The 115,795-nt window shown below is 51.4% G+C and overlaps 5 protein-coding genes and 1 long non-coding RNA gene across 12 annotated transcripts; 2 read left to right on the forward strand and 4 right to left on the reverse strand.

Moving 5' to 3' along the window:
- Positions 1–3,868: 3,868 nt before the first annotated feature.
- LOC307068186 (protein AF-17) lies at positions 3,869–29,842 on the forward strand (the record flags this gene model as incomplete). 5 transcript variants are annotated; one of them, XM_079725917.1, is made up of 22 exons in its annotated part: positions 3,869–3,977; positions 5,195–5,274; positions 5,760–5,814; positions 6,065–6,174; positions 7,164–7,267; positions 7,517–7,610; positions 9,820–9,975; positions 10,621–10,719; positions 13,224–13,443; positions 13,982–14,596; positions 15,054–15,235; positions 15,469–15,577; positions 16,788–16,854; positions 17,060–17,199; positions 17,690–17,887; positions 17,992–18,080; positions 19,212–19,561; positions 19,993–20,083; positions 21,108–21,464; positions 27,263–27,298; positions 27,865–27,984; positions 29,487–29,842. In XM_079725917.1, the coding sequence occupies 22 exons, from the start codon at positions 3,869–3,871 to the stop codon at positions 29,664–29,666; spliced, it is 3,561 nt and encodes a 1,186-aa protein (XP_079582043.1). The 5 variants fall into 5 exon arrangements, with proteins under 5 accessions (XP_079582043.1, XP_079582044.1, XP_079582045.1 ...); XM_079725918.1 differs by having other exon boundaries at positions 13,239–13,443; XM_079725919.1 differs by lacking the exons at positions 27,263–27,298; positions 27,865–27,984; positions 29,487–29,842 and adding an exon at positions 22,067–22,108.
- A 1,386-nt stretch (positions 29,843–31,228) lies between these two features.
- PCGF2 (polycomb group ring finger 2) lies at positions 31,229–35,560 on the reverse strand. The gene is made up of 9 exons (XM_079724926.1): positions 35,426–35,560; positions 34,612–34,708; positions 34,260–34,315; positions 34,122–34,172; positions 33,812–33,920; positions 33,585–33,639; positions 33,401–33,496; positions 32,282–32,362; positions 31,229–31,750 (listed from the first exon to the last, which is right to left on the reverse strand). The coding sequence occupies exons 1-9, from the start codon at positions 35,535–35,537 to the stop codon at positions 31,373–31,375; spliced, it is 1,035 nt and encodes a 344-aa protein (XP_079581052.1). The 5' UTR covers positions 35,538–35,560; the 3' UTR covers positions 31,229–31,372.
- A 10,620-nt stretch (positions 35,561–46,180) lies between these two features.
- PSMB3 (proteasome 20S subunit beta 3) lies at positions 46,181–56,142 on the forward strand. The gene is made up of 6 exons (XM_079725298.1): positions 46,181–46,249; positions 46,572–46,756; positions 48,879–48,986; positions 52,636–52,813; positions 55,010–55,104; positions 56,025–56,142. Exons 1-6 carry the CDS (start codon positions 46,247–46,249, stop codon positions 56,071–56,073), a joined length of 618 nt encoding a protein of 205 aa, XP_079581424.1. The 5' UTR covers positions 46,181–46,246; the 3' UTR covers positions 56,074–56,142.
- A 1,456-nt stretch (positions 56,143–57,598) lies between these two features.
- On the reverse strand, positions 57,599–60,191 carry LOC307067807. Its single transcript, XR_013811425.1, has 2 exons — positions 59,536–60,191; positions 57,599–57,734 (listed from the first exon to the last, which is right to left on the reverse strand). It is a non-coding gene; the product is annotated as an uncharacterized lncRNA (long non-coding RNA).
- Positions 60,192–61,675: 1,484 nt separating this feature from the next.
- Positions 61,676–84,428, reverse strand: PIP4K2B (phosphatidylinositol-5-phosphate 4-kinase type 2 beta; the record flags this gene model as incomplete). The annotated part of the gene is made up of 10 exons (XM_079725604.1): positions 61,676–61,756; positions 62,363–62,466; positions 62,934–63,192; positions 66,275–66,388; positions 66,927–66,965; positions 68,022–68,168; positions 69,066–69,218; positions 71,341–71,437; positions 74,501–74,598; positions 84,270–84,428. The coding sequence occupies 10 exons, from the start codon at positions 84,426–84,428 to the stop codon at positions 61,676–61,678; spliced, it is 1,251 nt and encodes a 416-aa protein (XP_079581730.1).
- A 2,596-nt stretch (positions 84,429–87,024) lies between these two features.
- On the reverse strand, positions 87,025–113,697 carry CWC25 (CWC25 spliceosome associated protein homolog). 3 transcript variants are annotated; one of them, XM_079724626.1, is made up of 10 exons: positions 113,535–113,697; positions 111,110–111,282; positions 103,376–103,612; positions 100,316–100,385; positions 99,493–99,620; positions 98,773–98,836; positions 97,939–98,150; positions 97,461–97,559; positions 87,887–88,048; positions 87,025–87,162 (listed from the first exon to the last, which is right to left on the reverse strand). In XM_079724626.1, exons 1-10 carry the CDS (start codon positions 113,550–113,552, stop codon positions 87,048–87,050), a joined length of 1,278 nt encoding a protein of 425 aa, XP_079580752.1. In that variant the 5' UTR covers positions 113,553–113,697; the 3' UTR covers positions 87,025–87,047. The 3 variants fall into 3 exon arrangements, with proteins under 3 accessions (XP_079580752.1, XP_079580753.1, XP_079580754.1); XM_079724627.1 differs by lacking the exon at positions 97,461–97,559; XM_079724628.1 differs by lacking the exons at positions 87,025–87,162; positions 87,887–88,048 and adding an exon at positions 88,852–88,930.
- Between the last annotated feature and the right edge of the window lie 2,098 nt (positions 113,698–115,795).

Raw genomic sequence — 115,795 nt, forward strand, 5'->3', positions numbered from 1 at the left:
GAGGGTCCCTGATAAGGCATTACTAACCCATGGTCAAAGCCAGTAAATGAGTAGGCTGGGTATCAAACCTAGGTCTTTCTGACTCTAGTGCCCGCGCTTTCCATTTGGCCATGCCAGACTCTCCCAGCCGGCAGGTAAACCACCTGAAGCCTCTTACTGGCTGGGCTACCTCGGGAAAGTAACTTAACCTCTCTGAACTCCCCCAAGGTCAGAATCTTTGCTTTCGCGGGAGAAAGTGATATGCAAACGAGACGCAAATAAAATGCAAACCCGCGGGCGCCGGCGCAGTCCTTTACCGGAGCCCGGGGCTTTCTAATGCGGAGGGCGCGCCCCCGGGGCCGGCGAAGCGCCCGGCCAGCTAGCAGAAGCGAAACCTCAACACTCTTCAGCCTCCCCCGCTCAGTTCCGGGAACCAGCGAGCAAGGTTTCGTGGAAGTGCGATCGGCGGCAGCCGCCTCGGATCCCGGGACCACCCAGACCACAGCCCACAGTCCCGGGCCGGGAGGTGCGGGGGCCGGCGCGGTCGGGCCCGAGCAGCAGCGCGATGCGCGCTTCCGCCCCGCTCCGCTCCGGCGGCGGCCGCGGCGGCCCCACAATCCCCTTCTGGCTCCGGGGACGGGCGGGGCGGGGCGGGGCGGGGCGGGCCGAGCGGGCGGAAATAATTTTCTGTTTGGTCCTCTCTGCCCCAGTCCCTTAGCCGCGGGACGCGCAAGGCGGGCGAGCGTGCTGGAGGCGGGAAGCGGGAGCGGGAAGGCGCTGCCCTGGCACGCTTAGAGGGGCGGAGAGGGGACGAGCAGGGGTTGTGCGCCTACTGTGTGCCCTAGCGCTTTACAAAAGGGTTTTCGTTAGATCTTCACTGCAGCCCTTGCTGGAGGGGGTTAACGCCCCATTTAAGAGAGACAGGCTGAGCCTCTGAGAGGTGAAGTCACCCGCCGAAAACTGCACAGCCAGGATCAGCCTGACACCCCAGATCAGTGCTCCGTTACGCCAAGGAGAGCGCGATGAACTTGAACCACTTGTTGGCCGAGTCCTGCTCTTGCTCGTTTTTCGTGGATCGGCACATAGTAGGTGCTCAGGAAGATGTTGGAAGATGGAGAAAGAGCTTGACAGCTCAGCCCTGGGAGTACCCCTGCGAATCCAGCCCAGCCCGCGGGGCACCGGGTTTCCTCAGACCTCGGAAGGGAACACTTGAGATGGGCGGACATCCCAGTTCGACGCAGGCATTCGGCGAACACGTGGTGGCGGAGCCCCAGCCCTAGCGGAGGACAGACTGGGTTCAAATCCCCGCTCTGCCGCTTTCAGACAGTGTGGCTTTGGGCAAGTCACTTCACTTGCCTGGACCTGAGTTGCTCCATCAATAAAATGGGGGATATTAACATACACCCTAAAGGGTTGTGGGTGGCTTAAACGAAACAATGTTCCTAGTACACTTAACTAAACGCACAGGTAGAGCTACCCGTCCATCCCAGAAGCTTCGGGCGGTACACCTGTACGCGGTGAGGACCCGAACAAAAGTTCCTCTGCCCCAGTCCGCAAGTCGCCCACCCCTGGACGGAGGGACCGACGGGTCTTCGAGTGACCCTCGTCTAGCGAAACCCGAAACTACGGTCGGTCACCTCGGCCAAGGTCGGTCGCGAAAGCAAATATTCCAAAACTGGCGCATGGCTAGGGCTGACATGTTTGCGTTTAATTTCCTTGATGTTTTACTCTTGTCAGTAAAGGTAATTCGTTAGAAACTCCTAAGTGAGACTTCTCGTCTGTGTCTTGTTTAACTTTTCGTATGAGCGAAGTTCACAAAGCAGACCAAGATGCCGGCGCGTGGCAGTCCTTACGGGGATCCCGGCCCTCGGACCGGCCCCCAACAATACCCTGCTTCTCGGCCCCCTCCCCCAGGCACGGAAGCGGCAGAGACAGGCCTCCCCCACCCCCGGCCCAGCCAGTTTATACAGAGCCTCTACGACCTGGCGGCCCTCCGGATTCTTGTGTCCCTACAGGAGCAAGGGGAGTTGCGGACTGCAACCTAGAACTTAGCTTCCCCGACCTCCCCAAACTCCAGTCTCGTCGGGATTAAGGGAGTAAATCCTTGATGCCACAGACCAGGTCAAGGACAAGTTCTCCCCCGCCCTACTCCCCCCTCCTGGGTGGGAATTCGCCCCCCTTCCCGGATGAAAAGTACTAAATAGACGCGAAGGGAGGGGTGGTGGCGGGCCCCAGCCCCTTGATGTTCCGGTTGAACAGGTGCTGGTGAAAAGGAGGCGGACCCGGCGGAAGAGTCGGCCAGGGGGGCCTGCGCCGAAGTGGGGGTAGCCTCTTCCACGCCTCAGTCCTCCGGCCGGTTTTCCCCCCTCCTCTCGGTCAGCCCCTCCCCCGCAGGAAGCGTTCCCGGCCCCGACGCCTTTGAAGTGTCGCTGAAGCCCCCAGGGCTGCTTCTCCCCTCCGCCACCCCATCTTACGCTGCGGGAGTGTGACCTTTGGTCCCTGCGGGTGTCCACCCCCCTTTAGGAAGTAGGGGGGTCAGGTTTCGTCCCCCTTACCCACACCGGCCTCGGGGATGAAGCCTTCGGGTTGATGACGCCCCCTCACTTCTTCCCCAGACCCAATTTCAGGGACTTTAATACTTTGGGGTGCTGTGTGTGAGTCTATGTTTTGTGTTTGTGTACATGTATCGAGCTCAAGTGTAAATGTGTTGTTCGTGAGCACTTCCGCAGTAGGGGCTCTCTAACTCGCGTGGGTCTCTAAGCGCGCCTGAATGGCTGGACCTGGGGTGTGCCCCTCTGGGAGGGTAGGGTTAGTGTGGCTGGATGAAGCTAAGAGTGAGTCTGTGTGTCTGTGGGTGCCTCGGCGTGCTTCTGAGGGGTCTGAGTCCCTGTGCGTGCCTGTGTGCCTGTGAGCTGGACCGGAAGCTCCCCGAGGGCAGGAACACCCGTTTGTTCACTGCTCTATCTCAACGACTGCACATAGTAAGCATTCAATAAATATTTGTTGAATGAACAAATGTCTGCGTGTAACACTGTCTACCCTCCAGACAGGCCTCCGAGGGAAGAGCCCGCGAGCGGCCACCCAAAAAGACCCCCGCACACCGAGGGGTGAGCAGCCCACGTCGCTCCCGTTGCTTCTAGCTCCCCTTCCCCTGATCTCCACCTCCAAGTTTCCTTGGGGTTGAAGAACAGTCGCAGAGACGAAGACCTGGGCGGAAGGGGCTGGCGAATCGGAGACCCGGGGCCGAGACCGAAGGGCAGGCAGATGGAGGGCTCAGGAGTGCCAACCGAGAGCCATAGAAAGAAAAAGGAAGAGGGAGAATGAGCGCGGAGCGAGCGAGAGAAAAGCTCCCTACCAAGCCAGGCTTTGTTCCCTGAACCTAAGACTTTACCCGGCGGCGGGCGGCGGGCGGGCCGGGAGCGAGCGAGCGGAGGCGCGCGGCCATGGCTGCCGCGGCCGGGCAGGGGGGCCGGGGAGGCGGCGCGTGAGCGGGCGGCGCGGGGCGGGCGGGCGCCCGCGATGTGCCACTCGGCACCTCCCCCGCCGGGCCCGGGCTCCGCGGCGGCCGGGCGGCCCTGGTAGCTGGGCGTGCGGCGCGGAGGGGGCGAGCCCGGCGCGCGGGTCTCATTGTTGGGGCGGGGGGGGGGCCCGTCGGGGCATGAGGGCGAGAGCACGGCGGGGGGGGCGGCCAGACAGAGCGAGCGAGGAGGAGGAGGAGGAGGACGCCGAGGAGGAGGAAGGAGGAGGCAAAGAAAAGAAGCGGCGGCGGCGGAGGAGGAGGAGGAGGGAGCGAGGAGGCGCGCGGCCCCCCGCTCCCTCCCTCCCCCCCTGACCCCCGACCCCCGCCGGCCGGCCCCCCGCCCCAGCCCCGGAGGGAGCTCATGGGAGTATGAAGGAGATGGTAGGAGGCTGCTGCGTATGTTCGGACGAGAGGGGCTGGGCCGAGAATCCGCTGGTCTACTGTGATGGGCACGCGTGCAGCGTGGCTGTCCACCAAGGTATGGGGGTGGCCCGCGAGGGGGCGGAGGGACCCAGGGGGCGGCGTGGGCAGGGAGCCCCCGGCCGCGCCCTCTGGAGACCTCCCGGGGCTCGGGCGCCCCTCCCCCACCCCACCTGAAGAGAAGGGAGGAGTCGGGGGGCTGCCCCCGCCCGGTCCTGGAGGACCGGGTCAGGCATTGTTTTCTTGCCTATTGTTCCAGTCCCGCGCCCCCCACCCCAAGTTGAGGGAGTTTGGGGACAGTCTAGGGGCCAATGAGTGCACTCTCCGCGCCCCACACCGCCAGTGTCGGGGCTGCTTGGAGCATGTTTACCTGCGAGGTGTCCCCTCCCGCCCGGTTATTTTGGTCCCGGCTCTCGGAGGGAGAGGTCAAGGGGGGGCGGTCATCCTCCCCTCCTGCTTCCGGGTACTGGGAGGAGCGGAATTGGGAAGGGAGGAGAAGGGTCCCAGGGGAGAGGGGACTCCTAAAATCCTCCGGGGAAGAGTTGCGGATAGGAGAGAGGTTGCGCAGGGGGCCGGGAATCGGAGAAGAGGGAGGTTTGGAGTTTCCCCCAGCAGCACATGGTTCGGGAGTTAACTCCTTGAGGAATCTTGCCGAGGGCGCAGACTGGCATCTCCCGCCTGTCTGGCACAGCCAGCTGCCCCCCCCCCCCCTTCCTGGGACAGCCCTTAATCCTGTCGCTGTCGGGTCTTCCCGCCACTCTCCTATTGGCTACCTGCACTGCACCTGCTCTCGGCCTTGACTTTTGAGCTGTACCTATTATAGTTAGTGGCAGAAGATGAGCTCCCTAGACCCCCGACTTCCCCGCCTCTTCCATTACTGGCCCTTTAAGAAATGCCCCCCCCAATAACAACAAAACGCGTTTGTCTATCGTAAATGTTGTTCCGCTGATTTTCTCTTCCTGATGATGAGGACTGGTCCTGGCAGGAGCTGGGAAACAGAAAGCTGGGTACAGAAAGGGCATGAGGGGAGGATCTTCTAGAAGTTTAAGGTCAAGGACTCAGACTTCCCACCTCTGCTGGGAGGACTTGGTTGTGTGGTTGAAAGCTGGCTGCGTGCTGTTGGGCATTCCTTGTGGTCCTGCTGTCTAGTGAGTGCCCCCCAGGCTGGGAACAGCCCCCTGGCCTAGTTCCTTAGAGTCACCCCCTTCCCCCAGTTATTCTGGGAACAGCCACTGGTGACAGATTTGCTTGGTGATTCTCCTCCCTCATCCCCAGCTTGCTATGGCATCGTCCAGGTGCCAACAGGACCCTGGTTCTGCAGGAAATGTGAATCTCAGGAGCGAGCAGCCAGGGTGGTGAGTTTGAGACTCCGCTCTCCCCTCCTGTACACCTGAGCATCCCCCCCCGCCACCGAGCTAGGGGACTCTGAGGCTGAAGCTGGGGTGGGACTGTCACACAGGATTTCCTGTTTCCTGCACACCTATCACCAACCCCATCTCTCCCTCAGCTTATCCCTCCCTCTGCGTCACCTCAGGCACGGGGCCTTTTATTTTTGTTTGCTTGTTTGTTTGAGCTTTTTATTATGGAAAGTTTCCAACCTGTACAGAAGTAGAGGGAATGCTATAATGAACCTCATGTTGATGTAGATCACCCGTCTTCAACAATGATCACTCGTGGTCAATCCTGTTTTCTCTGTACCCCCACCAGTTTCTCCTGAGACATCTTATCATGACATCCTGGGGCCCTCTGAATGTGTTCAGGGAGGGTCCAGCTCAGCAGATCCCCCACCCCCTTTGGGAAAGCCCATCCCCCAAACCCCTGTGCCCCCTTTTATTGGCAGAGGTGTGAGCTGTGCCCACACAAAGATGGGGCATTGAAGAGGACTGACAATGGAGGTGAGGGGGGTGCTGCGCCCCGGGGCTCATCTGCTGAGGCCAGCAAGGCCCCCTGAGGGGCCTCTGGGAAGGCAGGAGTGGTCTGTGGGTGGGGGTGGGATGCAGAGGCTGGTTTCCCTTCCCTTCCCTGCCTGGCAGTGGAGTCTGATGGGAAGGCCATGGAGGAGGGGACCATCTGCAGTATGGGGTTGTGAGAGGTGGGGGTCTTGGGCTCGCCATCGCAGCTGAGGCCAGCCCCACACTGCCCCAGGCTGGGCCCACGTGGTGTGTGCCCTCTACATCCCTGAGGTGCAGTTTGCCAACGTGCTCACCATGGAGCCCATCGTGCTGCAGTACGTGCCTCATGATCGCTTCAACAAGGTCAGCGGCCCCTACCGTGCCCCGTACCAGTCCCTTCCCTAGCCAACCATTCTTGGGTCCGTCCCTCCAGCCCTTTCTTCATCCAGTGTAATTTGATTCTGTCCAGCCTACACTTTCGGGGAACTCAGGAGGTGGGTAGGCACCCTCCACTGATAGATTCACGCTCGTGCTCTGGAACTCAAGTGAAATAGTAGGCTCCCTTGCAGAAGTACTGCCTGAAGGTAGAACTTAGCGAGCAGTTCACTTATTCATTCACTGAGCACATTTTACTGAGTGCCTACTATGTGCCAAAACTGGGGCAAGATGCTAGACACACAGTGTTTAGATTGATCAAGACAGGTGTGCTCCCTGCCCCACAGAACTCACACTTCTGTGTGGGAAGACTATAGATATCAACAAACAGGCAAATAAAGTAAATGCAACTTGTGTTAAGTGCTGTAAAGAAAACAAACAAGGTACTGAAATAAAGGATACCCTGCGGGGGGCGGGGGGGCTTACTTTAGATAAAGTAGTCAAGGAAAGAGACATTTTGGTTGAGACCTGGGAGATGAGAAGGAGCCATCCTTGATGAGGGGGGAGAGTTCCAGGTACCAGGCAGAAGGAATAGCATGTGCAAAGGCCCAGAGGTGGGGATGAGCTCACCGGTGAGGAAGGCAGACACAGTCCCTGGCCTTATAGGGCTCACCGTCCAAGGACTGCACTGTCCAGTACAGTAGCCACTGGCCACATGTGGTTATGTCAATTAATTAAAGTTAAATAGAATTAAAAATTCAGTTCCTCAGTCACACTAGCCATATTTCCAGCGCTCAGTAGCCTATGCGGTTCGTGACTGCTGTATCGGATAGTGCAGTATGGAACAGTTCCATCATCCCCAAAAGTGCTATTGGAGAGCCCTGACTTCGGATCCTGGGGAGAGGATGGAATTGAGGGGGGACCAAAGGATCCCTCGGGTGGAAGGGAGGAGGGCACGACTGTACTGTGTCCTGCAGACGTGTTACATCTGTGAGGAACAGGGCCGGGAGAGCAAGGCAGCCTCAGGAGCTTGCATGACCTGTAACCGCCACGGATGTCGACAAGCTTTCCATGTCACCTGGTGAGAGCCCCAGCCTGCGCCGCACCCACCCCGAAGGGTTCTCTAGCCAGCTGTACCAACCCCCTCCGAGGTTTGCCACGGGTGGCTCTGCCAAATAGGTTCATCCTAGCTGCTGTGTCTTTGGAGATGATGGCAGTGCTTTCCTTGGGTGGTCTTGGCTTCACCCCAGCAGGGACCTAGGAGGGTGCAAGGGAGGTGGCGGGTCTGGTTTGTGGCCACACCCTTCTCAGGCTGACCTCTCTTGGTTAGTGCCCAAATGGCAGGCCTGCTGTGTGAGGAGGAAGTGCTGGAGGTCGACAATGTCAAGTACTGTGGCTATTGCAAATACCACTTCAGCAAAATGGTGAGTTTCATCTGGGCATGAGTGGGTCAGTCAGCCGTGGTTTAGAGGGTATGGGCTCCAGGGCAGGCCAGTGCCTGGTGCTGGGAGGACAGACGTGGAAGGAACTATGTCCCTGCCCTTGAGGAGCTCACCACTGGATGAGGAATAATTGAAGCACAGTTGAGGGGTGTGAATCAGAGCCGAACCAGCCTCCATCCAGAGGACGGAGCTCAGGCCCTGCCTGTCAGAGTCTGGGAGGCTTCAAGGAAGAGGCAGCATTTAAGCTGAGCCAACATCTGTGGGGCTTGCTGTGTCCCAGCCTCTGTACTAATCTCTTTATGTGTGTTTTTTTGTGTGATCTTCCCCAAAACCCTAAGAACTAGGTGTACTGCATTTCCCCGTTTTTATGGATGAGTAAGCTAAGACCCACTAAGATTATGTTATTTATCTCACAGCTGGTGTGTGGGATTCAGAACAGACAGTCTGAAGCTCCTCAGGAGCCTGCTAAGCAAAGACAGAGAGAAAGGAATCCCAGGCAGAGGGACTGGCGTGGATAAAGTCCCGAGATGAGAAAGAGCATTCATAAGCAGCAGAACAGGGTGTGTGGTAGGGACAGGGCAGGAGATGAGGCGAAAACGCTCAAGCAGGGCCAGAGCTGGACTTGCTTCTGCCCCGGGTTCAGGGGCCCAAGGAGAGGTGGGAGAAGGGGTGCTAATCCATGTTTGTGGAGAGGCGTGCATTTCCAGAAGCTGTGGGGTGTCCTGGAGAGGTATGCTGTGGCCTGACTGGGAAGGCAGCTTGGACCTCACCCCCAGGCCACAGGCTTGTAACGCTGCTTGAAAGCAAGAGGGTAACATGATCAGATTTGTGTTTTAGGAAGATTACCCTGGCAGCCACTGTGAAGCCAGATTTGAAAGGCCAGGGCGGCTGCTGGGAGACAGCTGCGAGAAGGGGGGGACGGAGGGATGGAGCTGGGTTCTAGAACCATTTCTAGATAGACTCGCCTACATGTCGGGGTAGCTGAGAAGGAGGAGTTGAGGGTGGCACATAGGATCCAGGCTCTCAGCGCTGGGTGGATGGGTCTTGAGCACCTGAGGGTGCTGTGAACAGGTGGGTGCAGTATGCTTCTGTAGGGCTAGCATATGTCCTGGTCTGCCCCGGAGAGTCCCAGTTTGTGCCTCTTGCCCTGGTGTAATTATTAATAGCTCCCCCTTTCATTTTCAGAAGTGTCCTCCTTTGGGTCATAAGTCATAGGGTCATCTAGGTGCAGGGTTTAATATCCACTTAAGACAAGGTAGGGCGCTCGGTTTGGTTCATAGGAGGCGCCAAGTGGGGATGTTCAGATTTGGTGGCTGTGAGGCCCCCGCGCAGGGTGGTGGTAGCAGCCCCAGGTGTATAAGCCTGGGGCTGGAATCCCCGGGTGCCCATCAGGTAGGGGGTTCAGGTGTGAAGAGAACCATGAGGTGGGGAGTTTAGAGCTCAACAGAGCAGAAGCAGTGCCCACCGCTGGGGAGGGATGGGGTCAGACAAGACCTGAAATTGGTCCTTGCATTTGACAGTTGGGAGGTAGTGGGTGGCCTTAGAGGGAACAGCTGTAAGTCTAGGACAGGTGAAGCCATCAGCCCAGGCAGTGGGGAGTCCAGGGCCCTGGCTGGGGGGAATGGCAGCACAAGGGTTGTTTGGGGTTTTCTTATGGATGTTTACTCCACCCCGCTTCTTAAGGGCAGCAGGTCCTTTGGGACAAAAGGAACCACTGTGTTTGGTGGAGGGCCGGGAACAAAGGAGAAGGGGTGATGGCTGGAGCAAAGTGTCTGGAGGAGGGGATGGGGCATGGAGTACAGGGGCTCCCACGAGGGCTGTCCTGTGTGTCCTCCACCCCAGGGAAGGAGGTGGTGGTGGGCCGTGGCCCAGGGCCTGAGAGGGGCCAGGAGGGCACCATGAAAAGAGGTGGGCGGAGAGTGAGAGGCCTACCTCCATCCGTGCCTTGCTGGGCCGAGATGCCCCACCCCTTCTGGGCCTCCGTTGCTGCTGAATCTTGGGCACTGGACAAGCAGGCGGGGGAACTCGGATTCCAGTCTAGGGAACGCGCTTCCATTGAGCAGGGTATCATTAAGGACACAGGGTCCTCTTAGTGACAGGCAGGGTGGGGGTGGGGGTCCCTGATCTTCAGGAACCTTTCCCTGGGCTAGTGAGAGGAGGGTCTGGCAGTTCCTCTCGGTTCTCTCCCCAGAAGACATCCCGGCACACGAGCGGGGGAGGCAGCGGAGGCGGGGGAGGCACAGGGGGAGGCGGGAGCGGCTTCATCGCGGGCCGGAGGAGCAGGTCGGCCTCACCATCCACGCAGCAGGAGAAGCACCCTTCCCACCACGAGCGGGGCCAGAAGAAGGTAGAAGTCTCCTCCCTGTACCCCTCCTGCCCACTCACAAACACCTGTTTCTTTCACGAAGCCACCACAGGTATCCGGAGGCCCTAGGGCCTAACCCCTTCCTTCCTCTGAGGCCACTGAGGGCAGAGAGGGGACTGAGGAAGTGACATGTGAGGGTCACGGAGGGTGAGGTGAAGGCTTGGCTTCCCTGGGGCTCTTTGTATCTGTGTGGTTCCTCCGGGTCCTCCCCATGACACGACAGTGTCCCCAACATTTGCACACACGCCACAGTCTAGCCACGTGTCGGTCCAGTTTGTAAGTGCACATGCCTGCGTCCCAGCCACACGTCACAGTGTGCCTGGCTCCCGTCCCTCCGCTCAGCTCCGTGTCCCGGGTGTGTGCTCACAGGAGTGGTGCTCTGTGTCACTGGCATGATAATGGGACAGGCTATTTTTAGCAGGCAGTGAGGAGGAGGGGGAAGGGCTCTCAGAGGAACCTGCCTGGGCCACTCCTGTCCCGCCAAAGTCCCCCAGTCCCTCCGTAGGGGGAGATGGTGCCCACGAAGTCTCGTCCTTGAAAGGACCCCAGTCCCCACATGCATGTGCTGTGTTTATCCTGACCCAGACTGTTCCCCAGCATCGCTTCCGGTCCCTTCTTTCTCCCCAGAGTCGAAAGGACAAAGAACGCCTTAAACAGAAGCACAAGAAGCGGCCTGAGTCACCCCCCAGCATCCTCACCCCACCTGTGGTCCCCACTGCTGACAAGGTACTGCTGCCTGCACCCAGGAGGGACGGCCACAGCAGCGGGAGGGAGGCACAGGGGGAGGGGTCAGGGTGAGCACCCCGGGCACCTCGGCAGCTTCAGGTTAACATGCCTCTGCCCCCCCCCCGCCCCCCTCTACCCCTGTTCTAGCCCAGGAGGGGCCTCCGCTCCTCAGCCCCACCACTCACTGACCAACCAGGAGAGTAGGGGTGGGGTGGGGGGCACCACCCTGCCTGCTGGCTGCCAGATGTTCACATCTGCCTCTGTCCAGACAGAGGGCCTCAGCACTGGGCTCCTGTCTGCAGGTACAGTACTCATGGGGTTTCTCTGATTTTCTGGGGCCCATTTCCCCAAAGAGAGGCAGGGAGGACCCCTTCACTCTCATCCCTCCTCCACATCAGGAGGCTGCCCAGAGCCTGTCGCCTAACCACAAGCCCGCTCCACGCAAGCCGGAGGGACTGAAAGTGTGGCCCTTGATGGCTTGCGAGGCAGGCCTGTGGACCACACCCCGAAACCCCCACTGATCCCACCTTCCCGGTAGGGGCATGGCATGTCAGGCCTGACTCCAGAAACTGGCAACATCTGGATAAGCAACCAGCAGGCCCTACCCGAGGCCAGGGAATGGCTAATCCGAGCCAGAGCAGCGCCCCCCCGCCCCTCCTTCCAGCCCGTCCTCCCCGTGGAGGGAGAACCGGGGCCTGGAGACGCTGCCTCCTCCTGTCACCATTATTGCCCCATTCACCTCCACTGGCCTCAGGAGGTTGGCAGAGCTCTGGGCATCTTAGCAGGAGGCTCAGGTATCAGGTTTCCAGGGTGATGTTGCTGTGGCAACTGTCCCAGTAACGCTCTCCCCTCCCTGCTGCCCAGGGCTCACCTGGCAAAGCTCGATGTCTTCGCCCTCTGGTCTTTCCCTGGGGTTTGCAGGCAGGGGGAAAGAGAGGGCCAGAGATCTAGGAGTTATCCCAGCGGCTGGGCATCCCTTTGGATGTGTTGGAGCGGTCTGCCCCTCCCCCTCCCCCCACCCCAGCATTTCAGCCACCCCTCCCCCGGGCCCTCTCCTCCCTTGCTCTCATAACCACATCTGGCTCCCTTCAGAACTCCAGCTGTTGAAAAGAACAAAGAAAAAGACAAGAGACCAGGGCTCCGCCCAGGAAGGGGCAGCACAGGGTGGCTCTCACTCTCCCATCCGTCCTCCCTCTGGCATTTGTTCATTTACTGAATACCTGGTCTCCACGAGGAGGAAAAGCCATCCCTGGTAGTAATACAAAGCCCTGACTCACTCACCACATGCCAGGCTCCCTTCTGGAACAGGGGGATGGAGGGGATGCCTGGGGGATTTGCTCATTTAATCCTCAAAATAATCCAATGGAGTAGGTATTTTATTAACCCCATTTAATAAATGAAGAAACTGAGGCACAGAGAAGTTAAGTAATTTGCCTAAAAGCACACAGCTAGGGAGTGGTGGAGTCAAGATTTGAACCCGGGCAGTCGGGCTTGAAGGCCTGTTCTCTTAACCACCACAGGACACTGTCTCTGCAGTGTATCACTAGCAGCCATGCCATCAGAATCATCATCATTATCGACCCCATACTATGTATCTGGCATTGTGGTCCTCGTAATCCTCCAAACAGGCATAATTAGCCCCATCAGGACACTGAAGCTCGGTGAGGTTGAGAGACCACACAACGTAACACGGTGGTAAACGGCAGAACCCACGAGGGTCACAGACCCCAGAGACCCCGCTCTTCCAGCCACTGCTGCCGCCCTCAGACATGGGGGACCGTATCTTGCAGTAGTGTGGCACCTGATGGCTGATGTGGGTGGGTACACGATACCCGGGAAATAAGAGGACAGAAAGATTTGTTCCACCCCAAGTAGCTATAGGGTGACTTCACGGAAGAGGGGTCTCCCGAGCTGAATTTGGAAGGAGAAGATGTTTCCCGGGAAGAGGAAGGCTAGGCTCTCCGGGCAGAGGGCTGGGCATGGAAGCTCAGGTTGTCTAGGAAGGGCGTGGAGTGGCCAGGGAGCGGGCTGTCGGCCAGGTGGCTGCATCTGGGGGTGAGCATGGAGGGAGTGGTGGGGACTGGAGGGCCCAGGAATGGGGCCAGGGCAGCCCATTCTCCTTGGAGTTCCTCTTCCCTGCGTACACCACTTCCCAACACAAGTCCAGCCCTCTTAGGCCTAAGTGTTTCTTAAATGGGTGACTAAGAAGGTACGTGCATCAGTACAGGCTCTGGGACTCTTTTCATCTCTCGCCTGCCCGAGGTGAAGGACAGACAGTTTCTTGGGTTCAGAGCTCCCAACCCTTCACACCCAGAAGTTACAGAGCTGCCTCCCCATCTCCCTGGCCTAGGAGCTCCTGCCACTATCCGCTTGCCCGAAAACCCTTCCTGAAGCTGACTCTGGGCTCCCCCGGTGGAGCCCTAGGTCCTGTGCTCCGCTCCCAAGTCAGGGTGAGCCCAGACCCCGGGAGCCGGCCTCGAGCCTTCCTCTCCTCCTTCCCTCAGGTCTCCTCCTCAGCTTCCTCCTCCTCCCACCACGAGGCCAGCACTCAGGAGACTTCTGAAAGCAGCAGGGACTCAAAGGGGAAAAAGTCTTCCAGCCATGGCCTGAGTCACAAGGGGAAGAAGCTGAGCAGTGGGAAAGGTGTGAGCAGCTTTACCTCCGCCTCCTCCTCCTCTTCCTCCTCCTCTTCCTCCTCCTCTGGGGGGCCCTTCCAGCCTGCAGGTGAGTGTGGGCGTCCCGGAGGAGGCTGGGAGCGGGACAGTCTTTGGCCCTGAGCTTTTCTACCAGGGGCCTTTTTATGTTGGTTTGCGTCTCATTTGCTTCCTAAAGTGGTCGGGGTGGGGGGGGGATCCCCACCAAGTGACTCCTGTCCACACCCTCCCCTCAGCCCTCTCCTCTCGAGGTGGAACTCCCCTCCGGTCTCCCTCAGGGCCCACCTCTCCAACCCCCATAACCATATTCATTATCCCCTGCGCTTATGCTGTCAGGTACCATTTTTAAAGCACCAGCTCTAATCTCCTGTAATCTCTGTAGTCGTTGAGTGAGCTCACTAGGGTGGGAGTTCTCCTCCTACTTTATCACAGGTGGGAAGGCTGGAGGGCGGGGACCCTCGTCCCAGGACACAGAGACAGTGGCAGAGCTGGGACAGGAAACGCAGCTTCCCCATCCCCTGACCAGAGCGCGCTCTCCTAGTGCACGCTGAGCGGGAGGGAGGCAGGGGATCTGGGGTCCAGCTTTAATTCCGTTTCCCCCTCTGCAGTTTCGTCCCTGCAGAGCTCCCCTGACTTCTCTGCATTCCCCAAGTTGGAGCAGCCAGAGGAGGACAAGTACTCCAAGCCCGCAGCGCGCCCCCCTTCAGCTCCTCCCTCTCCCTCAGCCCCCGAGCCCCCCAAGGCTGACCTCTTTGAGCAGAAGGTGGTCTTCTCTGGCTTTGGGCCCATCATGCGCTTCTCCACCACCACCTCCAGCTCGGGCCGGGCCCGGGCCCCGTCCCCTGGGGACTATAAGTCACCCCACGTCTCGGGGTCCGGGGCCTCAGCAGGCACCCACAAGCGGATGCCCACACTGAGCGCCGCCCCTGTGCCTGCTGAGGAGGCCCCTGAGACAGGCCTGAAGGAGAAGAAGCACAAAGCCAGCAAGAGGAGCCGACACGGGCCAGGCCGTCCCAAGGGCAGCCGCAACAAGGAGGGCACCGGGGGCCCGGCCCTTCCCTCCCTGCCCGGTGCCCAGCTGGCTGGCTTTACCGCCACTGCTGCCTCACCCTTCTCCGGAGGTTCCCTTGTCAGCTCTGGCCTGGGTGGTCTGGCCTCCCGTACCTTTGGGCCTTCCGGGAGCCTGCCCAGCCTGAGCCTGGAGTCCCCACTGCTGGGGGCAGGTTAGTGACCCTTGGGGATGGAGGGTATCTCAGGGCCCAGCCAGTCTAGTGAGGGGACGAAGGCACAAACATGCAGTTAGAAGGAAATGTGACAGAAACTGCTCCAAAAGACAAAGGATGCAGATGACAGTCACCTCTGAGACACTCCCCCAGACCCATTTCCTGCATGGTTGTAGCGGGAGAGATTGCCAACAGGACTTAACCAAGTTTGGGTTGGGGAATTAGAAAAACTGGGAATCCTCCAGGCTTTAGCAGGGCAGTGGAATAAGCAGGCATGGCAAGCAGCTGTCACCCAAGCACGAAGTGACATCTTTGCAGCAAGAGGGCGAGACTGGTGCGTGGCCAGATCCAGGGGAGCGTTCTCCTTGGGGAGAGGCTGCTCCAGCCACCTGACTAAGGCGGGGCGTGGGGGAGTGGTGACTCTAAGCTCCCCTCTGTGTCTGTCTTGTGCCTGTAGGCATCTACACCAGTAATAAGGGCCCCATCTCCCACGGCGGTGGAATGCTGCGGGCTGTCTGCAGCACCCCCCTCTCCTCCAGCCTTCTGGGGCCCCCAGGGACCTCGGCCTTGCCCCGCCTCAGCCGCTCCCCATTCACCAGCACCCTCCCTTCCTCCTCTGCTTCTATCTCCACCACTCAGGTGAGGCCTTACTCCTGGGCTCCGCCATCCCTGGGCAGGTGGGGGACAGCCTGCTGAGGACCCCAGCTTTCCATGGGAATTTGAGAGATTGGGCTTGATCACCACCAGAACTTCTCCCTCTCTCTGGTCCTCTCTCCTCCCCAGCACACCTGGTCCCCTCCACCCCGGTGCACACAGTTGTGCTCTAGATCCGAGAATAACCACCAGGCTGGACTGTACCTCCTTTCCCTCAGGTGTTTTCTCTGGCTGGCTCCACCTTTAGTCTCCCTTCTACCCACATCTTTGGAACCCCCATGGGTGCCGTTAACCCCCTCCTCACCCAAGCCGAGAGCAGCCACACAGGTATGTGAGCCTCTTGACCCCATTCCCCTTTCTTCCCAAAGGCCTGAGGGGCACCTGTCACCTGCTTGTCACCCCAGAAAGGATGGGAGGGCTTTCTGGCGGCCCCCACACTCTGGCCATTGCCCACCCTGCAAAAAAACATTCCACACACAACAAACCTACACTTCCACATTAAAACCCCCGCGAAGAGGCGGGACAGGACAGGGCAGAATAAATACTGCTCCATCTCACAAAAGAAGAAGGCAGAGAGATGAATGACTTGCTCAAGGCGGTTGGGGTAGGGAAAGGCAGAGCAGCAGCTGAAATTCTGGTACCCTGGCTCCAAGCCTAGTTCTCCTACCGCTGTAGCCTAGCTCCCTGCTGGCCTCTTAGTGAGTTCTTGGGATCAGAGTTTACAGAGATCCCACCAGCTGGACAACAGCCTCTCTGGGTATTTAGGAGTTAAGGGGGCGGATCACAAGTGCCCCTCCCTCTCCCTGGAGAGTCAACCCAGCCCCAGAGAGCTGATTGGTGCAGAGGTACCACCTGGCTGGCTGGCGGGCGGGGCTTACCAGTTCAGGTAAGCCTTAAGGGGGCCGAATCTGATTCCAGAACGAAGAACCCTACAGAGTAGCTGACTCTATTTTTCCAAAACGCAAAGTGGAATTCAGTGGTCCAACAGAGGGTTTTGACGTCTAATTCTTTAGTTTATTAATATAAAAGTCATATAAAACTGATTATAATAGCTACAATAATTAAGGCCTTGTTGCATGGCAGCTAAACCGCTCAGATTAACGCTTCACATTTACTACCTTATTTTAATCCTCGTAACAATCACTTCAGAGAGGTTAGTTTCAGACACAGCAAGTAAGTATCATATCCAAGTTCAACTCAGGACTGTGTAGGCCCCAAGTTTCTATGACTCTGAAGTTGTAAGTTTTCCAGGAAAAAAATTAGGAGGTGGATCTGAAAGTAGCCGGGCTGCAGGAGCCTTTCTGCCTAGAGAAGGAGGAAGGGACGAGACCTCAGGGCTTTGCCTCCCACGACGCTGGGTTTCCAAGCCAGGGCTCCCAGCGCCTTAAGAACTAGGACTGGCTATCTGGGGTTGGGAGATCCTGGGGGAAAGGGGTCTGCGGTAAGGTCCCAGATCCCGCACCCACTTCCCAGGCGGGGACTGTGAGGCCGACGGCACCTCTTCCTCGCTGATCCCCGCCCCCCTTCTCCTTCCAAGAGCCAGACCTGGAGGACTGCAGCTTCCGATGTCGGGGGACCTCCCCCCAGGAGAGTCTGTCTTCCATGTGAGGGAGAGAGCGGCGGCTTGGGGGAGGGGCTGGGAGCGGGGTGGAGGGACTGTCAGGGAGGAGAGGGCGGAGAGGCGGGCGGGGGGAAGAGGGTGGGATCCAGAGGGGATGACTGAAGCCCCTGAGGCGGGAGGAGGAGGGCAGGGAGACTGGAGTGGGGGAGTGAGGTAAGCCTGAGCTCGGTTTTCCCTTCTGACCCCAGGTCCCCCATCAGCAGTCTCCCAGCACTCTTCGAGCAGACAGCACCCTGCGGGGGCGGCCAGTTGGACCCAGCGGCCCCCGGAACGACTAACATGGAGCAGCTGCTGGAGAAGCAGGGCGACGGCGAGGCCGGAGTCAACAGTGAGAAGGGGTGACGTCGGGCTGGGTGACCTGTCCTAGGACACCCCCAGACTCGGTCACCTTTCTCTCCCAGGTCCCCAAACGTCTTTAAGGTTCCGCCTGCGGCCCCGCCCCTTCCTTAACTCTGGCCAACCGCGGGCCTTGCCTTTAACCCTCGCCGGGTCCTGCTCCTGGGCCCGCCCCCTCTTCGCAGGGCTTTTGGCCCTCATGACCTCCTGGCCCTTATTTTACTAAGCCCCAACTTCCGCCCGCCCCTTCCCTCCCAAGCACTTGGCCTCCACCCCAAGCCTCAGGCCCCAACCGTGGTCCTCACACCTCCAGCTCCCCAGGACTCACCTGAGTCCCTCGCTAGCCGGCGCCTGCTCTGCTAGGTCTCAGCCCGATTTCCTCCGTCAGGCCCCGCCCTTCAAGCCCCGCCCCCGGTCACCTGGCCCCGCCCCCAGCCTTTCCAGGCCCGCGGGGCTCAGGCGCTCTCGCCTTCTGTCTGCAGTCGTGGAGATGCTGAAGGCGCTGCATGCACTGCAGAAGGAAAACCAGAGGCTTCAGGAGCAGATCCTGAGCCTTACGGCCAAGAAGGAGCGACTGCAGATTCTCAACGTGCAGCTCTCTGTGCCCTTTGCCGCCCTGCCTGCCGCCCTGCCTGCCACCAACGGCCCTGTCCCTGGGCCCTATGGCCTGCCGCCCCAAGGTAAGGGGAATCCCACCCAGCCCGGGGATGGGGGCCTCTGCTGTGCGGTCGGAACTGGCCCTGACTCCAACCCCTGACCTCCTTCCGTGATCCCCCTCCATCAGCCGGCAGCAGCGATTCCTTGAGCACCAGCAAGAGCCCTCCGGGGAAGAACAGTCTGGGCCTGGACAACTCGCTGTCCACGTCTTCCGAGGTGGGCGCCACGGGGAGGGGCACCAGGGACGGGCAGGAGTGGGGAGGTGCAAGGGCCTTCTAGTTGCATCTCTTACCTTGCGGCTATTGGAGGCTGGACAATGGAGTGATTGGCTGAGTAACTGGTTGACTGACCCATTCATTCCTTCGTTAAATAAGTAATAATTATGAGGTGCTAACTTAGCTCCAGGCATTGGCTAAGCAATGAGTGAGCAGATCGGACAGTCTTGCTCCTGGAGACAGGCTTGATCCAAGAAAATCAATAATTACAAATCAGGAAAAGTGCGAAGATGGAAATAATTTGAGGGCTATGAGAAAGAATGGAGGGTGGGATTCTTCTCTGAACATAAGGTGGTTAGGGAAGGCCTCTTTGAGAAGTGTTTGTGAAGAGTTTATTAGAGTTTGTTGTAGCTGCACACAAAATAATCCCCGTGTAATTGCTGGCGGTTGGGGGAGCCGTTGCTATTGTTCCATTGTGGTCGTTCTGGAAATCAAACAAAGTGGGTTCTTGTTCCCCCTGCTACTTTGTGAATGTGTGACTTGGGCAACAATAGTCATAATAGTAACCGACATTAATTGCATACTTGCTCTTTGTCATGTCCTGTGCTGAGACTTTTAAAGGCTTTGTGTGTGTTTCGTCTTCACAATAGTTTTATGGAATAGGTTCTCCTCTTACCCCCATGTTATGAGTGAGGAAACCAAAACAGAGAAGCCACTCAAGCCATTAAATTGTGGACATGGGATGTGAGCCTGAATCTTTCACTCCAGCTGCCTGCAGAGTTGTTTAGCCTGTCTAAGAATCAGTGGTTTCACCCATAAAAAGGCAGTAACGAGTTAGTACAGGTCAGGCACTGAATCCTGGGTCTGGTTCACCAGGTGGTCACTACCGTCATCACTGTTCAGTGTTAAACAAGCATCATGAGGGGTGCTGGGCCCCTAGAAAGTGACTTGTGAAGACTGTTTGGATTCTTGTCCTTTATCCCGGGCCTTGCTTCTTCCTGGGTGGCTCTGCCTGGGGGAAGTGGGGGGTGGCTGTGCTCTGTGAGGATGCTGGTGGGTGCCGGGCCGGGGGCCAGAAAGGTCATGCTGGCCCCCTGCCCCTCTGACCCCTCCCTTCCCCCTCCCTCCCCAGGACCCACACTCAGGCTGCCCAAGCCGCAGCAGCTCGTCGCTGTCCTTCCACAGCACGCCCCCACCGCTGCCCCTGCTCCAGCAGAGCCCTGCTACTCTGCCCCTGGCCCTGCCTGGGGGCCCTGCCCCGCTCCCGCCCCAGCCACAGAATGGGCTAGGCCGGGCACCCGGGGCAGCGGGGCTGGGGGCTATGCCCCTGGCTGAGGGGCTGCTGGGGGGGCTGGCGGGCAGCGGGGCCCTGCCCCTCAATGGGCTCCTGGGGGGGTTGAATGGGGCTGCCGCCCCCAACCCCGCGGGCTTGAGCCAGGCTGGCGGGGCCCCTGCGCTGCAGCTGCCAGGTTGTCTCAACAGGTGAGGGAGAGCTCAGTCTGGGGAAGGGAAGGGGGAGGCTGGCTCTGGGAGGGAATCCCCCCAAACACCCACCGTTCCTCAGAAGGAAAGCTGTCCTCTGATCTTACAGGGTCTAGAATCTAGTCACCCCAGGTTCTCCTTAGATGTTAGATGGGAGAGCCCTCCGGATGGTAGCTCTCCAGGGACAACGTCGTCTGCGTATGCCTTGTACCCTAGCTAGCCTAGGTTTTCCTTCTGGGAGAGTTCTTCCCTCTGATGTGCCTCCCTCCCACTGTCCCCTCTGAGCTCAGTCCGTTTCGCTCTAGTCCTCTAATGTCGCACATCCCTGCCTCTCCCCACCTGGGTCCGAGGGAGTCTGGGAAGTTAGGGGAGCAGGCGATGAGGGTTCCGCTGTCCCTTCCCATGGTCTGTGATTTGTCCCCCTGCCTCAGCCTCACCGAGCAGCAGCGACACCTCCTGCAGCAGCAAGAGCAGCAGCTCCAGCAGCTCCAGCAGCTCCTGGCGTCCCCACAGCTGACCCCGGTAATGCCCCTCCCTTCCTGGGCCACCTCCCCTCCCCCAGCTCTGCTGGAAGGGCCCTCTCAGAGGGTCTGGGCCAGCCCGGGGAGGGCAGCCCCAGGCTGGGTGGAGATTGCCCCTAAGGGTCATGTGGGGTCAGAGGGCATAAGGATTCCTCTCGGGGCGGGCCCTGGGCACTGGGGAAGGGATGCTGGAGTGGCCCCAGATCACATCCTAGCGAGAGGATCTGGAGGGTGGTGAGTCCTCAGTTACCGAGCGTTTCTAATTCCAGCCCCAAGGCTCTTCAGTGGGGAACTTCAGGGTCTGCGTAGAGCGGTGGCCGAGCAGGTGACAGACACCGCTTCAACCAGAGCAGCCCCTTTTAGGTCTTTCTTGTGTGTTGAGTTCTGCTAAGAATTCCTTTGGAGGAAAGGAATTCTTCCTTTTAAAAAGGAGGCAGTTGAGAAAATAGAGAAATATTCATTTTCAAATAAAGAAACATGAGAAGGATACATAAGAGACCAATTCCATTGGTTATCTACAGAGGCCAGATGGCAGCAGGGGTAAAAGCAAGATTTCTGAAGATAAGCCGTAATAAATCACTTTGGGTTTTGGAACACTGAAAATGCTTTGCCTATTCAAAGCAAAAATAAATGACTCTTAAGGGAAAAAACAAATGAAAAAGAGGGGAGTCGAAAACTATTGACCTCATTCAGTGTTTCTCAACTTGGGGTCATACCATCCCTGGGGACATTTGTGGTTGTCATAGTAACTGAGGAATTGATTTAGTGGGGGTGGGGTGGGGCCAGGGATGTTAAACCCCCTGCACTTGGCCGGTAGTGCCCCGGCTGACAAATGCTGACGGTGTGCAACCCCTTTCTTGTCTGGATGCGGAGACTGAGGCCCAGAGGAGGGAGTTAGACAGAACCTTGACTGTCTTCCAGGTCTTTTGCCTCATGGTCCTAGTGGGATAGGATGGGGCCCAGGCCAATGAGGGCAAGATGACCCTGGGGACCACTGGCCAGTAAGCAGTCTGGCCCCCTTGCAGGAACACCAGACTGTTGTCTACCAGATGATCCAGCAGATCCAGCAGAAGCGGGAGCTGCAGCGGCTGCAGATGGCCGGGGGCTCCCAGTTGCCCATGGCCAGCCTGCTGGCCGGGAGCTCCACCCCGCTGCTGTCCGCGGGCACTCCTGGCCTGCTGCCCACAGCATCTGCCCCACCTCTGCTGCCCGCCGGAGCCCTGGTGGCTCCCTCGCTCGGCAACAACACAAGTCTCATGGCCGCAGCAGCTGCGGCCGCAGCAGTAGCAGCAGCAGGCGGACCTCCAGTCCTCACTGCCCAGACCAACCCCTTCCTCAGCCTGTCGGGGGCGGATGGCAGTGGCAGTGGCCCCAAAGGAGGGGTAAGTAAGGGGTCCGGCTTGGGGGAGGGGCCGGGAGTTGGGCAGAGGGACCGTCCTGTCTCCCTTCTCCTGGATGGGCAGCGAGGGAGCATCAGAAGGTACATCATCAGGAGGAAGGAAGCGACCCCTAGGGCAGCAGAGTGCCCTGCTCTAGACCCCAGGGCCTCTGCCAGCACATGGGTGCCCTCCTGCAGATCCAAGAAAGGTACACTTTGCACACGGGCTAATAGCGAAAGGACCAATTAGGAAACGGCGTTCCTCTGGGGAGGCCCATTAGGAAAGGCTGTTTCCTCTCTGACTGGACCATTTAGAAGAAGATGCTGCTCTGGGTGGGCCATTTCAAGAAAGGCCCTCCCTTCTTCTGAGGGCAAAGGGCCAGAGCCCGTGTGCTGCCCTCAGCTGGCACATGCCTGCTTAGCTGGGTGCCCTATGCAGGGCAACTCCCCCAAACACACACACAAGGTGACGCTGGTATGCAACCGCCAAAGCCCAGACCCTTACTGCACCCAACATCAGCTTTCTTGACCCAGGACGCTCTTCTCAACTGGGTGTTAGGACCAGACAACCTCCCAAAGCCCCAGTCTTCCTCCCTCTTTTTCCAGACTGCTGACAAAGGAGCCTCAGCCAACCAGGAAAAAGGCTAAATCCACCCATGCTCCTGCTGACCCCCCAAGTGGAGGGGCAGATCCTGGTCTGAGGGGTCCCAGCCTGGAGCGGGCACCTGCACCCAGACACTGGAGAGCCCCGGCCCAGAGCACCTGCTGAGGCCCGGGGAGTGTGGGGCGCCTCTGGTGCCGAGGACTGAGACCGAGAGGGGAGCCCCTTCCATCTGGCCCCCCTGCCCCTCTGCACTGGCCCCTCTGTGAGGGGCTCAGGAGGAGGACAGGCTCCAAGCCCGCCTAGGAGCCCCCACTCTCAGCGAATGTTTTGAGGTTCCCCAGAGAGCAAAGTGGGCCATGGCATAAGTGGGGGGTTCGTTGAACCTGCCACGTAAAATGGATTAGCACTTGAGTGGGATACGTGGGGGGCTAGGCCCTGGGCCTGCCCCTGTGCGGAAGTCTTTTTATGGAAGAAGGCGTGGCCCTCCTTGACCTGCCGTTTCTTCCCACCTTGGGCAGATGGCAAGAGGGCTTCCTTGGACTGTTTCTCGCTGGGCCCCTTCCCCTGCCCCCGACAAGGGTCACAAGCTGAGCTTGTAAAAGCCCACGGACGAGGGGGCCGAAGGAGGGGTAGGATGGCATCACATTTGGCCCAAGCCTCCCTCCCTCTGGGGGGTGGGGCCCAGTGACGGGCTGGGGGAAGGCAGGGGGTGGGCGGCCCAGCCCCCCCGATCCCCTGCCCCGTGTTTGCACTATTGGATTTAGGAGTGCCGAGGGTGGGGAGATGGAGCTGCCTGACTCAGAGAGCGTGTATGCGTGTGCGTGTGTCTGTCCGTCTGTCTGTCTGTCTCCCGCTGGAGCCCGAGCGGCTGAGGGCAGGGATAGGAGCAGCGCTCTGATGAGGCGGCATCGGAGGGGCGCTCCCAGCTCTTGTTCGCACCCTCTCACCTCACCAACTTTGGTCTCTCTCTGGGGCCCGGATGGTTAACAAAAACCAGAACCTTACTCCACTATTGGAGAGTAACTGGGGGCTGGGGGCTTTGAATCAGGGTAATATCCTGCCTTTCCTCCCCCAGACTCCACATGGTCTCCGTGCCCCCTCAGCGCTCCCGTTCCCCCACTGATACTTGGTCCTGCCTCCCTGGCAACGGGGAGCCCCAGGGATTGGGGGACGAGGCAGGGGGGGTAAAGTGCCACTTCTGTCAGTGAAACCTTCCTCCCAGGATTAGCCAGCCTGCCTTCCCGCACCCCACCCCCACCCACCAGGGGAGACTTAAGCTTACGCTGACCTACAACTGTCCCTTCACCCACCAGCTATTTCCCCGGGGTGTAGTGGGCAATTCTCACCTTAAAGAGTCCCCACCTGCCCAGAGCCTTTGGTGGCCAAGGTTGAGGGCCGGTGGGACAGCCAGGAGAGGGGCGAGGTTGAAGCCTGTGTCTGTGTCGGGTGCACTGGGGTCGGAGCCAGGAGGAGCGTGGCCAGCTTCCCTGATGACCACGTCTAGTCAGTCTCTTTGCATGTGTGGGTTTGTGTGTGTGTGTGTGTGTGTGTGTGTGTGTGTGTTTCTGTTTGGGTTTTTGTTGTTGCTGGTTTTGTTTTGTTTTTTAAATAAAGAAAAGAAGATGTGTATATTTTTGGCAATGACAGAAACGTAGTGCAGATATATTTTTGCCTGTGCTGCTCAACTGGTTTTTTTCTGATACTGAAAATAATATTAATATTCCTGTTGATAAGACTTTGTAAGATGTTAGGGAGCTGATAATGGAGGGGGTGGGTGGGATCCTTCAGAGGCAATTTCTTAGGCACTTGCAAGGGCTTGGCGGGGAGGGGGGAGGCAGTTGTGATGACCTCAGAAATACTCACTTTTTATTAACGCTAAATATCAGTTAGAAAGAAATGATAGAATTCAGCATTTTATTCATCTTCATCTATTAAGCTGTCTAACTCCCTGCCCCCAAACCACTGAAAAGAAAAATAACCTTCAGAGATTCTTAGAAGAGTTGCTCATTCACACCCACACCCTTGCCCAAGGCCGGCCCACTTACAGCCAAAGTCAGCTTCTGTTCTGGACAGTGAGGGGAGTCAGTCCACCCCAAGGCCGCTGTGGCAGAGGGTGAGAGGTCCACGTGACTTAGTGCACTGGAACCAAGCCCTCCCCTGACCTCCAGCACCCGAGAGTCTGGGGTTCTCATCTCCAAGAGTCTCTGTCTTCTGACTTTCCCCAGGCTGGGGTGCAGTGGCAGGTCGGCAGGTTAGGTTTGAAGAAGGGACCCAGGCTGGGTATGGATTGGTGCTGTGCCTCAGTTTGGGGCAGGGGGACGTGAGAGCGGTGGTGCATTTCCTCTTTCGAGGGAGCTTTATAATGGGAAAGGCCTGGAGCGCTTCAGGACAGAGCGGGGTCCCAGTGCAAGGGGTAGGGCTACCGAGACAACGCCCTCACCCCGCCCCTGCTCCCAGCCTCAGTCCCCTTTTCTAGGATGAATTTGGATGGGGGGTAGAAAGGGATGCAGATTTATATACGGCTCTGTCTAGGGGAGGGGAAGGATGTGGTTTGCAGGGCGGAAGTGGAGTTTGAAGATGCAGGGTGGCGCTTAGTGTGTCATCCCCCTCAGCGCAGAGGTGTGATCGCAGTGTGCGTGCAGAGCCACTGTCTGGCCTTGAGGTCACAACTAGTGCACGAACGTCAGAGCTGGAAGGGACCTGTCTTTAGGTGTCTTTTGAGCCAGCTCCTTGCTTCACAGGCGATAGCTCCAAGCCTAGGAGGGGCAGGGGCTCGGGCAGAGCCAGGACCAGCCCTCAGGACCTTGGCCTCCCGGTCCTCGGCTCTCCTGTCCCACCGCACTGCCTCCTTGTGGCTGTCCGTCTGTCCCTGTGTGTGTGACGCGTGGTGTGAGTGCAGGGCTGTGCCGGGGTGGGGGCTATCTGTGAAGCACTGACTGTCTTAGCTCAGAGCTGATGGATCCTCTCCAGAGACAATGACACTTTAAAGGTTGCCTTTTCTTCTCTAAGTTTTTCCGATTTGTTTATGAGCTTTTCCCCTCAGACTCCTAGGTCTATTGCTGCCTCCAGGCGCCCTTCCCTTGAGGCCGATGAGAGCACCCCTGCCCACTCCTGTCCTGAGTTCTAGGGAAGTACGCCTAGGAAGGGAGCCAGAGCCTGGGAAAGAGAAAGAGCCAGCTCTGAGAAAGGGTGACCTTCTCCACACTGCCCTTTCCCAAACTGGAAATGCAGACAAGTTTTCAAAGGCACAGGCTCCCCCTGCCAGCTTCCAGCATCTTCCTTGGTGTGCGGTGGGCCAGAGTTAAGGGTAGGCAGCTTGCTTCCAGTTCTCCTTTATCCCAGTTTATTTCCTGGGGAGAGGTGCCTGGAGGGATTAAGGTCACTTCCGTTGGGAATTTGCAGGAAAGCCGGGCATAGTACCCTGGCTCCCTCCGGTCACATCAAACCAGATGAAAAGTGTGTCTGGCTCCCAACCACTTTGACTTGATCTACTGAAACGTTGGGGACTGAGGGGGTGCCTTCATTGCCCTTTGGTCACGTCCTTCAGCCCAACTTGGGACTTAGGTGGTGGGACTGGAGACCCAGACCCTGGCTCCTCGCCTGTTCCCCCCTTTCCGCCCCAGCCTCTCTCAATGTAGCAGACCCTTCCTCGGGGAGCAGGGAGGGGAAGCTACAGTTTGCAAACCCAGGGGCTCCTTTTTCATTGTTTCTAAAGCCTCCTTTATATCCTCAACCCAAAAGGCAATGCCCCTCCCCTGCCACCTCCAAGCCTGGAATTGTGCATAACTCGGATCTTGTATCTTTGTATAATGGAGGTTATTTGTACGAAGGGCAGTTCGTAAACAGCACTTGTTCTTTTAATAAAAGAATGTTTTACAAAAAAAAAAAAAAAAAAAAATCCAAAGAGACCCTGCTTTGTCTGGCTTTACCGAAGGGAAAGGGAGAGGGAGTGCCATCCGTGGGAGCCTTGGGAAGGGATGGGGGTGGGGGGATGGTCAATGAACATTTCTTTAAGCACTTGGAATAGTAGTTCACAGACCAAAATGCACAACATACCCGAAATACCCTGCATATTGAAAACGCAGATACCTGTGCCCCACCCATAAGAGTGTAATGTGTAGGCCTGGGCCAGGCGCGAATCCGATTAAAAAAACAAGCTCCCTAGGCGATGAGATGTGTCCGCACCGCGCTTCTAGAAGCTCTGCCCTGAGGCTCCGCAAGAGAAAACGGTTCCGGTCAGGGTCCCCGCTCGCAAGTGGGGGGCCCGGGAGGCGCAGGCAAGGAAATGAGCGGCGATGCTCCGCGCGGGTCATTCGCAGACACGCGGGAACCAAAGGGGGCGCCGGAGAGCCCTCCACACCCCGGGGCCCCCTAGGCGGCTGCGGGTCGGCTCTTCGGCCCGACTTCCGGCGGCCGGGGCTGGTCGGCTTGCGCAGGCCCGCGGCCCGCACCGCGCAAACCCCGCAGCGTCTTCCGGGCCGAGGCGGGGCCGGGCCGGGCCGGGCCGGTGGGAGGCGGGGAAGCGAGAAGGTGGCCGGGGCGCGAGGCGGAGCCGGCGCGGTGGCGGCAGCGGGGCCGGCATGGCCGGCTCGGGGGCGCTCCTGAGGCCGGCGGCCCTGGTGAGCAGCCGCGGCCCCGCCGTCCGGCCCGCCCCCCGCAACTCCCCTCCCGAGCCCGCCCCGCCCGCCCGCCCCTCGGTTGAGCGTCCCTCAAGCCCCTACGTCGCCTGGGCCTTTGCAGCCCTTCCTGGGCGCCCGCTGGGTGCCAGCGCCTCCCCCAGCAACTCCCGCTCCTCTCTTGGGACCCCTTATTCTTTTTTTTTTTTTTTTTTCCGGTACTTGGGCCTCTCACTGTTGTGGCCTCTCCCGTTGCGGAGCACAGGCTGTGGACGCGCAGGCTCAGCGGCCATGGCTCACGGGCCCAGCCGCTCCGCGGCATGTGGGATCTTCCCAGACCAGGGCACGAACCCGTGTCCCCTGCATCGGCAGGCGGACTCTCAACCACTGCGCCACCAGGGAAGCCCGGGACACCCCCCCCCCCCCCCCCCCCCTTATTCTTACCCTCGTATTTCTCCCACGCGCCTAAGCCCTGTGGTCTCCTCCCTCCCGGATGACTTCCCTCTGGAAGTCTTCCGCTTTCCGTTGACTTTATTTTTCTGTTTCCAAACCACCGTCTTGCGATGCCTGCTTGCCTTGCAGAAGCCGAACCAGAGACGGGACATCACCTCCTGGCTGGTAAGTACTACCCACCAATACCCCGTTTCCACTTCTCTGTGCCCTAGTCCCCCAGGCCCAGAGACCCCAAAGGTAGAGACCAGAGGAGGGAACAAGAATGGGTCAGCCCTGCTTTGTCGATTTCAGCCTGAGACTGCCTTGTCCATAGCTACCTTCCCGATGGCTCAGGGGAGATAGAGTGACCAGAGGGCACAGGGCAGGGAGCAGGCTTCTGCCCTGAGAACAGCGGTGCCTGATAAACCCAGCCCTAGGTGCACTTAGCCCCGCCTAGGCTGGCAGGATCCTGGGCCTCCCCTCCCTTGCACCCAGGTGAGAGCCAGGGTTTGAAAGGAAGGCCTGGACCCCGAAACCTATGTGCATGGCCTTGAAATCTCTTCTCTGTCTGGAGCTCTGGGGCCTTATGGTGTCCTGGGGGGGGAGTGTCCTTGCAGGGTGGCATCACATCAGCCTCCTGCAGAGGAAGCCTGTCACCAGCCAAGGCTCTTGGGAAACTGGACAAGGCCACAGGCAAGAAAGTGCTTCCAGGGCATGAACTGACCCTCACTCCCTCATCTTCTCTGCCACAGGCCCGATGGTTTCCCCAAACCCCAGCCAAGTCCGTGGTGGCCCTAAAAACACCCATCAAGGTGGAGCTGGTGGCTGGGAAAACCTACAGGTGGTGTGTGTGTGGCCACAGCAAGAAGCAGGTGAGGGACCTGGTCCCCCTTCCCGTTGATATATGACAGCTGTGGTTGGGGACGCTACATGTTGCCCAGGAACTCCCACCCAAGACGTTCCTCTTTTTCCCACACATACCTGAGGGGCAACAAGGGAGACTGGGGGGGAGGGATAGTCTCGGGCCAGCGCCACTCACAGCCCTGAGCTCACCGTTCTCTGCATCCCCCCTTCAAGATGCAGCCAGAGACAGCAACTCAGTCCCGGGGCCAGTCGGGTGGAGCCAGGGTTCAGTCCTCCGCTTCCAGTGCTCCCTCCTCCTCGGAGGCTCTGGGCTCTGCCCTCTCTCTCTCTCTCTCCTTTCTCCTTCCTCCTAGGAAGCATCTGGGTCAAAGGTTCCCAGGTCTCGGACGCCAACACTGGGAAGACTTTGCACAGCCTCTCTGGCCCCGTGTGCCCCTTCCTGGCATCTGCTCCTGAAAACCCTGCCTCAGTTTCTGTGACTTTCCTGGCTTCTTGCTGTCTTGTCAGCCTGGCTGCCTGCTCCCAGCTCCTTCTCTCTTCTGCTCCAGGAGCCTTTCATCCAGCAGGAACCTGCCCCATATTCTTAGCCTCCTGGGTCCCTTTCTTTCTTGAGCTGGCTCTGAACTGTGTTCCTCCAAGCGGCATGGCGTGGTGTCAGCAGCCCAGGGCCCCGAGTCCCGCTTTGCCACTGATTTGCTGTGCACTTTGAGCAGGTCCTCGTGAGGGTGGCGCTGTGCCGCCCACTGGTGAGGCCTAGCACGGGAGGGCCCCCTGTGCCTCTCTGCCTCTTGCCCTCTGGGACAGGTTGCTGATTTTTATCTGCACACTTCTCCCATCCATTGTCCTATCCCACCCTGACTCCAAGGCCAAGAGGCCTTGGGTCCAGCTCTGCCACTAACTAGCTAACCACCTCTCTGGGCCTGTTTCCATTACCCAGGAACACCTTCCAGGATGGAAGGGCATAGATGCTCGCACCAGGCAGCCAGTTTGCTGTGGGACGTCCCCTTCCCCCCTTCCCAGTTATTTCCTGGAGCCAAACAAAATTGATACCCCAGTCTTAAAGCCCACCCAGAGAAGTTTTTACCCCAAGAATATGGAGAAGGAAATGAATTTCACGAACCAACGGAGACTCGGAGCCATTAAAAAAAAAACAAAAAACAAAACCACCTATCAGCGCAAACATGGCTGATACCTAAGGGCCCATTTCGCCTTGAAAATTCTGTTCTTGTGCCCTGGTCCTCTGGGGACCCCAGAAACTACTCCTGTAAAGACTCATACTTACTGAACACTTCCTACTGGCAAAGTACATGATAACCATTATGTATTTTATTTTCTTGGGATGACGCTACTCTTTTTACTGTCACAGTACAGATGAGACAAGTGTGGTAGCGAACCCAGGCAGCATCGCTTAGGAGTCTGGGCCCTGAGCCCTGTGTGCTGCTTCTCCCAGCCCTGCCCGGCCTCAGCAGGTGGAGTTGGGTCTCTGACTTTCTTTTCTTTCCCTCACCAGCCCTTCTGTGATGGCTCCCACTTCTTCAAACGCACTGGCCTATCCCCACTCAAGTTCAAGGCCCAGGAGACCCGCATGGTGGCGCTCTGTACCTGCAAGGCCACCCAGAAGCCCCCATACTGCGATGGCAGCCACAGGAGTGAGCGGGTGCAGAAGGCAGAAGTGGGCTCCCCACTCTGAGGGGGCGGCTGCCGACCGGCCCAAGGAGGGATCACCCCAGGGACCCCGGTACCCGTAGCTGGCTTGTGAAGGACTTGCTCCCGTAACCCGAGGTCTCCAATCTGGGGCAGCTGGAACTGGCCCCTGCCCCAATGCCTGCTGACAAAGATGGCATTAAATAGGCGTGCCGGCCCAGAGTGGCGTTCTTGTGGTCACTGGTGAGGGACATGACCGGTCCCCCTTCAGGATCTTAACATGGGCTGGGGACACCTGACTGGCCACGGGGGGTGGGGGGGCAGTTCAGGTTCACTCCAAATAGGGTCCCCCAAGGCAGGCTGAGCCCAGAGACAAGAGGAGGCCAGGGCACCCAGCCACCCTTTCCCTGTCCCCTCTATCCCGAAGAACTACAGGCTCTGGAGAGTATGCAGCATTTATTACAAAGCCAGGAGATACAGATGTCCCAGGAGAAGGATACAGCCACAGCACCTCAGACACAGGACGAGGTGTGAACACAGACAAACCCACTGGGGGACACCTGACCCCAGACACAGAGGCTGTGATAGTCTTGCCTCCTCCCCTCGTCCCGATCTGACCTATGTCCATTGGAGGAAGAACTGGTGGGCGGGGGTCTGTTGGGGTCTGCCCCTCAGGGGGCAGACCACTTGACTTCTTGGGATGGAGCCGAGGTCGGATCTCACAGGTTCTGTCTTCCTGTGCTTTTAGATGCTTGTTGCTCTTTCCTGACTTGGCCTCAGCTGCGGGTGGGGAGGGCACTGGAGGACTGTTTGCCTTTGGCAAAATCTGGGGTCTGTGCTTATCTGCGGTCAACCCCCCCACCCTTCCACCTCTCCACCACAGGCCCCGAGGTGAGACTTCCCCATCCGCCTTGCTACTGCGGGCTCCTGGGTGGGGGGCGTGGGAGAAGGGGGTGAAGCGGTTCACAATGCTGACACCACAGTGGACGTTCAAGGGCTGAGGCCTTCTGTGGCCTCAGTCTTCTTTTCCACAAGATAAATGATGCAAAGGCCACACACACGGGGGAAAAAAAAGGCAGAACTATCTATTACACAGAGTTTCTACTGCAAGGGGAGGAGGTAAGGGAGACGCCCTCTCCACTGCCCACTTGCTCCTCAGAAGCAGGGGATAGGCTGCATTTGTAAAAGGCACTGTCTTAGCAATTCTCTGGACATTCAACAATGGTGGTGGGGGGGGAGGGTACTGGTCAGGGTCAGGGCAGGACAGCAGCCAGGATGGGGAGAGAAGCAGGGTGGACCTCATACACAGCCAGTTCGAGTCGTGCCTAAAGCTCTGGGGGTTGGTGGGGGCCCCTCCAACACCGCACATGCCTTGGGAAACAGAAGGAGGGTGGGGCAGGGCTTCACCGAGCCTCAAGTGGCCCCACCGGTCCGCCTCTAGGCACCCCCAAAAAGGGCACAGCACATCACACAAGACCGCCCAGAACGGAGCACCCCATCCCCCACGCATACACACACACATCAAGTTTGTTTCCTGTGGCATTTAAATTAATCTGGTTGGTCCATAGAAAATAAGTATGTATATTTGGTTTTTCCTATGTACATATATATATATAGATTTATTTATAAAACCCATCCCCGACCCCTAAGGTGGGGGGAGCTGGGGAAAGTAGAAGAGGTGGAAAAGGGGGCCCAGAAAAAGTGGAGGGGTGGAGAGGCATAGCTGGAAAAGGAGGAAGAGGGTCCCTTTCCTCAAGTTAAGGGGGGCACGGGAGCTCCGTTGACAGTCATCTTGCGCCCCCTGCTGGTGGAAGGCGGTGTCTGCAGGCAGTTCGAGGTGCCCCCGTTGGCAGCTGTGGTGGCCCCACTGGCTGTGGCGGGGGGCGTGGGGGAGGTCGGGTGGGGGGCCGAGGGGCCATGGGAGCTGGGAGAGCCATGGGAGGGGGTGGCTGGGCTGGGCAGGGAGGAGGAGGTGGCCGGCAGGGTGGCAGGGCTGGGAGCCTTGTCGCTGACTGACTCACACTCAGACGCCCCGCTGGTATTGGTGCCCTCGGAGGGGGTGGGCGCTGTGGGCAAGGTGAGCCGCTTGCAGGCTGGCTGGACGCGATACTTGAGGGGGAGAGGGCCATTCTGCAGGGAGAGGGGAGGGGAGGGGAGGGGAGGGGAGGGGAGGGCGTCAGGAGAAAGAGGCTAACGGGGCAGCCACCCACCTTCACCCCACGGCACCCGAACAGGGAGAAGGGAAGGTCCAGGCCTCGGAGAGGAGAAAGACTGGGTAGAGAGGAAGAGACACGCGATGTGGGACTGACCAAGCAAGGCCGGAGAGACGGGGGCACACAGAGACCCAGAGAGGAAGAGGGCGCACGTGAGACCAGAGACAGAAAAAGGAGAGAGGGAGGCCGGAGAGCAGAAGGCAAAGCTCACTCCTCCACACCCGAACTGGGGCACGCGGTCTGCCCAGGGACCCTTTTCTCCTTCGGAGTGTGGGAAGTCATCCGTGGGAGAGCGTCCGGAGGCGGACCTGGTGTGTGGCAGGCCACCCCGGACATGTCCAGCTCATGAGACGAGGGATAAACGGTGATTAGAGCAGCGTGGCCCACGTGATGGCCCAGTGTCCCCTTTCGGCCCTGTCCCCTTGCTGGCACCACCCCACCCACTCACCCGCCGCCAGGGGTAGATGTAGGCGATGTCCATGAGGGTGTAGTATTCCTTCAGCGGCTCGTCCTCATAGAGAACCTCAACCTGGAGGAGGACAGGGAGGACACGGCTCAAGCCTCCAGCTGTTTGGCAAAGAGGCTCCAAGCAGGTGGTCCCTCATTACTCCGGGGTTTCATGCTGGATTCGACTTCCCTATCAAGAGTTGTTCCCACATAACTCCTGACCAGCAGGTGGGAAGGGATCCAAAGAAGATACCCACATCATCAACAGCCCCAGCCCCGGCAATCCACACGGCGGTCTGGGTCCCCTTCTATCTCTGGCACGTTCTCCAGAGGAGCAACAGACAAAGAAAAGGCCCAGGTGAGAAGGAACTTGTGGAGCAATGACTCTCGCCCAGGCTGCACAGTGGAATCACACCAATGCTTGGATCTCACTCCCAGAGATTGTTTTAACTGGTATGACATGAATCGAGTTTTAATCTCGATAGGCAACCCCTCACGTAATTCTGACGTGTGGCAAGGTTTGGGATCCACTGTCCTAGAGCCTCAATAGTCCATGGACCAGCAGCACCGGAAGCACCTGGGAGCTTGCCAGAAATGCAAAATCTACTCAGTCAGAATCTGCATTTTGGGACTTCCCTGGCGGTCCAGTGGTTAGGACTCCGCATGCCTCTAGGCGAGGCAAAAAAAAAAAAAAAAAAAAAAAAAAGAACCTGCATCTGCATTTTAACAAGATCTCTAGGGGATCATATACATATTCAAATTTGAGAAGCAAAGTCCTAAAGCTCCTTGGCAATTTCAGACTAGCATTCCCACAGCCAGCTGGCCCCAGGTAAGGCCCTGCATTTTTACACACACACCTCTGCCATAGTTCTAAACGTGCAAGCATGTACACACACACACACACACCATCTTGGTCTCCTGCACCTCTGCACACTGGCTTCAGCAGACGCAGACGGCCCCACCCCAATCTAGTTTTCAGTTACCCTTCTACACGGACTCAATTACACAACCGTGCAGGCCCTTGGTGACACCCAGCCAGCCCCGAACAATGGCTGAGATGCACAGATTGTCAGATGCACCCACACACGGACACGTTTTTCAAAAGGGCCCAGGGACTCACCTTGTACTTGCTGGGCACATCCATCTTGTTGCGGAGAAACTTGGCGAGATGCATGACAGTCATGGCTGCTGGGCATCGCAGGAAGCGCACCCCTGTCTGGTGGGGGAGAGGCACCCAAGGGCTGGGGTCCACCCCGGCACTCTCCCAGCCCACACCCCGCTCCTGGGCAGGCCCCCGCACTCACTTTCTCCTTGTCACCATCCCCATTTTCCAGGGGGCCCTTCTTCTCTTCCCGGTCCCTGCAGAAGGAGAAGGAATGAAGCAAGGGAGACCCTGGAGCAGGCAGGATCTAACTGCACACATCCGGAAGGCCCTCCCGGAAGCACCCTTTCCTCCCAGAGGAATGGGGATGGCATGGGAGAAGGGACCCAGCCTAGGACCCCAAAAGGACCAGGCATGGGCCAGACTTGCCTGACGCCTTCGTAGAACTCGATGGAGAGGCTGACAATCTCGTCGTCGCTCAGAGCCCCCTTCTCCTGCTCCAGGACCTCACCACGGTCCTCGTTGGAGCCGTTGGGAACTGCGGAAGGAGAGAGCTCTGAGGCGTCGGCCTAGGAGGGGGGACAGGAGCCCCACCAAGGACCCAGGGATCTCAGAGCTCAGTGCGGTGAGCCCAGCCACCCCTGGGCTGGGGAGGCCGTGTGCGGTGCCCACCGGCCCTCCATGCATCTGGCCCTTATACCTGGGGCAGCGCCACGCGCACACACGTGAACACACCCACCTTCTGTCAGGGGGTAGGCTGCGTAGAAATCCCGCCTCCGTTTCATCTCATCTAGAAGACAGGGAGCAGGCTGAGGCGGGGAGCAACACGCTGGGCAGTGGGGGTGGGGGGTGGCAGGACGATGAAGGGTGTAGGTACCTTTAAAAAGCCCAGGGACCAGTTTGTAGACGATGTCTTGAAGGGTTTTGTCAGATCTGGAAAGAAGCACACAGGGGCCTGTTGGCAACCACGTCCCCCCGACTCTCCAGCGTGGGGTCCCACCTCCCTTCCTGAGACCCAGGGCCCAGGCATGGGGGTCCCTAGGGGCCTCGTCTCTACCTCCCTAGAATTTCTCAGCTGGATACACCCCTGAGGGAAGAAAGGGGATTCGGTCCACGTCTGGTGCTTCTCCTTCACCTGCCACCCCGGCTTCAGGAAGCAAGGGGGGCTGGGGGACGGAGGGCGGCTGCCCTAGAGGGTGGGCGGGGACAGGAGGAAGTGCTGGGCCCACCTGATGCTCAGCAGCGGCCGGGTTTTGTGGACCTGTACATCGCACATGGGGCAGTACTTGTTGGTCTCCAGGTAGCGCACAATGCAGGTTTTGCAGACTTGGTGGGGCGGGGGGGGGTGTGGAGAGAGGAGGAAGAGTCAGCGTCCCCTTCATCACCCAGGACCAACCCCCACGCCCCCTGCTCGGGTTCAGGTATCCCCTCTTCTCCACCTTGTTCCCGCAGCTCAGGCCTGTTCAAGGACCCAACACAGTCCTGTCTCGCACAGATGGCAACTGCCCCTTATCATCCATCCTTGGGGGAGGACAGATGTGTGTGTGTGTGTGTGTGTGTGTGTGTGTGTGTGTGTGTGTGTGTGTGTGTGTGTGTGTGTGTGTGTGTGTGTGTGTGTGTGTGTGTGTGTGTGTGTGTGTGTGTGTGTGTGTGTGTGTGTGTGTGTGTGTGTGTGTGTGTGTGTGTAGCCAGTGTCATGTACCACGCAGAAGGTGAGCCCCAAGTCCCAAGTCCCCCGGACGGAGTACAAAACAATAGCCAACCTATTAGACACCTCCCAGGGTCCTTGACCCCCAGCCACAAGCCCGTGGTGCACACCAGGGCACTTGTATCTTCAGGGAGTGCCATTTCAGCCACAGAGATTCAAGGAGAGAACTGAGATTTCAGGTAAAAGTTCCCCCAATGAACTTCTGAGCTGAACCCTCCAGTATCCCCTCCAAGGCGGCCTCTCAGGGACCTGGGACCCTCACCAGACACACGGACATATTTGCTCTTCAGGGCAGAGGCCACCCACCCGAGGAGCAGCCCCTCGACCCAACTCACAGGAATGCAAGCACTCCACGATGGTAGTGGCATCGATGAAGTACCCCCCGCAGAGGGCACACATGAGGTGAGGGTTCAGCTCCGTGATTTTAATCCGTGTGGTCCGATGCATGATGCCGGGGTGGGGGGCAGGGGACTGGGGAGCGTCACCCTGGGAAATAAACATGGAATCAGGAACCCACAGAGCCAAGAGCCCCTCCCACACTCTACGCCACCTGCCCCACAAGCGACATCGCTCCTGGGCCCAAGGCCCTTCCTTTCACTTTAAGGCCGGACAGGGTGCACGTGCGGGGATGGTTCTTTCTGACCCCCTGTGAGTGTTCACTGGGTGCCAGGGGCTCTGGAGATTGCATGACCTTGAGCAACGAGGTGAGGTTCTATCTCAGGACAGCAGAAAGACTGAGGTTAGACCACAGGAAGTACTACTCAACTCTCCAGAGGATGTGGGGAGGCAGGAAAATGGAAGAGAACGGAGTTTTAGAAAATCTCCCTGATCCCAATCCATATTCACGCAAGTGAACTCACCAGGAACTATAAGGAAACTGAGACTCCTGACTGGGTCTTTCTACCGCATCCTACCCTCCTTCCATCCCATCACTCCTTCTCCAGGAAGCGTTCCCTGGAAACACTGGGGGCACATGCGCCCTAAGGCTGAAGGGGGCACCCCATAACTTGTCCTTGCACGGCTGCATCCAGCCCCAGCCCCGGAGCAGCTCCCTGGAAATGCACCATATGCTGACCATGCAGGTTCTAGGCCTGGTGCTCAAGCAGGAAATACTGAGGATGGTCCTTATGTGCCCAAAGTTGGGAACACGCAGCTCCAGCCCGCCCCCCGGGCCCAGCCCTGCCCTCTGCAGGTTAACTGCAAAGTCTGGGCAAAAAGACTGCTACTGCCTCTTCCACAGGAAGGCCACCATGTGCCCCGACAAAGAGCCTGCTCACGTTGCCCCTCCCAGGCACACGCAGGAATCTCCCCACGTGGGCACTGCTACCCACCCACCGTATCCTGTCTGCAACCTGGCCACAAGCTGCCCAGTGACAGACCACCGGCTCTCAGAGATGCCTGCCAAAGCTATGCTATGCAGAAAGTTCTCCCCACAGCCCACCAAGTGCCCAGCCAGGCCCTGGCAGGGTCCGGGGAGGAAAGGCAAAGCCCAGGTCTGGACTGGCTGGTGTGCTTACTTCTTGGTATAGAATTCCAACCTGCGCCCAGGAGCGGTGGCACCTCCCTCCCCTTTCCCAGAGTAGAAGCCCGAGGGGCAGGGCTTGGGAGGGCGGCCAAGTCCCGACAGCTCTTTTACAGCATACATCCTTCTCTCCTTTCCAGAAAGACTTCTAAAGCCAACACGTTGGGTTTTCTAGGACCCAAAATTCACAGCTGGGAATCAGCAGTTTCCATAGAGACCCCAGAATGAGTTTGGCCAGGACCCAAACAGCCAACAGAGGCTGGCCAGAGACCGAAAGAGATGGAGAGACACAAAGGCCACATGTGAGAGAGACACCAAGTCGCAGGGCAGACGGAGAGGAACAAGCAAGCCCAGAGCCAGTGGAGACGCAGCGGCCAAGACCTGCAGACATGGCCCGAGGAAGGAAAGGGGTTCCCGCCTCCCCTCAGCCAGCTCTCCCTGCATGGGTCCCCTCTTCATAATTATGTAGAAGCCTTGCTGGCTACTACACTGTTTGGTCGTTCCCATAGTAACCCCTGGCAAGATGCCCAAATATTATTACAACCATCCAGAGGAGGGAACAAACTCCAAGTGGCTGACTCGCCGAGCGTGTGTAATATCCATCGGATGCGTACATGCTGCTGGACCTCCAAAGGTACTTCACGTGACTACTTGCCCCATGTGTGTGCCTTGTCCAAATGAATCTCAGTGTGTGTGTGCACAGCCAGAAACAAAACATTTTGGGGTCTGATAATGTATGAGGGTCCTGGTTGCTATTGGCATATCTCATGCCTTCTTTTCTCTGTCTCTCACACACACTTACACACACACACACACACACACACACACACACACGGGCGCTTCACACTGCCTTAGCCACCTCATTCACATACTCACTGTGTTTTCAAAACAGACACTTGCTTTTAAGAACTCCCGTGCAGTTCCTTCCAGGCCAACTGTGGCCTCAACATGCAAGAGCTCCTAAGCAAATGGCCGTGACCCTCACCCTCTCACTTCTGCAAGCACTGAGACCAAGACTACCCCTCAAGCTCTGTTCTGGATGCACGGGTGAAGGTAAGAGCCGTGGTGCTTTTACTGGATGAAATGTTCCTCCTTCTCCCTTTAAGAAATGAGCCCCGGGCTTCCCTGGTGGCGCAGTGGTTGAGAGTCCGCCTGCCGATGCAGGGGACACGGGTTCGTGCCCCGGTCCGGGAAGAGCCCACATGCCGCGGAGCGGCTGGGCCCGTGAGCCATGGCCGCTGAGCCTGCGCGTCCGGAGCCTGTGCACCCCAACGGGAGAGGCCACGGTGGTGGGAGGCCCGCGTACCGCAAAAAAAAAAAAAAAAAAGCCCCCTTGCCACACTCCCTGCTCCCCCCCACCGACCCCATCCCCAGGGGCCTCAGACCTCTGGGGCTGGGGGTGGGGAGAAGCACTGATTGGTTCCTCACCTGATTGCCATGGTTACCTGCAGGGCCCTGCCAGCAGGTACCGAGAACAACTGTAAACAGGAGCTCGGTTCCCTCACCCACTCACCATCTCTCTCCCCCCATGAGGCCCCAGGGCCCCACACCTCATACCCAGCTCCTCCCCAGCTGCAACTGGCTGGACCTCCAGCTCCCATCACCTTGGGGAAGAGCCTGAGGGTGAAGGAGAGGGAGAGACAAGTCCCAAGAAGCAGAAAAAGGGAGACCAAGGGCCATGTGGAAGTGGCCCTGTGGAGCTCTGGAGGCTTTCATAGGTCAGTACTGACCACATCCCCACAGTGGACCTGAGCACTGTCTCCCACCCACAATACCTCCCCCAACCGGGGGCCAAGTCCTTCAATATCTTCTGTCCCCAAACCACTGTCTTTGCAAGGGCATCATGGTGGAACAGCCCTTGCTTCTGACCCCTGGTGCCCCGGGTTTCAGCTATAGTGGCAGGAAAGGAGCTTGATCAGCACCCAGCACCCAACCCCAACTCCTCCTTGCCATCCAAGCCTGGCATGTGTCCTTCCCCATCCTCAAAGCCCCCTCCTTATAGAGATCACCCCCCATCTCTCCATTCTTACCAGTCTTTTTCTGGAAGCTCCCCCGTAATCTGGACTTCTCCCAGTGTCAGTTATTTTTTCTTTTTCCCCTGCAGAAATAGCCAATCTCTGACGACCCAGAGGTCCCCTTCTGCTCCTTCTGATGCCCAGCTACAGAACTCTTTGCTCTGCTTTCCCTCCACATGAAATTCACCCAACTCCCTCGCTAGAAAATCTCCAAGTCTTGGGAAGAGTCACTGAAGGTCACATCCAGACATCTAGAATTGCAGAGGTGGAAGGGATCTTATGAGAAAGCATCTTGTCCAGTCCTTTCATTTTACAGATGAAGAAACTCAGAAAGAAGTGACTTGTCTCAGGTCATGCAGTCACTCGGTGGCAGTTCTAGGACTAGACGCGGCCTGACTCCCGTTCCAGTGCTCCTTCCACACTGGCACCCAGGCCGGCCTTCCTACTCATCTAAGGAACCAATAAGCCTGGCCTGACTCCATCCAGGCAGGCGGAAGGTAGAAGGACTCCAGGTTCCACAGAAGACCATTCAGTGAGCCATCTGGGCCAGAACGTAACCAACAGCACACATTCTCGCTTTGAAGTAGGAAGCGGGGGCAGAGGCGAATGGCCTCACCCAACTTTCCTGATACAGGTATGGAAGCAGGCTCTGTGGAAGCCCAGTGAGCCAGACTGCACTGGGTCCCAGGAGTTCGGGTTCAGCTGTGCAAGCCTGTGTATTTGTGTGTGTGTAGGGAGAGTAGCGGGTGGAGGTCTGTCTGGGACACCGTCAAACTCTCAATGTTCCCTGACCCTTGCCCTTGGGTGGAGGATCTGCGCCTCCACCAGCAGCATCAAAAAAGTCCTCTAGTCTCCTGAACACAGGCTCACTCTACCTCCCTCCCTTTCCCACCTCTCGGCTTCCTAAGATCAGACAAAGACAAAAATCCAGAATATACACAGATACACACTGCCAGATACACACACACATATGCACACACAGCCAGACACACCCCCTCCATTTCTCTCTCACATTCACAACACACAAGGCCAGACACTTGGCCAGACACACACACAGACACACCCCATCACACATACAGCCAGACCAGAGCCAGGCCCATGCTTGCCAGATGTACAAGCCGCCCCCACCCACCCCAGGAGCACACAGTCTGACATCCCTGCCTGAAACGAGAGCTGCAAACACACACCACCCTTCTGTGCATCCCCGGTCTACCGAGGGTAAATTATAACATAAGTCTTCCAGCAACAAAGGCAGTGCAGCTCCCAGCCTCGCTCTGGGGGCCAGAGGCTGGAGGAGTGGGGTGGGCATCCAACCTGCACGAAGATGTCACCTCTTCCTGTTCAGGCGCTCTCCATTCCCATGGCAACAGCTCCATCAACCAAGATCTCCCAGGGAAGACCAGAAGCAGGAGAGAGCACCCCCCACAAAGACTTCAACTTGAACCCCACCCAGCTACACTCTGGATCCCAAGTCCCAAGTCTCACCTCAGGCCTGCTTCCTGCCTCTTTCCAAAGACAGCTCTAAGACCTCAACCCCAACTCCAAACCAGGAAACCCCGGGGAAAACCTCCCCACCGAAAAGCTATAACAGAGCTGCCTTTATGCTCCTTCTCCAAGTACTAGCACCTTGGAACAGAGTGGAGAGGGGGAGGGAGAGAAATTATAGAGTTTCAGGAACAGATGCAAACTGCAAGAGGCCCAGAGAAGGAGGCTTAAGAACGGAGTGGGAGACAACCAGGAGACCCACCCCCCGCCCCCAGCGACAGGGAGCCCTGGAGACTGAGGCAGCGCGGTGGGGGGGCGCTCTCTGAGAGACAAAGACCAGGGGGAAGCGCGGGGCAACGCTTCCACAATATTTACAGGCAAATTCACCATTCCCAGGCCTCCTCCTTCGCCACCTCAAGCCATCCGGAGCAATTCTGGGCAGACGGGGGCAGTGGGGGAGGGAGAGAGGCACGCCTGGGCCCCCCGTGGAGACAGGAGGGTCAGGGGTGTCTGCTCGCCGAGGGGTCCCATCCCCTCAGAAATAGAAGCAGGAGGACGTAGGAAAGGAGGGGGCAGCCGGGCTCCCCAGTGGAAGACCGGCCAGTCCGCCAGCCCCCTCCTGCATCTGCGGGCGATAGGAAATATCGCGATAAATCTTCCCATCTCCATTCTACTCCCTCCACCCCGGCATCCCCAGGAACCTGGGTCAGAAGATCAGAGACCCCAGTTACCGGGTGGCCGCTCCTACCTTCCCTAGAGCCAAACTTTCGGCGGGGCCCGAGGAGGGGTGTTCCGGAGAAAGAGGCTCCGCCGAGGTGGCTCGGGGAGGGGAGGGGGCGGGGCGCCCAGTCCCGGGATGGCGGGGGGAAAGGGACCGACTGGGGGAGGTGCCCGAGACGACCGGTCCCGGCAGGGAAGAGCGCCCTCCCCCGGCCCCGCAGCAATCGAAAAGCTCGTCCCCTTCCTCCCAGCCTCAAGTCCTCGCGCGTCCACGACGCCCCAGTGCCCAACGAAGAAACCGAGAGCGACCCCTCCCCAAACCGAAAGGAGTAGTGGGAGAGGTCCAGGAGCTGAGCTGGCTCGTGGGGAGGGCTAGGGGGGCAGAGATCCGCCCCAGCGCGGAGCCCCAAAGCCCTTGTGGCTGCCTCGGACCCTCCCCCTCGCTACCTCGGGAGCAGGGTCTAGGGGGGCTGAGGCACAAAGAGGTGGTGGTCGAGGGAGACGCCAAATCGCTAAAAGGGGAATGCACTTCGGCCATCTTGGAAGGGAGGAAAAGGAAAAGGAGAGAGAAAAAAGGGAGAAAGAAAGGCGGACGGGGCGAGCTAGGACAGGGGCCGGCGGGGGTGGGGCGGAGACGCGAGAAGGCCCGGCTCAGAGCCTACCCCCACAGGGGTTTGTAAAGAAGGATGTACCGGCTCCCAGTCCCAGTCCCCAGATGGTTACGGGGTAGGAGAAGGAGGGAGAGGGGAGTCCGCGTCCGCTTACCTGGGTTCGGGGTCCGGTGGGTCTCGGGGAGGGGGGGATGGGAGGGAGGGAGGGAAGGGAGGGGAGGGGGGCCGCAGCCGTGTCGCTCGCTCGGGCGGCGAGAGGGGAGAAACCTACGGTAAGAAAGGAGTTTGTGAAAGCGGTTTGGGGTGGGAGGGAGAGAGGGGAGGGGAGGGGACGGAGGGGGGAGGGGAGGGACCAGAGTTCGGAGGCGGGGGGGAGACAAAATGGCTTTTTTCCTCCAGACAAGAGTAGGTCCCGCCCACCACTCACCCACGTGACCTCATTCCTTCAGGGTGTTTGCGGAGAGGGGAAGAGGAGGAGGGGGAGAGGCTAACAAGGCTGCGCCCCCAACCGGGTGCCGGCCCCCCCAAAACTAGACCACGACCTCACCCTTCCTCAACTAACCCCTGCCCCCAAAATATGTGTGCGCCCCCCCATCCCCTGACCCTGCGATCCTCGACCCTAGCTGGAGCGCCTGGAAAATGGTGAGATGCGGACTGGGCTGAAATGTGGCTCGCTCTGCAGCCCTCCACCCCTCGGCCTCGATGGCAATGTGCTCAGGCGGGGGGACGCGACGCTTCTGGCCACGAGTCCGGGTTATTTTCATTCACTTAAGTGACACTCCCTTGACATTAATAACTGCATGGGCGAGAGCGAGCGTCTCCTCCCCACTCCCCTTGCCCTCTCGGCGGCCCGATCGGCGGCTCTGAAACGCTGCGCCGGAGACCCGGCCCGGGCGCTTCGAGGGAGCAAACCGCCGGGAGGACGGAGGCAGAGGCCTGGAGGGACGTCTCGCGGCGAGGGCTCGGTTTGCTGTGGTGGAGGCTGGCGCCTCCGGTGTGCTTGGTCAAGATCGGAACACAACCTGGGCCGGGAGGCAAGCTGAAGACGTCAGCTCAGGCTCCGGGCCCGGGACACAGTAACCCGGCCTAACGCGAGAAGCCCGAATGCACTCGAAAACAAGGCGCCGGGACTCGGAAGTGGGCCCGCGCTTTTTTCCTGCCGGGCACTTACTCCCGCATTTTTCGCCCGCGCGCCGATTGCGCCCCGACCTCTGCAAGGTTGGTGCGCCTCGCTCGCCCAGGCGGCGGGAGGAGTCCGGCGAGCGCAAAGGTGGCTGGTGCCCGCCTACTCCGATCGTTGCTCCGGGCTCCGGTACCCAGTGGCTCCCGCCGGGAGGAGAAAACTAGGAGGGAGCTTGGAAAAGCTTGGAGCAGCAGCTGAGGCCGGCGCCGGGGAAGCCGATCGATACTACGTTATGGAGACTACCGTGGGCCCGCCTCATTAGATTAGGACGGTCTATTCGCGTATTCGTTATTCAGGATTTATTAGGGATGATCATTATGTCAGTCGCTCCAAAGAGCTCGATTAGCCGGCCAGAAGCGCCATTAAGCGCACTGGCGGTGGGTGGCTCAAGTTAGGAAATTAGGAAACGAATCTTCAGCAGGCATCCGACCGCCTTCCTTTTCCTCCTTCCCTCCTCTTTCGCAGCCCAGGCAGACCCGAAGCTGAGGCCCCCAGGCTGAATGCTTTCACCCTTTGGCTGGCGACAAGAAGACCTGCGGACACTGGCCGCCAAGTGACCCCAGCTTCAGTCTTTGGCGCACACCCACCGAGTGGGGGCGGGGAGGAAGAGGAAGCGCTGGAGAGATTTCCGCCCAGAGGGGGTGGTCCCCGCGGACCTGCTCTCCCTTCCTTCCTTGTGCGGGGAGACCGGGAGTTCGCCGCCCTTCACGGAAAGGGGGCTCTTGGCGTGGACACGCCCACTGTCCCTGGGGCAAGTGTGTTGCCGGCATCCTGGACTCTGCCCGGGAAGGCTAGCGTATGCTCTACGGTCCCCCAGTCACCCTGCGGGGAGGGGAGTGCAGCAGGGACTCCTGGTCTGCCACTCCTTTCGGGCTAGAAGATCCCGGGCAAGAGAAACCTGTAGGGGTTTCGCTAAGGTCTCGGTCTCACCCATGATCCACAGGGGGCACCCAGGGGCTGTCTTGGATGAAGGTGGGAGGATATCTGCTACTGGGAAGAAGGCTGACGTCCCTCTGAGTCCCCACTGCAGCCCTTTAATCCTGGAGTGCCGCCCGAGGGGACGACCGTGCTCACTGGGAATCCGTTCATTTGTTCCTCAGTTATTAAGCGCCAGTCACGAGCAAAAACACAAGACAGAAGACCCCACGACCCACGAAAGCTTCATTTTAATCACTTCCATCACTTTCCAGTCCCCATATCCCTGGCCCTTCTGGCTTTATCAGGAGAACCTCTGACCAAACCTTTCTCACTTCTGACGTTCCCAGGTTTCCCGACAAAGAAGTACCTGTCCTGTGCCATTGTCAAAGACTACACTAAACACAGGGGATATAAAGCTGATGAGCCGGGCTTTTGCCCCACAGGGTGCTCACAGGCCGGCGGGGGCAAGCGGGAGGGTTACGCAGCCTGTCCCGTTAGCTTTTATGGGCACTGTGTATCCTTCCGTTTGCCGCTTACCACCCCCACCCCCGCCCCTGTAAGCTCGAGGTAAGGGTGGGTGAGCACTGGGGAAGGCTTTCAGAGAGGCTTCCTCTGAGCCCAGTCTTGAGGAGACACCAAATGTGGAAGGGAACTGCTTGAGAGAGTCCTTAGCTTAGCTCCTATTAAAAGCGGAGGCTCCCACTCCCAGCCCAGGGAGGCACCTCTGGCGGACATGAGATGCCAAAGCTTCCCCTCCATTGTGTTAGTTGTAGTATTTCAGGAGGTCACCTAGCTGACAAACTCTTCATCAGAAGAGTCACTGTGTGTATCATAGACTAGAAGTTTCCAGAGGGCAGGAACTCGGGAATCTAGGTAATTATTTCCAGCACACATACGAAGAGATACTGCGAGGATAAGATCTCCTGGAAGAGGATGACAATGGTAGGAGAGGGCAGCTCCTCTAGGGATATTAGGACTATCTTTACCTGTGTTCTTTACTCCTTCACTCTCCCCAAAACAATGTCCTTTGTCAGATTCTGCTCCTATTTTCCCATCCTCTTCCCCGCGTCTCTGTATTTCTAGAAAAAAAAACCTGTTTTTTTGTTGTTGATTTATTTGTTCTCATGCTTCTCATATTAACTGCTTCTCTTTCCCCCTCTCCATTTTTTCCGGGTCTTCCTTCCACCCACCCGCCTATTTCTCTGTCGTGTCCCCTCTTTCTGTCTCTCTCCGTACATCACAGCTGTGTTCTCCCTTTCTCACCTTTCTCTTCATCCCTCAATTGGTCGCTGCCTTTGTCTCTCGCACTACTTTATTCCTTTCCGAATGTAATATTTCGAGATTGTAACATTGATTGAAGCAGACAATGTAAAACTGTTCAACCTCCACTGCAAATTCATTCTTAATCCTACGAAAAATGCAACGTTAAACGTATCGCATGGTGAGACAAAAACCTGTCTTTGCCTTTCCTACAATCCAGCTTGGGGGCGGGGTGGGAGGTAGGCGGAGGAGGGAAGTGCTGGAGACATTATCCCGTCATTAACGGAACAACGAATTTTCAGTCACAACGACCCTCTGATTAGCTATACAAAAAGTGTTGTCCGCTATTTCAATACAAAATTTGGCTTTACAGCGGTTGGGAGAATAATGCCTTTAGGTTTTCCTTTTCAGGGTGGGAAAAAAAAGCAGGTAGCGTCCCTGGGTGGGCTCGAACCACCAACCTTTCGGTTAACAGCCGAACGCGCTAACCGATTGCGCCACAGAGACGGTGATAACTACCCGTGTCGCAGTGAGCCGAGTCAATGGGAGTGAGCTTGCGACAGCGCAGGAATCGGAAATTCCATAACCGGACGAAAGAAGTCAGACCCAAAGAAGGGTCCGGATCTGGGGAGGGGAGCAGGCGGGACGTGCTCGCCTCCCCTCCATTGGCGCGGGGGTGGCGGAAATCGTCGCCAGCCTCCTCTGGATCTTAAAGTTGGGGAAGCCCGTGATGTCCGTCTTTAGGGTGATCTGAGATTGGGGATACGTGAAGTCGACCTGCTGAGAGTCCCCATAAGCAGAACCACCTTCGGCTTCCAAACGTCCCCTTTGCAGCCCAACCCCTACAGCCGCAGAATACCCGCGACACCCTCCCTGTGCCCCTCCCCCCTCGCAAGAGTAAATACGCACTTTACGGGCACCTCTTAAATACTAGGCACAGCTCTAGTCCAGTGCATGTCCAGAGCCTAGCATGGTGCCTGGCATACAACAGATGTAAGGATTTCTGGAATGAATAAATGAAACAAACTTCATGAGTAATATGCCCGTCCCACACAGCGTGCTCTTAACCAACCCCGTGGCCCTTCACTGGAGCCAAAGGCCCTTATCTCGGGTTTCACTAGCCCACGTGGGCGCAGGTTCCGGCCGGCGTCTCCTGCGCCCAGAGACTGAGTCCACCGCTATACCAGCTTGCACCGCGACGCCGGGCTCTTCCGCACTGAGAGTGACTTTTCACTTTGCGCTTTCCTCCCCTTGGTTTTGGCTTCTCAACCAAACTCCTGTCTGATGACTGACAAAGATTCACAGCCAATAGGAAGCCAAAATGTCCCGGAAGGGTCGGCCTCCCAGCCAATAGAGAGAAAGCAGCGAGAGTGGTTGCGCAGTGAGGCCCATAGGAGGTTTGCTGGAGTTGTGGCTACTGGAGGTCCTAATACGCCGCAAACATGGTGAGGTGGGGAGCAAGGAGAAGGGACACGGGGTAGGGATTGAGGAATGGGGAGGGGTGTCATGGGGAGTTTGGGAGGCGGAGAGGCCTGGTGGTCGATTGAAGGAAGCGGCTCCAGTTTGAAGGGGGAGCGGACCGCGGTGAGGACCGAGGCAGGGAATGGGGCTCCTCGCAGCCTCACAGCGCTGATCTCAGAGCTGGAGTTCAGGGCGTCCAGGCGCCTCCAGAGTGGAGGACGATGCGTACAGGAGCCTCCGAATCAGGGGCTGCGCCGGGCCGCGTTTGGCCCCTCGCGCTGAGCCCTTCCGCTCTGTCTGCTTCAGTCTATTATGTCCTATAACGGAGGGGCCGTCATGGCCATGAAGGGGAAGAACTGTGTGGCCATCGCTGCCGACAGGCGCTTCGGGATCCAGGCCCAGATGGTGACCACGGACTTCCAGAAGATCTTTCCCATGGGCGACCGGCTGTACATCGGCCTGGCCGGGCTCGCCACCGACGTCCAGACAGTGTAAGTGTCAGGGGTCCCCACCTACACCCAGGCTTCTTCTTGGACCATTCTTGCCTAGCGGCTTGAGTGGCGTGGGTGTTAGTCATCTACTAAACAACATCAGTGAATCTGAGACTTTGCCGAACACCGTAAGCGATAGAGTGGTATCCTAGCCAACTTAGCAGCATTTACTCTGTGCCAGACACTGTGGAAAGCACCTTACATCCATGGACTTTAATCCTCTTAACCACGTTACCATGTTGTTGTCCCATTTTGCAGATGAGGAAACTGATGGTCACAGAGAGTGTATTGCCCAAGATGTAAGCTAATGAATGACCCCCAGGATCCCAATCTCTGAGGCCAAAGCCCATGCTCAGCCCCTAAAGAACTTCAGGTCTAGTTGGGAGAAAAGGCAGGCATACAGAAAGATAACTAACCCATAATGAGCTGGTGCATATTAACTGCTAGAGTAGTTAGTTACCTAGTTGATAGTGGTTCTGTGAGAGAAGGGAGAGTCTGGGAGACGAAATAGGTGGCTCTTGTGATGGTCCGGGTGTGAAGGTTGTAGTTCTGATGGGGTGGTGAGGTGGGAAAGGAAAGGAAGGCATTTCTGAGGGTTGTTGCTGACCAACCTTAGTGGCTACTTGGTTATTGTGAGGCCGAAGAGTTAACCACTGAAGTCGGGGTTCGTGTCTTTTTTATTTGTTATTAGTATCTATTCTGGTACTTGGCATGTAGGCAATCCAGAAGCGTTTTAAAGATGATTTCTGTTTTGAGCATGTTGACTGAAATATAGGAATTGGGAAGACTGGTTTTAGGGGAAAGGTGATGACTTTGATTTTGATACCAATTTTAAAGGGACAAGGCAAGCCAAGTAGAAACATCTTCTGAGCAGTTGGGGTCTTGAGATTATATCTCAGGGCTGGATAGGCATTGGTGATTTGTTAAATCTGTGGGAACAGATTCTGGAGAGACGGAATACACTGAGGGAAAACATAAGCTGCAGCTCCAGAGCTGAACTGTGTGTTCAGCAGTTGGGGAAGAAGAGAGGCCAGTGGAAAAGAGGGTCAGCATTTCAGGAGGGAAGATGTGGTCACAGGTGGCCTAAGGAGCAGCAGTTCCTGGACTTAGTTCTTAGAAGATTGATAGTTCACTAAGGTGGGTGGGAGCTTGTCAGAAAATTTTCTGTCTCTTTTCCCTTAAACCTCTCTAAAGTCTCAAGAACGTGTATTTTGGAAACTCTTCCTGAAATCTAACCCAACCAGCCCTTTTTTTCCATTGTTGGTGGAATCAGAGAATGATAGCTTAGCATTCCTGTCAGTATGAAGGCCCCCACCAGCCTTCCTCTCTCCAGTCACTGCTGTTCCCTTCACACTATTTCCTTTTCTTCAGGAGCCTCTCCTCACTGAGTTTGCATGTTTGTGGGCAGTAATTGCTAACTTTGCTGGGCCTCCGTTTCCTCACCTGTATGATGAAGCTTAGGTCGTGTCTGAAGCTCTTTGTTCTGGTGTCCTGTTCCTCATTGCTCTGCTTCCAGCATGGATGTCACTGGTCTGTTCCCTGCAGGGCCTATCCCTGGGCTCTGAGATGGGACTGGAGGAGGTGTGGCCTACTTTCTTAGGCGCCTTTCAGTCCATTAGTGCAGCAGCTGCTGCTTATTAGCACCCATACATTATCTCACAAAATAAGGTGACTTATTTTGTCCCTATCTTAGGGATGGAAAAATTAAGTGGTAAGATGAAGGCTTAGTCCAGGTCAGCTCTCTCAGTTCACTGCTCTTTCTACTGTAAGCTGCCAGCACTATGTCTGCAGGCAGACTCCTGCCCAGCGTGTACTGTATAAACTATTCCTCAAAAAAGTGGGGGGAGAATCCACTTCTTAACTCCCCTTTTCTCACCCTAAAAAAAAAGTATGAGAAAAAAGGTTAGCAGAGTGGCATGTTTATGGGTAGAAGTGTTGGACCAGACTGAAAAGTGGATGTGAGGCTGGACTTCTGGTAAGAAAATCACTGGCAGATGGGGAAGAGTCTCTTGGCAGGGGCTGGGATTGTGTGTCTCCTTAGGCACCTCCCGACCTCCATGAGGCGGACACCAGGGGACATTCAGCAATGACTTACTAACTCACTTTTCTCCTTTTACCACAGTGCCCAGCGCCTCAAGTTCCGGCTGAACCTGTATGAGCTGAAGGAAGGTCGGCAGATCAAGCCTTACACCCTCATGAGCATGGTGGCCAACCTCTTGTACGAGAAACGGTGAGTAGAAATGTAGCCTGGGACTCGGGGAATGCAGAAACCTTTGATTGGGCAAGTAGTATGGAGGGGGCACCCAGGAAGGAGATTCCTCCTCGTTGACTCATTCCTTATTTGCTAGATAGTATCCTTATTTTCTGGGTCTTTTCTGTGGACCTAACAACGAAATAGGAAAGAAAGGGCTACTTCAAAAGAAGGCAGGGAATGCAAACAGCAAGTGAAGTTGCTCCCAGAAAACAAAATTAACGCTACCAAAGTGTGCCCTGGTGTCTCCCAGCCAGGAGCCACCCTTACCCAAGAGCTTATTCTGTTGTCATCTTATTATGTTGAGCATCTTATTAGATGCTCTGGAATACACGGAACCTAGGAATTGGGTATGTTAACTTTTGACATTTGAGGACTTTATGATGAGAAAAGAAGGGGCCCCTAACTGTAGAATTCAGTGGAGAAGCTGGGATGAAATTGAAGGGAGAACTCTGTAGGTACTTTCCCCACCCACCTCTGGGCAGAACTGGGTGGCAAATGGGATTGTAAATTGATGCAGCCACTATGGAGAACAGTATGGAGGTTCCTTAAAAAACTAAAAATGAAACTACCATATGAGCCAGCAATCCCACTCCTGGGCATATACTTGGAGAAAACCATAATTCAAAAGATACATGCACCCCAGTGTTCACTACAGTGCTATTTACAATAGCCAGGACATGGGAGCAACCTAAATGTCCATCAATGGATAAAGAAGATGTGGTACATATATAAAATGGAATATTACTCAGCCATAAGAAGGAACAAAACTGCGCCATTTGCAGAGACGTGGATGGACCTAGAGACTGTCACACAGAGTGAAGTAAGTCAGAAAGAGAAAAAGAAATATCGTATATTAAAGCATATATGTGGAATCTACAAAAATAGTACAGTTGAACCTATTTGCAGGCAGAAATAGAGACACAGATGTAGAGAACAAACGTATGGACACCAAATGGGGAAAGGAGGGGTGGGATGAATTGGGAGATTAGGATTGACATATATATACTACTACGTATAAAACAGATAACTAATGAGAGCCTACTGTATAGCACAGGGAACTCTACTTAATGCTCTGTGGTGACCTAAATGCGAAGGAAATCCAAAAAGGAGGGGATATATGTATACATATAGCTGATTCATTTCATTGTACAGCAGAAACTAACTCAACATTGTAAAGCAACTATACTCCAATAAGAAAAAAAAAATGGCCATTAAAAAAAAAAAGACTGGGTGGCAAGAAGACAGGTTAAGCTTTTTTTCTTTCCTTTTTTTTTTTTAACTTTTTATTTTGAAATAATTTTAGACTTTATAGAAAAGTTGCAGAAGTACTCTTTAGCTTTCAAAACTAAGTTTTTGCCATTTCCATACCTGGAGCAATATTATTGTCTTTTTACTATTAAAAAATAAACAAAACAAATGGTTACCTTTTTTTTAGGTTTATGTTAATATCCTCAGCTATGAATTGTCTGCCATATGTAGTAACCATGTTTATCAAAATCCCAAATTGAGAAAGGCTTAACAAAAGATTTTTTTTTTTTTTTGTGGTACGCGGGCCTCTCACTGTTGTGGCCTCTCCCATTGTGGAGCACAGGCTCCGGACGCGCAGGCTTAGCGGCCATGGCTCACGGGCCCAGCCGCTCCGCGGCATGTGGCATCGTCCCGGACCGGGGCACGAACCTGTGTCCCCTGCATCGACAGGTGGACTCTCAACCACTGCGCCACCAGGGAAGCCCCAAAAGATTTTTTAAAACTGGTTCATGGGGGTGGGGGGAGAGGTCTTTCTTTTTCTTTTCTTTTTTTTTTTTTTAATTTAGGTGTAATTGATTTACAATATTGTATTAGTTTCAGATATAGGGAGGAAGTCTTACAAAGTTGTACAGATGAACTCATATTTAGGTATATATTTAATGGCTCATGTTTACTCATAATAAAAATACAGGACATTGAAGCTGACCTGGAAAATTCTAGATTCTTAGCTACTGTAACCAGGAGCTTTCTCTACAAGCCCAACTGAAATCATTGATTTTCCAGCAGGATAGGCTAATGCAGTGATTTGCAAAATTGAGCCATGTACAGACCCTTTTTAAAGTAAATACCTTCTCATGGACCCCAGAGAATCCACCGAAGCACCTCTGTGAAACACTGCCAGTAAAAAGTAAACACTGACCTTTAGGTGGTACCGTGACATCGACATGACTGGAAGTACAAACGCAGGCCCTGAGCCATGTTGTATTTAGTTTTAAGGTTGTTACCCAGATAATACAGGACATTCTTATATTAACTTTGTTTTCAGTTTATTGAGAGGAAAATACAAAATTTAAGATGTTAGAGAAATTTGATACCTAGGGATCTGTTTGAGAAATGCCAGATCAAAGCACGCTACTCCAACCTCTTCCTCCACCTTACAATTATTATTTTTTTATTTAGAATTATTTTTTACAGAGTTGTAACTTAAGATCATGCCCATAGAAATTACTGAGAGCTATATAAGACATGGAAAATGTCTGTTTACTTACTGTTTCTATTGAGGATAGTGGCCATTACTTTTTGAGTATTTTCTATCTAAATGTCCCTAAGATTGATTCTTCTCAAAGCTCAGGGTCTAGAACAAGTTTCTGATAAGCTGTTACTTCCTAATGGCAAACAATGAAAATAACCCAGCTCACTGAGTATCCTTCTTTGCTTTGTCTGCTGGGAGACTCAGAACAAAACTTTGTGTTTTGTCTGAGTGTCTTGTATTCTTGATTTTGGGGTTGGTTTTTTTTTTTAGCTGGTGCGTAGGAAGAACTTTTTTTTTTTAATTAATTGAAGTATAGTTGATTTACAATGTTGTGTTAGTTTCTGGTACAGCAAAGTGATTCAGTTATACATATATATGCATATTGTTTTTCATATTCTTTTCCATTATGGTTTATTACAGGATATTGAATATAGTTCCCTGTGCTGTACAGTAGGGCCTTGTTTATCTCTTTTATATATAGTGGTGTGTGTCTGCTAATCCTAAACTCTTAATTTACCCCTCCCCCACTCCCTTTCCCCTTTGGTAACCTAAGTTTGTTTTCTATGTCTGTGAGTCTGTTTCTGTTTCATAAATAAGTTCATTTGTGTCATATTTTAGATTCCACATAAGTGATATCATATGGTATTTGTCTTTCTTTTTCTGACTTACTTCACTTAGTATGGTAATCTCTAGGTCCATCCATGTTGCTGCAAGTGGCATTGTTTCAGCGGTTTGGTTTTATTTTTCAGTGTTTTTTCTACAAACTGCTTCAAATCCTTTTTTGAAAGGAGTAAAGATATAGGTGTATAAATAGAAGATTGAATGGTGATAGGACCTGGATGAGGATAGGGAGAGTAGGTTAAAAAAAACACAACAACAGAATTCCCAAAGAAAGGAAGAGGAAGAGAGGGTCGGGGTGAGGAGGATATGAAGGTAAGTGTCAGAGAAAAGAAGAAAAAGTCTTAGAGCATTGCTAGATGCCAGGAGAGGGGGAAGGGGGATTGTCCCAAACGGGCCCTCCACTTTCCTCCCTGGGTCTGGGCCGGGGCCTTGTCTGAACAGGCCTAAACAGGAAAGTGAATGTTCTTGAGCTCCACTTTCTCTCTCTGCTCCTGGCCCCCACAGGTTTGGGCCCTACTACACTGAGCCGGTCATTGCTGGATTGGACCCGAAGACCTTTAAGCCCTTCATTTGCTCTCTAGACCTTATCGGCTGCCCCATGGTGACTGATGACTTTGTAGTCAGTGGTACCTGCACTGAACAAATGTACGGGATGTGCGAGTCCCTCTGGGAGCCCAACATGGTGAGTTGGTGGCATGGAGCGGGGCTGGGTTCTGAGGTGCCCACCCCTTGGCCATCAGGGGAAAATGTGTTTACCTGGCAGGTAATGGGAAGAATGGTGCAGGTAGGAGAGAAAGCCACAGCTGCTGAGCCTTGGAAGGGTGTCCAGAAACTCCATCTGCCAGGGCCTTGGCTCCCAGGGAGAGCACCTTCCATGAAGAGACCTGTCAGATATTTGCTACAACAAATAATCCCCACGTTGGGTTTACAGGGTTCTCCTATCCATTCATTGAACACACATTTAACAAGGTGTAGGGTTAGGGGCAGCTCACAAGAATGGGCTGTGGAGTCAGGTCGTCTGGGTTGGAAACCCAGATCCACCTACCATCTCATTAGTTATGTTCAGGGTAAGTCACTTTACTTCTCTGTGCCTCCACTTCCTTAGCTGTAAAATGGGGATAATAATAGAATCTGTTTTATGAGTGGTGGTGTGAGGAAATCACCTGGGAAGATTGGAACACTACCTGACAGGGTTGGCTGTTGTGCCAGCTCTGCCAGGCTCCGGGGAAACCAGACAGTCTGTCTTCAAGGGCTTACTGCAGTCTAATGAAATAAGACAGACCCACAAATACCTGTTGAAATGAAGTTTGCCAGGAACAGGAGGAAAGAAAGGGCCTGGTTGGCAGAAGGAGCAGCCTGTGCAAAGGTCAGAAGTACAGGAGGGGCCCAATGTGTTTACTGACTGGGGAGAGCTTGCTGTGGCTACTGGAGTGCAGGCAGAATGGGGGGCGAGAGGAAGGAGGAGAGTGAAATCGGGATGAGACGTGGAAATGCCTTGGATGCCACGCCAAGCAGTTGGAACTTTTTTTTTTTGAATTTTTAAATTTTATTTTATTTTTTATATAGCAGGTTCTTATTAGTTATCCATTTTATACATATTAGTGTATGCATGTCAATCCCAATCTCCCAGTTTATTCCACCCCCACTCCCCGCTTCCCCCGCCTTGGTGTCCATACATTTGTTCTCTATATCTGTGTCTCTATTTCTGCCCTGCAAACCGGTTCATCTGTACCATTTTTCTAGGTTCCACATAAATGCGTTATTATACGATATTTGTTTTTCTCTTTCTGACTTCACTCTGTGTGACAGTCTCTAGATCCATCCACGTCTCTACAAATGACCCAGTTTCGTTCCTTTTTATGGCTGATTAATATTCCATTGTATATACGTACCACATCTTCTTTATCCATTTGTCTGTCGATGGGCGTTTAGGTTGCTTCCGTGACCTACCTGGCTATTGTAAATAGTGCTGCAATGAACATTGGGGTACATGTGTCTTTTTGAATTATGGTTTTCTCTGGGTACATGCCCAGTAGTGGGATTGCTGGGGAGTATGGGAGTTCTATTTTTAGTTTTTTAAGGAACCTCCATACTGCTCTCCATAGTGGCTGTATTAATTTACATTCCCACCAACAGTGCAAGAGGGTTCCCTTTTCTCCACACCCTCTCCAGCATTTGTTGTTTGTAGATTTTCTGGTGATGCCCATTCTAACTGGTGAGAGGTGATACCTCACTGGAACTTTTTCTTCTGACATGGTGTCAAAGGCAGTAAGAGACCTGAGGAACCAGAGGCCTGCAGGTCGGTGCGGCGCTGAGGTCCTGAGCAAAGAGAGTGGCAGTGGGGGAGCGGGGCAGCCAGAGCCTAGAGTACTTGGTCACTTAAAACAGCAGTGAGGGAGGTGGACATGCTGAGGACACCTGAGTTTTCTAGCTAAGCCAACCAAGATAGAGGATGTGGTGGATGCAGCAGGTTTGGGGGGAAATGGGTTCACGGTTGGACAGGTTGAGTTGTGCAATACCTCTGAGCCACCCCGGAGGAGAGTCCATGAGATAGCTGATAAAGCACATAGGAGCCACGGGGATTCTTCCCCCATTTTACAGAAGAGGAATTGAGGCTTAGCGGAGGGACACTGACTTGCTCAAGGTCACACTGCTGGTTAGCGGAGGAAGTGCAGGGCTTGAACTATATCTTATGTAACCTTGCTGCCTTCTGAGAAGGAGCTGAGGGGGCTTCTTGCATCCAGGGAACCATCCCTCACTCCAGACACGGGAGGGGCCAGAGCTGGGCACCTTGAGCCTAGAGAAGAGAGAGTTAAGGGGCCACATCAAGTGAGGGTCCAAGGCTCTGGGGATTGAAAGGTTTCTGCTCTGTCGGCAGGATCCAGAACACCTGTTTGAAACCATCTCACAAGCCATGCTGAATGCTGTGGACAGGGACGCAGTGTCAGGCATGGGAGTCGTTGTCCACATCATGTAAGTATGCATTGGGAGAAGTCTAGAAGCTCTGCAGACACGTGCCTCTCCCCTCCTGCACAAACACCCCATCTTCCCAGCCCCCTAGTCAGGTGTGAAATAAGAAAGGTGCTTGCAGCAGGCCCGGGATAGCACAAATCCGTGCTTCCTAAGGGTGGCAGCTAAGGTGGGAACCTACCCAGATTCCCCTGGCCTCCGTCTGGTGAGGCTCCATGTCCCCGGGTCTCCTCCCCTTGCTCACAATAGACATTTCTTTCCTTCCTGAACACTGTCCCCGAAGTCTCAGGGACCTCTGTGGGGATGAGCCACAGCAGAGCTACTGCAGATCGATCGGAATAAATCCTGGGTGGCTCCTCTCCCGGCTCACACCAGCATGGAACCCACAACTGTGTGGTGTACTGAGCCCTGGCAATGTTTTCCAACCCCCCAGCCAGATGCCTGCCACCCTGTTTCCCTCTGACTTGTTTGGGGCTGTCACCAGGAACCTGGTATCCTCCCAACAGCTTTCCCTGGGAACCTCCCAGAACAAGCACTTGGACCCTTTTGTTATGGGGTAACCTGCTTAATTACCGTGAAAAACAGGTTGGGGCTAATACAGAGAATTTACCACCCCAAGGATCTTTTCCCTTCACTGGAGTGAAACACCTCACACCTCCTTCCTGAGTTACTTGTTCTCTAGGCCTGGGGAGCTCCTTCCCTGCTTCGGAGCGCGTCCCACTCCAGCCCTGAATCATCCCAACTCTTGATGGCTCCACCTATGGAAATGTCTCCATTCTCCCCTTCCTCACCACAGGCCAGGAAAACAAGCTAACATTAGTGTAACATGGGCAAAACAGTTAACCCCAGAGTTAGGACAGCTGTTCTAGTTTGTTCTGCGTCTAGAATGGGTGTAGATGTTCTGTGACTTTCTCCCTCCGCAGTGAGAAGGACAAAATCACCACGAGGACGCTGAAGGCCCGAATGGACTAACTCTGTTCTTCCCAGAGCCCACTTTTTTTTTTTTTTTTTTTTTAAATAAAAGATTTTCTTTCACTCCTGCTTCTTTGTCTTAGAGTGTTTTACCACAGATCTCTGTCCCCAGTTGGGCAGTTACAAATAGCTACTTGGGGTATAGCTCAGCCCTCAGGTTTTCTTGACTTGCAGCGTGCTCCACTGGTCCACCAGTGGGGATAGTATCTACAAATCACTGGTTGGGTACCTGCTATGTGCTAGGCCCTGCACAAAGTGCTTTACACATTCTAGAATTTAATCGTCATATTGACTCAAGGTAATATACATTAATTATCCTTGTTTAATGACAGTTAAATAACTTGCCCAGGGCCACTCTGTGGTAGGGCAAAGATGTCAACCCACATTCGACTCCAAAGCCTAGCATCCTTTTTACTTAACTCTTGGAAAACGCTTAAATCTTTTTTGTTTCAGGTAGAAATTTGGCCAATATCCATAAGTAATATCCTTGCACATCAGTGTTTCTTTTTTGTGTGTGTTTTTTTTTTTTTTTTTTTTTTTTTTTTATTTTTATTTTTTATTTTTTTTTGCTGTACGCGGGCCTCTCACTGCTGTGGTCTCTCCCGTTGCGGAGCACAGGCTCCGGGCACGCAGGCTCAGCAGCCATGACTCACAGGCCCAGCCGCTGTATGGCACGTGGGATCTTCCCGGACCAGGGCACGAACCCATGTCCCCTAGCATCGGCAGGCGGACTCTCAACCACCGCGCCACCAGGGAAGCCCTGTTTTTTTTTATTTTTTATTTTTGGCTGCACGGTGTCTTCGTTGCTGCGCGTGGGCTTTCTCTCTAGTTGCGGTGAGCGGGGGCTCCTCTTCGTTGCGGTGCATGGGCTTCTCATTGCGGTGGCTTCTCTTGTTGCAGAGCACGGGCTCTAGCCGCGCGGGCTTCAGTAGTGTGGCATACAGGCTCGGTAGTTGTGGCTCACGGGCTCTAGAGCACAGACTCAGTAGTTGTGGCACACGGGCTCAGTTGCTCCGCGGCATGTGGGATCTTCCCAGACCAGGGCTCGAACCCGTGTCCCCTGCATTGGCAGGCAGATTCTCAACCACTGCGCCACCAGGGAAGCCCGGGAACCACTAGATTTTAAGCTAAAAGTTTAGATGGAGAACCGGAGGCACACAGAGGTGACTTGTTTAAGTCAGCAACATAGCTAGTCAAGGGAGAGCTAGGACAGGTGTGTCGCGTGTGTGGCTCCCAGCAAGTGTTGGTTCTCCGCGGCTGGAGAAGTGAGGGGCTGTTGGTCCATTCCTCAGCGAGTGTGGTAATGGCAGCTGACAGGCAGATGCTCCGGTGCCTGTGCTCTTAACCGCTGCTTATTAACTGCATCTGAGAGTGGGTGACCAAAGTCATTGACTGTTCTTTCCCCAAACTCAAGCCATACCCTGATGTAGCCCAAGCAGCCCCTAAAACTGGGACTAAAACCTTTTAATTATGAAAAAGATAGATAAAAGGCTCATTTCCAAAGGACTCATACATAACAGGTGTGTACACAAACCTTTTTTGAATTTTATTTTTTTCCTCGGGTTGGAGATTCATCTTAACATGCATGCATCTTAAAACAGTTAACAGGGTCTCGAATTGTTCCGAGCAGACATTAGACAAGCACAGGGGGTTGAAAATTCCTATTTAAAAAAAAATGGAAATTGCAGTGGGAAATTGAGAAGTCACACACATATGGTGGGGTGGTAGTTTATCCTGCTCCCCCAAAAGCTGAATCTAAACTTCATTCACATTTTTTTATTACAATGGCCTGACCTGATGCTTGGGTGTGCTGAGCCGCACCAGGCCTTCCCCCAAAGGTTGTTGGTTCCCACTTCCTCCCAAAATGGCTCTGAGTAAGGGGAAGGGGCTCCTCTGGAAGTTTCCTCCCCAGCCTCCAAAGGATTGCCCGCCGGGGACAGCCGATTCTCCTCGTCCCTCTGGAGACACTCTTCATAAGTGGCACGTTTCAGAAGAAGGCTAGGGCTGTGTCACAAAGCCGCCTGCAGATGGCTGGTAGATTTGGGGGCAGTTTGAATGTTTTCCCTTTGATTCCTGTGCTCAGGCTGGAGCCTCCGCCCCACATTTCTGCCAGAAAAAAGTGAGGTCTCTGGAACTGGGGGAGCCACAGGTCTAAGGCCAGAGCTTTCTAAGGGTTGTTTTAAACACACTGTCCGTTCTGGCCCCTAACACTTGAGTAGCTCAAATGCTGGGGATTGCTGAAATTTCTTCTCTCTCCCAACCTGAACTGGTAAACAGACAATTAGGAGGGTGGGACTGGCTACTGAGAAAAGTCCTGGGTCTTTGATCCACCTCCCTGGGGCAGGCCCTGGCAGACTGTGAAGAGGGGAAAGTCAGTAGGGCAGGAGTATGTAGTCCCAAGCCCTGAGCGCTACCAGGGTACCTGTTTGAGGCCTAAAGCACAGGCGAGAGAAACAGAAGTAGGAAGAGGGAGAAGGGATGACGAGCTGCCTGTGGAGGGAACCTAGGGAGTGCCACTGAGAGCAGCCACAGGGGCGACTCACAGCACGTCCCGCAGACCAGTAACCCCTGAGCTAGATAAGGAGACATCGAGCATCGCCTCAGGCTGTGCTTCTGGAACTGCTGGCTTCCTAGCCTGCCCCATAACCCCCAAACTGCAGGGCACAGGGAATGAGCTTGCACTAGGGGACAAAGACTCAGTGGTTCATTAATAGGAACAAGGGCCAGAGGCCGCCTTCTAGTGGTCTAGGTGGAGTTTTCAGAGAACCCCTTACTTTGGTGGGGAGACTTGGGAGACTAGAGCTTTCTCAGCCATAGACTTTCAGAAGAGGGGCAGGACGGGAGAAGCTGTGACTGGTTAAATGGCAGAGGGAGAGAATGGAGAAGAATCCTGCCCTATCCCCATCCAGGCCTCACCCAGTCAGCCATGTTCTATTCTTATGCCTTTGTTATTGGGAGACCCCGAATTATTCTGGGATGCCGTGAGACCACTCAGCTTTTCTTCACGGCTCCAAAGAGTGACGGTGAGGGTAGTCACTGCCCCTCAGACACCTGCCCAGGGAGGGACATGGTGGGACTTGGAGAAAAAACACAAAGGTTTGGGGATCACTTCACTTTCTCTACATTCAGACTGCAAACCAAATTTAACATCTTCATCGTTACAAAAAGAAGAGAAAAAACTTGTATAAAACAAGATAAATAGCTTTTAAACATTTGAATGCCAAAGGAGTTAAAGGACCAAACCCAAGGTTTTGAAGATAGCACAGAGAATGAGCTTTAAACAAAATTTAAAATCCACCAAACCACAGCTTAAATGTTTTGACCCAGTCAACAATACTGTCAGAAAAACAAAAAGAGCATTTAAAACAGAATGCTACCTCTCAAAATGTAAACAATATACAAAACAAAAACAAAAGCCCACAAAAACTCGATGTTAGAGAAGTTAGATACCTGGTAGCTCACCTTCAACTGATAACGACTGGTTACACTTTTCGTACACATGATGGCGACACGATCAGCAGACCAAATGCAGGAAGCCGAGGGAGCCCAAGGTTGCGGAGGCTGCGAGAGGACAGCCTGAAAAGCTTTGGGGAGATGCTGGGCTCGACTAGGAGCAGACCCAAGTTTTCATTCTTGATGAGGAGGTGGGGGAATCAAGTCCAAACATTCTTCCTACTAATCCCTTCCTAAGTCGCATTTGTTTTCTCCACGAGCCACTTGGTTCCAAGTTCTTCTCCAGGTCACTTCGCGGTCTTGCTGCTGACGTTCAGAGCTACCTACAGCCCCTTCCTGGGGCCAGGGCAGTTGTTTGGCCCCTGTCTGCCTCTTCCAGAAGGGTTCCGACAGCCCCAGTAGAGTCCAAGAATGCGGTCTCCATTCCTCCCTGACCTAAATACTGTGGGTTGGGCACAGAGATGGTGCTTGTTCCTGCTCCAGAAGCTGAGCTTGGCCAGGTTTGCAGGGAGCCAAGGAAACCAATCCATTCATGCAAAATGGTTCCACACACTTTCTTTCCATTTGCGGAGTTATCTACAAGTTTTACCGTGTCTCATCCCAAGACCCCAGTTCCTGGTGAGATGGTGAGAAGACGCAGGAATGTACCTCCCCCAACACAGGGCTCTTTCCTCTCCTAGCCAGACCAGACTGCTCTGATGGCATTGCAGAAGGACACAATTCTGAGGCTTAGGTAGCCGGCTCAGAAGGTGGGTAGAGATCCTGAAGGAAGCTGCAGGATGCCACTCCTGAGGAGGCTTGTGGGTGGCAGATCTGCAAAAAGTCTAGAGGGGCCATCGAGGAAAAAGAGATCCAAGGTTGGGGCCAGGTTGAATCGCACATCAAGCCTCCAAACTGGATTCCCAGGTCAGATCCTCAAGTGGCTCAGAAGCAACCTCAGGCTTGGGTGCCACGCTCCAAGGTGGGGGGCACCACTCCCTGCTGGCCACAACCATCCAGGTGACAAACCACAGGGAGTCAGATTACCTACATGGTAGCCCTGGGGGTTGAAGAGGTATCTCTGCAAGGAGCACCCCAGGCACATGGAGATCTGCCCCCAGCTAAAAGCTCACCTACAAATGAGAGTGCCTGGGAGAAGGTCAGAAGGAAGTAAATGGATGGAGGGCACAAGATCTCATTCGATACTCATCAGTTTTTCTGGGCTTTCCCAAGGGGAAATAACCATTTAAGCACGAGGGTGCTGTTATATCCAAAGGTGTTTCTAGTTCCTCTTGACTCAGTGGGAGGCTTTATAGAGAAGACATCTGAACTCCAGGGGCCGAGAGAGCCCAGGAGCTTGGGTGGTGATCATGGGGTTCTCTGAGAACCAGCTGTCCGAGAGCCCAGCAGCCCCCGACCCCTTACCATCCCATGAGGATGAACTCACTCCCCTCTGAGATCTTTGATTCTGATCCAAGATGCCTGATGTTGATCTGGAGTGTTCCTTCGGGAAGAACAGCATTTAGATGGAGGAATCACGTAACATTTCACTTGGAGCTAAGGCTGAAAAAGTGGAGGAAGCTGTGCACAATACTCCATGAAATTGAAGGTTAATCTAGACAAGATCAAATGCAGCAGGGAGGGCAGAGGTGTCTAACCTCCTCTCCTGTGGCACCAGAGCGCTTTGCTCTGAGAGGACCCTTCGCTGGGTCTATGGGTGCTTCTCTAATTGAAGGGAAGTGAGAGCAGGTCAGGGTGGGGGGGGCGGTGGACAGGGTGTCGACATACATCATTATAAATAGCAAATCTGGAGCAATGAAATTTCAGAAACAAAACCCAAATAAACCCACCAAGTCATCTCTAGCCCCAGGGTATCTTAAAAAGTTACAGGGTAACAAAAAGGAAACCCCTTTTTAACCTGGGTCAAATGGGGGGGAAATCAAGGGCAAGCAGGTGAGGTTACCTCCTGTGAGCACGCGCACACACAGCACACCCCCTCCTCTCCAGCTAGTCTCTTCCAGTGTCACAGGCTGCAGTCGCATTGCTAAAGCCCTCCCCGACCCGCCACTCTGCTCCCCACCCTCCCATCCAGCCCAAAGAACGCCCTCTCCCTCTTCCAGTCCCCGACCCCACATCCAGCACTCTGGCTCTGGCTGAAGGTAGAGGGTAACTACGTCAGGATGTTGGACATGAACTCGTTGAAGCGTTTGGAGTACTGCTCAGGGTTCACAGTTGAGATCTCCGCTCCCGCCTGTAATACACAGAGGTCCTAATCAGGAGGCTGTACCTAGGAGGGGCCTGGGTATTCAGGAGCCCCTGGCTCCACATTAGAGTTGAATACTACCCCCCGCCCCCAACTGGGCAGGCCACCTTGAGAAATGGTTCCCATGTCTCCGAAGTGCCCTGGCCCCGCTCCTCTGAGTCACAATCCCAGGGCTGCTCCCACTGAAGCAGGAACAAGGCAATGGGTAGGCGGCAGAGGGGCCCCAGAGCTCTGGGGGCCCCTGTTTAGGGAACAGCAGCTTGAAGCCCATGGGGAAACAGGCCTCTGGCGAGCAGTGTGGGCATGTAAACAAAGCCATTCCTGGCGGTCAACAAGACGCATGACGTGCCCAGCAGCCCTGGGGGAAGGAGCCAGAGAACTAGGGGAAAAGCAAGTTGGGCCTATCAGCCAGCTGCAGGGAGGGGATGGGACGTAGATGGCGGAGAAAGAACACGAGGCAACCAGGCAGGCTGCTCTTCCTGGCCCCGTCCTGGGAGAAGGGGCCACGAGAGCATCTCCTTCGAGCAGGAGGCCTCCCTGGGGGTCTGAGGCCCCACCCCCCCTCGGGCCTGGATGGAGACACGAAGAACTCACCCCATGTTTCACTGTTTTGGCAGCATGTGCAGCTTTCTTCTTAGCATCATATGGCGTGAGGATATCGATGATGGCCATGAAATAAACCTCCTTCTTGGGGGCACCTGAAGGGGGAGGGAAAGCAGGAAAGGAGGAAGAGGCGGGGAGAGGAGCAGAAAGCAGCTGGGTCCACGACCCTTCAGATACGACGTGCAGGTTCATCCCTATCATTTTGAATGTGAGGGAAGGAATGACCCATGGAGTTCTTCTTAGAAGCTTTCATAGCTCTTATCTTATTTGATCTTCACAGCCACCCTGTGGGGTTGACGTGACACTGTTTAGGAGGCTTTGTCCGTCCCATGAACCAGAGCCAAACCAGGCCTCAGCTATCCAGGACAAGCAAAGAGGTGAAGGAAGCCCTGACAGAGAAGGACCCCAGCGCCCCAGAAGACAGAGTTACTGCTGGTGACCCAGGATGGAGGCAGAAAGGGGCCAAAGTCAGCAGTTACTAAGATGGAGGCCCACTGAAGTGGGGGAGGGCGGGTAGGATGAGGGCTGGGGACGGGGCAGGCAGGCAGAGGCTCCTACTTACTTTCATGGCTTTTCATGGCATAGACATCAACAGAGGGATCAAATTCCCCAGGACCGAAGAACCGGGGAAAGCTGAGGAGGTTGCCAGGGCTGTCCGGAGGCGTGCCGTAGGAGCAAAGCAGGCTGCCCCCCGCCCCGTCGTTCTCACACTCCTCCTCCTCCGCCCGCTCCTCCACCTCCATCTCCTCCTGCTCTGCCCGGTCCACGTCGTGGATGCCCACCAGCAGGCTGTAGTCCATGATCTTCAGCTGGGCCAGGAACTAGGGAGGTGGGGGGAGGAGAGATGGAAAGAAGGGGTTACAAGGGACATCTGGAGAGGGGAGAAAAGGCATTCCTTTCAACTTAACTCTCCCATTCTGAAATACAGCAGAGAATAAGACATCAGAGCCTCTGCCCTCAACGAGCTCACTGTCTAATGGAGAAGACAGTCAGTCCACAAGGGCGAGGAGCTGTGGGAGTCGACAGCAGCGGGGGGAGGGCCTCCCTGAGGAAAGGAGTTGAGCCTGACCCAGTGAATGAAGAGAAGTCGGGCAGGCAGAGGCTGCGGGAGTACAAGCAGAAGGAGCACTGCAGGAAGAGGGAAGAGCCAATTCTGTCTGGGATCAAGAGAGGCCACGGTGAGGTGGAGGAAAGAAATAATGGAACGCTGCACTGCGCATTTCTCATCCATATAACGAGTGCTGGGAGCAGGATGGTATCTGAGTCTCCTGAGCTAGGACTCAATGACTTGGAGAAGAACAAAGAGCGTGGGAACGATACAGGACGGAAATGGTCAACTGGCATTCCAGTTTAACTAATGTGACGCCACAATCACTGGTCCAAGTCCTCTGTGAACTAGCCAGCAGCCACCATCAGCCATGTGCCAGGCATCCTGCCATGGTCACAAATGAACCTGCAGCACTGCAGGAAACTGTCTGACTGACTAGACAGAGAATCATAACAGGACCAGAGGGGCTCTATGCACAGGCCCAGAAGACAACTAAAAGCATAAGAAGCCCCAGTGGTAGGAGATCAGCAGAATCTCCTCAGGAAAGAAAGGTGAGGGGCACCACTGCAAGCACCTCTGGACAATGCCCTCTGAAGGCCGAAGGAGAAGGGACCACGGTCCCAGAAAAGAGAGACTCTGTGAGCCGCACCCCGTCCCGTCCATCTGCAAACATTTATAAAGTAACATGCAAGTGACAATAAATGAATTGTGTTAACTGCCTTAAATTCTTCTTGAAGGCAGAGTAGGGAGAAAAGGAGGAAAAGGAGGAGAAAGACTCTGGACAAACCGAATGTCAGAATAAAAGCACAAACATAGTAGGGGGTGGTTAAGGTAAAGCTTACTAACAAACAGTAGTCTGTTAAACCCATGTTCCCAGGAGCATTATTCACAACGAAGCAATCCAAGTGTGAGCGTTGATTTTATGTGTCAACTTGACTGGGCTACTGGGCGCCCAGAAATTGGGTCAAATATTATTCTGGATATGTCTGTGAGGGTGTTTATGGATGAGCTTAACATTTGAATTGGTAAACTGAGTAAAGCAGATTGCTCTCCCTAAAGTAGGTGGGCCTCGTCCAATCAGTCGAAGGGCTGAGAAGAATGAAGAGGCTGACTCTCCTGTGAGTAAAAGGGAACTCCTCCTGCCCAACTGCCTCTGAGCTGGGACATCAGTTTTTTCCTGCCTTCAGATGCAGACAAACATCAGTTCTTCCTGGGTCTCAAGCCTGCTGGCCTCTGGACTAAAACTACACCATCAGGTCTCCTGAGTCTCTAGCTGGTCAACTGCAGACCTTGGGACGTGTCAACCTCCATAATCATGTGAGCCAATTCCTTATAATAAACATCTATCTATCTATCTAAAACCTATTCTGTTTCTCTGGAGACGAGAAACTAGATTAATTAGTTAACCTTAACTAGTGACCAAGCCTCCATCAATGGATGAACAGGTAAACAAAAGGTAGTATATACATACAATGGAATATTACTCAGCCTCAAAAAGGAAGGACATTCTGACACATAGCACAACATGGATGATCCTTGAAGACATTACAGTAAGTGAAAATAAGCCAGACACAAAGGACAAACACTGTATGATCTACTTATATGAGATTCCTAGAGCAGTCAGTTTCACAGAGACACAAAGTAGAGTGGTGGCTGCCAGGGGCAAGGGAGAAGGGGGAATGGGGAATTAGCGTTTCTTGGGTACAGAGTTTTCATTTGAAAAGATGAAAAAGTTCTGGAGATGGATGGTGGGGATGGTTGCACAACCATGTGAGTGTACTTAATGACACTCAACTTCAAAATGGTTAAGATAGTAAATTTTGGGCTTCCCTGGTGGCGCAGTGGTTGGGAGTCCGCCTGCCGGTGCAGGGGACATGGGTTCGTGCCCCGGTCTGGGAGGATCCCGCGTGCCGCGGAGCGGCTGGGCCCGTGAGCCGTGGCCGCTGGGCTTGCGCGTCCGGAGCCTGTGCTCTGCAGCGGGAGAGGCCACAGCAGTGAAAGGCCCGTGTACCGCAAAAAAAAAAAAAAAAAAAAAGATAGTAAATTTTATGTTATGCATATTTTACCACAATAAAAAAAATAAAACATTTTCTAAAGTTTATAGAATTTGGTTTTAATGAACAGGCTTCCAATTTATTAAAATAGGAGACACTGGGACTTCCCTGGCAGTCCAGTGGCTAAGACTCTGTGCTCCAAATGCAGGGGGCCCGGTTTCTATCCCTGGTCAGGGAACTAGATCCCACATGCCGCAACTAAAGATCCCGTATGCAGCAATGAAGCTCCGCGTGCTGCAACTAAGACCTGGCACAGCCAAATAAATATTAAAAAAAAAAAAAGGAGACATTGAGTTATCAGATATCACATTCATTATTTACCACCTGTCCTCCCCAAAGGAACTTCTCCACAGGAAGTCCCATTCCAACCAAAATGCTGCTAGGTAAGTGAAGAATCAGAGCCAGAGAAAGGCATGGTTGGTGGATCTTAATAGCTGGTTTCCTGTCACTCTGACAGCTGGATGCCCGCCCCCCTCCACTATGGGAACACCACCAGAAAGGAAGCTTGAAGAGGAGTCTGAAAAAGGGGTTGGAACAGACTAGAGAAGAGATGAGGGAAAGCACTCCGAACTGAGTTACACAGGTTCTGCTGGCACAAATTGTGTGCCCCCAAATGGAATGTACATTTGCACTAGCTTTAGATGCAAATAACTACCTACATGGCTCAAGTCACCACCCGTCCTCTTGTCCACACTCCTGGGAAGTGGTGAATTCAATTTTTCTTAAGATGAAAGAGGTTCCTGCTCTGGGGACAAGAGGAGGTCCTGCTCAACCGAAGTGAAAACGAGGATAAATGCTCACCTCTACATCCCGTTTCAGCTTTTCCAGGAAGTTCTTTTTACTCTCTTCTCCCACGTGCAACTTCTGCCCTTCATTGAGGAAGTCATTGTCTTTGAAGGTTGGCAAGTCCTTGGCCTGAGAGAGCAATAGCAGTGTTAGGCTGGTGGCCTGATTTGTTCACCCCAAGGAGTCCTCTGCTGGGGGCAATGGTACAGGAAAGAAAAGGGTCCTCAGCACAAAGGTGGCCAAGCTGCCAAATCAACAGCTCAGTCCAGGAGTCTACAGTCCCAGCTTCGGGCAGGCCGGGATGGCAAATATGTAGCACGAGTCAGACAATGAGGACTGACCAAAGGATTTCCTGCTGAGCCCTGAGACTACCTCAGGGCTCAAGCAGCCAGCCACCCACGGATTCAGGCTGGACTGAGATGGAAACTGCCAGCCCTCCAGGACTATGAAGAACCCAGCAAGGGCAAAGGAAAAGGCTAGGGACCAAGGCCTAGGCCAAGGATGAGGACAGACACAAGCTTAGTGACACAGCGTTTCACATCAACAGACCGCATGTCTGGGAACTAGGCTGGGGCGGCAGCAGAGGAAGGGACAGGATGGCCAACAGAAGGTGTTTTTGATTCCCAGCGACCCGTTCCACAAGTGATCAGCACAGGCCCCAGCATACCTTCTCCTTGTCACTCGCTTCTCTGGCAACAGTAGAACCCTGAAAGGATAAGAGCCGTCAGGAGAAGTCCAGCTGAGGCAAATTCCGTTGATCGAAAAAACATGCACCGGTCTTTAGGGAGAGGCAGCAGGAGAACTCAAGTAGGCTGGTTAGACTCCTAGAGGGGCCAGGAGGCAGCAACTTGTTCACTTCCTCTGTCACAGACCGCTTACAGAGCTCTGACTATACACCAGACACACGCTCAGGATATCGGGCTGAACGGAGAGACTCAGTCCCTGCCCTTAAGGAACTCTCCTTCTAACAGGGGAGACAGACAGTAAGCAGGAGTTACACGATTAATTAACCCATTAATTACAATGGTGCTCAGTGGTACAGGGGAGAAGGCAGGACTCTCTGAGAGCATGTAGTACAGGGTCAGGGTCCAGACTGGGGAGAGGCAGTGGCCAAAGCCTGCTTCCTAGAAGAACTGATATTTGAGCCGAGCTCGGAAGGTTAAGTAGGAAGTAATTAGGTGGGGGAAGGTGGAGGTGGAGAAAAGGGCAGGGAGAGAAAAGACCAGAGGCAGCCTGTGTGAGATCTGGGGAGGCGGAGAGCACGGGCACTGCAGGAACGGAAAGGAAACCAGTGCAGCTGCAGCAGAGAGAGGGAGAGTGGTGTGAGGAGACAGGAGCCAGGAGGCCAGGTTCAAGAACAACGGAGCGCTGTGCTTCACAGGCACACGTGTGTTTCTGTCCGTGTCTAGAAATGTGCTTGTGCTGTCGGTCCATGGGGCCTGGACAGCTGCCAGGGTGCCTGTGTCAGCACAGCCTGTCCCCGCACTGCTGCCCTCTGTGTGCACATCCTCCTGACAGGAGTTGAAAAACATCAATTGTTACATAAATATGGTACATTGGGGGCTTCAATAACCTCTGGTCACTGTCACCTGGACTTGAGACAGCCTTTGGCTCATAAGAATTAGGCATATCAACTCCAGAGCCACTTGCCCATGCGAAAACGTACACTCTGGTTTTCCCATTGTGTGGAAGTTGGAGTCGTGGCCCCTCCAAGCCTCAGGGAGAGGGAGGCCACGGAGCTGGGAAACACAGGGCCCCTTACCTTGAGGTCATACTTGCGGTGTACAGTGAGCCGATGGCTGAACACATTCCTGGTGACCACCATGTAGGTTTCCACGCCGTCCACAGTCAGGCGATACATGCCCAGGAACTGTGGCAGAAGGGTATTGCCGTGACACTCCACTATGAACTAGAAAGGAAGGCAGGGAAGGAACAGGTGAAGGTGCCAGGATGGACGGGGCTCTTCCTGGGCTAACACGCTCCCTGGGATTCTAGCCTCTAGACCAGTGGTTTCCAAACTGGATTCTATGAAGTCACGGGGGTTCCTCAGGCCCCCGTGACTTTACAACAGGTATAAGCCGCCACCACCCCTAACTGGCAAGGCAGAGTGGGAGGCTGAGCAGGCGGTGCAGAGCCCCCTTGGTTTCATCCGACTGGGATTCTGCAGGAAAACCACTGATCTAGGACTTGCATCTTCTCTGCCAGCCTGAATGGGAAAGCCGAAGGGCAGAGAGAGGATGCCGAGGCAGGGCTGTGAGGCGGTCGCCTGGGAAAACTGAACGGCTTCGTACCCAAAGCTCTCGCCCATGCCAGGCCCCAGGGTTTTCTGCTGTAACTCCCGAAACACCAGAAGTCCCTTTCACCACCTCTCAGGTGGCCAGAGAGAAGCCAGCTTTCCCTGAAGACCCAGGCAGGCTTCGGACAGGCACTTCCTGCTTTTCTCATGGGCAAGCTCCAGATGAGAGGAGAATGGGAGCGGGGAAAGCAGCAGCCCTGCTGAGCCGACAGGACCTCTTTTAGAAGAAGTGAGGCAGGTGCCAGAGTGTGAAAACTTTCCAACTCTGACGAGAAACAGCTGTTCAACTGGGACTGCATCCATAACATGCCTTCATTTCTTTTCTCTTTTTCTCAAGTAGGCATTTCACCCCACAGAAACACGGCCCTGGGGGAGGGCAAGTGCTTGGTTATCAGGAGGTACCTGCCGTTACCAAAGAGGACCAAACCCTCCCCAAGAAGCTCTACCGGGGGCTCCTCTCCCTCTTCCACCAACCCATCCTCTGCCGTTGAGGCTCTTGACTCACCATACCTGGTGGTATTTCTTTAAGATGTTGTGCATCTCAGCCACATCCTCACTTGACACAGTCTTGATCACAAAGCGCCGGTCATAGGTAGTGAGAAAACGTGTGCCGCATCGGCCCTGGCTGTCACTGTTGATGGGAGCACTGCGCGTCACTGAATTCTGATGGACCGAGACAAAAGCTGGTCTTGGGAGGGGAAGGAAGACTCTGACTTGTATCCTGAGTCTTCTCTTATGGGTCAGACTGCTCTACGGCCAACAACACTGAGACAGATGGGACCTTATCCACCCCCTTTCTCATGGGAAATTCACATCTTTCCCATAAAGTCTTCCACAAGAGAGACAAGAGCTGTTCCTTACCACCTGCTCCTAATCCTTGACTGGGATGGGAAGAGGACTGACTGAAATATTTCTTTTCATTCTGATCCTAGAGAGCCTGCTCTAGAAACTAAAACTCGGCCTCAGATGTTAGGGCCCGGGGTTCTAATCCTGGTGCTCACGTGTAATATGACCTTGGGTGAGCCACGGAACTTCTCTACTCTTGAGTTTCCTCACCTGGAACATGAGATGATTTCCCCAGTCTCTTGGGGGTGACGGAGACAAAGCTTAGGAAATATTCAAGAAGTCAAGCATAAAGAAGGAGTGGACACAGTCATCTTTATTTCCTGTATGTACCCTCAGGCCGGAAAACCCTTCCCAAAGCAGGAAGCTGGTCCTCACCACTGTGCCCAACACCTCTCCCCTGACCTCAAACTCCTGTTTGTCTTTGCAGAGCTACGAGGCAGATCCGGGAGGCAAATCCGACAGATTTCTACCTGTCCCTGCTCCTTCTTGGAGCCCCGTTCCCATCAGGATCAGAAGGCGGGAGAAGCCTCAAGCGGGGAGGGCGTAGGGAAAGGTGTGAGTCAACCAAAGAGATGTGTTCACCAAGCAGATGCTGGGAAAAGACCTTCGGGAGGTCACAAGACAGGGGGTTGACAAGCGTTAACTCGACCCCTGCCTCATTTCCAGGCAGCATTTCCTGTCTCTCTAAGTCACGGGTAGTCTAAGAGCAGAGAGTCCCCTCCCTGAACACCATCTTCCCTGCCCCTATTTCAGTCTTGAGCACAATTATTTGCCCAAAAGTCTATTAGAGAAAAAATACAGGATGTGGCTAGATGGCCAAGGGGAAGGGAAAGAGCTACCGTGGAAGGAAGGTGCCCAACAGCCTTGCCAAGAACGGCAAGAAGTTCTCCAAAAGCCTCAAGCTCCAATCAGGGCCTGACCTAGTTCAGGGCTTGGTCCCAACAGGAGGGGCTGGAGGACCTCGCAGCACCTCTTGGACACGGCTGGTCCTGACTGTTCAAGTCCCTGGCATCTCTTCCTCCTCTCACGTTCCCTCACCCTCCTCTTCAGGAGGCCCCCTGGAGTGGAGGACACGGGGAAGGAGACCCTGCTTCTCAGGATCTACTCTGTGAAAGACTTCCTGGGAGTGGGATGGGAGGAATGACACTATCTTACAAGATGTGAGCATCCATTTTAGATTTCACTAGGCTGTACACTCCTTTTTTCCCCCAACAGACAACTGAAAATCAGCTGTATTTCTTACCGCTGCACAAGTGAAGTGGAAAATTCTCCCACCTTCACCACCAGGCTGTCTGCCAGGGGAAGAAGTCCAAGGAAGGTGCTAGGTGGAGAAGTAATAGAAGCTCCAGACAATGAGTCAGGCTAGAGTGTCCCTGATATTGGGATTGATTCCTCCCAATAGGCCAAAGGCCTCTGTGACATGATCACCCCCTGAAGGGGGCAGCTGCCCTGCCATGCCTAGCCCCCCTCCCAACGTTAGGACAGGGGAGCTTAGGAGGTGGCACTCATACCTGGCAAGAAGTTACACTATCCTTGAAGCCTTCCTTTTATAATCTGTCTTATCAGCTTTAAGAGGCCTCATCTCCCGCTGGCAATAATTCTCTCTTTTAAGTCAAACTACAAAGGAGAAGGGTTCTTCAGCCTAGACTGGGAATGTCACACTCAAATGAAGCAGCTTCCGTAGACCCCTCTCCCTCCCACTGTGCTCCCTCCCAGGGAGAGGAGCCTGAGCCTGCAAGGCATCATGAGAAGCACTTCTAAGGCCCTCACCCCTCCAAGAGCCCACCAACACTGGAGAAAGACTGCCTGGGCTGGAGTGAGACATGACAGGACAACGCAGCGCAAGAACAGTAGACACGTTTGCTTCCCTACTTGTCCTGTGGCTTCCTGACCCCCCTCCACTCCCTAACCCCTCCGATTATGCAAAGACACCCCATACCTGGTAATCTTGATCATCAATCCCAAACCTCTCCCGGAGATTTCGGAACACCATGGGGCAGTACTCCTTAAACTTAAAGCGGCTGGGGAGGTTCTCTCTGGGGAAAAGCAGAGACATGTTTTTGTGAACTTCTTATTCCTCTAACTCACACACCAGGACTTCTCAAAGTGTGGTCCACAGGTCACCTGGATCGGAACAATCTGCAGCACTTAAAATGTAGGCTGCTAAGCCCTCAGCATTCTGGAGGTCAGTCTAGAAATCTGCATTTTTAACACACACTCCAGGTGATTCTGAGCATGTAAAAGTTTAAAAACTTCACATTCCTTGTATATACTTTGTAAAAATTCATCTAGCTGTATTCTTATGATTTGTGTACTTTTTCTGAGTACATGCTATCTTTCAATAAAATTTACATTAAAGGGAAAAAAAACCTTACCTGCAGAGAAGTGAGACTGCGTGTTGGCCCTACTTCACAAGTGCTGTGTTTGCTGCAGGTAGGTGGCCACATGTGAAGAGCTGCTGTGAGGTAAATGTCAGTCTGACTGCTAAAGGGAGAGGCTTTTCTCATCAAAGGACCCCCCTCCTCTGGGGATGCTCCTATCAATACATCCTGAAGATGGTTACACCCAGGGAGTCTTGCCCTTGGCTTCCATCGGGATGGAAGGAGAGGGTGCTTTAGATTGAAGAGGTCCTCAGTCAACTGACTGGGATCCCATCTTTTCATGAAGCCTCGTTTGCTGGCTCCTGGCACCAGTCTATGCCCTCCCCACTCCTTAGTCAATCCACAGACTCCCAGGAGGGAGAATCACCTTGAAGGGATGCCTCCTCCAAATCCTCCATCTTGACAATAGTCAACCTGCTCAGGAACTCCCTTTCAGAAATATGGCCCTCTGTTCTCATCACAAGGAAAACAATTTTTTTTTCTATTTCTTTAATTCTGTATCTATAAGAGAGAATGGCTATTCACTAAACTTATTGTGACAATCATTTCATGATGTATGTAAGTCAAATCATTATGCTAGACACCTTAAACTTACACAGTGTTGTATGTCAATTATATCTCAATAAAACTGAGGGGGAAAAAAAAGAAATATGTCCCTCTGACTACTCCAGGATGGTAGACTTCAAGGAAATAAAAACCAGTGGCCTCTCATGAAGGCAGGGGCCTGATCTTCTAGTAAATAGCACTGCAGTCTAATAACTAGCACGTAAACAGTTGTTGAAAAGACAAAATGAATCAAGAAAGATGAAAAAACAAATAAAGATACTGGATGTCCACTTTAGGCCACGATGTCAGTGTGGTGGACACCATGGACCCTGGTACAGTGGCCACACCTGAGCCCTGACCTCTGGCACAGAACAATCCCCTTTCCTGCCTCACAGGGTAGCGCTGCCTCTCCTTCCTTAGGTGGTGTGACATTGGATATAATAACACATATATATTTAGTCTTTGTCCTTGTTTCCGGCACGGAGCTCCTAAAATCTTTGGAATTTCCTAAGTGGTAAGAGTCATCAAGGCGTCTTTTGTTATTTGTAACAAACCCCCTTCAATCACACCTGAATTTATGTTAACGAAGTGACGTTTGTTAAGCCTCTAAGGATGGGTGCTCTTTGCCAGGGGAACCAACCAGGACTAGAGGGTTGGAACTTTCAGTCCCACACCCCCGACCTCCAGGGAGGGGAGAGGGGCTAGAGGCTGTATCAATCACCAGTGGCCAGTGACCTAATCAATCATGCTGTCCTAAAAAAGCCCCCATAAAAATCCAAAAGGACTGGGTTCGAGAGCTTCCAGGTTGGTGAACACGTGGAGGTTTGGGGAGGTCGTGTGCCTGGAGAGGGCATGGAAGCTCCCTGCCCATTCCCACATACCTTGCCTTATGCCTCTCTTCCATCTGGCTGTTCCTGAGTTGTATCCTTTTATAATAAACCAGTAATCTAGTACGTAAACTGTTTTCCTGAGTTCTGTGAGCTGCTCAAGCAAATTAATCCAACCCAAGGGGGAGGGTCACGGGAACCTCTGATCTACAGCAAATTGGTCAGAAGCACAGGTGACAACCTGGACTTGAGACTGGCGTCCGAAGCGGGGTGGAGGGGCAGTCCTGTGGGACTCAGCCCTTAACCTGTGAGACCTGAGGCTAACTCCAGGTCGAGAGTGTCAGAACTGAACTGAATTGTAGGACACCTGGTTAGTGTCCTACAGAATTGCTTGATGTGTGGGAAACACACACATTTGGTATCAGAAGTGAGTAGTGATGTGAGAGTAGAGGAGAAACACAGGTTTCCTTCTATTCAGGCGGCCACTTAGCAAGTAGCAGCTATGGAGACAGACAGCTTCTAGAATATGATGTCATTACTTACTATGGCAGAGAGAGGCCACTAATGGATGTTTTCAAATCAAGCTTCTCCTCTGGGCTAACAGTCTGGGAATGGTGGGGTGACAGAGCCCAGCTGGTGAGGTGGTGGAGACGGTGAGACAATGGAGAGTGGAACCAGGATTCAAATGCAGAAAGGAAGAGAGTGTGAGCTGCAAGTATTTCCTTGGGTGACCCACAGGAGGATGAAAAAGCAAGGCCTCTAAAGGGCTTACAGCAGGCCCCAAGCTGTGCCAGGTGAGGCGGCTGCTCCATCAAAGTCTGAGACAAAGACACCAGTGTTAATCCAAGAAGCCACAATGAGCAAAAATGGGAAGAATGATTTTAGATAGCGCCCCTGGGCACCATGCTCAGCCTGTTGTTCACACACTAGTTGGAAAGAAAGAAGCTTGGCTGCATCCCAGGCCAGGAACATGCCTGGCAGCTCCTTGCCTCAGACTAAGATCAAGATAGGCCCACTGCTGTCAGCCTCGTACTAGATACCTCAGCTCCCGAGCAGCTCACTGTTAACTGAACTGGCCCTAGATGAATCACCCTGGGCCGAGCCACAAGCCCTGAGGGACACTGGAGGTAGGCTGATAAAGGACTGAGATGACAGGACTGCACAAGGGGGAGAGGCACATAATGAATGCATTTTCCCAGCCAGTTTTTCAGCTCTGTGAGCCAGGTGCTGCTGTCACACCCTGCTAGCTGCTTGCCTGTTCTCACCACGGTGAGGTGTGGGAAGCTCTCTGCCTTGAGGAGAAGAACTGCCCACAAACCCTGAGCCCACTCCGCAGGCAACTTACTTATTGAAGAGATGATTGTCCACCTTGATCTTGCTGTATGCTTTGAAGTCATCTGGCATCAGCATAACAGGGACAGGGACATTGCTCAGCTCATTGATCTGCAAAGCAAGGGGAAAGTGAGGTTCTCAGCCAAGCCACCTGCCTCAGAGAGACAATGTGCTACACCGTGGATGCCACCATCTCACCAAACACACGTCCGTGGATTCCCTCCTTGTCTTTATTTCTGTTCTTTTCTTCAAATAAGTTCCCAACTTCTTCTCTACCTACTGAAATTCTCCCCACCTGATAAGGTCCAGCTCAAAAGGCACCTCCCCTACGAAGCCTTCCATGATTCTCTAGACCATAAATGTTCTTTCCTGTCTCGGAATTCCTGAAGCATTGTTTGTATCCATCTTTTGGCCATCTCACAGCCTCCCTCCCATCGCAGTTAATGCTTACAAACCTCACAAGCCTGCTTGACTATAAGCTAGGCAAGATCCTATCACTGATCTTTGTAAGCAAAGATCATCTAACCGACCTTGGAGGCTCCACACATGGTACTTGGCACCACGATTTGCATATGGCAGGTACTATATACGTATTTATCAAATGCAATAATAAATGGATCTATGAATAAATATCACCCAACCTATGTGAGTGTTGATTGAGGGCTTTGAACATCTTCATTACAATTGGGGGCCACTCAAGAAATCAGCCTGGGGCAAGAAAAAAGCTGGATGGGTTTATGTGGGTATGTAACTCTTATCTCCAAAGTAAAGGATTAAATTTAAAGTGAGCAGAAGAGGTAGACATCTGGCCACTGGCTCGTTCTTACTCTCCTAATTAAAGCAGGGCCAGTCCCTAAAGCCATGTCCTCTCTTGTGCTGAACTGGGGGAGATGCGGGAGGGTGCCTTGCCCCCACTGCAAACACACCTTCTCATTGTCCTTCATCCCCCCTTCAGGGCGCTGGAGGCTGCACAGGGAACTGGCTTCCCATTGGTGCAGAGCTGAGAGGGCAGCTCCTGCCCTTCCCCATCCCCAGTTTAGCCAATTAGTGGTCTAATTAGCCGCAGATGTCCTCTCCCATCACAGCAGAGTATTTGACATTTGACCCTCAACCCGGTTGCCACTAATGCATTCAGGATTTAGAGAGGAAACCTTAGTCCCGACTTAATGGATAGGGGGCAGGGGGAACACAGTCTTGTGTCTCCTGGATACTTTCCTTGCAAATCCTATTATCTCAATGAGGCCCCATGTGGCAGTGAGGGAATAACCTAGTCATTAGGACTCCTCCAGGAGCATAAATGGGGGGAAATACCATGTAATTTGCTGTTCCTTTCATGTTCCAAACCTTTTTTATTTAGAAATGTCAGAGGATGGAGGAAGTTCAAGTTAATGTAGTAACTGGGCTGGGAAAAACATACCTTCCTAGAATTGGTGAAAAACCCAAGTTACTCATGGGGAAATGAAGGAAGGCATACGAGTGTATGTGTATGGGGAGGGGCCGTAGGGTAGCAGCGTAAGTTGGCAGTGGGGCAGAGACAATAAACTGCTGGCATAACTGACTGGCATAAATGTAAAAGTACAGCCTGTATGATTCCATTTATACGAAATTCTATAATCTATAGTGACAGAAATCCAGTAAGAGGCTGCCTGCGTTGTGGGGGGTGTGGATGATTATAAAGGGGTGTAAGAGGCGCAATTCTAGGCTATTAGAAACGTTCTATATGTTGTTTAGGATGATGACTACATGAGTACATCATTTGTCGAAAGTCCTCAAATCGTACACTTAAAATTCCCAGCATCCAGGTCTGAGATGCCCACCACTGGCTCAACAGCCACAGAAAAAAGTTCGGCCAGTTACCATTCCAGGGGGTGCTCACAAGGCAAGCTGGTTGTTTAGTGACTGCCTAGAGAGGAAACCATTTCGCATCATTTTTCTGCCAACAGAAACAATTCATTGTAGCTGTCCCACTTCCTTTTTCCTGGCATATTAAGCCTGGCTCTGAGATTTAAAAAAAGTTAAGTTCTGCCTTTTCTAGCTTATTCCGCCATGCTAGAAAGAACATATTACTGGCTCAAAGAATATGGTTTTATACCAAAAGGTTCTAGTATCTGCTACTGATTGATTTGGGTTAGTCTAAAATCCAGACTCTGTGCCATGGCCAGGGCTTGTTACTCGGAGAACTAGGAAAGACTAAAACACTTGCTTGCGAGGGGTCAATTGCCCCTTAGCCAGGATGAATTATTCTAATAAGAGCTATTCAGGGATGTTCCATTCGTTAATTCTCTGTGTAACTCTAAGTGCAGCATAGTTTGAAGAGTTGTTAAGTTGGTCAGTTTTTAGTTCTCAATTCATCTCTATTCTCAACTATACAATCCAAGAGCAGGACATTTCTAACAGATAATATATTGCTGAACAATCCATATAGCTAAACTACGTAAACTCACCCTCATTTCCACTGGGCCACATGTAGATGATTCACTCTAGGGATTAGCTGTACTATTTTTTTTTTCGTTGTGCTAAATTTTACATCCCCAGAGAGTTCTATTCAATTTCAGTTCAACAAGCACTTACTGAAATACCTACTACATGCTTCATTTTATGTTAGGGAGAAGGGGGTGTGCGGCAAGGGAAGCGTTGTGTGCACCGTGCACACAAAAGTGGGAGGCTTATCCTTTCATCCGGGAGATGACACAAACCCATGGTACGGTCAAGCTTGAAGTCAAGGAGCATTTAAGTAAGTGAGAACCCAGGGAAGGTGAACAGAACAGCCATGTCAGAGGAGGGTGAGGTTAATATGGTCAGTCAGACTCCCAGCCCTTACACATCAGGCTAGAAACAGAACCTAATGCCCCTCCTGGTATTGCCAAGAGCACTTGACACTGGAAGAACCACAACAAGATCACGTTACACCTTGCTTAAAAATCTTCCATGGCTCCTCACCAACCTCGGGGTAAAGTTTTAACTCCTTCAGCCTAGCAATTAAGGTCTTTCCTGATCTGGCTCAGACTCTGCCAAACTTCTATTCAGTTAGCTTCTACTCAGCGTAGCCTTACTATGCGCCAGTACTGTGCCAGAAGCTGGGGATACAAAAATGAAAAGATATGGTCTCTGTTTACCTGGGAAGACAGATAACAAATAACAAATACAACGTGATGAGTGCTATAGAGTTATGAATAAAGGTAGACGGAAGAGTAGCTTAAGAAATGATTGATGCTGCCTGGGCATGGGAGAGCTGGTGGTTAGAGGAAGCTATAGAGAAATACCTGTGAGCAAGGCCTAGGAGGGTAGTTCTCCAAAAAAAAAAAGGAACAAAACACAAAACCTGAGGAAGGGAATCCCAGCTGTGGGAACAGTCAGAAACAAGCCTCAGAGCTGTAAAAGTATACTGCCCATTTTAGGTGGGGGGTGGGGGGAGAGTGGCAGGGTAGGACAGAGGTAATAAGTAGTGGAGGGAGACAGTACAGGAAAGACAGGTGAGCAGCCTCACATATGATCAATATTAGTAAATAACAGCTGCTTCTATTTATGGAATGTCTGTAAGTGGCCAGTGCTTTATATTATATTATATATCATAGATCTCACATATATATCCTATTCTATATTTCTAATACTTAATAGTCACATGAATTATTATTAATCTGATTTTGCCTTTTGCAAAAGGTTCAAGGCACCTCGCTCAAGGTCTACACAGACAATATGTGTAGAGTCAGGATTTGCTCCCAGGTCTGCTGGTGCCAAAACCTGAGCTCTTTACACTGTGCTGTGCAATCCTTCTTATGGGCAGCTACCTTGGCTAAGGTAGCGTTTTCCATTCCTTTCCTCTGTCCTAATAATCTGCAAGGAAAGTGTTATGCGAATTTTATAGAAAAGGAAAATGAAGCTCAGAGAGAAAAATTACTACACCAAAGCTATACTAAGGGACATAGCCTGAATCTGAACTTAGTTTGTCCACTATATGATAAATTTGGACTTAACTATGCAGGCAATGGGAAGTTCTCTCAGGTTTAAGTCTGGGAATTCACATGATCAGATGGGTGATATAGAAAGGTAATTCTGGAATCAAAATCAAGTAAGGATTGGACAGGGCAAAGATAAGAAGCAGCAAGACCATTTATGGGGCTATTGCAATAGTTCAGGTAATAGACTATGGCAGCAAGAACAGAAGAAGGAATAAAGCTAAGAGAATCATCCAAGATCTGACTAAATAACACTTCTGTGAAAGCTTCCCTGTCTTCCCAGGTTGAACTAGTTACTCATTCCCCTGTGCATCTTTATATCGTAAATATCCCATTCGCTTGGGTAATTGTTTGCTGACATGTTTCATTTCTCCACTAGACTGTGAGCCCCTGAAAGAAGAGACTACCTTACCCATTTTTATGTCTTTAGCAGAATGGCTGGCACACATTAGTTACACAATAAATGTTGGTTGGAGGGATGGATGGCTAGAAAGGGGGACTGAAAGATGGCTAACACTAGGATAAAAAGAAAAAGAGACAGCAAAGCTGGTGTGACCATGCCGAAGGTTCATGGCTTGGAGGATGGGAAAGATGACTAAGGTTAGCTACTGAGGCTATGACCAGAATGTAAAGAGTCTTAAATGCCAGGGAGAGGAGAATAAAGGAGAGTGACCAAAAGCTTTGAAGCACGAAAGGTTGTGACTAAAGCAATGTTTCAGGAAGACGTGCCTTTCCTTTACTATCTAGCACATTTCTCGGCCAACCTCTTTCACCTTCAGCAGAAGTGCGCTTGCGGAATGCAAACTCATTTGAGTAGCACGATAAACAGAACATACTAGGATGGTGAGTCTGTTGTATCTCACATCATGTAAGTGGTTTTTGGATTATCCACAATATTGACTCTATGAGCCATCAGCATAAATAATGAGGAGGCTAAACAAGCTGAGTGAGAAACAACTTAGAAGCAGAGAGTTTACTCTGTGCTGATCCTACTGGACATGAGAATTCAGTCACTAGTTCTAGTCTGGTGAACTTCTGATTCCAGAAGCCTCCACCTCCCTCTGTGACCTTCATAGGAATTGCTACCCAGGAGGCGTGCGTTGGGCATGCAGGCTTCCTGACATGTCCCAGGGTTCCGTGGGTGGCTCCTCAATGGGCTGGCCACCACTGACAATCATTTGTTACCTGCCACCATCAGAAAACATGACGTGCGGGGAACACATTCCCGAGACCAAGGAGGTCCAAGAGAGATGTGAAACTCCAGAAAGGAAAGGGGCAAGAACAGAGAGCCACAGGTGCCAACAAATCCACCCCTGGGTTTATTCCTCCTTTTTACACCTGGGTTTTTCTTTTCCTGTTTGAGTCCCAGTATTCTCTGTGAGGTGGGAAGGTGTGCTGAAGGACAAATTCATCCAAAGGCTTCACTAGAGCAGGAATATTTACTAAAGATTTTTTTTTTGGCCACGCTGCACGGCACATGGGATCTTAGTTCCCAGAGATCAAACCCATGCCCCCTGCATTGGAAGCGCGGAGTCTTAACCACTAGACTGCCAGGGAAGTCCCTATTTACTAAAGATTTTTAAAGTAGCAGGAAAAGAGAAAAAGGCAGGGAAAGGAGGTTCTGGGTCTGCATCAGGCAAAGAAAATGTGTGGACAGAATGGGGGTAGAATGTGGGAGAGAGCGGAGCAGACTTAGGGATAAATCTGTTCCTCACACCATTCACAAAAATTAACTCCAAATGGATTACAGATCTAAATGTAGGAGCTAAAACGAAAAGAGTTTTTCTTAGAAAACGCTGAGTTTTTCTTAGAAGGAAATATAGGAGTAAATCTTCACGATCTTGGGTTAAGCAAACCCTTCTTAGATATGACACCAAAAGGACAAACAACCAGAGGAAAATAGATAAATTGGACTTCATCAGAATTAAAAACTTGAGCTTCAAAACATACCATCAAGAAAGTAAGACAGGGCTTCCCTGGTGGCGCAGTGGTTGGGAGTCCGCCTGCCGATGCAGGGGACATGGGTTCGTGCTCCCGGTCCGGGAGGATCCCATATGCCGCCACGGAGCGGCTAGGCCCGTGAGCGGAGCCTGCGCGTCCGGAGCCGGTGCTCCGCAACGGGAGAGGCCACAACAGTGAGAGGCCCGCATACCGCAAAAAAATAAAAAAAATTAAAAATAAAAAAGAAAGTAAGACAGGGCTTCCCTGGTGGCACAGTGGTTAAGAATCCGCCTGCCAATGCAGGCAACACAGGTTCAAGCCCTGGTCCGGGAAGATCCCACATGCCGCGGAGCAACTAAGCCCGTGCGCCACAACTACTGAACCTGTGCTCTGGAGCCCGCGAGCCACAACTACTGAGCCCGCACACTGCAACTACTGAAGCCCACGTGCCTAGAGCCCGTGCTCCACAGCAAGAGAAGCCACCGCGATGAGAAGCCCACGCACTGCAACGAAGAGTAGCCCCCACTCGCTGCAACTAGAGAAAGCCCGCGCACAGCAACAAAGACCCAACGCAGCCAAAAATTAATTAATTAATTAATTTAAAAAGAAAGTAAAAAAGATAACCCAAAGAATGGGATAAAATATTTGCAAATCATGTATCTGATAAGGGACTTGTATCTACAATATATAAAGAACTCTTACAAATTAATAATAAAAAGACAAATAGCCCAATTTAAAAATGGGCAAAAAGTAATTGGCAAAGGATCTTAATAGATATGTCTCCAGTGAAAATATACAACTGGCCAATAAGCACATGAAAAGATGTTCAACATTTTTAGTTATCTAGGAAATGCAAATCAAAATCACAATGAGATACCATTTCAAATCCACTAGGGTGGCTCTAATGAAAAAGACAGACAATAACAAGTGTTGACAGGATGTGGAGAAATTAGAAGCCACACACACTGCCAGTGGAAATGTAAAATGGTGCAGTCACTTTGAAGAACCAGTCAGGCAGCTTCCCAAATAGTTAAACATAGTTACCATCAACCTCCCCTATTCCTTCTGATCACTGGGGTGAGGCTTCATACATACGCGGTTCCTAAAATGGCCAACAGGTTATCAAGCCAGGTCTGCCTCCTCTGGTCTCCACACCCCTATCCCAGGCCACCTCTTCCCTAACTCCAGACCCTCTGGGCTGTATTTCATTCACTAAAACTCTGGTTTTCTCTCTTTATTAGATCTCCCCTGACAGATCCAAAGTCTTCTGATTTTTTTCTCCCTGTTTCCTACACAGTCTTCCTCTGCAAAGTCCAGGAGCTGCATCTCTTGTCCACAAGAGGAGCTCCTATTACATCACTGAGTTCAAAGGCCTCTTTTTCCACCCAGAAGTAAACTAACCACCTCATGAGAGAGTATGTAACTGACTTGTACTACAGATAAAGACATATCCATCCTTCATGTCTCATACACCATCAACCATAGACCATCACAGCCTAAACGCTTAAATGGGTGAGAAACTAAAGAATCAAAGAAAAGGTGATATCTGAAAACTTAGACTGCAAAAAGTTGCAACGGTGGGCTTCTGAAGGAAGGTGACCTCCAAGAAAGGCTATCAATCCACCAAAACAATGTGGTCCTGACCCCCTTGAGAACTGCAAGATTTTACAGTCTTCTTGGGAGATGCTCCATTTCCCATGGGGACCCACGAAGTCCTAGACCTTATTGCAGGCTAAGCAAAAGCAAGAGAACTTTTGACTAACTGAGCTCCAAAGCTCGGCCTGTCCAGGGCAGTGGTGCACAGTGCATTTCCCCTGAGGTGTTCGCTCATTATGTCCAGAGGCTTGGGTCTTGCTTAAAGTCAATGCCTTCCCAGCTAGCTCTCAAACAAACTTTCTTAAAGTTAGCAAAAATAGAGGGTGACTAGGAATCACAGATGCCTCTTTATCTGCCAGAGACTCATTGCCTGCCTATCAGAAAACCAAGCACCACATACACTCCTGGGAACTGGCAGGCACAGGCACACACACCTGACCGTAACATTCAGGTTCTCTAACAAGACCATAATTCCTATCTGTCCTGGCACTTGGATGAGAGGCAGGACAAGGAAAAGGAGGCAAAGAAAACGAGACCCCCTATTCAAGCACCACCATCGGCCAACACAGCCCACAGTACTGGACAACGAGCTGCATCTTTTGTTGTGACCACAGGCGACCTAATCCTCCATCCAGGGCCTCCATTTCTTCATGTATAAAATAAGGGACCCAAAGTCCCTTACGACTAGCTGTAACATTCCTGACTCTCAGACCTCTACCAATTCTCCATACAGACAGGATGCTTTCTAGTGAGAAACAAGCTGCACAACAAAATCAAGGATTGATTTCAAGGCAGGGACACAGGGTTCACATTGTGATGACCCAGTTTCCCTTGCAATGTTGTCAGATGACCCCTGAGGCAGCAGGAAGCAGTGGCAACAAATGTTGCTGGACTACTGAATCAAGCAGCTCCCAGAGGTCTAGGCATTAAACCAGCGGTTCTCCCTACCCTGGCCAGGACGTCCACCTCAGTGAGGTTACTGAAAACAGTAACCTGCCCAAGACCCCCATGTGCACTTCTGTATTAGCAGTAAGGATCTAAAACCCCGGCTCAGACTATGGTTCATCAATCTCCAGCCAGAGGCTCTTCTAGAAAAGCAAAGCAAAAGGTCCTGCTGGCCCTGTGCCCCTCTGTCATCATTTGGTCTTGTGGGCAATTTCAAGTGCTCAGAAAAGTCAGGGAGCCTAAAGAACTGATATTCACGGGAAACTCAAGCCATTAGCTTCATTTTTCTCATTCCAAACTTTTAGTTGGTGAAGCTGGCATTTCAGGTCCTTTTACTTCCTCTTCTCATTTCCGGTGTAGGGACTCAATGAAATGGTCAGAATGCAAAGAGCAAGTGGCTGGAAGAGAAAGAAGACCCCAAACAAATAGGACACAAACGAAGTCCTCCAGATCAAATACTGTGCGGGGCTCCAACTTCCTAACAGGAGCTGTTGGCCAATCTCAAAACACCCCAAGGATCCAGGGAACCTCTCTCTCATCTTAATCACTGTCCATTATCACATCCTTATGACCATACAATAGAAAGCTCAATAACTGAGAAGTCAACATCTTTGACATGAACACCACAGGATTCAGGAAGACACATCATCTCTACTATGAGTGGTCCTCATAAGCAGGCCTCACCTTCTCTCAAATGGTTACATTCTCCCTTCTCCCTAACCCAGGAAGACTCTGCTAACGTGTCTGTGGTCCAAGGAAGCCTGTGCTTCTCCAGTTGATACCTCTCGTTCAAGAAGAAAAAAAGGAAACTCAAGGAGGATTTCCAGTCAGTGGCCAGGAGGTCTGGAGGATGGGGAAACTCTGAGCAGCCACACCAACCAAACGACCAGAAATAGAGGAATACTCAGGCAGGCCAATGCCACTTGCCCTGTCAACTGGACAGTGAGCTAGGCAGCCAATTATAAGGAACATGGGGGAAAACAAATGCAACAAACGGGGTGAGGCGAGAAGAGAGAAAGAAGGGATGAAAGCCATTCCACCCCACCCAGGCCTTCCCTCTGCGCTCCAGGAGCTGCTCGAAGCCAGACGCAGGAAGCTTGAGGGACTGGAGAGAAGGGAAGGACGCGACAGCATACCACCGACGGTGACACCAGGCCTCGCGTGGCGCGCGGGGAGGCACACCCGGCCGGGACGGCGTGCAAGGGTGGGGTGGGCGTGCAACTGGCTTGGCAAGGGGTTGCAGGCGTCACTGGCGGGGCCCGCCGGGCAAAGGCCCGGGACTGCGGGGGGCGTGAGCACGCGCGAGGCCGCGCTCGGAGGGGCGCGCGCCGGGGAGCTGGTTACCGTGTGGTTCACCCCCCACATCAGGACGCTGAGGATCGGCTCGCTGGCCCGAAATAGCTTCACTTTCTGGCACACGAAATGCTTCTTCTTGGTCTTGGTCTTGCTGGCGCTGAGCGGCGCCACCGCCACCGCCGTGGTGCTGGTGCAGTTGGACGACATGCCCGGGGCGGCGGCGGCGGCAGCGAAAGGGGGGGCGTCCGAGACGGCGCACAAGCCAGCGGTCCCAGGCCTCCCCCGGACCGATCCCCACCCCCGCTCCCTCACCGCGCCATGGTCGCGCCCGTCCCGTTACCTCCCCACCCCGCCCCGGTGGTTCCGTCCGCCCCACGCTCCGCCCTTCCCGCCCCGCCCCAGGGAGCCGACCGGCCCGCTCTGCACCCCGCCCCCGGGCGGTGCAGCAGCCCCGCAGTCACCAGGCCCTTTCCTCCCCGCCTGGGTGGTATTGCCCGTTTTGGGGAGGCAGCGGCCGCTAGGCCCGCTCCTCCTCCCCGGGCCTGACAGGAACCGAGCCGGCCTCCGCGCGCCTCAGAGCTCCGCGGCCGAGCGGGGAGGGGAGGAGGGCTGGGTAGGTCTCGCTGTCTACCGCGGAGTGTCTCCCTGTTCGGGGCCCCCAAATTTAGCGTTTGGCTCTTTCCTCAACCTGACGTGCCAAGATGGCGGCGGCGCCACTGCTCCGGAGGGGAGGAGGGGCGGAGGGGCGGGACGTACCATCCCCACCCCGGGGGAGAGAGGAGGACCACAGCGAGGGGTAAAGTCCTGCCGGGAAAGGAAAGAAACGCCCCCTCGCTGCACCCAGGCGTGGATCTTCCCACTCCCCTGGGCCCCGGGGCTCGCTCCACCCGCAGGACACGCCTCCTCCCCCCAGGGCCAATGAGAGGAGCCAGCCAGGAGCCCTGGGTTTTATGAATGGGTCCCGCTCCCACCCACTGGCTGCCGACCTCCTCCCGCCAAAGGGTCCAGTTAAGGGACAGGCCGGCACCGTTAAGACACCTATCCTTCGGTAGAGAATTATAATCGTCTTACTCTCTGGCTCACTCGATGAAATCTTTGAGTAAACTGTCCACGGTTTGTTACATAATTCCTCTCAGACTAAGGCTCTCCATTTTATACTGGACACAAATTGCGGATCAATATTGTTCTGTATGGGAATTCGTTACTCAGCACAGGTGGCTTTTTGCACAGTTACAAAAATAAATGTAGCCTTTATTACCAATTAATAAGATAAAAGACATAATTAACCCTAGTATAGGGAAGCAGGATAAGGTATTAAATGCATAACAAGTGTATGTTACTTTCTCTCTGGGGAAAGACTGGGTTTTAAGCATAACAGTGTCTGGCATCATAAGTGCTCAAAAATATAAATCCAAATTCATTTTAAGCAGAGTTAGGGATTAGCAGAACAAGGAACTGGCCCAGCTAATGTGTGGGTCAAGAGTGCCTAGGACTTCCTGGGTCAAATGAGGGCTTCTGGGCTTCCCTGGTGGCGCAGTGGTTGAGAGTCTGCCTGCCGATGCAGGGGACACGGGTTCGTGCCCCGGTCCGGGAAGATCCCACATGCCACGGAGCGGCTGGGTCCGTGAGCCATGGCCGCTGAGCCTGCATGTCCGGAGCCTGTGCTCCGCAACGGGAGAGGCCACAACAGTGACAGGCCCGCGTACCGGAAAAAAAAAAAAAAAAAAAAAAATGAGGGCTTCTGATAAAAGAGAAGGGAAAGGGGTAAAGACAAGGAGATGGATCCCATGGGTCTGGGTTTTGTGCTTTGCTTTGTTTTCATACCTGACTAAAAAGTAATAGCAAACAACTCCTGAAAACATAGAATTGTAATAAGATTACTACATGATAAAAGGGAAGCCGTGAAACAAACAGCTTCCATTATATTTTCTTTGAAGAGCCAGGGAGCATACTGGTAGTTTGGGCCTGACTACTAAAATAATTTGACTTCAACACTGCACTGCCCACATCAGAGACTGTAAGCAGTGTAAATGGACAGATACCCTAGATCCTATCAATAAACCCAGGCCCCTCTGCAACTAGTCAGATTCCAAGAGGAAAGAAAAGCTGACCTGCCTTACTGTGTTACTGGATAACAAGGTACAATGTGGTTCTATTACATAGTAAAGTCACTTACCAAACAAGATATTCTAACAAAGCTAACTACTTTTTTTAAAAGCATGTAAAAATTATACATTTGTACATATACACAATATACTTTACAGTTTGAAAGACAGTCCAAATAGTTCAACAGTTCATTTAGGGTTTTTTTTTGCATCGTTTTCCCTTCCAGATTCTTTGTCACTCCCTTGGCTCTGCCCTAATCTGACATCATCTGTCACATTATCTACTAAATCAAGTAAATGTTCGTTTACCCCGGTAAGCACAAACTATCTGGGTGACTCTGGGGAGAGACGTTTCTGAAAGGTCCAGTCTATTCTGAGGTGGTAGAATAGGTTTGTTCACACAGGTGGAGGGAAGAGGCATAAGGGAGCCTCCTTCCAGAGCAAGATGAATGCTCACACCTTGATGTTCCAGTGCCCACCCATTTAAAAACAGTTAAGACCTGCTCCGCACCCAGCAAGTTACTGAGGGTCCCACAGAGCAAGTCACACTGGTTCTCAAAAGAAGTGGGCTGTTTTTGGAATCCATGGAGGAGAGTCACTTTGAACAGTGGTGGCTTGACATCTGTGGAAGAAGCCATTTGAACTCTTATAAAGAGAAGTTTTAAAGGATCAGCAGCCTCCCTGGAAATTTCAGGAACACCAGCAAGAGGGGGGATGGCTTTCATCTTTTCATAAAGTTCTTCTCCAGAGCTACTGAGGTTCTCTGTAGAGAGTAAATATTCCGCTTCACCCGATCTTCCAGAGACGAGGTAGATGCACTCTCTAGCTTCATGCGGCTGGGAAGAGAAGACAGGTGAAAGGTAAGTAACAGGCATTTGTCAACTGGTCAACTGTCTGGCAGAATAAGGAGGAACAGGTTGCTAGCCATAAAGCAGCTGTAGAGGGCCTCCCTGGTGGCGCAGTGGTTGAGAGTCCGCCTGCCGATGCAGGGGATACGGGTTCGTGCCCCGGTCTGGGAGGATCCCATATGCCGCGGAGCGGCTGGGCCCGTGAGCCATGGCTGCTGAGCCTGTGCATCCGGAGCCTGTGCTCCGCAACGGGAGAGGCCACAACAGTGAGAGGCCCGCGTACCACAAAAAAAAAAAAAAAAAAAAAAAAAAAAAAAAAAAAAAGCAGCTGTAGAGGCACAAGCTCTCTTAAGCCCATGTAGATAACTTTCGAGTGACTCCATCTGGAACTCAGTTTTTTATAAATATATAAGGGAAATGTATCTGTTTTGGAAAATAAGTCCAAGCTTCATTTGAAAAAGGCTTCCTGAGCCATGAATTCTTAGGAGAAGGCCAAGGAGATTCAGTGAAAATACCAATTCACTTCTCCTCCCCTCAGATGAAAAACGTCCCACTGTCTGGCCAGAAGCTGGGAGTTGTAACAATGGTGTCTGGGGGCTGAGCTCCGCACAGACACAGAAACACTGGGAACACAATGAACGAACCAGTTGCCCAACTGCCTCCTTGGGACCATCGCCGTGAGAGCTGACAGGCAGGAAAATGCTGCACTCACTGGATAAACTTCCCATCCCGGGAGTCTAGCTTCTCCAGCCTCTGCTCCCGTTCGTCGTCCTTAGCGTGCCTCTTGAGGATGTTCAGCCTCTCTTCCTCCCGCCACTTGGCGTTTTCCATCATCTCTTGCCGTTTTCGCTCTAGCTCCTCTGATGAGAGCTTTCTGTTGAACACAAAAATCACCCTAAGGTCTACTTCTCTCCCAGCAACAACAACAACAAAAAGAGAAACACCACAGGGAGAAGAGAACCCAGGTAGGACCCCAGGTTCTCCAGCCCATGGCTCTCTTCCCTCGGAAATGCCCAGCCCAGTGCCACACTCAGCATGAGTTTCCTTCCTTCCTAATATCTTATTCAGGTGGATGCACTCAAATTTCAAAGACTTTTAGTGACGGATTCCATACTCTCACTCAATAATCTCTGGAGTAATTACTCTGAAACAATAAATACAAAAAATAAATTGAGAACTAATCAGGAGCCTCAGGCTATGGCAATTATATTCCAGTTGTTTGCTCAACAACTTATAAAACAGGGGACTAAGTTCATCCATGTAACGGTTAACATCTACCACCTACCCACTAGAAGTGCTTAGAAACTCATGGACTGGGGCTTCCCTGGTGGCGCAGTGGTTGAGAGTCTGCCTGCCGATACAGGGGACACGGGTTCGTGCCCCGGTCCGGGAAGATCCCACATACCGCAGAGCGGCTGGGCCCGTGAGCCATGGCCGCTGAGCCTGCGCGTCTGGAGCCTGTGCTCCATGATGGGAGAGGCCACAACAGTGAGAGGCCCGCATACCGCAAAAAAAGAAAAAAAAAAAAAAAGAAACTGATGGACGTAGTGCACGAGTATACCATTTTAGGACTAAGCTAGAAGCAAGATGCCTGAAGAATTCAACTTAGCCTCAGACACTAATAGGTAGGTCTTTCCTGGCACTCACTGCAAATGAAGAGCAAGAAGAGGAGGTGATGAACCAGCTCGATCACTATTTACCAATGTCAGACATCCAAGTCCATTGCTTCTCAAATTGGTGTGATGTACTGATCCCCCTTTAAAAGGAAAAATAATTATCGGAGTCCCATAAGGGAGTGGGAGCCCAATTTTGAGAAAATTAAGATACTAAAATCTGACATTTAGTTATCTATAGCGAAATGAAAAGCCTCCCCTGCAAAAACCCCACTAACTAAAATACATAAAAGCACAAGAAGATGGAAGAGGAAATAACACTAGATAAGAGATGTGCACAAATTGTCAAGAAGATGGAAGGGGATGAAGGAGTAGTAGCCACTTTAACAGATTAGAGGAAACTGAATCCTAAGTGCCTGATACTGATCAGAAGCAAGATATTCACACTGCAAAACCCAGGAAAGGTTCAGGGACTGCAGGAACCAAGCACTGTGGAGGGTGTTGCACAGGGTTGAAAACAAAGGGACTAATTTAAAGTCTGTATAAGGAGCAATTAAGACCTTCTGGGATCCTCATGCCTGACTCGGGGAAGCCAGTGGCTACTCTCCCAAACATCTACAGGAGACCCTCCAGAGGGTAGACCCTCCAGTAGTTTCTGAGAAATTGAACCACACAGGAGAATGACACCAGACAGCTACATGTAAAAGAATGAAATTAGAACATTTTCTCACATCACATACAAAAATCAACTCAAAATGGATTAAAGACCTAAATGTAAGACTGGAAACCATAAAACTCCTAGAAGAAATATGGCAGAGAGATTCAAGATGGCGGAGGAGTAAGTGGACGTGGAGTTCACCTCTCCCCACAGATGCATGAGGAACACATCTATAGATACAGCAATTCTCACAGAACACTGGCTGAAAACTAGCAGAAGACCTTGGACACCGGAAAGGACTATAAAGATCCCTGCATAACTGGGTAGGACGGAAAAAAAAGAAGGGAGAAGGAGGAGGAAAGGAAGCGGATGGGACCTGCACCCTGGGGCGAGGGAGCTGAAGCAGAGGAGAGAGTCCTGAATTCGGGGAAACCCCCTCTCCGACAGGAAAATCAATTGGGACAGAAGGGAAGCATCTGAGGCTGTTGGAAGAGGGTGAAGTGGCCGATCTGTGGCAGACGGGACAGAGAGAGAAATACACAGATGGTCCATACCGCGGGCCTGCGGGCCCCGGACTGGGACGTGTGTTCACAGGTGTGCAAGGGGGCTGGGAGCTGGTGCATGGGGATTGGACAACGGGCCCAGAGTGAGAACCGCTGTTGGATGTGGGAAGATGAACTGAGGGGACGAGAGGGAGGAAATCTGCAGCAGGAAATGCCTATGCAGGAAGACCGGACTGCCATGGACGCAGGCGCTACTGCTGAGTCACATGCATGGGGAGGAGCCACTACTGTAACCACTCTCTCCCCACACGCCAGTGCCTGCCAACGACAATAAAAGAAGCCCGCTAAGGGCTGGCCCTCACACGCCTGCTGCCGGATGCCAGAAAAACCCCGGCCAGGGCTGGCCCTCACGTGCCTTATGCCGGGCGCCAGAAAAGGCCCTCACTAGGGCCATATCTCTTGCACTCGTGGCTGCCGGCTTCCCTGCGCATTTGGCACGGCACGGGCTCCCACGATCCAAGCAGTCAGATGACCTCTGCACCCCATCCTCACAGGGGCAGACCCAAGAGCTCCAAGGCAGCCTCGGGACCAGACTCCTGTGGGTAGACCACACACAGAGGTGGGGATAAAACCAAAGCTGAAGCCCAGGGACAGGGTAACTAAGGAAGAAGATTGAAAATCTTTCCATCAGCTATACAAGCTGCAGATTAAATCCCCAGGATCAGCTAGGTAGACCCTGCGTCTATGGAATATCTGAGTAGACAATGAGTGTTTCCCACAAATGAAAACGGTCTAGCTCTGGCAGCTGTGGACATTGGGGGCAAGCACACATAGGAACTGGGCCAGATCACAGTCTGAGTGGTGCTCACAGGGCCCACAGCAGGTCCAGAGACCAGCCCAGGGGCAGAGGAGCCTCTTGGGGAGGCGGAGGTGGGCTGTGGCTCATGGCGTGTGCAAGGACACTTACAGCAGAGACCCCAGGGAAACATAATTATTACTATTAATTTTATTGTTTTGATTCATTCTGTTGTTGGTTCTAGCTTTTTTTTGGTTTTTCTTTTTTTGTTTGTTGTTGCTTTAGTGTTTTTTTTTTCAGTCTTTTGGGATCTCCATGTTTTATTACATATCTTTATGTTTATTTTTATTTTTTAAACAATTCTATTTTTACTTTGCTCTTCTGTTGTTCTGTGTTCTTTTCCCTTACTTTTTTCTTCCTCATTTTTTCTTTTTTGAATCTTTTCATTTCTACTGTTTTTCTGTCATCCTGTGATTTTTCCCTTTTTATTTTCTTTCATTATTATTATTTTTTTAATCATTTTTATCGGTTTGTTTTGTTTCCTTGGTTTACTCTTCAGTTGGCACACGGCTTTGGTTTTGTTTTTAGATTATGTGTTTTTGTTACTTTTAATCCTAATTGTTTGATTTCCTTTTTGAGTTCTTCTATTTGTTTGGTTCTCTTGCTTTTTGTTTTATTTGGCTCTGTTTTTGTTTCTTTTACATGAGTGTGTGTTTCCTTGTTTCTGCTTTTGTTTGTTTGATTTTGTTTTTACCATTTCTCCAGGGTTTTGTCTTTTTCCTTTTTTCTTTAATATATTTTCTATTTTTTTTTTTTATATTTCTGTTTCTACGTTGCTTTTCTGTTGTTCTGTCTTCTTTCCCCTTTCTCTCTCTTTTTTTTTTTTTTTTTTTTTGCGTTATGTGGGCCTCTCACTATTGTGGCCTCTCCCGTTGCGGAGCACAGGCTCCGGACGCACAGGCCCAGCGGCCATGGCTCACGGGCCCAGCCGCTCCGCGGCATGTGGGATCTTCCCAGACCGGGGCACGAACCCGTGTCCCCTGCATCGGCAGGCGGACTCTCAACCACTGCGCCACCAGGGAAGCCCCTCTCTCTTTTTTTAATATCATTTTTTGTCGGTGTTTTGTTTCTTTGCTTCATTCTTCAGTTGGTACTCTGCTTTGGTTTTGTTTTTTGGTTTGGGGTTTTTGTCAGCTTTCTTCTTAATTGTTTGATTTCATTCTTGGGTTCTTTTGTTTGGTTGTTCCCTTGCTATTTGATTTATTTGGTTCTGTTCTTGTTTCTTTTGTGTGTGTGCATGTTTCCTTGTTTCTGTTTGTTTGATTTGACTGTTTACCATTCGTCTGGGGTTTTGTTAGTCTTTTTTTTTTAAATCCCCTTTATTGCTGGGATGAGCGGCTTGCGGGGTCTTGGTCCCTCAACCACAAGTCGGGCCTGGGATTCTGGAGTGGGAGCACCAAGTCCAGGATGCTGGACCAATAGAGAATTCCTGGCCCCAGGGAAGATTAATCACCGAAAGCTCTCACAGAGGCCTCTATATGAATCCAAGACCTGGCTCCACCCAACTGCCAGCTGCTTCCAGTGCTGGATGCATCACACCAAACAACAAACAAGACAGGAACAAAAACCCACCCATTAGCACAGAGACTACTTAAAGTCATACTAAGCTCACAGACACCCCAAAACACACCACCTGACACGGCCCTGCTCAGCAGAGGGAAAAGACTCAGCTCCACCCACCAGAACGCAGGCACCAGACCCTCCCATCAGGAGGCCTACACAAGACACTGGACCAACCCCACCACTGGGGGCAGAGAACAGAAGCAAGAGGAACTACGACCCTGCAGCCTAGAGAAAGTAGACCTCAAATACTGTAAATTGGACAAAATGAGAAGACAGAGAAATATCTTACAGACAAAGGAGCAAGATAAAAACCCACAAGACCAAATAAATGAAGAGGAAATAGGCAAACTACCTGAAAAAGAATTCAGAGTAATGATAGTAAAGATGATCCAAAATCTTGGAAATAGAATAGAGGAAATATAAGAAACCTTTAACAAGGACCTAGAAGAACTAAAGAGCAAACAAACAGTCATGAACAACACATTAACTGAAATTAAAAATACTCTAGAAGGAATCAATAGCAGAATAACTGAGGCAGAAGAACGGATACGTGAGCTGGAAGATAGAATGGTGGAAATAACTGACACACAGCAGAATAAAGAAAAAAGAATGAAAATAATGGAGGCCAGTCTCAGAGATCTCTGGCACAACATTAAGTGCACCAACATTCGAATTATAGGCATCCCAGAAAAAAGAGAAAAAAAGAAAGGGTCTGATTAAAACTTCCCCAACATGGGAAAGGAAATAGTCAGTCAAGTCCAGGAAGCACAGAGTCCCACACAGGATAAAGCCAAGGAGAAACATGCCAAGACACATATTAATCAAACTAACAAAAACTAAAAACACAAAGAAAAAATATTAAAAGCAGCAAGGGAAAAGCAACAAATAACATACAAGGGAATCCCCATAAGGTTAACAGCTGATCTTTCAGCAGAAACTCTACAGGCCAGAAGGGAGTGGCAAGATATATTTAAAGTGATGAAAGGGAAGAACCCACAACCAAGATTACTCCACCCAGGCAAGGATCTCACTCAGATTTGATGGAGAAATCAAAAGCTTTACAGAGAAGCAAAAGTTGAGAGAATTCAGCACCACCAAACCAGCTTTACAACAAATGCTAAAGGAACTTCTCTAGGCAGGAAACACAAGAGAAGGAAAAGACCTACAATAACAAACCCAAACAATTAAGAAAATGGTAATAGGAACATACATATCAATAACTAGCTTAAATGTAAATGGATTAAATGCTCCAACCAAAAGACATAGACTGGCTGGATGGATACAAAAACAAGACCCATATATATGCTGTCTACAAGAGACCCACTTCAGACCTAGGGACACATGCAGACCGAAAGTGAGGGGATGGAGAAACATAGTGCATGGAAATGGAAATCAAAAGAAAGCTGGAGTAGCAATACTCATATAAGACAAAATAGACTTTAAAATAAAGACTATTGGGCCTCCCTGGTGGCGCAGTGGTTGAGAGTCCGCCTGCTGATGCAGGGGATACGGGTTCGTGCCCCGGTCTGGGAGGATCCCATATGCCGCGGAGCGGCTGGGCCCGTGAGCCATGGCCGCTGAGCCTGCGCGTCCGGAGCCTGTGCTCCGCAACGGGAGAGGCCACAACAGTGAGAGGCCTGCGTACCGCAAAAAAAAAAAAAAAAAGACTATTACAAGAGACAAGGAAGGACACTATATAATCATCAAGGGATCACTCTAAAAAGAAGATATAACAATTGTAAATATCTATGGACCCAACATAGGAGCACGTCAATAAATAAGGCAAATGCTAACAGCCATAAAAGGGGAACTCAAGAGCAACACAATAATAGTAGGTGACTTTAACACCCCACTTACACCAAAGGACAGATATTCCAAACAGAAAATAAATAAGGAAACACAAGCTTTAAATGACACATTAGACCAGATGGACTTAATTGATATTTATAGGACATTCCATCCAAAAACAACAGAATACACTTTCTTCTCAAGGGCACACATAATATCCTCCAGGACAGGTCACATCTTGGGTCACAAATCAAGCCTCGGTAAATTTAAGAAAACTGAAATCATATCAAGCATTTTTTCCGACCACAATGCTATGAGACTAGATATCAATTACAGGATAAAAAACTGTAAAAAATACAAACACATGGAGGTTAAACAATATGCTACTAAGCAACCAACAGATCACTGAAGAAATCAAAGAGGAAATCAAAAAATACCTACAAACAAATGACAATGAAAACAAAACAACCCAAAACCTATGGGCTGCAGCAAAAGCAGTTCTAAGAGGGAAGTTTATAGCAATACAATCCTACTGCAAAAAACAAGAAACATCTCAAATAAACAACCTAACCTTACACCTAAAGCAATTAGAGAAAGAGCAAAAAACCTCCAAAGTTAGCAGAAGGAAAAAAATCATAAAGATAAGAAATAAATGAAAACGAAATAAGGGAAACAATAGCAAAGATCAATAAAACTAAAAGCTGGTTCTTTGAGAAGATAAACAAAATTGATAAACCATTAGCCAAACTCATCAGGAAAAAAAGGGAGAAGACTCAAATCAACAGAATTAGAAAGGAAAAAGGAGAAATAACAACTGACACCGCAGAAATACAAAGGATCATGAGAGACTACTACAATCAATTATATGCCAATAAAATGGACAACCTGGAAGAAATGGACAAATTCTTAGAAAAGTACAACCTTCCAAGACTGAACCAGGAAGAAACAGAAAACATGAACAGACCAATCACAAGCACTGAAATTAAGACTGTGATTAAAAACCTTCCAACAGGGGGCTTCCCTGGTGGCGCAGTGGTTGGGAGTCTGCCTGCCGATGCAGGGGACATGGGTTCGTGCCTCGGTCCGGGGGGATCCCACGTGCCGCGGAGCGGCTGGGCCTGTGTGCCATGGCCGCTGGGCCTGCGCGTCCGGAGCCTGTGCTCCGCAGCGGGAGAGGCCACAACAGTGAGAGGCCCGCGTACTGCAAAAAAAAAAAACAAAAAAAAACAAAAAACCTTCCAACAGGGGCTTCCCTGGGGGTGCAGTGGATAAGAATCTGCCTGCCAATGCAGGGGATACGGGTTCGATCCCTGATCTGGGAAGATCTCACATGCTGCGGAGCAACTAACCCCATGCGCCACAACTACTGAGTCTGAGCTCTGGAGCCCGTGAGCCACAACTACTGAGCCCAAGTGCCACAACTACTGAAGCCCACATTCCTAAAGCCCGTGCTCCACAAGAGAAGCCACCACAATGAGAAGTCTGTACACCGCAACAAAGAGTAGCCCCTGCTAGCTGCAACTAGAGAAAGCCCGCACGCAGCATTGAAGACCCAACGCAGCCAAAAATAATAAATAAATTTATTTTTAAAAAAACTTTATTGAAGTCTATTGGTCCTATACAGTAGGACCTTGTTGTTTATTCTAACTCATTTTATTTTATTTTATTTATTTATTTATTTTAATTTATTTATTTATTTGTTCATTTTTGGCTGCGTTGGGTCTTAGTTGCTGCACGCGGGCTTTCTCTGGTTGTGGCGAGCGGGGGCTACTCTTCGTTGCGGTGCACGGGCTTCTCATTGCGGTGGCTTCTCTTGTTGCGGAGCACAGGCTCTAGGCGCGCGGGCTTCAGTACTTGTGGCACACAGCCTCAGTAGTTGTGGCTCGCAGGCTCTAGAGCGCAGGCTCAGTAGTTGTGACGCACGGGCTTAGTTGCTCTGCGGCATGTGGGATCTTCCCGGACCAGGGCACGAACCCGTGTCCCCTGCATTGGCAGGCGGATTCTTAACCACCACGCCACCAGGGAAGTCCCTCTAACTCATTTTAAATCACAAAATTCAACAAAGATTCTAAGGGCGATAAGAAAGGCTGACAAAGTGAGACAAATTTAAGTGATGGCAGATGGCAAAAGAGACAGAAAAACAAAGTGGGATCTGAAAAAGCAGACCTTGTGCTGACCAAGAGCTTTAAAATACATTAAAAAAAATATACACTCATGAGCATCCATCCCTAAGAACAGCATGAATTACAGCACAGCTGAAGAACTGACCCAGTGTCACCAATAAAGGATTAAATTATGCATAATATACCCTCCCTCTCTGGGAAGGCAGGGAAATATGTACCTGGGTATTTTGGAAAGTTGCCAGTGAAAATGAAACCTTAAACTTAGGGAATCAGGCAATTAAAAGTTAAAAGGGACTTTAGGGTTTGCCTCTCTTCTAACAGCATAGTGAATAAAAGAGGTTGTTATGAACTCTCAGTGGTTCTCAGTGCTGGTTGTGCACTGGAACTACTGGGATGCTTTAAAAATACTGATGTCTGGGCCCATCCCCAGAGATGATGATGTAATAGGGCTGGGGGTGCAGCAAGGGATTGATTGGGATTTTGGTTTTTCTTTAAGCTTTCCAGGTTATTCTAATGTGCAGCCAATTGGGGGAGGCAGTTAAAGGAAGTACACAAAAGTTGCCCAAGTCAACTAAACTTTTTTTTTTTGTGTGGGATCTTCGTTCCTTGACCAGGGATTGAACTGGAGCCCACGGCAGTGAGAGCGCCGAGTCCTAACCACTGGACTGCGAGGGAATTCCCTCATCCAAACTTCTAAGAGCAATCGAGACCCCTAGGGACAGCCTTTCATGGGCACAGCCAACTCCCCTCAGGTCCCATGACTGCACACCCATGTTCTGTCTGACCCACACCACACCCAACTCAAACACAGAGTATCTTAGGGTGTCTGCCCTCAAGGAGACCACCTTCCTGCTTCCCTTTCAGCTAATGCCTCAAGAAAGGAGCACAGTCTTAAGAAAAGCTTCCTGTAGAAATCTCTGTGAGAATAACATGTTTACAGGTGTTGAGAGACAATCACTTAGTGAACTGGTCATTAGTTCAATAGTTCAAAGTTATTTACTTTGTCCTTTCAATGTGACTCGCATGGGGTGGGGGGCAGGGCAGATGGTTAAAAGTTGACCAAGATGAACAAAAGAGGGGTGAGCAAAAAAGGTGATATAGATTATCCACTTGCCCTGGTCTGAGCCATTCCAAGACTCAGGCCTGAAAGTCTGAAGTAAACCTACTGGGCTCTTGACTCACCTGGTGTACCCATAAGCAGGCCGCCTTTGGTAGATGTCTTTTTTAGGGGATAGGCTCTTACTTCGGCCTCTGTCTCTCCTATTTACCTTAGAGTTGTGCCTGTAACAGACACAGAGGGCAGAGGGGAGAAGAGCTTTTTCAATACAGTGGCTTTTATCATGTCCCTCAAATGATGGAAGAAAAGCTAACAAATTTAGAACTATAATCCAAATTGAAGAAAACAGAGGGAAGAAGTGGAAGAAAAACAAAGGCATAAGGATACATAAGATTTGATATTAATCTCACTCTAGAGATTCCACATATATAAATATGTAGTTCTAGGGGTCTGAGCTTTACATTAAAAAAAAAAAAAAGTAAAGATAATAACAAAGCAAAGACATTTGGAAGAGTTGATGAACAGACATCGCTAAAAGCAAATACCAGCTGTAACCAGGCCTCCACATTCACAGGTTATTTCCCACTGAATTCCCATACTCACGGTTTGCTTGGCCTTGGGGACCGTGACCTTCTGCCCGGGGATCGAGACCTCCTGTCCCGAGACCCTGCCTCTCTGGTGCTCTTCTTGCTGGCATGTCTGGGAGGTGAGGGAGAGGAGCTTCTGGACCTGGAGTATTTCTTCAACCCACGCACTCGCTTTTGCTCAGTTGTCAGAGGACCCTGCAGTCCCTGGCTATGGTCAGAGTTCCTGACCTATATCATCAAGGAAAGGAAGAAAAGCTATTCATAGGAAAATCTAGCAGCTCAGGAGAAGATGCAGTGAAACAAGAAAATGAATAAGCACTGAGGTCCTGTAAGGAGCCAACTGGGTATACCAATCCCATCACACAGTTATCACTGAGAGCTGTATAAACTTAGGAAAGTCATCCTCAGAATGCCCTAAAAGGATGTATCACCCAACCACCTAAATTGGCTTGGCTCTTTGCTGCAGCCTAAGGAGGAGCAGGAGGCAGCATATGGAGGACAGGACCTCAGGTTAAACATACTCAGGGGAAAAAAGGAATCCAGAGGGATGTACATTTATCAAAAAGTCATCAACCCTTAAAATGTACGCGTTTCATGTAAGTTATATGCAGAGGGATGGACGGAATGCCTAAATGCCCGCTGGTAGCTTAGCCTCTCTGCTCAGAGGGCCCTCAGCCATAGTCAGAGGCTCAGGGATAAGGAATGGGCCTGTTCTCCAGTCTGCGCTGCCCGAACTCCCTTCTTTCCGCATGTCTGATTGGCTGCTAAACATGCTCTGTGTCCAAAGAGGCAGCCAGGTTGGCATGTTCCAGTCCCACAGTCACTCCCTCTGACAAGCCCATATCCTTACCTGTAAGCCATATCCAGGGACTTTGGACAAAACAGGGGAAGAATTTGCCATCTTCTTTTGAGATCTAAGAGATGAAAACACATACTCACTGAAAAAGAAAATGCCTAAAGGTCCAGTTTACAGCTCTTGTGCTGAGACGTGCTTCCTGTTTCAAACGTGGCCTTTCCCACCTCCCGGCTCTCACATGGGAGTGCGTTTCTCTATCTTTGCTGGAAGACGCATCAGCACAGTCATGTTTCTCCTGAGAAAAACCGTGGGCCTTGCTTTTCAGCCCGAGCGCCTGAGCACATTCTCCTCTCACCTCGTGCTGCTATTCTAGGGACTACGAGTGAGTCAGCAGAGACAGCGCTGGCGGCTCCCGCAAAGAAGACACACAGAACAGGTCCAGATGGGCCCATTAACGCATTTGAAAAAAAAAAAAAGCCTCCATAAAACCCACTTAAGTCTTGCAGGAATCAAGAGCTGAGATGAAAGTCATATCCAGGACGTCTGACCTAAGACTGACACAGCTACAGCCAGCTCCCCTGGGGGTTTCGCCAACTCCTCCGGGAACTCAAGTGCTAGCCGGCCAGCTCTGGGGGCAGAGGGCCGGTGTGCAAGTGTTCTCCACTGAACCCCCAGAACCTGGTGGCTCCTGGCCCGGAGCAGGTATTCAGTTCGTATCTGTGGAACGAATGAGTGAGTGAATCAACGGGGCAGGACGCCGTTCCACACGCTCACCTCTCCCGGCCGTGCTCATCCTCGCTGCTGCAACGATCGCTGCCTGAGCTTCTGTGCTTATGTTTCTTGTGCTTCTTTTTCTTCTCCTTCTTTTTCTTCTTCTCCTTTTTTTCCAGACTCATTTGCAACTAGAAAATGCCCAGAACATAACCACGCAAGATTACTGGGACCCCTGTCAGTCCCTCTGAGGGGACGGGGTCATGTGTAAACTACCTGCCTCCAGGCCTCAGGGTCTACAGGGGTCCAAGACATGATCAGACGTCCCCTGTCAACAAGAGTGGAGGGTCTGGACCCTGGTTGCGCACAAATGCCCCTAGACTACTGAACGGACTCTCTGGTGGGTGGGGCTGGGAATCTGTGTTTTGAAACAGTCCCCAGAACCACTGTCTAGGAATTCCCATTTGTCAAAAGACTGCAACTCCGCTGACAGTAATCAGGGACCACAAGATCAATCTTTAAATTTTCCTTACCAACTGTTCCAAGAAACAATCACATAATATGTTACATGAGTGATGAACGGGCCCTAAAGGCTTGATACCACCTGATCTGAACACACTGCACGATCTTGCTTTCCACAGGCATATCCCAATACCCCTCTTTTTCTGGAAGAATGATATACCATGCTGTTTTTCCAACCAAAAGACATAGAAGAGAAAATCAAGCATAATTAAGCTTTATGTGTTAAGATTGCATAAAATCACCAGGAGAAGGTCTCTAAAAGACAGAAATGTTTAAAGCCATGCTGCTTTCCCTCTTGTAAGAGTAAATGGAGAGGAGTTTTCATGTTAAGTAGCTCTTGATGCTTATTTGAAGTACTACTTACCAATTCTTTGATTTTCTTCATTTTCACAGGATTATTCAATACCTCTCTTTTTTTCTCTTCTTCTTTCTTCCTAAAGAGAAGTTATAAAAATCATGATTCTTTCTTTCAGAAAAGGGGATTAAACCATTCATTCTACTCTCCATAATTCTATACAGCAATCTTTTTTCTCAACGCAGGCAGACAGGCCCCATGGTGCAATCTGCGTGATTGTGTGGAAGCCAGAAATCTTTCCCAAATCTGCATAAGGGATTGAACATTGTGGGGAAAGTTCACACTGGTTCCCTGTTGTGCAAGAAAGTGAGTTTGGTCTGTTGCTTGTTAAGCTTCATGCTCAGGGCTTCCCAACTGGTCAAGTAAATGTATGTCATCTTGTGTATCAAACATATGCAACATTTCAAAACTATCTCCACTGTTTAGCATGATAACCCCTGGGAAATAAACAGAATGGATTCCTCTTTCAAGAAGTCTTACTCTCACATAGTGTTCATAGGAGGGTAAACTGGTCAACCTTCCCGGAGGACAATTTGGCAACATTTATCACAGCCTGTACATACTCACAAACCCTTTAATCTTACAAATGCTTCCTCAAGAATTTGTTACTGAAAGGATATAATCAAGGAAGGTCACTAAAAAGGTGTTCATGTTATAACAATGAAAACTTGGAAACAAGTTAGGGATCCAACAGGAGAATATTAATAAATTATGGTAGAGACTTCCCCGGTGGGCCAGTGGTTAAGAATCCGCCTTCCAATGCAAGGGATGCAGGTTCAATCACTGGTCAGGGAACTAAGATCCCACATGCTGGGGCAACTAAGCCCACACACCACAGCTAGAGAGCCCGCGTGCCACAATGAAAGATCCTGCCTGTCGCAACTAAGACCTGACGCAACCAAAAATAAATAAATAAAAATTTAAAAAAACAAAACAAAAAGAAGAAAGAGGTGTCAAAAAAATGTTTAAAAATAAATTATGGTATATCCATACAATATAGATATTAAAAATGATGTGATAGAAGCATAGTCAGCAACATAGAAAAATGTCCCATATATATGATTAGGTGATAAAAAGGAGTTTATAAAATAATATGCACAATATTTGTACACCAATGCTCATAGTAGCATTATTGACAATAACCAAAAGGTGGAAATAAGCCAAATGTGCACGACAGATGAATGGATTAAAAAATGTGGTATACACATGCAATGGAATATTATTCAGCCTTAAAAAGGAAGGAAATTTTGATACATGCTACAACATGGATGAACCTTGAAGACATTATGCTAAGTAAAATAAGCCAGTCACAAAAAAACAAATATTGAATGATTTCAACTTTTATGAGGTTCAGAATAGTCCAACTCATAGAAATGAAAAGTACAATAGTTGTTCCAGGGGCTGGGGGGAAAAGGAAATGAAGAGTTGTTGCCTAATGGATACAGATTTTCAGTTATGCAAGATGAAAAACTTCTGGAAGTTGGTTGCACAACAATTTGGATACCCTTACTACTGAACTACATATATACTTAAAATGGTTAAAATGGTAAATTTTATGTCATGCGTATTTTACCACATTTTTAAAAAGAAGAAAATTCTGACACATGCTGTAATACAAATGAACCTTGATGACATTATGCTGAGTGAAATAGGTCAGTCACAAAAGGACAAATACCATATGATTCCACTTATATGGGTAACTACAGTAGTTACATTCATAGAGACAGAAAGTAGAAGTGGTTGCCAGGAGCTGGGAAGAGGAGAGAATGGGGACTTACTGTTTAATGGGTATAAGGTTTCAGTTGCGAAGATGAAAAAGTTCCGGAGAAGGATAGGTAGTGGTGATGGTTGCACAATGATGTGAATATACTTACTGCCACTGAAATGTACACTTAAAAATAGTTAAGATGGGACTTCCGTGGTGGCGCAGTGGTTAAGAATCCGCCTGCCAATGCAGGTGACACGGGTTCGAGCCCTGGTCCAGGAAGATGCCACATGCCGCGGAGCAACTAAGCCTGTGCACCACAGCTACTGAGCCTGTGCTCTAGACCCCGGGAGCCACAACTACTGAGCCCACGCGGCACAACTACTGAAGCCCATGCGCTCTAGGGCCTGTGCTTTGAAACAAAAGAAGCAATGAGAAGCACGCGCACCGCGATGAAGAGTAGCCCCCGCTCGCCACAACTAGAGAAAGCCCGTGTGTAGCAGCAAAGACCCAATGCAGCCAAAAATAAATAAATAAAATAAATAAATTTATTAAAAAACAAACAAACATGTACTCATGATACAATGTGAGTGTGGGAAGAGTGCCTGCTCACATCTGTATGCTGGTGAGTTTAAGGAACTTTAAAAAAAAAAGAAAAAATGATGTTAAGATGGTAAATTTTATGTTATGTATATTTTACCACAATTAATTAATTAAGACGCTAACAAAATGGGAGAAAATATTTACATATAAATATATATCTGAAATATATAGATAACTTTAAAAGAATTTTCAAAAGGAATGTAAGTAAGAAACATTTTTTAATGTTCAACCTTACACACTTGAAATAAAACAATGAAAATTAAAAACAAAAAAAACGCACCACATGATTTCATGTAACACCCAAAATGCAGCTCTACTTTGATCTGTTACATATTAGGGTTAAATAAAATTCTAAAGTTTCCTTTCAAAGGGTTCTGCTGCAAAAAACAAACAAAAGGGAGGGGTAGAGGGGAGGGGAAGAGGTCTATTCATCCCCCCAGCCAACTCTACACATAGTCCCCAATTTCTAAGAAGCTGCCAGTCTTTCTCACCTTGCTCCTACCTCTTATTTTTGTTTAAGGGCCAAAGGTAAATGAATAAATTTGGTCTGGTCTGGTACATTTACCAATCTCTTCCCAAACAGCCTAGTTCAGGCACCCTTAATAGAGCCTCCTTCTCAACATCAGAAGCCCAAATGGAGACAAATCCTTTTACATGGTAGACAAAAGCCAACAGGAAACCAACTGCAAAGCAAGAGGTGAGATAACATCTCTGCTAAGCATCTCTGTAATAAAACCCCCTTCTCAGCCGCTCATCAGTACCTGATGATGAAGAGTGGATCCTCCCGGATTTTGCTGGCCATGTCAAGAAGGGAATTGGCACCTGATGGGGCAAAGATAGAGCCTGGGAGGAGTCCTGTCTCAGAAGAACAGCCTGCCTCCTTCTCCTCCATCTTCTCAAAAACGTATTTGTCAATGGGACGCCCCAGCAAGTACTCATCACGGTTCACCATCCCACCAGGACCCTGGTACATCCAGTCCAATTTTTCTTCCTTTTTCCTAGTTCAAGAAAAAAAAAAATACAGTCAAAGAAAATGTAGACTTCTCAAACCTACACACAAAACCTGAACATGAAGGATAGATAAGCACAGCTGGGGGAATCCCCTGGCGGCACAGTGGTTAGGACTCCACGCTCTCACTGCCAAGGGTGCAGGTTTGATCATCGCTGGTCAGGGAACAAGGATCCCGCAGGCCGCAAGGCATGGCCAAACTTAAAAAAAAAAAAAAAAAAAAAGGGCACAGCTGGTCAGAACTGTACTCATTCTACAGGCTCCTTAGCAAGGGCTAAACACCACACTCCATGGGGCACTTGGAAAGAAACGGTACTTGCTGTCATGGAGTTTACATTTTAAGAGATCATCTCCACACACCTAAAGCAATTTATGAGGAAAAAAAAGTTCCTCAGCCTGGGGCATGGATCTTTTGCTCAGGGTTTCTCAAGTCTCCTTTACAAAGTTTTATGTTGTGCTTTCATTTCGAGGATAATCTGAAAGAGCTAACATGCATGTTCTGTATCAGAAAAGCTGGGAAATTGGCACCACCAGGTGGGCTGCAAATAGGGAATTTTGGTGAAAGTCTATATAAGGAGCAGTTAAGATTCTTAATCTCTATCCCCAGTCAAAGGATGAAAGATCTGTTGGGGAGACTGAACCTGTGAGACCCCTCCACTTCCAACTGGGTGGCCAAGGGCTTTCAGAATGGCTGTAGGGATTAAGCGAAAGTCTGGTTATTGAAAAATGGCGTCACTAATTCCCTTCCTTCTCCTTGTTCTACTCCCCAGGCAGGAGATCTCAGAATTTTTCTATGGAGAAATCAAATGACCCAAGGAATAGGGGCATGGTGATCCACAGATATAGACATTTGGAAGTTGCCAGATGAAAAGGCTGGCTCACCGTTGGACTCCCCACAAGGAAATCCATCAGTCAGCAAGCCCTACTGAAGAATACAGAGCTTCCGATGGCCTTTACCCTATGGAGTGCCAGTTATTTGGTGAATGCTCTCAACACAATAATCTAAAACCAATGGAAACAGCAGCAAAAAGGACACTGAGGAAAAATAGACAATACTTGGAGAAGAATACTTCAGAAACAACCATAATTTTAAAGAAACCAGAGAATAACCTGTATCCATAAAACTAGAACAGAATGTAATAGCAAAGGAGCAGTTGGAACTATGAGAAAACTGAAATCAAAAAGCTAACAAAGGGCTTCCCTGGTGGCGCAGTGGTTGAGAGTCCGCCTGCCGATGCAGGGGACACGGGTTCGTGCCCCGGTCCGGGAAGATCCCACATGCCGCGGAGCGGCTAGGCCCATGAGCCATGGCTGCTGAGCCTGCGCATCCGGAGTCTGTGCTCCGCAATGGGAGAGGCCACAACAGTGAGAGACCCACGTACCGCAAAAACCAAACAAACAAACAAACAAAAAATCCAGGCCTCCACAGTTGGGAGGTGGCTTTGCAGTTTGGGGAGGCCTGTTTTCCATGATTCTCTGCTGGATGGTGCCTGTTAGAAAGACCTCTGGAATTCCGTCACAAGTGCAGCCTTCACAGGAGTCACACTGGCAGCCAAAAGGGACCAGTGGCCACAGTTGTTGGGTCAGCTGTGACTGGCGGCATTTTCCTAGGGTTAATTGGAGGAGCTGGTATCTTACTGACAAGATCTGCCTCTGTGTAGTTTCCCAATGGTCCTCGGTTTGCTGAAGATCCCTCCCAGGTGCCTTCAACTCAGTTACCACCCTCACCTTTTGGAGACTATCAACAGTATCAATGACTTCTTTCCCAGAATTTCTTTAACAGAATAAGCTGTAATTCAAGAAGGATTTTGGAAGATCAAGATGTACAGTGTATTTTTAAATCACAGGTGAGACAACTATGGCCAAATAGGCTATTAAGAGATATTGAGCACTTTTTTCTATTTAAAGGAACATGGGTGGGCTTCCCTGGTGGCACAGTGGTTGAGGGTCCGCCTGCCGATGCAGGGGACGCGGGTTCGTGCCCCGGTCCGGGAAGATCCCACATGCCGTGGAGCGGCTGGGCCCATGAGCCATGGCCGCTGAGCCTGCACGTCCGGAGCCCGTGCTCCGCAACGGGAGAGGCCACAACAGTGAGAGGCCTGCGTACCGCAAAAAAAAAAAAAAAAAAAAGAATATGGGGATGGGTGTAAAAAGACAATACAGTTATTTATTCACAGTTGGACTGTATTTATAATCAAAATACATGTCTAACAGCATTAAAAGAAAGTGTAATAAGTGCTTAGAAGATGAAGAACCAAGGGACAAATAACAGTGAAACACAACCATCATTTCCTTGGAGACTTCTCTGCCTGGTTTTGTGTGTTCTGTTATTCAAACAATAAAAAACTCCTGGGGGTTGGAGGGAATTGACTGTGAAAGGCAGACTACATAAGAGCTTAAAGAGGTCTGAGCAAGAAGATCAGTGGTGACTAGAATATTCTGGCAAGCTCATTTTCCTGAAAGGCAGTATAACATAATGGTTAAGAAGAGCACAAGCTCTGGAGTCAGGCAACATGGATTTGAATCCCCGCTCTAAAGCCAAGCAACTCATCTGAGCACTGGTGTCCTCACCTGTAAAATGGGGATAAAAGAGTAACTGCCTCATAGGGTTGTTGGGGATTAAATAAGTCAATGAATTTTTTTTTTTTTTTTTTTTTTTTGCGGTACGCGGGCCTCTCACTGTTGTGGCCTCTCCCGTTGTGGAGCACAGGCTCCCGACGCGCAGGCCCAGTGGCCATGGCTCACGGACCCAGCCGCTCCGCAGCATGTGGGATCTTCCCGGACCGGGGCACGAACCAGCGTTCCCTGCACCGGCAGGTGGACTCTCAACCGCTGCGCCACCAGGGAAGCCCAAGTCAATGAATTTTTAAGGTGTTCAGAAGAGTGCATGGCACAAAGTAAGTACTAAATAAACACTAGCTAGTCTGTTTTGTTTTGTTTTGTTTTTGTTTTACTTCAAGGGCAACTCATCAACTGGCAGAAGAAACAAGGATGTATTAAGAGATAAAATATGTACTTCATAATTTCTTTGCCCCTCCTGTCCCATAACCTACCTTGTAGTTCTGTCATGTCTTCTTACCCTGGGGATAATCACTGATGTTCCTACTAGCTAGTCTTTTTATTCTCTATGTATGTGTTTTGTATCTCCCACCAGGTTTTTTTAAACTCCTAGATGGCTGGAATGAATCCCAGACAGTTGCCTAATATGTTCAGTGTTTGACAATTCATGGGCAAGGGGTCTGGAGCTGGCAGTACTTTTTGAATGAAAAGCAGGTCTCAGTGATCGAGGTGGGGGGGATCCTAAAAGGACTTGTCAAAGATGACTCAAGGGATCGTGCCTATGCATGCCTGACACGAACGCAGATGGGGAAACTGGAAATAAATATTTGTTTATTCACTTGTAAACACTGACTCAGCACACTTCCTATGTGCCAGGCAGAGGAAGAAGGTCAGAAGGATGACAAAGATTCAGGCAGCTGAGTTGCTCACAGGCTACCAGACGAGGCACAGAGGTCAACAAATTACTGAACAGTGCTGCTGAGAGCTAAGTATGTGATGGGTAACTGTGGGACACTTGAAGCAGAACTGCCTGAATAAAAAAAAAAAAAAAGAACTGCCTGAATATACAGAGATACAAGAGTTTGTGTGGGATAAACGTGGGAGTCATCAGCATGAAGCAGACACTGGTACCACAGGAATGAAGGGAGAAGAACAGTGAGCCTTGGGAAGCAGGAACAGTTACTGGATGGGGGAAAAGAAGCTAAGCAAGTGAATAAAAGAGAAGAGACGGTATGAAGAGGTAGGAGGGCCAGGAATATGCAGGCAAAGGAGCAAGACATATCCAGAAGAAAGGATAGGAAAAATGAAGACAGATACTTCTATAAAGTAGTATTTTCAGGGCTACAGCTAGTCTTAAAAGGACTCAACTAATATCAGTCCTGCTCAGGCCGTCCAGTAAGAGAACATGTTGTATCGCTGAGATCCAGTGCCACTGGACTTGACCTGGTTCCGCCACTACCCAGCTGGGTAAACGTGCAAGATACTTCTGTGCACTTCCATATCCTCACGTCTAAAATGGAGCTAGTAACTGCCATCTCTCATCATTTTTAAAGTGAGACCCTCTCTCTGAGTTTTTAAATGAGAGAAGATTTGGGGTAAAAGTCATATAAAAACGAAATGATGTATAGATTTTTGCTGTTGCTATCACTAAGGATATAGAACAGGTTCTCAATTGAAGCCGCCCATGAGGATCACCCAGGGAGTTCTTAAAGTATCCAGATGCCCTTGACCCAGACACCCCCTGCTATTCTTAGAGAGTCTGCTTGGGTGGGAATCACTCCCATCATCATTTATCTAATCTTCCAAGGACACCCTAAAGTGCAAGCGTTGAAAAATGCTGGTAAAGAAAACACAATTTTCTAATATTATCAGTCAATACTTAAACAACATTCTATTGCAAAGAGGGATTTGGATGGAGATCAAGGATAATGTACATATTGAGGTTTTTTCTTTGTTCTAAGAGAGCTGTATAAAAAACACAGAGAAGATTATCTGAACCATACAAGTGAATTGTTAAATAGCAAAGGGTTGTACTGCATAAATGAAAAGCACGACACTATGCAAAGAACTACACAAACCAGTCAGTTGGACAAGCAGATCGTCTAAATACATCTGCAAGTAAAGACCAAAAAAAGGGACCTACGTGCTAACCTTTGAGTTTCATAACAATGGAGAATAGGTGAGGGGGCAAAAAAATCAAAAGAATATAAAATCACCTTCCTCCCATTCACAACAGACAAGAGGGCATGAGGGTCAGCAATGGGATATACACTGACTCCCAGCTCTGAAGCTGCTCATCTATACTCTGACCTCATCAATTAGACTCTGCAAAGCCCAAATTTCTGACGTATCAGGCACAGAATACGTAATGCTTGGCTGAATAAAAATTTCAAAATAATTTTTTACTTTTGGTTAGTGGGAAAGTAAACTCTTATAACTAATGGGTATTCCGTCTAAAATTGACATTTGTTTTAAAATCAAGGGTTCACAAAACCTCAAACTTCACATATAAAAATGTCATATAAGTTGCCCAGGAATTAATTCAAATGTATGAAATTTATTTAGTTTAAATTATAAAGAATATAATTTATACAAAGTGTATAAGGTAAAATAATTTAATGTGTATCTATGGTTAAAAAAAACTTATAAAATTTCATTCTTTTACCTCACTTTATATATTAATGCCCTAAATATATTGTGCTGTACTTTAAAAACTCCAAAACTCCATTTATTTTAAAATATTTCAGATTTTATACTTAAGTCAGAATGGCCTTCTGTCAATCCTGAAAGAATGTATACATATATACAATGGAATATTACTCAGCCATAACAGGGAACGAAAATGGGTCATTTGTAGAGATGTGGATGGATATAGAGACTGTCATACAGAGTGAAGTAAAAGCAAGTCCGAAAGAGAAAAACAAATATCATATATTAACACGTATATATGGAATCTAGAAAAATGGTACAGATGAACCAGTTTGCAAGGCAGAAATAGAGACACAGTTGTAGAGAACAAACGTATGGACACCAAGGGGGGGAAGTGCGGGGGGGGGTGAACTGGGAGATCAGGATTGACATGTATACAACTAATATGTATAAAATAGGTAACTAATAAGAACCTGCTATATAAAAAATAAACCAAAAAAAAACAAAACAAAGAAAGAATGTAATTGTTATCCTGCCTAAATTCCATAATGCCATTTCCACGAACTGAAACTAAGTCTCTCTCTCCCACACACAGACACATGCCTCTGAATGTCACAAATCCTCCTGTCATGAAATTACTAAGGAAAAGCCCTGTATATCCAACAGGGGAAGTATGTCACATGTCACCCTGCAGACTTGCCCACTAGCATATGAACAAGCGATAGTACAGATAAGTCAATTTTAGTCTATCTGGAGTTTTTATTCAATTCTGATTTAGGAATGCACTGCATATATATTTTTTTAATTTAAAAATACCGATTTATTGGTGATCGTTCCAGTGAAGAAGTGGGTTTTCTCGGATTTGTTTTTTTCATACAGAATACAGTTTGTTGTTATTATATGCACATTTTACTCAAACTTAATCAGGAAGTCAAACAAGAAAGCAATAGCTCTTACCAGAAACAAAATTCCAAGTATATTAAAATAAGTCAGAGATTATAAATATCTTTAGTATATTCACTACTCATTGCTTTTCACTATTTTAAAAAAACAAATTCCCAAAGAATAATTTTACATTTGATTTTAAAGCAGGTGATTTTTAACTATATTTTCTTACATTTAAGATTTACAAAAAATATGTATGTACAGATTGTTTTATGTTCTTGGGATAAAAAAAAAACATATTGATGACTCCCAATTTCCACTGAATACTACCTGTACTCTCAAACATGACATTTGAAGACCTTCACTTTTCATTAGCTGCAGAAAAAGTACACTGAATATTTAGAAACAAGAAAGAGTAAAGAAAATAGAGATGGAAATTTGGATCGGCTTTAAAAAAAAAAAAATTGGGGCGCTCTCACAACACCTAGCTTCTATCCAGTGCTAACTCCATTAGCGCCACCATGGACCACCTCCCTGGCTCTAGAAACCTCCCTCTGAGAACAAGTTGGAGACTTTGCTTTTGCCCTCCCTGGGCTGCGGAACTTCCGCTTGAGGGCGCCCTCCCCACTGCGCGGCCACTTCCCGGCCAAGAGCCCCGGCTGGACCTGGAGCTGATCTCGCCTTTTTAAATTACAGAAATCGGTAAAGAACATTCCCACTGTCTATCCTCACACCCCAGATTAGAATCCCAGGAAACCTGCACTGCATATTTTATGCTTTTAATTTTTCTCAGAACACATTTACTCCTATCCCATTTTATGAGATGGGTAGAGTAATTATTGTCTGTTACTCCTATCCTATACTATACAAGAGGAAACTGAAGTCAGGGAAAATCGAATGAGACTGTCCACATTCACACAGCTTTTACTGACAGGCACACCATCTACCTCCTTCCATGGGACCTCTCTGCCTCCCTAAAATGAGCCTGCAATCCATAAATAAACAAAAGCAGGACTGAGGCCTCAACACATACTGAGAAGCAGGGTATAGGCAATCATCCTCAGCCACAGTTGTTTGGCAATCATCTACCATGAACTTGGTCTACACTAAGCCCTTTGTATGTCATCTCATTTGATCCTCAACAAACTTTAGGAGTTGGGTACTCCCATTCCCCCCGTTCTACGGAGGTAACCAAGGCTCCCAAACTTGCTCCCAGTTACACAGCTAGGCTAGTCCATGCCATGCCAGCCTCAGAACCCAGGCCAGTCTGATTGCAAACTCACGCTCTTAACCAGCTATTATGCAACAACTGGACGACGCACCTGCAGGCAGTTCTGCAGTTCCCCACACACCAGGACACCCCCAGGCCAAATCGCCCCAGCTCCTCACGTACTTGACAGCGCCAACGTCCTCCGCATAGCGCTGCATCTCCTCCCGGGCCCTCTCCTCCCGCAGCTCGCGCTGAAGCTCCTCAATCTTTTTCCGCTCAGCCTCATGCTTCTGCTCAGCTTTCCACACTTTCTCCACATTGCGGAGGGTCTGCGGGTGCCAGCTCTTCTTCAGATTCTGTGGTAAATGAAAGGAGGGAGAAAACAATGCGGGCAGTGGGTGGGTGGTGAGTATAACTGGCCCTCCCTTTCCCACCCCTATATTCATGCCAAGGCAGCCATGTAAGGGTAAGACGTCTTTAACAATGGCAAGGTTGGCACCCAAAAATCTCACACATGGGGGGGGCGGGAGAGAGGCTGTTCAAGTACATAAAGCTTCAGGATAAAACAGGCCCCTCCGAGATTCCCTTCAAATACTTCTATCCTGAAATGTGTGAGTCTGACTTCCACTGGCCATGCCTAAAGTGAGGGTTGGTGATGACAATACAGGAGGAATGGGGTAGAGAAGCAGGAAAGTATAGTCTCTGAAAGGCAAAAGAATTCAAGTGCCTTTGGCACTGGACGTTCATTCTTATGAACACAGCCTTCTTTTCCTTGAGTCCACTTAACGTGCCTTAAACTTGCATGGTTTACAACCCCACCTAGTACCTCTTTCAACCTTCCTTCCCAAGAATCTCCCCCTGGTTCTGATCTTCCTCCTCACCCTCAAGGAATGCTTCTCCTCTCCCTCCTCCCCATGAGCCATTGCTTTGGTTCAGCTTCCCAACCAGGGAAGGTTTCCTGGGGGAAGTGACATCTAAGGATAATTATAAATGAGCCCAGTGATGTAGGAAGCGGGAAGCAGTGGGGTAGATTTCCACACAGAGGTAACAGCACACACAACTGCAGCCCCAGGGGTGAGAAAGAACAAATAATTCAGCATGGCTGGAGATAGGAGAGCAAACTGATGGGAAGGGGCTCAAGATGAAGCCAACTAAGAAAGCAACAGATTAAGGGCCTTATAAGCCATGTTAAGGGATTGGATTTTATCCTGTTGACAGCAGAAAACACTAAGCATTCATATGCAGGTGGGAGGCATGACCAGCCTAGCATGTAAAGAATGGATTGGAGAGGATCAGGATTGAAAACCAGGAGACCAGTTAAGAAACCTAAATGAGGGAATTGCCTGGCGGTCCAGTGGTTAGGACTCCGTGCTCCCACTGTAGGGGGCAGGGTTCAATGCCTGGTCAGGGAACTAAGATCCTACATGCTGCTCAGTGTGGCCAAAATAAATTTTATTTTTTCAATGAGGGCTTCCTTTTCTCTCTCTCTTCTTGCACTCCCTTTCCCCTCATCAGGCTGTTCAGTCCTTCCTCCCTTCCTCCCCAACCCTCCACCTTGTCCTAATGGTCCTCCCCTCTCGCCTTCAATATGGGTGATTCTGCCTCCCAGGGAACATTTGGCAATGTCTGTAGACAGTTCTGGCTGTCACAACTGAAGGAGAAAGGTGCTACTGGCTAGAGGCCAGGGATGCTGCTACATGCACAGGACCATACACACAACAAAGAATTATCCAGCCCAAAATGTCAATAGCACTGAGGTTGAGAAACTCTGGATTAGAGCTTTCCTGTCCCTAAATGCAGCTACTTGAAGACACTAAGTCAGAAGAACCTTGATGGTATCTTGGAACTCATTCTAACTGATAACACCTGACAAACTCTAATATAGCTACTGGACAGGTAGCTAAACGAATCTATTTGCTGATTCAATTAGCTACACTTTCAGAAGATTAGCATTTTTCTGATCTTGCACCATGCTCTTATGGGTACATTTGCCCAATTCGGAGGCTTAGCCCCCTACAAATGAACTATACAGTTTAAGAGAAATAGCCACATAACTTATTAAGTGCTATGAATTCAGAAGAAAGCTCTGCCACTACAGATCAGAATGCAGCACTAAAGAAGGAATGGAAGTCAGAAAGGTGAACCTGAGGAAGCTCTTCCGTGACCCCAGGACATGGCTCGGGGACGAGGAGAACGGGAGCACAAATCACCCCTACTACAGCCCAGGACATGACTAAACTCCTAGCTGAGGAAAGGAGATGTATCCCAAGACAAGATATACAAAACTAAGTGACACGTCCTCCATACCTGCCTCCTTTCCTAGCCACGGTTCCAACCGCCCCCGAGGCTTCCCAGAATTTCCAGCCAGAAGGGCTCCCTGTCAACAAACACCACCTCCCCTCCTTGGCGACCCACCTCACATACCTTCCCAAGTCTCCACCCGGTCCCTCATGGCCTTAGTTATCCGTCCCCTGTCCAGGGCTACAGCTCCCTGTCCCCAACGGCTGCGTTGCCAAGAATACCCACTGCCACCCCCACCAATTTCCGTCCCCGGCCTCAGTCGGTCTCCGGCCTCAGTCTTCCCCCAGCCCTGGGCTCCCTCACTTACCAGGTCTCCGCCCCCCATGATGGTGGAGACGTTTCCTCACTACGCGGACCTGGAAGACTCAGGAAGGATCGAGGAGAAACGCAGAGAGTTCAGCTACGACCTCCGGAGATCTGATCCCGGGGACAACTGGCTACCATCTTCACTGCCCGATCCAGAGACCACTTCCGGGAGAGCGTTATATTACAGCGACGGCGTCGCGGTACCATGACGTTTAATACTCGCTGTCGCGCTGCGTGGCGGTAGCGTCACATGCAGTTTCGCAGGTCGCGGCCATGATATCGCGGGATCTGTGGTTTCACTTTGGCCGCCTCGGGTTGGCTCTTCTCCCTGATTTCTGGAGTGGTGAGTTAAAACGCTACTGCTGTTTCAGGTTACAACTGGTCCTGGGCCTGGCCCGGCGGTTCGGTTGCCATGGCGACGCACCGCGGCGTCCCCCTCGGAGCTCCACTCGGGGCCTCCCTAGCGAGGCCCCAGCGTGGACCAGCCTAGGCCGCCCGGAATTTCTAAACGGCTTTTCAAATCCGCAGTCTCCTCAAACCTCGACTCACAGCCAACCCCCTTACTCCGGGCGTATTTTACGGAGTTAAATAGAAACCATCGAACTGAAATTCCATCAGCTTCCCTGCACCAAACCTTTAGAATCTGCCAGCTTTCCCCTTTCCTTTCCCTTCGTTTACGATGGAAGAAGCATCCCTCCTAATCTAAGGCATGGCGGTTCATCTGCTCGGATCCCACCCCTCGCATCTCGTATTACTCAATTCCTCCCTCTCTCCTCTATCTCCCTAGGTATTGGTTCTTTGTCATCATCATTTTAGATACGCTCAGTTGATCCTTAAAAAAGAAAAAAGCTCATGTCTTTCCCCCAGCTGCTGCACTCTCCTCTCCGTCTTTAGCGAACTTGAAACAAGTTGTCTCCACTTCGGAGACAAGATGCTTCCGCTTCATCTTCTGCTTAACGTAAACCCTCCGCTCAACTATTCTTCCCGTGATCTTCAGTAATTACCCCTGTATTTAAATCAAATAACACACTTCATCCTCATCTGGACTACCCCTAGCCTTTGGTATTGAGGACCACTCTCCTTATCGAAACACTTTGCACTTGACTTCTTCCCATCACTCCAAATTTTCCTAATCTAGATCCTTCTCAGGGAACATTTTCTTTTTTTCTTCCTCCTCCGTTCTGTCTTAGGTCCTTTCACAGTAGGTGCTCTCCTTGGGTGATCTCATCTACTCACAGGGTTTCAGTTACCATCTATATGCTAATGAATCCCAGATTCATTATCTCCAGTCACAGCCCTCTTTCAAGCTCCAGGGTTTTAAGCCTGGCTATTAGTCATTTCCAATTGGACATCTGGAAGTCGCTTAAACTAAATGCATTATCTCACCTATACCTACTCCCCCAATCCCCTACTACCACCACTTCTCCATCCGGATGTCATTCTTAGATCTCTCCCTCATCTCCAACATCCAATCAACAAGATTCTAACTGCTCAACATCTCTCAAATCTGTCCACCTCACCATGACATTCACCACCTGCCTGGTTCAGGTCGTCATCATCCCTCACCCGGTAGAAGTCCACTTCCCCGTTTTCAGTTTTATCCCTTATAGATCTATGCACTCTTTTTATAGCTAAGAGTGATCTCTCTAAAATGCAGATATGATTGTATCAACCCACCGCTTTAAAACGTTTCATAGCTCCCCATTATTCATACTATAGAGCCCGCGTTTAAAAAAATGTGAAGTCCTGGGAATTCCCTGGCGGTCCAGTGGTTAGGACTCTGCACTTTCACTGCTGAGGGCCCGGGTTCAATCCCTGGTTGGGGAACTAATATCCCATAAGCTGGGCTGCACGGCCACGTCGAGTTCTTTCATGATCTGACTCTTCTTACCTCTCCAGCTTCATTAAGACTCCCTACCTCTCACTCACTGTGCTAGAGCTAAACTTTTATTTCCCTAGCCAAACACTCTTAACAACAAAAAAACAAAAACATTTTTTAGTGGGTAATACATTGTAAATATGTTTTAAAAGATACAAAAGTCAACACAGTAGGGAGTTCCCTGGCGGTCCAGTGGTTAAGAATCCACGCTTCCACTGCAGGGGTCCTTGGTTTGATACCCAATCAGGAAACTAAGATCCTGCTGTTGTGTGGTGAGGCCAAAAAAAAGTCAATGCAGTAGAAGCCTCCCACCATCCTTATACCCTCCTCAATCAGCGTTCATTTATCCCATGTTTCCTTTATGTACCTTTATAATTTTATAT

The sequence above is a fragment of the Hyperoodon ampullatus genome (genome assembly GCF_949752795.1).
Source record: "Hyperoodon ampullatus genome assembly, chromosome: 19".
Classification (NCBI taxonomy): domain Eukaryota; kingdom Metazoa; phylum Chordata; class Mammalia; order Artiodactyla; family Ziphiidae; genus Hyperoodon; species Hyperoodon ampullatus.

Excerpts from the sequence above, each read along its gene's own strand:
- PCGF2 (XM_079724926.1), bottom strand. The coding sequence starts at position 35,537 with ATGCATCGGACCACACGGATTAAAATCACGGAGCTGAACCCTCACCTC. Across the intron at positions 34,173-34,259 it reads GGTCCCTGGGCTTTTTAAAG|ATGAGATGAAACGGAGGCGG; the intron begins GTACCTACACCC and ends CCTGTCTTCTAG. Across the intron at positions 33,640-33,811 it reads GAGTTCTACGAAGGCGTCAG|GGACCGGGAAGAGAAGAAGG; the intron begins GCAAGTCTGGCC and ends CTCCTTCTGCAG.
- PSMB3 (XM_079725298.1), top strand. Across the intron at positions 48,987-52,635 it reads AACCTCTTGTACGAGAAACG|GTTTGGGCCCTACTACACTG; the intron begins GTGAGTAGAAAT and ends TGGCCCCCACAG. Across the intron at positions 55,105-56,024 it reads GGAGTCGTTGTCCACATCAT|TGAGAAGGACAAAATCACCA; the intron begins GTAAGTATGCAT and ends CTCCCTCCGCAG.
- CWC25 (XM_079724626.1), bottom strand. Across the intron at positions 98,151-98,772 it reads TCCCTGGATATGGCTTACAG|GTCAGGAACTCTGACCATAG; the intron begins GTAAGGATATGG and ends TTGATGATATAG. Across the intron at positions 88,049-97,460 it reads CCTGCTTATGGGTACACCAG|AAAGCTCTCATCAGAGGAGC; the intron begins GTGAGTCAAGAG and ends TGTGTTCAACAG.